This window comes from Cricetulus griseus (genome assembly GCF_003668045.3).
Source record: "Cricetulus griseus strain 17A/GY chromosome 1 unlocalized genomic scaffold, alternate assembly CriGri-PICRH-1.0 chr1_1, whole genome shotgun sequence".
Taxonomy (NCBI): Eukaryota; Metazoa; Chordata; class Mammalia; order Rodentia; family Cricetidae; genus Cricetulus; species Cricetulus griseus.
The window spans coordinates 131,763,037-131,907,215 of NW_023276807.1; the positions used below are offsets into that span (position 1 = coordinate 131,763,037).

At 44.0% G+C, this 144,179-nt stretch overlaps 1 protein-coding gene and 1 pseudogene across 2 annotated transcripts; one reads left to right on the plus strand and one right to left on the minus strand.

Moving 5' to 3' along the window:
• Positions 1 to 25,527: 25,527 nt before the first annotated feature.
• Positions 25,528 to 72,547, minus strand: LOC100755806 (annotated as a pseudogene).
• A 2,643-nt stretch (positions 72,548 to 75,190) lies between these two features.
• On the plus strand, positions 75,191 to 109,432 carry Klf3 (Kruppel like factor 3). 2 transcript variants are annotated; one of them, XM_027390727.2, is made up of 6 exons: positions 75,191 to 75,329; positions 93,450 to 93,545; positions 98,820 to 99,300; positions 99,828 to 99,978; positions 103,870 to 104,030; positions 105,656 to 109,432. In XM_027390727.2, exons 2-6 carry the CDS (start codon positions 93,489 to 93,491, stop codon positions 105,835 to 105,837), a joined length of 1,032 nt encoding a protein of 343 aa, XP_027246528.1. In that variant the 5' UTR covers positions 75,191 to 75,329; positions 93,450 to 93,488; the 3' UTR covers positions 105,838 to 109,432. The 2 variants fall into 2 exon arrangements, with proteins under 2 accessions (XP_027246528.1, XP_027246529.1); XM_027390728.2 differs by lacking the exon at positions 75,191 to 75,329 and adding an exon at positions 83,672 to 84,028.
• The last annotated feature ends 34,747 nt before the right edge of the window (positions 109,433 to 144,179 follow it).

Genomic DNA, 144,179 nt, shown 5'->3' on the forward strand with positions numbered 1-144,179 from the left:
GACCCTTTAATACTGTTCCTCATGTTGCGATGACACCCCCCCAAGGCCATAAAATTATTTTCATTGCTACTTCATAACTGTAGTTTTTCGACTGCTATGAATCAGAATATAAATGTCTTTGTTTTCCAATAGTCTTAGGTGACCCCTATGAAAGGGTCTTTTGACTCTCTCAAGGGGTCATGACCCACAGGTTGAGAACCACTGGTCTAGGTAGTCTCAGCACCTAATTGAGAATAGGACCTGGTATTTTTTTATCTGAGCTCCCATACAAAGGAATGTTCTAGAAGAGGATGAGCAGTCTTAACAAAGCCCCCAAAGCAGCTCCTTTGGGAGCTGTCAAGTCTCCCACCTACACAGCCTTTGCTTCTTGTCAAAACCATCTTTAATTTGTTCCTGGCACAACAAGGTGTGTAGGCAATACTAAAGTCATCAACAAGTCCCAGTGTCTCTAACTGGCTCTAACACAGATAAAGGACGGATGCAAAGGCATCAGTACAGTCAGAATGTCCCACCTGAAAGACAGATAAACCTGAAATGGATCTGCAAGCATTCTTGATTCTTGTGCTGCAAAAACTAAAGCATCCCCCTTCAGGAGGACTCTCAGGCATCCTTTAGCAAACATCCTCCATCAGCTTCATGCAAATGGCAGTCAACGAGGCTTGCTCCTGAATTTCTTAGCAAAGACCCTGTTGGTTTTGTCCATGGCTAATGGCAGCAGCCCAAATTACTCTTAAGGATTCCAGCTTCCCAAGTCCTGGTGCCAAGGCTGAGTGATGGGAGGTGAAGCATGAGAGTGACTCGGCTTAGACTACCAGCAACTGTGTGCTTAAGAGCCATGACTACAGCCAGTACTGGCATGTACACTCTACTCTAAATGGAGACAACAAATACAACTGTGTGCTGAGAAGCCACGACTACAGCTAGCACTGGCATGCATGCTCTATTCTTAATGGGGAAAACAAATGCAACCGTGAAAGATCTGAGTCCTTAGTTTGCTTCTTGTTCATTTTAGCGTCCTTAGACATGGTCTCACATGTCCTCTCCTAACCATCAATCTCAGACAGCAGGGCACAGCTGGGACATGGCCACCAACAAAGCCCACTTGAATCCCAAGGAAAATAGAGATGCAGTTTTCCTCCCTCTTTGTAACTGGGGGTAACTTGGCTAGGGTAGCAAGACATCACTTATACAAGTCCAGAATGTCCCAGATACATGAAAAAGTGGCCCATATAGCAATCTTCTGGAATCCTGAGTAGAAGGTCTTCCCGAAGTCACCATGTTGTCTCCTTGTGAGACAACCAAGGGTAGAAAGGCATAACAGGGAGCAGGGGAGAGTACAAACCATTACTGTTACACTGCAAGGCAGGCAGAATCCCAACAGTTATGACAAGTGGGAGGGCCCCAGGGTTGGCTCTATATTCTCCAGACTACCATGTTCCTCTCTGCCATTGTTCATTAGCCTATAAAGATTAAGTCCTCAAGTAAGAAATTCAAGCCAGACATCCACATCTCCACCCAACAATATCTAGTGAGCACCTTCCACATACGAGGCACCATTCCAGATACTGGAGATAGCAAAGACATGAGGTATGTTACACTGGAATTTTTCCAGAGAGCAAAAGCCAATTTAGGACATAATAAGGAATGTAAAGAGAACAAATTAGACAAGTGGAAAGTGTGATGGAACATAGCTTGATCAGGTAGAGAAGATCTCTCTAAGAAGGTGACATTTAGGTAGATTCGAGATGGTGGTGGCCACCAGCAACCTCGAATCCTCACAACCACTCTGAGGAGTCTGAGAGATCCAGGGAGGCTTCTTGGGGAGTTGTAGGGGTGGAGGCTAAGCCTGCAAATCACACAGTGTCTCTGGAACAACTGAAAAAAATCTTTTTGGAAAAGGCTTTTTAAAGAGTGGCTTCATGAAATTTGAAAGGTGATGGCAGAACAGAGCAATGTGTGCAGAGGAGAGAGGCGAAACTAGAAACACAGGTCTGGTGGTATGGTAGAGGGGGTGGTTGGGATCAGAGGAGCATGTTGTTGCTGAGGAAAGCTGGTCCTTGAGCTGGTGCTGCCGGGAGGCTGGGCCACCCTGCTTTGCTGGTGCTGCTGCCCTACCCACAGGCCTAGACCATGGCATTCAGACACCACTGCTGTTGCAGCTCCTGATGTTGGCCCTACTTGAGGGAAGAGAGCATGGGCTGTGGTGCTGCCTGCAGGTTTCAAACACAATGGCAGTGCCCTAGGAATTGGCAGGGTGGCAGGCACTGAGGCAGGGTGGTGGTTTAAGGCATCCTGGAGTGTGCACAGGTCCAGCCTCCAGACTTGCTATGGATATGAACAGGTCCAGGCAATGTGAACACTCCCTGTTTCTTCAACAGAGTCTGCCAACAAGATGCTTCTGATAAATACCCCATTGCCTAAATTCCCTCTTTGCTTTTGACTAGCATTTCAGCCTGCTTGGGCCCCTGACTACGACACCCTAAAGTCAGCAGGAAGTAGCACAGAAAAGAATATGTTGCCCCTTTTCCCTGGTTGAGATGCTAAGTCAATAAAAAAACTCCCTTACATAGGAGACAAGATGACAATAGAAATTGTCCACTAGTAACCCAGAATTGGGTTACCTATAAGAAGAGGAGGGAATGAAAGGGGTAAACTAAACTCAAAGGCTTCACTTCTAAGGAATGAAGGGACCAGACCCTCACTCAGCACCAGCTTTAGAAGCCATGACAGGTTACAGAAAAGACAGGTAGGCCTCTGAAAACTATTGTTATCTATGAACAACAGGCCATCTGTAAGTAACAAGACAAGGACATAGAAACCACAGAATGTTCCCTCTCAGCACTGACCAATGAGAATACCTGGTACACAGGTATTTCATGACAAAACATGACTTTGAAAAATTCTCCTGATTGTTCCCAAATGTCAACCAATCAGAAACCAACCCATACCTACTGATGTAATCCTGTAACTTTTCTCTTTAAAACCTAGCAGTAGACAGGGAAATTCACCCCCTCTGGAGGCTGCTGCATCAGCTTGCTAGACGGGGTCCCTCCTGTGAAAGGATAATTTAATAAACCTTATGCATTTGCATCGGTGGTCTGTCTCCCTGGTCTCTTTGGGGATCCTTATGACTTGGGCACAACTGTCTCCAACAAGCCCACATCCTGATATTCCTGCCTTTGTGTAGTTCCCAGGCTCCCTGTCCCTCAGCTGCATTTTGTAACAACTTGTGTTTGCTCTTCTAAGCTGTTTAGTTTGGAGTCTTTGTTACTCAGTGATAATAACTAATACACTTGGATTTCAGCATTTGCCATTCAGCAGTGCCAGCATTTGCTGTTATTTACAATGTATACACACAATTTCATCTCTAGGGGCTTGTTTCCCTTCTTTCAATATAGTTTTAATATCTATTTACAGTGCTAATGAAGCACAATCCCCAGGGTATTGTAATTTCTTAATGCCTTTTTACTTTTATAATGGTTATGACTAAGTAAAGTGAATTTATGTTCTCTGCTATGATACTCTACCTCACCATAGGCACAGAGCAAGGAAGAACAAAAGGCTGTGGATTGAAGCTTTGGAAACCATGAACCAAAACACATCTTTTTTCCCTTTATCTGGGTTATCTCAGATATTTTGTCACAGTGACAAAAAAAAACTGACTAATTCTGACTAATTCCCTGAGCGGTGGTGATGCAACCCTTTAATCCCAGCACTTGGAAGGCAGAGCCAGGCAGATCTCTGTGAGTTTGAGCACAACCTGGCCTTCAGATCTAGTTTCAGGACAGCCAAGCTTAGACAGTGAAGGAAACCACCAAAAATAGAAAGCTGGTTAAACAAGGAAGGCATGTTCCAGAAAGCAGCAGAACTAGGTGCTTCGGCCATGTGGTTCTGGCTTTAGAGTCAGAGATAGAAGAAAGGTGCCAAAGAATCTCCCTCTGTGACTAAGGAAAGTCACTGGGGCCAGACATGTGTCAGGGGTGTCCCTGAATGGAGGACTACAGAGGCTATTAAGTAAAGCTCTGAAGGTAAAGCCTGGATTGCCTTGGAGACCCCAAAAATATTGAAGATGCCAGATTTGTGGGATACCGGCCAAAGAAAGCTACTCACAGGGAGTAGAACCAGCCAAAGAGAAAGAAGTATGTTACAGTTAACAAAGCTGAAATGAGTTGGAGATCTGAAGAACATTTTGACATCAGACATGGAGAAGTAGAGTTTGGAATACGCCTAGATGGTTTTTCGTCTTGTTTTGGTTCAGTATTTCCTTACTATGCTTCCTTTCCTACATTTTGGAATGGCAATTATATCCTGAGCCATTATATGCTGAATGTATGTGATCTAACTTTTTATTTTGATTTTACAGGGGATTACAAGTAAGAGACTGAATGAGTCTCAGAAGAAACTTTGAACTTTTTAACAGTGTTGAGACTATTACAGACTATGGGGACTTTTGAAGTTGGACCACATGCATTTTGCATTATGTTATAGCTATAAGCCTATCGGGGGCAAGGAGTAGAATGTGGTAATTTGAATGAAAATGGCTCCATAGGCTCATAAGGCCTGGCACTATTAGGAGGTGTGGCATTATTAGAGTAGGTGTGGCATTGTTGGAGGAAGTAAGTCACTGGGGTGGGCTTTGAGGTTTCCCAAGCTTAAGATGGCCTAGTGTCTCTCAGTATCTTCCTACTGCCTGTGGATCCAGATGCAGAACTCTCAGCTCCTTCTCCAGCACCATGTCTGCCTGCATGCCATCATGTCTGGCCATGATGACAATGGACTAAACCTCTGAAACTGTAAGTCACCCAATTAAAATGTTTTCCTTTATAAGAGTTGCCATGATCATGGTGTCTCTTCACAGCAATAGAACACTAAGACAGCCAGCACAGTAGCAGAAACAAGAAAGATCTGTTCTTAATAGGAGGTAATGGATTTCCTAAAATTGTCCTTTGATGTCCGTCACACACACACACACACACACACACACACACACACACACACACAAGTTCATATGCTATATTTTAGACTTAAAAATTATATTCACTTTTAAAATACTATTCACATCTTAAAGGCAGAAATGAGCATGAACTAAATGACGAACAGAACCCACAGTTAAAAACAAACAAACAAACAAAAAAACCTGAAAAGATTCTACAATTACAGGGCAAGTATTTTGTCTTTACTCTTAGAAAACTCTGAATATAAAAACTTATGATTATTTCAGACATGGCCAATGGTCATCTGGGAGGGTTACAAACAACAGAAAAGTATTCCTTGTAGTGTGAAGGACAGGAGGTCAAAGATCAAGGTCCTGGCAGTATCTGGCAAGTGCCTGCTCCGTCATAGGAGGTGCCACTTCACTGTGTTCTCACGTGGTTTACTGGACCTCACTCTCTGGCTTCTTTTGTTAGAAAGGGCACCAGTCCCAATCTTAAGGGTTTCAGCCTCATGACCTAATCACCTCCTCAAGGTTCTATGTCCTCATGCTATCACCTAAGATGTCTACACATGAGTTTTGAAGGTGAAACCAAACCAGAGTTTTGAATGCTGGGTGTAAATGCAATGCCCTGCCTTTTCCTTCTCTAGTGATGTGAATTTAGACAAATTACTTAACTTCCCTCAGCCTCATTTGTAAAATGTTGCTGAGACTGGTGCAAAGAAAAGGAAGTGGAATTTTCTCCAAAGTCTGGGCTTTAGATGAGAAAAACACAATGAACCTCTGAAAGTGAATAGCTATGAAACTAGAAAAATTCCTTAGCAGATGGAACCAGAATACAAGAGACAGCTTACAAAATGGTTAATAAAGTGGTTATCAATGTTGAGGATGACAAGACTAACTTGGGGACTCTCTGCTAACTCTTCTGCAAATTGTCTCTGACCAGAGATTATGGTCACATGGCTCCAGAAATGAGGAATTGAGGTACACCAGACAAGCCATCAAGTAACTTCTCCTTTATGCACACACAGAGACACACACACACTGCATATACCCCCCACACACACATACACACAGGGAAGGGGGTTTTCAATCTGGACTACCATAGCATCCTATCTATCCATCATTCGAACACATGATATACATTTCTATCAAACAGAGTTTGTACATCTTTGAACAAACATCATGGACCCAGCATAAAAGCTCAACAGATGGAAGAATAAATGATGTTGTTCTGCTTGAATCAGCCAGGGCTCTGGAACTGCACACCCATCAAACTAGAACTCAACTCCTTCCCACAGGTCTCTCAGGCCTGACCTCCCTTTGCTGTCTCCAAAATCCTCCTGAGCCCTGTAGGAAGAAACCCAGAGCCTAGGGCCCACTCCTTGGCTTCTCCTCACCCAGAATAGCACAAGAGTTAACCACATTAGCCTCGATGTTGCTCTTGTTTTCTTCTCCAGATCTGGGTGAAAATGGGTTGCTGACAGTGACCATGAGAAAATGACCCCCACCCCAGACCAACATGTAGGGGTCAGTCTCCACCCCTCTCCCGGCTCAGACTGCTGAGGGTAAGGTACTGACTCTCTTTTGTTTCTTTCCTGCCAAAAATTCCAATCAGCAGGAAATCTTGCCAGCCCTCCTTCCCTAATACTTCAAATCTGGAAAATCTCTAGACCAAGCCACCATCCCCTCTTGCGTAGATCACCATATCCTGTTTCTCTGATTCAATCTTTGCCCTCTTGGATTTATTTTGAAAACAGCAGCCAAAATGTTTGTCTCACGTCTTGAAGACATTCTACAGGCTTCCCATCTCACCCACAAGAAAATTCAGTCTTTGTAGTAATCCATAAGGTCCCCAGGTCTACAGCAACTGGTTCCCTGAATCAACCTTGCTTCCCACCATGGTCCCTTTGGCCTGGAAGCAGGGCATGTTCCCTCACTAAGCTCCAGTCCCATTTCCTGAGAGATGCCACCTTCTACCTCCCTGATTTCTCTTATGTTTCTTTGTAGTATGTATCAGCTACCAATAAATCACATCACTTGCTTGTTCTATTGTCCGGCTTTCCTCCAACACATATTATACATTCGGAGAGCGTGAAAACCTGTACCTTTTGTCCTGTTCTGAATCTTGAGAATTCAGTCCAGTGCCTGGAATGGGACAAATGCCCACTATGCACTAGTGTCACATCCTTTTGCCAAGCCAGAGGGTTAGGAAATAGAGATCAAAAATGATCTTAGCATTTGGAACAGGGAGAAAGGATCGAAAGCTAGCTAGACCAGCTGTATCACTGAGCCCTGGGTTCAAGTGAGAGACCCTCCCTCAGTGAATAAGGAGAACAATGGAGATGTCAGTCTCAGACTCGAGCTCTCGCCTTCACACACACATACACACACACACACAGTCATTAAGAACTAGCTCCAACCCGTGAGAGCACAACACAGAGTAGGTGCTTGTGGGAGACACACAAATAGTTCTAACTATTTGCCCGAATGCAATCGGTCAGACCAAACAACTGACTTTGCCACTTTTGCCATCTCTGAACTTGCTACGGCATCTTATTTTCAAAATTTAATATGGATTTATTTGCTAGAGCAAATTCAGATGTGAACATCCAAACCCACATACGTTTCCTGCTCTGTAAGTGGGAGGATTTCTTGTGGCCAGGTCTGGTCTTACACACAGCGAGTTTCCAGGATGTCTGAGTGCTGCCACCCACCCCTCTCCCACCCACACCCTCTCAGAAGCCCCCCTCCCCTGGAGTTCAGGAGAACATAAACTTAGACAATTTACAATTCATTGACCTCTGAAAAAGCGAGTCACGCCCCAAAAGAGACCTGCACACAAAAGCTTTCCCAAGCGGGATCTTTTGTTGACACTGGTCTCTGGTTACACCCCAGGCATGAAAAGGGAGGAAATTCTTCAAAGGGAGAGCTCCCCTACTTTTGTCTGTCTCTAGCAAAACCCCTTCCCCCCACTCTGTCCTCCCTGGAGGGAGGCACTGTCAGTTCAAAAGCGTGAGTACTGCGGAAGGAGGCATTTTCAGGTTACACCCTATATATAGCTAAAATACTTATAGGGCCTGTCTCGTGTTACTTGGCAAGGGTTTAAAGCCTTAAACAATTCCTGTCAAGTGTGCTGTGTTATGAGTCCCCTTTCCTGTCCAAAACCCTTCGTTGGCCCAGACCCTGGGAATCACCTTTCTCCTTCCGGCCACTCCTGGCTCACCCTCTTACAGCCTCCAAGATTACATAGTCTTTCCCTCAGGCCCAGGTCTGCCTAGGATTGCAGTCCTACACTTGCTGCAACCTCACCAGTGAGGCATTTCTTCAGACTCTTTTCGGTATCCTGGCCTGGGAGGCTCCTGTTTTCCTGGGTCAGACTGAGGTAACAAATGTGACTTGAAGAAAAGTGTGCCTCTGTCACCACACACCAATACCTCATTCTGCTCATCTCAGACTTGCCTTTGTCAACACAACTTTTCACACAGCTCTGTCAAGTAGAGGGCATTGGGTCCTTGGAACTGAAATTATAAACAGTTGAGTCGCTGTGTGGGTGCTGGGAATTGAATCCTATTCCTCTGGAAGAGCAGTTAGTGGTCATAACAGCTGAACCTTTTTCCTTTCTTTTTGTCCTTTTAAGACCGAGTGTTGCTATGTGGACCAGGCTAGCCTCAAATGTGCAATGGTTTTCCTTTCTCTGACCTCAGAATGCTGGGATTATAGGTACATATCACCATGCCTGCCTCAAATAACTCTACATCCAAATATCTTGACCCTTCAGGAAGTCACAATTACTGAGGTGTGTGTACTATGCAGAGGGTGAAACCCCAGAAACCAAGATTAAGAGAGCTACCTACCACAGGCAGCACAAAGTCTTGGCCTTGAACACCAGGAGTTTTCTTTTTTATTTTTTACTTCATGTGCATTGGTATTTTGCCTGCATGCATGCTTGTGTAAGGGTGTCAGATCCCCTAAGACTAGAGTTACAGACAATTGTAAGCTGCCATGTGGGTGCTGAGAATTCAACCCAGGTCCTCTGGAAGAACAGCCAGTGCTCTCAACCTGTGAGCCATATCTGCAACCCCAGGAATTTTCTTTTTCAAGTTTTTATTGCATCTTAATTTTTGTTCCTGCGTGCGCACGTGTGTGTGTGCGTGTGTGTGTGTGTGTGTGTGTGTGTGTGTGTTGGAGGAGGAGTATGGCCAGAGAACAACTTGAGTAGAGTTGGTTCATTCCTACTGTGTGGGTCCCCAGGATTGAAGTTTGGTGGTGAAACTTCTATGACAAGTTGTCTCACACACTGAGCCATCCTTCTGGCTCCATCCAGGAATCAAATGCCTTGTGTACAGGCTCCATCCAGGAATCAAATGCCTGAAGAAAGCTGAGGGGGAAGGAAAACATACATTTTCCCATGCTACACACAGCCTTCATCTGATTAAAGAAATTGTCTGTTAAAGTGCAGGCGGGGGTGGAGGGAGGGGGTGTCACAGTGCACAAAAATGACTACAAGTCAAAATGAGGGAAACTTTCCCCTGGAATTGGTACTTGTATATTTTTCCAAAGAATAAATCCGCCTCATATCATTTTGTTTGTCAAGGCACCAAAAAAGGAGGAAAACTCTGAATTCTGTTCCTTTCGATCTGGAATGCAAATGACAGGCCCCATGCTTCCCATCTCACAAAGAGGCTGTGGTGGAAAGGGTCTGTGCCAGCGCTGGGGGAAGAGCCTCTCTAAGAGAACTAAAGCAGAAGCTGCAGGAAGCACACCCTAGGGCTGCCTCCCGCGTCTCAGCGGACACTCTAGGGCCAGAGAAGCTGCCGTGCTTGTGGGTACCTGAGAGGCCCGGAAGTACAGTGGTGCTGCTCATCTGTGGGAGCCTCGGTGGTGGGCACGTGCCGACCACACAACAAAACCCTTCTGAAGGAAGCCAGGTTTAAGATTGAAGCCCAAACCTGAGGGCTGTAGACTTCAGACAGAAAAGTCGAATCGCCATTGTTTGCCTCAGGAGTTGAGTAAAATGCTGAATATGGGAAAATGGTATCTCACATTCTTCCTATGGAGAACACCTTCGAGGTAGAGCTGGCTTCCCACGTATCTTTCAGTTCTCCAAATATATATAAATTGGTCACACGGTCATCCAAATAACAGGTTTACTTGGGTTAAAGAATATTTTCAGAAATTTGTATGTGCAAAGGACACATAACACATGGAGCGTGCAGAAATGTTCTTCCGCTACAACAACACCATCTGAAATCATAGCGGTTACTGCTATTTTCATCTCCAGATTGACTTGTACTGATGGAATAAATGAAGGAAGATGAAAAATGAATTAATAAACTTTTAAGCCTTCACAAGCCTTATAGGCCCTACTGGGAGCCCTTATAGACATCACTAATCCTCATACACTATGTGGATTCAGTATTTGGTATTATTAGTATTCCTATCATATAGAGGAATACCCAAGCTCAGAGAGATATGTAACATTCCCAAAGTCACACAGCTAGTAGATGGCAGAGACAAGATTCAAACCTTTATATATGAGATCGTTCTTTGCTACATTTAGAGAGCCCTACATGTAATACAAATTGTGTGTGTGTGTGTGTGTGTGTGTGTGTGTGTGTGTGTGTGTGTGTAAATTTTTGTTTGTTTTTTGAGACAGGGTTTCTCTGTTGTAATCTTGGCTATCCTAGAATTCACTTTGTAGACCAGGCTGGCCTTGAACTCATGGAGATTTGCCTGCCTCTGCCTCCCAAGTGCTGGGACCAAAGGTATGTGCCACCATTGCCCAGCCACAAATGATATTATCACAAAGAAAATAACCTGCCACTGGGTACTGCTTGAAACCTTGTTAAAGTGAGGAGAGGCCTGGCCTGGAGGTACACACTATAATCACAACTGTTCAGAAAGCAGGAAGATCGCAGGTTCCAGGACTGCCTGGGCTACAGTGAGACCAAGGCTAGCTTGGGTAAATATAGTGATTTTAATCAGAAATGTCCCCCACAGTCTCAGACATTTGGATATTTGGTTTCCAATTGACGGCATTGTTTGAGAGATTTAGGAGGTTTGGCTCTGTTGGAGGAGGTATGTCATAGAAGGCAGGCTTTGAGAATTTAAAGACTCATGCCATTTCATATTTGCTCTCTGTGCTTCATGCTTGCAGTTCAAGATGTGAGCCCTCATCTTCCTGCCCCTGGTGCGGTGGCCTTTACTCTGCCATCATGGAGTCTAAACTTCTGGAAGTATACATCAAATAGCCTTTTCTTCTACAATTGCTTTGATCACAGTGTTTTATCACAGCAATAGAAAGTAACTATTACAGAAGCTGGTAACAGAGAGTGGGCTATTGCTGTGACAGACCCAATCATGTGGTTTTTGGGAAGAATGTAGAAGGCTTTGTGTGCTGGCTAGTTTTATGTCAACTTGATTGATAATTGATGTGGGATAGTCCGGCTTACTGTAGGCAGTGCCAACCTGGGTTGGTGGTCTCAGGTGCTACAAGAAAGCATGCTGGGCGAATCATGAGGAAGTAGCACCCTTCCATAGCCTCTGCATCAGCTCCTGCCTCCAGGTTCCTGCCCTGCTTGAGTTCCTACCCTGAGCTTCCTTGGTGGTAGAGTATGACCTGGAAGTATATATGAATTAACCCTATCCTTCCCAAATTGATGTTCAGTTATGGTGTTATATTACAGCAATAGAAACCCTAAACAGGCATTTTGAGCTTTGAACTAGAAAAAAGCAGCTGAACACTCTAAGCAGAGTTTAATGAGCCATCATAGTCAGAGCTTAGAAGACAGTAGTTCTGAGAGCCACACAGACTGGATGCCCAGCTCAAGAGGTTTCAGAGGAGACCAATATTAGCTTCTGGGACAGAGACCATTCTTGTGAACTGATGACAAAGAATGAGGCTTCCTTCTTCTTTGTTCATGTTCAATGTCTGAGACTAAATTTAAAAGTATTCTAACTTGTTTGGTGGATGGGATTTCCAGACTGCCTAGTACAGGCTATTGTAATAGTTTAGCATCGGAGGGCAACCTTGGTGGGTTGGAGCCAAGGAACACCACAGAGTCACAGGGTGCAAAAGAGCTCACGTGGGAGGTTTATTGGGGGGAAGTGCGGAGATAGCCTCTGAGGGAGAGCAGGAGGAAATGGAAGGGGGGTGAGAAGGGCTTGCCTTTTATAAAGGGATATAGCGCATGCGCATAGGGAGAGTGTTATACCTAGTGGCTGTAGTAGCTACAGAGTCACATCTTGGCTGCTAGGTCCCCAAGAGCAGGCCAGTGTAAATGCCTGAATGCTAAAAGCTATGTCATATGGTTATTAGTAATCACTCTTATGCAGATCTACAGTGAAAAAATAGCAAATGGGGAAGAAAAAAACAAAAGCATACTATTTGGAGAGGGAATGGACACTGATAAGCTTAATGTTACAGCCAAGGCTTGTGCTGGAAGACAGGGTACAGTTGTTAAGATTAGTGTTTTAGGCAAAGGGCTAATATGTACTGGGATAAACAAAAGACTGCGCTCCATAAAAATCCAACTCACCTAAGTTTCCCTTTGTGAAAGGAAAATGCCTAAGAAATTATCTGCTCCCAGAAAGGAACAACCAACAAAAGCTACTGCAAATGTGATTCAAGTGTAAAGGGTCCATCCCAAACTGGCAGCTAAACCTGGCAGTGTCATCCTCAAGGCAAGTAGTAAATGGTCAGTGAAACCTTCCTCTATGGTTTCAACACCCTTGAGGCCAGGTGATATGGGGGTATTTCTTGCATGGAGAGAGCCCCCGAGAGGTCATTGTGAGATGGTAGAAACAAGGCCGGGTGGCAGTGGAGGCCCCAAGAGGTTGGAGGTGCCAGCGCTTTGAGATTTCTGCCAAGGAGAATTGTACAGGGGGAATGGAGCTGGACCAAGAGAGAGAAGCATGTTATAGCCAGCAGCACCGGAAGGGCAGAGCCTTCTAAGCCTTTGACACATATATGGAGCTACAGGACTTTGAGTTTGCCCTGCCGGGCTTCAGGATTTCTTTGGTTTGATGTTTCCTCGATATGCCTCCATTCCTTCCTTTTGGAATGGTAATTTATATTCTGTGTCATTACCTGTTGGAAGTCTGTAATTTGTGTTTTGATTTTACAGGGGATTGGCGATAAGAGAATGCCTTGAGTCTTGGAAGGGACTTTGAACCTTGGGTTTTCAAACAGTGTTGCAACTGTAAAAGACTATGGGGAGTTTTAAAGTTGGACTAAATGTATTTCTGCATTATCATATTAAGACCATGAGGAACAGAGAGTGGGTGTGATGTTTTGAATGAGAAATGTCCCTGTAGTCTCAGGATTTGAATACTTAGTCCCTAGTTGATGGCATTGTTTAGGAGTTTTATGGGTTATGATCTTGTTAGAGAAAGAATGTCACTGGAAGTGGGCTTTGAAAGTTTGAAGACTCGAGCTACTTTGAGTTCATTTTCTTTGCTTTATCTTTTAGTGTATCCTCAACTTCTTGCTCCTACCTTTGCTCAGCCATCATGGTCTCTATCTAACCCTCTGGAACTGTAACCCCAAGTAAACTCCTTCTACAGTGGCAGTTCTCAACCTGTGTGTGAGTTGTCCCCCGCTTCTGGGTCAAACGACCCTTTTACATGGATCACATATCAGGTATCACATTATGATTCCTAACAGTAGTAAAATTGCAGCTATGAAGTAGCAACACAATAATTTTATGGTTGGAGGTCACCACAACATGAGAGATTGTATTAGAAAGGTTGAGAACCACTCAGTGTTCTATAGGTTGCCTTGGTCATGGTGTTTTAGCACAACAATAGAAAAGGCACCTGCCAAAACCCAGTCTCAGATTAAAAAAGAAAAGAAAAACAAAAGAGACAAAGGAGGGAAAAGTAGTACATATGTGCGTGTGTGTGTGTGTGTGTGTGTGTGTGTGTGTGTGTGTGTGTGTGTGGTGGGGTGGGTGGGGTGGCTGTCACTTGCAAGGCTATTGTCCCAGTGCCCAAAATCAAAAACAAAAACATGAACAAATGAACAAAACAACAAAATGGTTTGTGGGCAGATGTATTTACTATTAGAAAGTAATTGCTGGGTTAGGCTATGGTGGTAGGCAGGAGCATGCAGATCTCTGTTAGTTCCAGGCCTGTCTGGTCTACAGCACAAGTTCTAGGACAACCAGGGCTACACAGAGAAATCCTGTCCTAGAAAGAAGGAAGGAAGGAAGGAAAGTAAATGCTGGAGCAATATTTATGTATATTTTTTACTGTCAAAATTTAAACTTAGAATTTAACATTGAATTAGCAATAGTTCTTAATGATTTATTTTTAACAATTATGTGTATGTGCATCTATGTATGGATATATATACACATGGGTAAAGGTGCCCTCAGAGGTCAGAAGATGGCATTGGATCCCCTGGTCCTGGAGTGATAGGTGGTTGTGAGCCATCCTTTGTGGTTGCTGGGTACAGAAGTTGGGTCCTCTGTAAGAGCCAAGTGCTCTTAACCACCCAGCTGTCTCTCAAGTCTATGAATTAGCAGTAGTTTTAAAGTATTGTCTGCTCTAAACAAAAAGTCTTTTCCAGACTTTTGTTTTCTCTTGCTTAGCAGAATTTGGGAATTCTGTCTCAGAAATTTCTCTATACTTCCGGGTTTCCTTTAGAGTTGCCAGAGGCTCCCAATCTGTTTTGAAAAGCACGAGAAATTTCTAAAGTGAAAATTCAGTTTTGAAAACCATCTAAAGACATCAGAGGAAAGCAGGCCTTGGGGATTACTTTCTAGAAAACAATATCATTAGTATATCAAAACTTCAGAAAAATTATGACTCTGTTCCAAAGGAAAATAAAATCATAGTAACTAAAACACTCAGAGGAATAGTGTGGCCTCTCTCAGGCTTGTATTGCTATTTAACCAGCTTTTTGTTTGTTTGGTGGGTTTGGTTTGTTTTTAGTTTTTCGAGACTGGTTTTTCTTTGTGGTCCTGGATGTCCTGGAACTCTCTCTGTAGACCAGGCTGGCCTCGAACTCACAGAGATCTGCTGCCTGTGCCTCCTGAGTGCTGGGATTAAAGGCGTATACCACCACCACCTGGCTTAACCTGCCTTTACATAAACATGAATTTTCAACATTTTCTATCCTTTAAGCAAATGTTCTTTGCTTGGTTACATGACAGCAGTCAAGAAGTGCCTACCACAGACAAATGGAAAACCCTTGGCAACAGTCTTGAAGAAACGCACCCTGCAGAAAATGCTTTGGCGCATGCTCAACAGCTTCCTGGAGATCCTGCTGGCTCAGTGTGCCCTTAGCCAGGGTCTGAAAAGATGAAGGAAAACAGATAGGCACTTTCCTTCTTGTTCATTTGTCTGGAGAAGTTGCCCTCGGCTCTTCTCAGTGAGCTTAGAAAACTGGATTCGTAAACGGTTAACCTACCAATCTTGCCCAGGGCTCTAATGCAAGCTTGTATTTACTCCTTTTGGGTCCCTGAAATTGATGTCTAATTCTATTGTTTGCCTTTTGGTCCTGTAAAATGTGCATTAGCCTGTGGTTACATTGGGGTATACTTGTTGAAATGAATGTGTTCTTTTGTGACAGCATCCAGTGGTTCACAATGAGAACGCTTTAGAGTATACAAAACTTAACAGAATATTAAAACAAGGGAGGTGGAAGGGACAAGACTTCAAAAGGTTCCCAGAGTGCCCTCTTAATTGGCTGAAGCTATTAACTTCTGTAGCCATGTATGCAGGAATTTCACCAAGCCCCAAGTAACAACTTTAACACAACATCCATTTGCCTCCGATAAAGTAAAATAGATTCCCATTTTAAGCAATTTATGCCTCTTTGCAACTTTTTCTTAGGGATGAACATTTCCTCCTTTAAAAAATGAGATGGCTGGACATTTTACAGAGCAATTAAACTGTAGTCATATATCTAGCCCCAGTTCTCTCCCTGGGTGTGGCCTGGCTGGCACAGCGTGTGCACTGAAAGCCTGTTTGACCTTAAATGCCCTGTTGGAGGACAGGGTAGGTGGCTGGGAAGGTAAAATCATCTTCATTCTGTGTTGTAGGGCAAATGCAGCCCTACCTTTGAAGCCTGCCTTATGTTACAGAAGAGAAGCCACAGATCCCCCTGCCTGGGAAGAGGACCCTCCTGGGAGGAAGAATAGCAATCAAGAGTGCTTGCCTTCTCAGGCCCTCTCAGAGTCAAACTGTCAGCTTGCTTTGAGCATGGCCTTCTGCCCATTACTGGGGCCCAGCCATAGGACCATGCAGAGGCATAGCTGGAGGGCCATTGGCACAGGGCTTAAAATGTTCAGAGGTAGAAGAATTCATCAGAAACTGTGAAGGGCAACTGGCAAATAATGAAAATACATTGTGCTAGCTGCACCATTCTTTTAGCATTTCTACATTTTTGCTTATGTATTTATTTATTTATAGCTATACTAAAAGTCACACACACACAGAAAAGACTTGGTTCTCTGGACCTGGGTGAGGCAATGGCTACTAGGAAGTCACGTGGACCATTAGAAGAAGGCAGATATTCACAGAACCCCATATGCTTTCTGTAGAAAAAGAAAACCAGGCCTCCAGAGGTCACCAGCACAAACACTTGGAACTTAGGCTGTCTCTGTCATGGTCACTCTGTCCATGACCATAAGTTCAGTGCAGCTGTCTCCAGATCATTAAAAACAAATGTATACACTTAGAAATAAGGGAATATACACCACCCACCCCTACACACACACACAACCCTACAGCTTGTTTTCTTTATTCAACGTTAATGCTGAGATTTATCTTTGAAGCATCCCTCAGATCCACTACCTGTATTTTGGATGACACTAAATAGCTGTCTGTGGGTGATCTGGTACATCCCTCCAGTCACTTCAGCTTTTCTTTTTCAGAAGTCTGACCAAACATTGTTGTTGTTAATTGTCTCATACATGGCAAATACCAAAAGGTTAAGTTTCTAGAACTACACACCAGCATATTATCTCTTGAACAAATGGACTCTGGACTTTTGACTCCCTCATCTAAACAGCAGAGGCTTAACAATTTATCTGTCTAGATATGTATCTCTAAGTCATCTGTGTCCTTTAGTGCATGTGTGCATGTGTGTGCAGGTGCAAGTGTGTGTATGTGCAGGTGTGGGCCAAAGACTGCTATTGGTTGTTGTTTTGAGACAGCATCTCTCGTGGAACCTGGAGCTCACAGATTCAGCTAGACTTTCCAATCAGGGAGCCCCAGAGACCCACCTGTCTATCCTCCCTAGCACTGGGATTACAGACATTGCCACCATGCAGCGACTATTTGTGTGGATGCTGGGGATAGAACTTGGATCCTCGAGAATATGTGACAAGCATCTTACTTACCACCAGAGCCATCTCCTCATCCCAGTCTTCTTTGTTAAAAAGAGAAGTTTTGTGTATTCAAAGTCAGGGTCAGCTGAAATCCAAATATTGGTGGTGGCCAGTATCTCTTGAAGATGTCTCTAACCCTGACATTAGTGATGAATGAAGATTGTGCCTTTAAAAAATGTGTGTGTGAGAGAGAGAGAGAGGGAGAAAGGGGGTGGGGGTTAGAGGTATTCTGGGGGTGTGGGATGGATGAGCAGGAAGAAACGGAGGGAGAGGAAGAGGAAAAGTGACAGAGCCAAAATCCGCCTTAGGGTGTGGCCCTGTGGCCCCAGCTAGCCTAGAGGCAAAACCAGGCATAAAGAGGCCATTCTTTATTCTTTACAAGCAGAAGCTGGGAAAGAAGCCCTTTTTCGTTTAAAAAAGAATTAATTAAAAAAATTAAGTCTCACCCTGCAACATTTGTTTTACACTCTTAAATTGCCAATGTTAAAGTCGGTTTTTTCTTTTCTTTCCCTGGAAACTATCCTATGACATTTAAGTTTCTGAAGTGAGGGAGGGGGGCAGTCTCCCTTTCTAAGGACAAAGAAAGTGCCAAGTCTTCACACTTAGTCATCCAAGAGGCTTAGACCTCTGGGCCACTCTGGGCTCTGTCCTAGACAGCTGACTGGGACCAGGAAAACCATTACATGGCTTGTGAATGGAGGAACAGGGCATGTGGAACAGGAAGTGTTGCAATTGCAGAGCAAACAAGTATTTGGGGTGGCTGTGTTGGGGCTGAAGCTTTATTTTTTAAATGTTTTTTATTTCACTTTACATTACAACCAAAGTTCTCCCTCTTACCCCTCCTCCCGCCACCCTCATCCCCCATCCCCGCCCCTCCCCGCCGCCCCGCCCCAGCCTACCCTCCATCCACTCCTCCCAACAGGAAAGAACGCCCATGGGGAGTAGACAAAGTCTAGCACATTAAGCTGGGGCAGGAATAAGCCCCTCCCCTCTGTGTTAAGGTTAAGCATGGCATCTCCTCATAGGGAATGGTCTCCAACAAGCTAGCTCATGCACCATGGATAGGTCCTCATCCTACTGCCAGAGGCCCCTCAGATAGCCCAAGCTACACAACTGTCTCCCACATACCAACAGCCTAGTTTGGTCCCATGGAGGCTCTACAGCTGTCAGTCTAGGCTTCATGAGTTCCCAAGAGCATGGTTCAGCTGTCTCTGTAGATTTCTCTATCATGATCTTGACCTCCCTTGCTCATGTGTTCCCCTCTCCCTCTCTTCAACTGGATTCCCGGAGTTTGGCCTGATACTTGGTTGTGGATCTCTGCATCTGGTCCCATCAGTTACTGGATGAAAGATCTATGATAGTTGGGGTATTCACCAATACAAGCGAAGGCCAGTTTAATCTTATGAAAGTGATTTTAATTCCTCCCTAGCTGGGAACACCTTGACCAGCAGCACCTCTTGGCACTTTGTTTTGGCTTTTATTCATTTTGTTGTTGTTGTTGGTTTTGTTGTTTCATTTTGAGCCAAGGTCTCACTCTGTGGCCCAGGTGGCAATCCCCCTGCCTCCGCCTCCCCAGTGGTGATGATTTTATATGTATGTCACCATTCCCACCTGCATTTCTTTTCTTCTTTTGTTCAGGCTGGCATTGTGCATATGGAAAGACACTCATATATGTGCAATTCTAGAGAGGCCAGACTGAGAAGCCCTAAACTGAGGTGGGACTGCCAAGAATCTAGATATATATAGAATCACAGAAATGGCAGGTGCTATGAAACTGTATAGTAGCTGCAGACCAAAGTCAGCCTCCATATCTGCATCATGGAGAAAGAAAGGCTCATCCGTTCTTATCAGACACACCCATATCTATAATGGGAAACAAGAGTCACACTATGTCATTTATATACTGTCTTTGGATTCAGCATTTGACAGTGTCCTTGAGATAAGGCTGGTCAAGTCACAAGACTATACTGATAATGAGATAGATTCATTCAGAACACATACACCAGGGTCATGTGTTAGAATCAGGGCTTCGCCCATCAGAGTCCTTTACCTCAACATCACACACTGCCCATCACTTCTTCCAGTTGCGCCAGGCTTTCTTAGCCCTTCCTTCATCAACTTCAAAGAGTTCACGCCCATGAAGGGGAGCAAATGTCATCTTCCTGGGATCTAATCTATTGCAAACCTCTAGACCATAGTCCTAACATCGGTGACATGTATCATTTACACAGTGATGCTCTGGGCCAGTCACACATCCAGCACGTTAAACATACTGCAGCATGTTTTAAATCTTCTCACTTGTGTTTTTAAGACAGAATCAAATCACGTTCATGGCTGACCTGGAACTCACAGCAATCCTCCTGCCTCTGAATCCCAAGTGCTGGGAATTTGGGTATATACCAGGATGTCCAGCTCATGTTCTTTGGCCTTTTTTAGCTCATTGACTTGTGAGCAAAAGGGATCTTAGAAGCAGTCTTGTCTGATTCTCACCCTTTATAAATAAGGAAATGAGACTTGGCTGACATAGGGTACTGGTGCAGCTGTGGCCTTCCCCGTTCTGAGCAGGAGGGAAGCAATCCTCCAGGAAGTTATTTCATGCTGTCCTGGCTCAAAGTACTCTAGATATTGCACATAGACTTTGGAGATAATACCATGAGGGATAGCAACCAAGCAAATGGCCAAACCCTGCATGCATGCACGGTCAAGGAAGCAGAGTCACCCAAATCATCGTCTCCTCAATCCACAGGGAAGCCTGGTCCACAAAACTAATATGACAATGGAAAAGTGGCATGCAAAGTCACTGCAAAGGAGGCCCAGGACCAACAACTGTGCCCTGAAGCCACTTCTAAGAACACCAGGGGTACTGGCCCAACTACGCCGATGATTCTAAAAACCTCCTCACAAAGTTCACAGAAGCTAAGATGAGGAGGGGAAGGAGAGATCCACACCTGAGCAGGCCTCTCTGTTTCTTGTCAAGCTATAAGGATGAGTGACTGCCCTGTCTCAAGTGTGCTTAAAAAGACCTCAGCAAGAAGATAACTTTCATGGCTTGCACTGTCCTTGAAGAACAAAAATAGAAGATGGAGAAATCATCTAGGAGCAATAAACTAACAAAGACACCAGGCGAGGGTGTGGCCTAGGGCTCATGACTAATGCTTCTTATGACTCTGTTGTATGACAACGGTTGACAGACTGAAAACTAGAGTCAGTGTGCTTGAGCACCTGGGTCTGATCTGCAGTGCCACCAAAACAACAAGCAAACATCACCTGGTTGGACACCTGTAGTCCTAGCTACTCCGAAGGCTGACACAGTAGGACTGCATAAGCCTTAAGAGTTTCAGGCCACAACAGGTGTTGGTGCACTCTTTTAATCCCAGCACTCAGGAGGCATAGGCAGGTGGATCTCTGTGAGTTCGAGGCCAGCCTGGTCTACACAGCCAGTACAGCCAATGCTACACAAAATAAATAAATAAATAAATAAATAAATAAATAAATAAATAAATAAGGAATTTGAGGTCAAACTGGCAACATAGCAACATCCTGTCTCTCTGAAACAACAACAAAAGCAACACAAATATGAAATATGGTTCTATCTCTTCTCCCAGGAGAAAGAACATAAGAGTAAGGGAATGAAACACATAACTATTTGTTGATTTTCTTACCCTGAAGAATGAAGTTTAGAGGTAGCAGAGATAGCTCAAGGGTAATAGCACTCTCAGAGGACCTGCGTTCCAGCCCCAACGCCCACATCAGGTGGCTCACAACCCCCTGGAACTCCAGATCCGAGGATCCGACCCCTGCTTCTGGCTTCCTTGGATATCTGCACACACATGCCATACACTCACACAGACCACACATACATAAACAAATAAGTTAAAATTAAAATTTTTAAAACAGAGTGAAGCTTATGGTGACCCTAATGATGGTAGCAAGAACTTCTGTCAATTTGCCATTGATGTAGGAAACACCAAAACCATAAAGTAGCATATTTAATATGTCACACGTCATACACAAGTGGTACACAGATGGGTCAATAACACAGGCTTGTTGAATTAACCTTAATTGACTCTCATAACATCTCTAAACTTGCTACTCTATTTTGGGATTTTTGTTGTTTTTATTTTATTTTTGGTTTTTTGACACAGGGTTTCTCTGTGTAGCCCTAACTGTCCTGGAACTCACTCTGTAGATCAGGCTGGCCTCGAACTCACAGAGATCAACCTGCCTCTGCCTCCCCAGTGCTGGAGTTAAAGGCATGCGCCACCACCACCCAGCTCCTTCTTCTATTTTGTAAACACTTACTTTGTCACTAAGTACAGTTAAATACAAAGTGATACACAGATATTCAATGTATGCCCATACATACATACATATATGTATATATGTGTAAGCATAATGTACATATATATATATATATACATATATATATATATGTACAATATATATCATATTGTATTGATAACCATCAACTGAGTCTCCCTCCTGCTGAACAAGTTGGTTCACTGAGCATTCAAGGAGCAGATCCTTTTGGGCCGCACATTCTGTTTGCTCAATCTGTAAACACGTAATTATTTAACTTGCCTTCTAAAGCAGCAGCACCACGCCCTGGATATGATGCAAACCCCAGCATTACAAGATAAGCTCTGTCTCAAGTTTCTGCTCGTTAACAGTGCCTGAAGTATTTGCTCATAGGCTCAGGGACAGAGGCAGAAGTAAACAGTCAGGCCAGCACTGTGGGGATACTGGTGTTACAAAACCCACTTTCTTCTATTGTGAAAGCAATGAATGAAGTTGAGCAGCACTCCCAGAAGGAGGGATGCCTTCATCCCACAATACACTGGTCAAAAGATGCCTTATGGCTGCCTCCCTGACCCCAATACCCAGGTCAGTCTCCTACCCCTGGTATTAGAGGGGAGCCCCAACAAGCAGCCTCTGCACTAGGCTCCGTAATTTCATCCTGCTCTCTCCCAGGCTGCATGGTTCTCAGGTGGCCTTCAGTGCAGGGTTTAACCTGGCTGAACTTTTGATCTTTAACTACAAAAATCACCTGAGTGTGTGTGTGTGTGTGTGTCCTTCTCTAATTAAACAAAGCACAGTGTCCTGGGCCAGAGGCTCTGGCACAACTTTCACTTTGGTTACATTTGATTTGGGGCATGTTTCCTCCTTTCCAACCATCCCAAATAAACTCATTACCAGGTGATACAACTGAGTGGTCGGAAGTAAAACCCAGAGAGCTTTGAGGGAGACCCTGATGCCTGATACAAGCCTGCTTTCTTTTTGTTTGATGGGTGGGTGGATGAATGAAAGAATGGTTCACCAAGGTATCTGTAACAGTGTCTAGTAGGCAATAAACCCTATTGTCTATGATATTAGATGGGATTCCTCTCTGCCTCTGGGTTTGGGAGACCATAGGGAGGGAGATGGGTCTCTCTCTGTGATAGTGAGAGAAGGCATGTCTCAATGGCTGTAGATATACTATACTAGCCAGTTGTCCCCATGAAAGAGCTTAACCTGATATGAACCGTTCTTCCTGTTTTCAAATAGCAAAATTTTAATCTCTAGATTTAAAAAAGACATATTTTATTTTAGAGAGGGGGGAGGGAGGGAGAGAGAGAGTAGTGAAGATTACTGACTGCTGTGGGTGTTAGGATCCAAACTCCAGTCCCCTTCAAGAGCAGCAACCACTTGAACCCCATATCTCCAGCCCCTGACCTCTAGAGCTTAAATACTTGGTTTTCATTTTTTAAATATTAATATTCAGAGCTGAGGAAATAACTTAGCCTATTGTTGGGGCCAAAAAAATTGATTATGATATTTTTGGGGGTGCCTTTAAATGTCTTTTAGATGCTGGTTACCACCGCATGGCTTGGCCTCAGTAGAAGAATGTTTCCTAGTTTGCTTAACAACAGACCTAGGCCCTGGGTGGGCCCACACCTATTCTGAGGGCTTGTATTTGTGCCTAGGGATTGGTGAGAGGCTGGTTAGGACATGCAGTTTTAGGGGTGCCTCTAGGATTAAAGGAAATATTTGATATCAGCTTTAAACATGATGATAGATGTCTTTTTCGATCACCCCCATTGTTGGAAAGCTATTTAAGGGGATGCTTGAATAAACCGTAGACTCCAGTCTCCAGCATAAACTGAGAGCCCTCCTGAGATAAAAAGATGTATCTGTCTCATCCTTAACACCGTGGAGTAGCTAGGAGTTTCCAGGTCCACACTGTCCCACTGGACCCAGGGCTGTTCAGATCGTTCCAATTACAGCCACAAAGACATCAGTCCAGAATAGATGGCCTCTGTAGAGTGGGACTGACATAGGCCAAACCCCAGCAGCCTGTAAAGTGTTTGCTGTGTAAGCATATTTTGACACCCCCTCTCCATATCCATGTCAAAAGCTGACACAGTATTGTGCATCTGTAAACCTCTTTCTGGGAGACAGACACAGCTCCCTGGTGTTTCTGGGTGCTCCCTGGCCAACTAGCCTAGCCTAAGTGATAAGTCTCTGAGAAATGACATCCAAGATTGACCTCTGGCCTACACACACACACACACACACACAGAGAGAGAGAGAGAGAGAGAGAGAGAGAGAGAGAGAGAGAGAGAGAGAGAGAGAATATTAATGTTACAGCCAAGGAAGGCACAGAATCTAAAGGCACACAATGCCCACTGTGTGGCTCTGGCTTGTCTGGATTTACAATGCCAGAATTGCTACCTTTCTGTTTATCTCTTGTGCTTGTTCCTCAGGTAAACAACCCTGTGTTGAATAGTTTTATTTCCACCTGACACAAGCTAAAATATCTGGGAGGTAGGAGCCTCAAATAAAGATGAACAAGTGATGTGGAAGTGTAAGCCAAATAAACCCTTTCCTCCCCAACTTGCTTTCGGTCATGGTGTTTCATAACCACAATAGTAACCCTAACTAAGATAGAAATTGGTACCAGAAGTGGGGTATCCATGTGCCAGACCTGACCATATTGTTTTGGGGAGGATTATGGAAGGACTTTTGGAAATTTGGGCAAGAAAAGCCATTGACTGTTGAAGGTTTGGTGAGTTGTTCTGTGGAGCATGGAAGATAAAAGTGTTGAGAGAAATGCAGATCGAGGTGTGGTGGTGCACGCCATTAAGCCCAGCATTTGGGAGGTAGAGGCAAGTGGATCTCTGTGAGTTTGTGGCTAGCCTGGTCTACAAAGCAAGTTCCAGGACAGCCAGAGCTGTTATACAAAAAACAAAAAAACCAACAACTCTATCTTGATACAAACCTAAAAAAAAAAAAAAAGAACCAAAGAACAATAACAAAACCATGAAAATCTACAGATGTTGGAGGTCTGGCTTGTGAAGTTCCAGGGGGAAGTTTGAGAGTTTCTTGAAGACTACTGGGGACATTGCCTATTTGCTATTGAATTAAGGGTCTGTGGTTCTGATCAGCTGTGTCTGGAGTCAGCTGTGATTAACCAGAGACCAGCACCAGTGAAGTGAAACCTTTGCTTTACTAGGTTAATTGATGTTGACCAGCTGGAGCTGAGAAAACAGAGGTGATTAAGCAGAGACCAGCATCACTGAGGTGAAATCTTCTGGAACTGTTTTCTGAGAATTAGCACACAGAAGCTGTGTTCCAGAGGCAGCCAAGGTTGTACTTCACTCTGGCAGCTGAACTTGGTAGTGTAAGAGTCACCCAAGATGTGCTGGTTTTGAAGGTCTAAAGGGGTCTTGGAGAGCAGCTGAGGATTGGCACTGGGAGAGGCCAGAAGTCGTTGGTGAAGATTCGGCCTCAGTGGCAAGTGGAGGATTGAAGGGGTCACATAGAAAAGTTGAGGCTTGGTACCATGAAGACAGCCCAAAAGAGGCTATTGGTGAAAGTGTAGCTCATTTTGGAGATGCTGGTACTATGGGATGACCACCAAGAACAGTAACCGCAGTGGAATGGAGGCAGCCTGAGCCTAGAAGATGAGCTATGTGTGCTGCACAGGGCTGAGACAGAGAAGTGACCTAGAAGACTGTGAGTGAATCCCAGATATTGGACACTGAGTGATTTACACTATTAGAATTCGATTTTGCTTTGATCTGATTGTAACTGTACCCTGCAACCTCCCTCTTTAAGTAAGGAGTTATTTAACTTTTTTATTTTATTTTTCAGTTTTATTTTTTTCAAACAGGAGCCTACAATTGAAAAACTGAATTTTTAAAGAGGTTTTTAGGTTTTAAAAGTGACTGAATTTTTTTTTTCTATGAATGACACTTTATTCAGTCATTTTCTTTACAACTGAAACTCTGGGTATTCAGAATTAACATCCTTGCCGGTGACACCAGAAAGTTTCGACCTTGTGCTCCACATTGTTCTTCTGTGCTTTGTCTAAATGAACCTTTGTGAGCCGGCTGCCATCCAGTTTCACCATGGTCCTCTTAGCCACAGTTTACTTGGGAAGACCAAGTCCTCAAGGATGACAACATGCACTGCAGTGAGGGTGTGGCTTCTGGGGTGTTTTTGCTTAATTTTCATACTGCTTTCCCTTTCCCGAGTCGGCTCTGGCAGAATCCTCCTCTGAACAATGAATACCAGGTGTTTTCCACTAAACTCTTTCTCCAATTCCCAAAGCAGCCGGACTTGGATTTTCTGGAAAGATTTCAGCTGAGAAACTGGTACAACAATTATGATGGCTTTCGGGCCATCACCAACTTCGATTTTCTTGGTCGCGGTGATGTTGAGTTCCTGCAGCTGCACCTTGAGATCTGAGTTCATCCCCAGCTCGAGCAGCACCTGAGAGATGCCAGACTCGTCCGGACTCCACAATCATGGCGCTCCAGCAGAACACGGCTCGTCCTTAGGAAGTGCTGGCTTAGAAAGGGCAGAGACTTTGGATTTTTAAAGACAGTAAATTTTAAAGTGTTTGAATTTATAAAGACCATGGGACTTTTTAAGTTTGTAAAATGTTTTATATTATGATATTGATACTAATGTGTGGATATTAATATGTGATCTTGGGGATGAACGGGAAAGGAAAGGTTATGGTTTACCAGTGATGTATTTGTGTGTAAAATTAACAAGGGATCAATTGTAGTTTTATGTCATCTTGATACAAACTAAAGTCATCTGAGATCAAGGAGCCTTAATTAAGATAAACAAGTGATGCAGAAGTGTAAGCCAAATAAACCCTTTCCTCCCCAACTTTTGGTCACGGTGCTTCATCACTAAAATAGTAATCCTAACTAAAATAATCCCAATATTGGAAAGTACACACAGAGGGGTGTAGTTCAGGCTTGCTGGCCAATAACTTGGTTTGTTTAATGAACAACGACCTGCAGAACTCTTCTGAAAAAAAAACAAAACAAAACTGGCAAGATTTGTCTCAACCACCTTTAGTGCCCTCTCTGCTGGGTGTGGTAGTGCATGCCTTTAATCCCACCAGCACTTGGGAGGCAGAGACTCACAGACATCTGTGAATTCAAGGTCAGCCTGGTCTACAAAGTGAGCTCCAGGACAGACATCTTAGGTCAATAAACCAGATTCTGGGGAAACTGATGCAGGCCAGCAAGATGGCTCAGTAGTTAAAGTGCCCGCTGCCAATCCCTAGGACTTGAGTTCAATTCCTGTATGGTGGAAGGAGAGAGCTATCTCCTCTAAGTTGTCTTTTGACCTCTGCATTCATGCGGTGGCACATGCCTGTACATACACACACTAAACAAGCCAATTAAAAATGTAAATCTGTGATGCAGTTATTCATTACACGTCTGTGGGAGACACATGTAGACAGCAGCAATGTTTATTGCTCTCATCTCCATAAAAACCCAGAGGTAAGTATGGCTCAGAATTTTATACCAAGGAAGAGATACTAAGGTACAGTGACTAGGCCAAGGATCCCTCCAGTGACATGCAGAAATGAAACAAGTACTGGCCTGGCAAATCCCAAACCCAGCACTCTCTGGGCTTTTTCTGACTCTGGCAAGACTCACCTATTTCCCAGACCCTCTGAAATGAGACATGAGGCTCCCTGAGAGAGCTCCTACCCAGTGATTCAGAAGAAGATGCAATAATACATTGAGGTGCAGGCCTTCACAGCTCCTGAGAAGCTCAGCAATTTTTTTTTTAGTTGTTCTCATTAATTTTACACATAGCAACAAGAATTTGAGGCCACTTTAAAGAAGCTGAAGGAGCAAGACAGCAAAGGTGGGTAAAGTAGTTCCTTTAGGAAACAGAAATTAAAGGCAGATGTGCGGCTGTGTTCCTGTCATCCCTGCAGGAGTGGCAGAAGCAGAAGTTTTGCTGCAAGTCTGAGGCCAGTCCGGGCAATGCTAGGAGTACTAGGCAAGACACCAGCTACATAGCAAGACCCTCCCCAAAGAACACAGGCTTAAGACAAGCAAAGAAAAAACCAAAGCTGAAGATGGGTGGTGTAGGTGAGCACAGATCTCAGTTCTGAGTCTAAGTGACAGGTGGACTCAGAAGTGACATAGTTCTTGCTGTTTAAAAGGAGGCGCAATAATTTTAATTTTAACATATATTATCACCATTGTTCTCTAATCTATGGAGCACATGCTAGGGATCAGTATTCTTATGGAAAACTTTAAGTGTTTTGCTTTAAATGTATAGCATTTTCTAAAAACAGGCCATTTGGTTATAGCTGTAAAATCTGGTTGACTTGAAGACTTAGAAAATTTAATAACACACAGACTAGCTCCTGGCTACCAGTGTTAATGGTCTCCTGTTTGCTGAGAGAAAAATGAGCATACTGGAGAATGGCCATCTACTTTGAAAGCACAGTGCGTCATACTGTTGGGGCTATACGTATTGAGAGGATGAGCTATGTCACCCTCTTCATAAACACCACGTGCTTTCAAGTTTTTAACTAGGTAGATGACAGCCAAAGGGCACATCAAACACATGATAACAGTCAACACTAGTAGAGACGTTCTATTAATTCACTCACAAAGGCAATAGTTACTAAGTAATGGGTGTCTGCGCAGTTCTGAGGTTTGTTTGCACACTTGTTCTACAGTACAGGGTCTCAAACCCAGATCCGAGTGCATGCAACACAAATGTTCTTCCACTGAGCTATAACTCCAGCCACCTCAGAGACAGAAATAGAACAGTGGCTAAGGGTCCCTGACCACCCAAGACAGGCATGACAGCACATTCCTGCAATCACAGCACATGCAGTAGAGGTAGGAGGATCAAGTCAAGTCTTGATTATGTTTGGAGTTAGAGGACAGCCTGAGCTACATGAGACCCTGTATCAAAAGCAAAAACAAAACAAGAAGATGTCTGACCTCCCACATGAGCTTGCAGAAGTGTGCAGTGCTAAAAGTGAACCTGACAGCTCTCCAGTGCGCTGTCTGTGACTTACAGTGGCTCAGTCTCAGGAACTGAAATTGAGAAGAAATCACAAAAATAGAAGATGTAAATGCAAAGAACAAAAGCTAAAACTTAGAGCTGGGGAAGGCTGAAATTTGGCTACCAAGTTATACTAATTAATAAGGTCTAATTGGAAAAATAAAAGCATGCAAGGATATTATATAGGACAAAGCATTAAGCTAGGCACAAACTGACACTTCTCCAGTTGAATAATTACAGTGTTGGTTAACCATCACCAAGAACTTGATGGGATCTGGGATCATTGAGAGCCACACCTCTGAGCAGACCCAAGAGGGCATCTCCAGAAAGGCTTACTGAGGAGGGAACACCCGCCCTGAACATCAGCAGTGACATCCCATTGGCTGGGGGCCCAGACTGAACTAACCAGAGGAAAGGAGCTCCAACACTCACTACTCTCTGCGTCATGCCCTTCTAGATGCATGCTCATGCCATCATGAACTCTACAGGGGTCTCTCTGTCATGAGGGATGGCACCATCTTAAACTGTGAGCCAAGTTAAAGCCTTCCTTCACAGCAATGAGAAGGTAACTAACACAATACACCTGTGCTAAACAAAAGTTATAAAATGAATGCTAGAGGATTTAGCCCAGTGGTAGAGCACATGACCAGCACTTTGAGGTCCTAGGAACCATCCCTAGTAGCAAGGTAAAATACATACATACATACATACATACATACATACATACATACATACGAAAAATGCGTAGTCATTTTTATTCCTCTGGTATTTTTTCAAATAATGGCTGAGGGGCTGGAGAAATGACTCAAAGTATTCACTGCTCTTATAGAGTCCATGGGTTCAATTCCCAGAACCCCCATGGTAGCTCACAACCATCTTTAACTCCAATTCCAGAGAAGCCAGTTCCCCTTTCTGGCCTCCGCATGGCACCAGGCATGCATGTGGTACATAGAAATTCATGCAAACACACCCACGTTCACACAAAAATAAAACAAATAAACGAAGACTAGATCAAATTGTACTTATTATATTCCCTGTTGAAGTTATTTCCTTCTTTGTGTGTGATTTTTTTGAGTCTTTCCTTGTAGCTTAGGAAGTATCCAACTGAGAGCAATCCTCCTTCTACTTCAGCCTCCTGAGTGTTGAGATTCTAGGCATCCACCAACACACCCGGGGTAACACTGGCATTTTAATGAATGTCTTGACACATTTACCACTGTGTATATCTCTCAGAACTTTCTTGAAGGAAACCTTTGGCAATCATTTTACCAATGAGATGGTAAAAGTATTTACCTCATAGGTCTGACGACCTGAGTTCAACTCCCAGACCCCACTGAGGAAGAAGACGACCGAGTCCCAAGAGTTTTCCTGACCTCTACACATGCACCATGGCATACGAGTTCCACACTCACACACATCATAAGCAAACACCAAGCAATAATAAATCAAATTAAATTAAAGTATTTAGGAAACAGAAGTTCCAAATTGCACAGTATTTGAATGTTTAAAAGCCAGAATTAGAGCAATGGTCAAACTCAATTTTAAAGTGTTTGTAACATCTTCATACTCAGTAATCAATTGAAAATTGAAAGAGAACAGACTTTATTTGCATAATAAAATCAGTAGTAATATTGCATATAAATACTTTCAGAATTTGTATGTCACCAAGCTCTGGCAAGCAGTAGCCTATGGCTACAAGCACTTTGTGCAGTGAGCAAACTTGCTTCTAGATAGATTATTACAAATGCAGTAACTACTCAGGAGGCCCAGGCATGCAGATCACTGAGTTCAAGGCCAGTCAGGTCTTCAGAGTGAGTTCCAGTAGAGATAAAGTATCCATTCCGTTTGTGCACAAAACCATTCTCTCTCTCTCCCTCTCCCTCTCCCTCTCCCTCCTCCCTCCTCTCTCTCTCTCTCTCTCTCTCTCTCTCTCTCTCTCTCTCTCTCTCTCTCTCTCTGTCTCCTTTCTCTCATACATATATATGGGTTTTGACCTTCCAGACTTTGGGGGCTTCCTCAGGCAATTAAACTAACCAAGAAGGGACCGATAACTAACATGCGTTGCCAAAGAAATAAATACAAAACACCACCCATTCACACATCATTCACAAATAACCTTAAACTAGAGCGGAGAGGGGTGATGGATGAGAATGCAGCATTTACATGGAACATCTTTAACCTGGCATTTGTAAACCATCTGCTCCTTGCTTCTGCTTCTCGGATTCAGCTGTAGTGTGAATGCTGTGTCTGACTGGCACTCAGATTTTATTTTTGTTTTTATTTGTTTGTTAAAACAAGGTCTCACTACATACCCCAGAAGGGCTTAGAATTCTGACTTCCTGCTCCACACCTCAGGTCTGGAATGACAAACATGCATTCACTCCCATGCCTGGGAAGGTTCTACTGATTCTTGATTGAAAACAAGTCCTCCAAATAACGCCTAAATTCTTCCCTTTCTAAATGCTAGAATTTTCTGTTTCTAAATTATATTTTAGGCTCTGTGTTCGAAAACAAAATCATTTTCTTCAGGGATGTATGTAAGGACTCAGGCATTATGCTGGCTTGCCCCTTGTCACCTGACAGAATGCACTCAGGCAGTACCCTAGTCAGCCCTGGTCTCCATGGCTGCTACCATAGTCTGCACGCAGGTGCAAAGGGCCCTTTAAAAAAAAAACTCCACCCACTTCTGTTCCTGCTGTTCCTCCAACCAGGCAGATAGGACTTTTCCTATCTCTCTCTCTCTCTCTCTCCCTCCCTCCCTGCTTCCCTCTCTCCCTCCTCCCCTCTTTCTCTCTCTTTCCCTCTCTTTATCTTTTTTCCCCATTCTCCCTTCCCTTTCTCCATTTCCTTCCCTTTCTAATAGAGCTTCTCACTTGGGCACTGTCGGCCTGACATGTTTGTCCCTCCCTCGCCTGCCATGGAATCTGCCAAGTCCCCCCCCCCCATCGTAACAATGTAGCCACTGATAAATTGTTCATGCCCCTACATGTAACTCTAGTTAAAATCGTTGGCTTATCTATTGTGGTGGTTTGAATGTGATGACCCCCACAGTCTTGAACATTTGAATACCTGGTCTCTAATTGATGACACTAACCAGGTAGATTTAGGAAGTGTGGTTTTTCTGAAGGAAATATGTAACTGGGTCACAGTTTCAAATCATAGCATCCAACCATGATGGACTCTTCTGGAACCATAAGCCAAACCAGCCCTTCCTTCTAAAACTTGCCTTGGTCACAATAGAAAAGTAACTAAGTCAGAAGTTGTTACTAGAGAATGGGCTATAGCTGTGTCACCCCTGACCTTGTGATTTCTTTGAAGGAATGTGGAAAGATATTGGAGCTTTGGATTAGAAAAGAAGTGGAACACTGTAGGTAGAGCTTAATGGCCCATTCCAGTAGGAGCTTGAAAGATGATAGGGTTGAAAGCAATGTGTACTAGGAGGCCAGCTCAAGATGTTTCAGAGGGGAACAATATTAGCAGGTAGACTAGAGACAATTCTTGTAAAATTTTGGCAAAAAAAAAAATGTAGCTGCTTCCTGCCCACGTTGATCTACTACCTGCCACTTGGCTGAGGCTAAAATGAAAAGTCATGATTTCTATGGTGGTGGAGATTTCAAGACAGCCCAATGGGCTCTGCTGCGTGGTTATTAGTAATTACTCTCATACAGGTCTATAATGGCAAGGAGCAAGTGGGCCAGGAAAAAAGTTCATAATGTAGTTTGAAGAGAAAAGAGCACTAGGAAACTTAATGCTGCTATCCAGACTTGTGCTGAAAGAGATTCAGAATAAGTGGCAAGATCAGCTTTGGAATAAAAGGAAGGGTGACTCTAGGGCAAGATCCTACCCAGCTAAGCTAAGAATGCTCTTAGAAAAGAAACAAAAGTCGCTTCAACCGGTGCTGCTTAGGTTTGGAAACCTGATGGAGGTAGTGAAGGAATGAAGGAATGACAGACACACGTACAGAAAAGCTGGGGTCAGGTTGTGTCCTCTGATGGAGATGTACCTACTACCAACAAAATGAAGAGCCTTGGTGTGTTTATTAGGTACAGCACTGGGCTAGGGGTTGGCTAGTTTTAGTAGGAGGTGAAAGGTTCAGGCATTATGCTACCCTGCCCCTGGTGGAACTGGCAGTACCCTGGTCAGCCCAGGGTTCCATGGGAACTAAGTCTGCACACAGGTGCAGAGGACCCCTTTAATCCCTGCCCATTTATGCTCTCTCTCTTTACTCTCTTTCTATTCTTCTCTCTGCTTCTGCTCTTCTCTCTGTCTCTGTCTCTGTCTCTCTTTCTGTCTCTCTCCATGGCGACCAGCCATGGCGGTCAGCCATTAACTGTTCCTCTTCTCTCTCTTACTCCCTCTACTCTGTCGGGCTTATAATAAACTGGTTAATGTCTAATATGTCTCTTAGTCTTATGTCTCACCTGCCTCTCTTTTTCTTTTATATCTAATTTAAATAAAAATTTAACAGGAGGTCTCTGAGAAGTCTCGGGAAGTAAAAATTCAGGAGGAGGGATCTGCAGTTATTAGTTTCTGTACATCCTGATCAATAACCATAAGCACTTGTACTTGGACAGAGAAAGGCTTTTCCTTTCTGAGCCAGACCCATATGGTAAACAGCTTTGCCAATTTTCCTTAGGTTGGAAGCCTCACCATGGCATTGCTCATGTTGTTAGACCCCCGAAAACTCAAGTATCCGGGGTCCCAGGCCACGTTCGTGGGTCACCCCAATCACCAGGCAGATTCGAGAGCTTGCTGCAAACTGCACGAGGCTTTATTGTAATTTAACGAGCTAACCCCATGTTAGCTCAGGTCTTTTACCCATTCGCCATGGTGGATGGCTAGAAAAGACTGCTCCTAGGATCTCCCGAAAGATCTTATAGGGCAGCGTAAGGGGAGTGTCTAGGGGTACTCACAGGCTTACGATTGGTGTGCCTCCAGGCTTGGAGGGCTTGCCCTGTGTTGATTGGTCAACTGGTTGTTATGGCCCATAGGCCCTCCCAGGGTGGTTGCTATGCTCTCTATGTCATTGCTGTGCGCTTGTCTGTAAAGCACACCCAGGGTCGTAAAGCATAGCGCCACCAGCTAACTTCTGATTGGTTCCTTGTCACAAGGCAGGCATCTGACTTTCTAGTGACTAGGTCAAGGTCATAGCAGCATGTGTTCGGCCGTTATGGCTGCCAAAAGGGAAGCTGGTCCCTTCATTCCCCCATTTTCTTTTTTGGAAATTCCAATCATAGAATTGCTGTCTCTCTAGCATCCCCATCAGGGAGTGATAGATATTGGCACCCCCATGCAAGGGAGTTCCTTTTGACTTAGCATTTTAACCAGGGAAAATGGACGGCGAAATTCTTTTCCAAACTGCTTCCTGCTGACTTTGGGACGAAGTTAGGGACCCCAGAAGGTTGAAATGCTAGTCAAAAGCAAAAAGGAATTTAGGCAATGGGGAATTCATCAGGGGCTTCTGGTTAGCAGACACTGTTGCAGAGACAGGGGGTGTCCATATCAGCTGGACTGGTTCACATCCACAGCAAGTCCAGGGCTCGCAGTCTACTTAGAACAGCCTGTAGTCAGCAACTGAAACTCAGATGTCTGCCAGAAGCAGAAACCTGTTTAAGACATGTTTAAACTAGGAACAGAGGTTAAAACTTATTTACTGAAGCCCACAGTGCAGAAAAAGCAGATATCTGGATATCTGTTTAAACAGCAGGAACATATTTATAACTTTGAGTCCTAGCAAAAACTATAGATTTGGGCTATAAGCATGTACATTTTTCTTCTGTCCAGAGAGCCAGGTATGGGTTGGACAGAGGTGCCTTTGGCCTGATGAAAAGCCCTTTAAGTTTGTACTTAGATGACAACCAAAATAAACTTAAAAACCTTGAGCTTGTGCCTGAACAATAGATAGTCACTATTTTATCAGCTAACATACTGACTAGTCTATAGTGGATCTGACAGGCTAATGCTGTCAAGCTGACAACCAGTAATATTTCAGAGATCTGAGAAGGGTATATTTTATCCGAATCTACTAAAAAGTGACAGAAGCCAGTTAGAAGCCAGTCCATATATAGTTAGCCATACCCAAGTTTCTCCATTACCGTTGGAGGCAGCTGTCTCAAAGAACAGCAATCTTCGCCAGGCCTATAAGGTGAGAGGGTTTTTTTTTCCTCTCTGTGGTTTGTGGAAGAGGGACATGGAAAAGACTGACCTTGTTTTGTCTAGGCAAAGGGGGTGCAATCAATTTTCCAGTGTCCAGCAGCTTTGTCCAGTCTCGGCTAGGTCCTGGCAGGCAGCAGGTATCACATCTGAGCATCTCCCTCACTGGTCCAGGTGCAGGAACTGAGTTGCCTCATAATCTTCTTTGGAGACTTTAGGTCACTGTCAGGATCTGGCAGTCTGTCTGACATTATAAACTTTAAAGATAACAATTTAAATGCCATATTCTGAAGGTCTCTGAAGCATTAGAGGTCTGTTTGTCTGTTTTAGTTACTTGCCTTAAGCACACATTAAGCACACAGGTGGCTAGGTAAGGTCTTATTTCTGTAATTAATTTCCAGCCTGACTGTAACTGGTTTTAACTTAGTGGAACTTAGCACAGCTGAACTTAAAACTGCATAGAGCTACCTCATATTCCTTAAACAGCAGCTTAACTTCTTTCTGAGGTAGGGTTTTTCTGTGACTTTGGAGCCTGTCCTGGAATTCGATCTGCCGGACCAGGCAGGCCTTGAACTCATAAAGATCCATCTGCCTCTTACTCCGGAGTGCTGGGATTAAAGGCGTATGCCACCAACGCCCTAAACTTAAAGGCGTGTGCCATCAACACCCTGAGCTTAAAGGTGTGTGCTACCAACATCCTAAACTTAACTTCTAAAAACATAAACTGTAACATCTTATAATAGATCAGCATCTTTCACAAAACAAGAACTTTACATTGTCAGGCTTTGCTTAAAAATAATTCTAAATTGAAGCTCTTTAAATACAAACATTAATAAAAACAAACATTTAAAAAAACTGGTTTTAAAAAGAAATTTAAATTCCCTTAAAGTCTTTCTGTAATATATAGAAGCGTTAACATTTTAAATCTTAACTGAAAAACTTGTTTCTAAGATGGTACCTCTAATTTCCATGCTGTCACCTTTAGTCAAGATGGCGGTTTAAGTATCTTTTTTTCAATTTCAGCAAAATGGCTACCAGTCAGCCATGTAACAAAACTTAGGTTATGTCAGGCAACAGAACATTTTAAAACAAGTATACATAATTTACTTGGGAAATAAACAGAACTTTTAAAAAACAAAATTAGCTTAATATGGTTAAAATTTTAACTTATATTACCAATTTTAAAATTTACTGTTTGTAGACATGAGAAACCATAACAGTTTACAGTTTACTTTTTTTCTGACTTGTAACAACTTTTTCTCTGACATTTCACAACTTTCCTCTGACCTTTTAAGACTTGCTTTAACTCTCTATAACCTTTTAGTTCATTTCTCTGACTTTCTTAGACATTCTTAGGCAAATTTTCTTTTTTCCTTTCCCTCTTTATTACTTAAGTCTCCTACATTTTTTTTTATTTTTTTAGTCAACATAAAAATTTTATCAAAGTCCCTTTTACAGTTCTTAATAACTTTAAGGCCTTTTCTTTCTTTTTTTTTTTTTAAAGATGTCCGGATCAGGCCAGATAAGTTCATACGCTCCAGCTCCATGTGCTCAAGGCAGAGAGACCTGGGGTGGGGGTGCTGCTGGTAACCCCAGACACTTGGCCAATCCAGGGGTGGGAAAAAGACCCCTGCATACCATGTGTGTGGAGCACAGAAAGACAGGTACCCAGGCAGATGGCAGCCTTGCAGCCATGTTCCCTCAGAGCAGGGAAACACCCGTTACAGCAGCTGGGGCAGAAACAACACCACTGGGCATGCCTCAGACCCGCAGGTGGGGATAGAAAGGGGGTGGCATGGTGGATCCTGAATTGAAAACCAATGATGATAACACAGAATAGACAGGAAAGAATAGATGCCGCCCGGGCTTCTTATAAGGCAATGGCGCCGGGAAGACAAGCGGCAGAACCCCGCCATTAACTGAGGCAGGTCCAAGTGTCCTTGGCCCGAGTCCGTACCTCCTGGGTCCTGGGTGTCCTTAGAGCAGCAGTCTGTCTTCCGGGCGCATCTGCCGATCACAGTTGAGGTGGCTCCATGTGCTCAGAGCATCAAGAAAAGACCCCTGACCCCCTGACCCATGCATGCCATGTGCGTGGACAGTAGGGACTGAAAGAGATGCTTAACAAACACACAACACAAATATGAAACGTGGACAGACATTAGACAGGACAAACCTCGGCAAAGAAATGATGCCCCAAACCAAAATTACAAACAACCCTTGGACTTTCGTGTCCCGCGCGATCATCTTGCCAGCAAGAACGACACAGGACACTCGGTTCCTTCTGCAGTAAAGCTTTAATGCATCTTGAGAGACAGATGATCAGCTTCTGATTAGGGAGACCCCGAGCCAAGAATCCCGTCCCCTTATAAAGGCTCATAAGCTCCGAGCAATGCGTGTACAGCTGGGATAGGTGGAGGACTCATCACCCTATATGACGCCACGGGAGAGGCAAGACTAGGCAAGTGGAAAAATACTTGGCACATGCGCACCAATGTTGTTTATTTGATCCGGCAGCGGATGTCAGCACCATCTTGTAATGGCGAATGTGAGTGCGGCTCCTTACACTTTCGTCCAGGACGGAACCAAGGATTCCAGAAACACGTCTGTTTCTGGGCCCGAGAGTCTTACCCTATGGTTCAAATCAAACGACCCTCGGACTTTTGTCCAGGACTTCAGGCTCTCAAAACACGTCTATTTCCCCTTGAAATCCAAATTCCAAATTGGCACCAAAGCAACAAAACAGCAAATTCAAATTCACCAAACCAACAAAACAGCAAGAGACATAACAAGCAAACATTGAACATATAAGTTGCGAGCTCGAATCATCTTACCTCCAAGATCGAATCCACTCAGGTGAGGGGTGGTCGCAAATCCCGGACGAGCCCCCAAATGTTAGACCCCCGAAAATTCAAGTATCCGGGGTCCCAGGCCACGTTCGTGGGTCACCCCAATCACCAGGCAGATTTGAGAGCTTGCTGCAAACTGCACGAGGCTTTATTGTAATTTAACGAGCTAACCCCATGTTAGCTCAGGTCTTTTACCCATTCGCCATGGTGGATGGCTAGAAAAGACGGCTCCTAGGGTCTCCCGAAAGATCTTATAGGGCAGCGTAAGGGGAGTGTCTAGGGGTACTCACAGGCTTACGATTGGTGTGCCTCCAGGCTTGGAGGGCTTGCCCTGTGTTGATTGGTCAACTGGTTGTTATGGCCCATAGGCCCTCCCAGGGTGGTTGCTATGCTCTCTATGTCATTGCTGTGCACTTGTCTGTAAAGCACACCCAGGGTCGTAAAGCATAGCGCCACCAGCTAACTTCTGATTGGTTCCTTGTCACGAGGCAGGCATCTGACTTTCTAGTGTCTGGGACAAGGTCATAGCAGCATGTGTTCGGCCGTTATGGCTGCCAAAAGGGAAGCTGGTCCCTTCAGTGTCACAATATGCACTCACTCAGGACTTCATTCACTGGGGGATTCCTCTGATTCCTGCAAGATGTTTTACATTCTCCTTCATAGAACCTTAAAAAATTTCTCTCTCTCTCTCTCTCTCTCTCTCTCTCTCTCTCTCTCTCTCTGTCTCTGTCTCTCTGTCTCTCTCTCTCTCTCTGTGTGTGTGTGTGTGTGTCTTTTTGTTGGAGTTATAGCCATTTTGAATTCTGTCTTATTTTCCAATCTACCTACCCCCTCATCTTCACTCCATTACATCTTGCCTTGTCCACATTGTGGTGGTTTGAATGAAAATGGCATCCATTAGCCCATAGGGAGTGACACTATTAGGATATGTGGCCTTGTTGGAGTAGGTGTGGCCTTCTTGTCGGAAGTGAGTCACTGGAGGTGGGTTTTGAGGTCTCAGAAGCTCAAGCTAGGTGCAGTGTCGCTCACTCTTCCTGCTGCCAGCCAATCCAGCTGTAGAACTCTAAACTCCTTTTCCAGCACCATGTCTGCCTGCATGTTGCAATGCTTCCTGCCCTGATGACAATGGACTAAAATTCTGACCTGTAAAGTCAGCTCCAATTAAATATTTTCCTTTATTAGAGTTGCCATGGTCATGGTATCTCTTCACAGTGAGAGAAACCCTAACTAAGACACACCCCTTAACCTGTCTCCCTGCAACCTCCTTGCTCTCCCCAGCCCACTGTCTCTCCTTCAGTCGGAACTTTTTTGTTACCTTTGTCTGACTTCCCCACACTCACATGCAGAGCACCAAGGCTTTCTCCTACGCCTGACTATTGTAGTTTTGTTTTCACACCCTGAGTGCTTTTGCTCTCTCCTCTAGCCAAAATAACTTCTAGCCAAAGATAAGGTCCCTGAGTTCCCCTGCCAAGCCACACGCTGGTTGTTACCCTCCTGGAGCTCTGCTTGTCCCTGTAGGAGTCATCCCAGTTCACAGTAAAACAGATCAAAAATACTGCTTCCACTCTTAGCAGGGCAGCTCCTGGAAGATAGAGTTAGATATGAGTTTTCTCTAACAAATGTTAAAATTTACTCTAACTTTTCAGTTTCAGTTTTCTCTAACAAAAGATAACAAATCCACAGCTAGCAATCAAGGGCTGCTGAATGGAGGGAGGAAGCAGATGCTATCACAAATGGTCTCTTGCAGGTTTCTGTCTATGCTTTCCTTCAAATCTGAGAGGACAGCGACTGTATTATGCTCTACATGGAGAAATATGCTCTTTGGGGATGGAGAGATGACTCCGTATTTAAGGGTACATACTGCTATTTCAGAGTTCAGTTCCTAACACCTGTATCAAGCATCTTATAACTGCCTACAACACCAACTCCAGGAGACCTGACACCCTCTCCAGGCCTCTGCAGGCACCCGTACTCACACACACACAGTCCCACACATAGACACATGAAGGTGAGGATCTAATTATATCACTAGACCATTTATCTTAATAAATGATAAATGGGTTTTTATTGGGGAACAATTACACAGAAAAATAAAATAAAATAAAATAAAATAAAACACTGGAGTGTTTCCCTGCTTTTCCTACCGGATCGACTGACCCCCACCAGAAGAAGCACACAGAGGAAAGCCATATCTCTAACTCCGCTCTTTCCACTTGGGTCTGCCTGAAACCACACCCAAAGGGGTGTGGCCACCATTACAGGTCCACAGACCAGACGCCTACAAACACACATAAATTTAAAATTTAAGTAAATTTTTACAAAAGAAATAAACTCTTTGGAGTCATTCTGAAGCAAGGTTATCAAGACCCCACTCTGTGTGCACTAGCTACATCTTTAGGGGCTAGGAGACACCTCAGTGGATAAAACAGACCTTCTCCATTTGAGCTTGCTGTCTTGTAGAGGGAAACAGATACTAACCCTCACAGAGAAGTCATCTAGGTAGTATGTTTATAGAAGGTGAAAGTGCTGTGGGAAAAGTGACTCAAAGTGAGCAGGGTTAGAAGAAAGGAGACCAGAGAATTGGCACTTGTTCATTGTATGTCAAAAACTAGATATGGCCAAGTGTAGTAGAGGTGGTGTCTGCCATAATACCAGCACTCGGGAGACAGAGGAAGGAGGATCAACCAAAGTCACATAGCAAGTTGGAAGACGACCTAGGCTTCATGAAATCCTTTCTTTAACAAAAGAAACACTACCAAGCCCCCTGCAAATAGACAGAAGCTATTGTCAGTGTGCTCATGAAGTTTAAAATAAGTTCTAAAGCAGACCCACTACCACATTATACTAGCCAGTGAGAAGGTGCCAGCAGCATAGCAGTTCTGTGATGGACCTTCCCAAAGACATCAACATGCTCCTGAAAAATGGGACAAATGGAACTGCTACCCCTCTTCTGAACTCATTCCATCTTGCTGGCCTTCCTTTCCCACAGTTTCTGTGGCCTATGGGTCAATGCACTACAGTATTTCCTCATGCTCAAGGAATGTGAAGATACACTTTCATAAGTGTGAACTCCACTACAACACAACAACGTAGGCAGAAGTTTCCTATCCCGACAGCCTGCTCCCTGTCCCAGCAGTTGTTTCCAAATTACCAGGCAGAGGCTTAATATTACTTATAACTGCTCAACCAATAGCACAGGTGTATTATTAACTAGCTCTTACATTTTAAGTTAACCCATTTTCCCTGTTTACATTCTGGCATGTAGTGGTACATGGAACAGTACAACATGCCCATCTTGCTCTCTTGAGTCTGGCTTATGACTCCTGACTCCGTCCTTCTCCTTCTTATCATCCTTAGTTTTGACACCAGGCCTATACTACCTGCCTGGCTACTGCCCAATCATCATTTTATTAAACCAGTTCGAGTGACGAATATTTACAGTGTACAAGAGAACTATTGCACAGCACAATAACCAAATAATTTTCCCATTGCCAGCACTTAGTAGTTGATTGAATAGAGACAGATTTGCAGTAGCTTTGGCCATTAGGAGTCATCCTGGCCTGGGGCCTGAGTTCGCCATATATGTGTATGCAAATGATTATGTTAATAACATTTAGCGCTTCTGGACCTAGGAATATTGAAACAAATTAATTATTCTCTAGAGAGAATCCAAGTGCCTTGGCAGAGAATCATTAGGGAGCTACAGAAAACAGTCTAACAGGTCCCCCAAAGCATTTTTTAATTATCTAGAATAGCTGATAAGATAGCAGAATATATCAAAATAAATATGGCTAAGTGGTTTTGAGACATATGCTCCAATTTACATATGCTCCAATTTTCTCAGAAGAGCACATTTCTTTCTGCTGCCCCAGTGCAATTATATCTTCAGTAATAATTTCCCCATTTTATACAATAAAGGGATCATCTACATTACACATTCATTTTAAAATAGTTCGTATCTTAGGTCCCACCTCAAAGTGCTGGGATTACAGAGCTCTCAGGGTGTAAAGACATAAATGAGTCCCTGTGCAATCATGTCTCCCCAGTGGCACTGAAATCTAAGTCTGCACTGGGAGGAAAGGGGCATTTTATACCAGCCCAAATAAAAGGAAATTAGTTTTCCACTCGGAAGCCATGATACTGTGGCCACACAAAAAATTTAACATTTAAAAGTTTAGGGTAGCCAGCTGGTGGTGGCACATACCTTTAATCCCAGCACTCAGGAGGCAGAGGCAGGCAGATCTCTGTGAGTTCGAGGCCAGCCTAGTCTATAGAGTGAGTTCCAGAGCGGGGTCCAAAGCTACAGAGAAACCCTGTCTTAAAAAAAAAATTGAGGGGGGAAAAAGGCTTAGGGTGTCATGGAGCACCTTTCACACTCTAGTAGAACAGATTTTACAATTTCATACACATAATTTTGGTTTGGAAGCATTTTTCATCTGAAACTATTTAATATTCTGGCTGAGATGGCAGTTCTAAATCATAAACAGAAAAAGTAGAGGGCCATTTGGAGCTGAGACACTGAGTTCTACTAGGTCGTGACATGGAGATCAGAAACTCCAACAAACACTTTTATCATTAGAGGGTTGCTTCTGGTGTTAGACAAGTGTTCAAATGTTAGACAGACATATGTTTAAATCATAGTAGCTACGGACCATGGAGACTTTCTTTAATGTTCTTATGCCTAAGCTTATCTAGCCATTATGTGCCTGCAAGAATATTTCTTACCTAATAGGATTCTTCTAAAAGAATCCTCAAGGGGCTGGAGAGAAGGCTCAGAGGTTAAGAGCACTGGCTGCTCTTCAATCCCAGCACCAGCATGGCAGCTCACAACTGTCTGTAACTCCAGTTCTTGGGGATCTGGCATCCTCACATACAGATGTACATGCAAGCAAAACAGCAATGCACAAAAAGTAAAAATAAGCAATTAAAAAAAAAGACTCCTCAAGATTCCTGGATTGCAGCAAATGCTTCATATTGTGTAAGTGACCCATAATACATAGTATCGTCACAACAGTAACAGAAATCCAGGTTGCTTCTAGTTTGTTGTCTTTGTTTCATGATTTTGGTTCAAGACCTGAACCTTAGTTTCCTGCTGCCACGTCTCCCTGCCATGACATTTTTAACCCTGTCAAATAATAAGCTCAAATAAACTCTTCTTCTATAATTTGCCTTGGCCACAGAAAAATGACTAACATGAGGATTCATATAAATTGTTGAATTTGGTGACATGATCTGCTCTACAGTTTTCCTTCATTGTTTTCCTATTTGTGTGTTTATAGCACATTTTCTCTACTAGTATTACTAACTTATGCCCTCTCACCTTGAATCCAGCTGGAGGATTATAATTGAGCCAAACATTTCTAAGTACCGGCTTAAGTTTTCATTGTTTCTTTCATTTATTTTGTTGATATTTGTTTATTTGTGATCTTGTGTCCTCTATTTTCTTCCAATTCAATTTATCCTTTTCTTGATTTGTCCAAGGTAAAATGTTAGAATACAGATTTTATATTATTCTTCTATTCCAATATAAACATTTCATATTATGAATTTCCCTGGACACACTGCCTTAGTTACATTCACAAGTTTCTGTACATGTGTTTTCATTTCCTCTTAGTTCAAAATATTTTCTCTTTCTTTGTGTTTCTTTTATCTGTGTGTTGTTTAGAAGTGTACTGTTCTGTTCCCAAATATTTAGAGATTTTCCAAATAACAGCTATTGATTTCTAATTTAATTAATTATGGTCAAAGGACATACTCCATGATTGCAATACTTTCAAACTTTTTTAGACTTGTTTCATGATTAACATATGGTCTCCTTTGGCTAATGTCCCATGTGAACTTGAAAAGAATGTGTATTTTGATGTCCTTGGGGTGAGACCATTTAGATCCAGTTGGTTGATGATGATGTTCAAGTCTTCCATATTCTTGTTGACTTTGTTTTTCCTCTGTTGATTATTAAGTGAAAAGTGTTGAAATCTGCAACTGTAACTGTAGATTGTTAAAGCTTCCTTTCATTAGGGGCTTTGTTTGTGGCTCAGTGATAGAATGTTTGCTTGCATTTGCAAGGTTCTGGATTTTATCCCCTATCCTGAAGAAAAAAGAAATTTTTCAGTACTGTTAGCTTTTGCTACATATGTTTTGAAGCTGCATTGTGTTTAGAATATAAAAAAAGATATGTGTGCCATATCTAAGGGGTGGAATTTGTACTTTGACAATTATAAAAAGTCTTTTGTGATTCATAGTAATATTCCTGTTTTTCCATTGTCTGCCCTCCCTGATACTAATAAGGCCAGCCCAGTTTTCTTGTAATTTATATCTATACAAAGTATCTTTTGCCTTTCTTCCAGTTGCATCAGGCTTATACATTTTAAGTGATTTTATTATATACATTGTATCTTACTTGTTGTTGACAGTCTGACAACCTCTTTATTGGAATGTTTAGGCCATTTATATTTAATATAATTATGACTGTGGTTGAGTTTAAATCAATTATTTGCTAATGGCTTTTTATTTGACTCATTTGTAATTATTACATTTTCCTTTATCATGCTTATTTTGAATTAGCTGGTTCCTTTTAGTATCTAATTTTATCCCATAGTATTTATACACAGTACACAAGTGTGTACAGGCAGTCCACAAATTACAATGGTTCAACCTACAGTTTTAGTTTACAATGGTGATAAAGCAATGTACATTCAATAGCAACTACATTTGGAATTTTGTAGTATAATACTCTCCGTGATGTGGTATAATACTCTCTCATGATGCTTGCCAGATGCAAGACACAGCTCTACACAGACATTCAATCCTAAAGAGAAACAACTCATTCTCCACAGGGTACTGTGTTGCTAAGAATTTTCAACTTGATGTTGATATTCTGGGATTTAACTCTTCCCAGGGAGGAGCATCTCCATATATAAACCCCTTTGGGTTTTTTGGTGACTACTCTGTACTTTATACTACCCACTTTAATTCATCGTAGTCAAATAATATTGTACTATTTCATGTATAATGCCAAACTTTTACAGCTCTAGGACGTGTTTTTCCTCACCCTCTTTCAACATATTACCAACCATTTTATCTCTACATATTTGATAAATCTCAAAAGTGCATTATGAATTTTGCTTTACATAACAGCATCCAGGCACACCAGGCCCTGCCTCTTGGAGACCTGGCAGAGTGTGTCACCCCTGCACATGTAGGAAGGCACAAAAGGCCCCTTTAAGAGACAAGCTCTGCCTATTCACACTCTCTCCTGCTGCTCCTCTGAAGAGGAAGGCAAAGTCTTTGCCTCTCTCTCTCTCTCTCTCTCTCTCTCTCTCTCTCTCTCTCTCTTTCTCCCTCCCTCCCTCCCTCTCTCTCTTTCCCCCCTTCCTTTCTCTCTCCCATCTCTCCCTTTCCTTTCCCCACTCCCTTCCCTTCCCCCAATAAAACTCCCCATATAAGCTCTGTCTGCATGGCATGCTTGTCCCTCACCCACCATGGTCTAAACCCACCAGACAAGATCCATCTTATGCAGTATCACAACAATAACCAATTAACTTTCCAGAAATTCAAAACTGACAAAACAAAATCTTTTCTCTTTGCCCACATGTTTACTTTTCTTGGTCTACTGTGTCTCATAGTTCCATCTGGTTATCATTTTGATCTTTACTGAATAATTTCCTTTACTATTTTTTAAAAAACAGGTTCCCCTGTAGTCACTGTTTAGCTAATGGTGAGCTTGAACTCTAATCCTCCTGCTTCTGCTTCCCAAGTACTGGAATCATAACCACATTCTTCAGGGTAGGTTCCCCCCCCCCATCACCCCAGTTAATCCTCTCCGGAACTGCCTCTCAGACACACCCGGGGGTGTGGTTTACTACTCTAGGTATCTTTCAATCTAATCGAGTTGACAATCAAGATGAAACATCAGAGGAATTCAGCCCAAGCAAGCACTTCTGTAATGTCTATGGCTTCCTTCACTCTCATGAGCATGGCAGAGACCAGGAGACCCTGTAAGTATAAAGTATTTCTTCTCTATAAATCTTGGAAAAACATTCTACCCCATGGTCTACAGTATACTTTACTGTATACCGTAGTATACAGTATACAGTTCTGATAGTTCTGACTTACCAACACACGATTCAGGAATCTCCACTGAACATTCCAAAGGCTGTGGCTAGTCAAATCTAAGTATTGTCCACTTCCTGTGTGCTCTGAGATTTATGTATCTTACAGTTTACCAGTCCCTTTGTCCTAACTACACTGTGTCATTTTGTGAACTTGGGTCTGGGGCCCAGCAAAGACTCAAAGATCCCTATGCATAGTTCATATTTATTGAGCTTTTCCCATTGTGACATAGTTTTTCCTTCTCAGAACTTGATCCAACTACCTCCAGCCACCTCAGCTCCCGAAAACTCTGGTCTCCATCATATCTGTTCGGCAAGGCTACCGTATCTTCTTTGGTTGCTCCTTCCCAAGTTAAAAATTCAGAATCAGCTTCAGGCAGAAAGTCAAATAGAGTTCATGATGTGTGGTTTTTGATTTTTGTTGTTTTGGTTTTGTTTTTAGAGACAGAGTTTCTCTATGTAACAGTCCTGGCTGTCCTGGAACTCACTTTGTAGACCAGTCTGACATGGAACTCAGAGGTCAGTCTATCTAACTGAGATCCTCCTATCTCTACCTCCAGAGTGCTGGGATTAAAGACATGTGCCACCACCGCCTGGCTGCTTCTTGTTTCTCTTCTCTTCTGGGGTCAGGGTTCTACGTAGACTGCTGTCTGTTTCATACTTTCTCCTGCTTCCTAATACTTTATAGTACACAACTAAAGTCTGGTCTTTGTTGCTCCATCATGACTATAAGGGACCATCTCTCAACTTATCTTTTGATAGGTAGAATTTTCTGAGATACACACACAGTCTTCAGACTTTTCAAAGGAGACTTGTCTTCAGACTGACTTATATGGAGCTACAGAGGCAAATGCAGAACCCTTCCTTAAGGTTTAGCTAAATATTTGATGACATGATATGAATTTGTAGTGTCCAGGAAGGGATGACAAAGGGACAGAGTGGACTTTATAGACAAAGAGGAAAGGAAGTTAATTGCAGACTACACATTTCTGGATTCATGTATTCATCTATACCAGCTCCCCACCCCCCCACACACACACTTAAATGTGTGTCATGTTTTGCTTTTTGAGCTGGGGTCTCGCATTGTAGTAGCCCAGATTGGCCTAGGACTTATGTGGCCCAGGTTGGGCTGGCCTTGAGCTCACAAGAGGCCTCCTGCACCTGAGCTTTCTTGGTGCTGGGGTTACAGGCACATCCCATCAGATGGGCAGCATGTTCTTTTTCTAGAAGCACATGAAAAGTCTAGCAAAGTGGTTCTCAACCTTCCTAATGCTGTGACCCCTTAATACAGTCCTTCATGTTGTGGTGACCTCCAGCCATAACATTTTGCTATTTCATAGCTATAATTTTGCTACTGTTATGAATCATAATGTAAATATCTGTGTTTTTTGATGGCCTTAGGCAACCACTAACCCCCCAAAGGGGTCAAGACCCACAGGTTGAGAACCACTTGTCTGAAATATCATTACCTCCAGATGACATATTAAACAAAAAGAATTATAATTTAGAAGTTAAAAATAGGATTCGTCTAAAATGTAGGAGAGAGAGAGAGAGACGGCAACATTTATTTTATTTTATTGGCATTTCTTTAATAAGTGTTAGGGACCAAAAAAGTTTCATTGTGGAATGTCTTTTAATTAAGGGAAAGACCCTCTGATTAGTTAATATCAGCAAAAAAACCTTAAGTTTTCTTTTCCCTCATTAGAATAAAATTTCATTAAAAAACATGTATCCATATGCTGAAAAAAAAATGAGATACTATGATTAAGGTGAAGGAAAAGGGAGGAAGGAGAAATCTGGTAAAAGGATAACACTGAACGTATAACCAAGGGGTTAGTGTGATAGCTTAGTGGTTAAGAACACTGGCTGTTCTTCCAGAGGACCTTGATTCAATTCTCAACCCACACAGCAGCTTATAATTGCCTGTAACTCTACCTCACACATATATACAGGCAAAATACCAATGCACATAAAATAAAAATAAATAAACCTTTTTTAAAAGGAAGTATGACCAAAATAGGAGATGGAGCTGTGATGGGGATTGTGTATATGTTTATCTTAATGGTTGATGAATAAAGCATTGTTGGCCAGTAGGGTAGCAAGATAGGCGAGACCAGGATATGAGGAGGACTTGGGGAAGTATAGGCAGAGAGGTATCAACGCACGATCCCAGGAAGTGATGTAGCTGGTCAGAATCAGACTATAAGCAGGGACACACAGAAAATCATGCTCTTCTTCTCTCTTCACTGCAGAGACTCTGAACAATCGAGATGTAGGACGCCAGAGCAGTTAGAGGTCCCTGTACTTTTCTCTGGTAAGATAAGACCATGTGAAGATACGTAGAAATATAGAGATGGGTTGATAATTAAGAGAGAGAGCTAGCCAATAAGAAGCCATAGCTAGTGTCCAACAGTTTTATAACTAATACAGTGTCTGTGTATTTCTTTGGGGTAGAGAAAGGCAGTGGGACCAGCTGGGCCAGAAAGCTCATGTTACAGAGCTGGCTTAACAGTTAAGAGCCACTGGCTGCTCTTCTAGAGGACCTGGCTTCAGTTCCCAGCATCCACATGGTAGCTCACAACTGTCTGCAACTCCAATTCTAAGGTATCTGACACCTTCTTCTGACCTCCACAGGCACCAGGCATGGTACCCAGATACACATTCAGGCAAAACACCTGTATGCATGAAATAAGTAAATCTTAGAAAGAAAAAAAAAAACAATAGGAGAGTGGAGAAGAAGTAGGAGACTGAAGATTCATAATGAGGCCAAAACAGTTAGAAACAAAATGGAGAAAAGAGAGGGGAAGTAAAGGTTTGGGGGCACAATAGTACCAGGTTCATATTAGATACTCAACAAAGGTTTATCTGAAAAATTGGTGGACAAATAGATTGATGATAGACTGTATAGCAGGAAAAGATAGATGCAGGGGGATTTGATGGCACAGGCTACTTGGGATGCTAAGGCAGGAAGATTACCAGCCTAGGAGAGGCCCTGGATTCAACCTTGAGTACTTGGGTGGGAGCAATATTCTAATGGAGAAGGACATAGCAGTGGTGGGTTTTGTAGTTCGGGAAATCATAAGTAATTTAAATGCAAAGAAAATTTCCCTCCAATCAACTCATGCTTAGAAGCTGTGGTGGTTTGAAAGAAAATGGCCCCCAAAGGGAGTGGCACTATTAGGAGGCATGGCCTTTTTGGAGGAAGTGTGCCACTGTGGGGGTGGGCTTTGAGGTCTCTTTTGCTCAAGCTTCCCTCAGCATGATAGTCGACTTCTGTTGCCTCTGAGTCAAGATGTAGGACTCTCAATTCCAGCACCATGTCTGCCTGCAGGCCGCCCTGCTCCCTGCTATAATGATAATGGATTGAACCATTATCCTGTAATGGACTGTAAGCAAGCCACCCCAATTAAATGTATACTTTGTAAGAGTTGCTGTGGCCATGGTGTCTCTTAACAACAACAGAAACCTTAACTAACAGAAGCTTATATAAAAGGTCACTTCTAAAGCCAGGTGGTAGTGGCACACGCCTTTAATCCCAGCACTCAGGAGGCAGAACCAGGGGAATCTCTGAGGTGAAGGTCAGCCTGGTCTACAGAGTGAGTTTCCAGGACAGCTGGAGCAATACAGAAACATCCTGTCTCTTGGGTAGAAAAAAATAGTCATGCCTAGTAAAAATACAAAAACAAAATTAAAAACAATAAAAAAAAACATTCTCTAAGCTATATTTCTTTTTTTCACTATGGCAGCCTCTAATTTTTTCTTTACAATGCCTATCATGACTTAAAGAAAAATTTTCTTTTGGATAATGACTTGTTAGCAGTGTCTTTTCCTCCATATGCTGTATGCTACCCACGGTAAGGTGTTATGCCTTTTATCATTAACACTGTGCCCTCAGGGTCTGATATAAAGCAGAAAATAAAACCTGAACATAAAAAATGACTAATAAATCATCCTTCAAGTATTTCCTAAATATCTAGTCCTGAGCTTCACATTGCTGTTTAGCAAATACTTCAAGATTTAATAGAGGAAATTATTTCCCAAATACCAAATGAGGACATAGTCTGAAAAAAGGCTACTTGATTTGAAAATGTAATTATGTCAACTTACAAATTTTAAGGGTTTGTGAGATGGATTAGAAAGTAAAAACTTTTGCCAGGTGTTGGTGCCACATGCCTTTAATCCCAGCGCTAGGGAGGCAGAGGCAGGCAGATCTCTGTGAGTTTGAGGCCAGCCTGGTCTCCAGAGCAAGTGCCAGGATAGGTTCCAAAGCTACACAGAGAAACCCTATCTCGAAAAACCAAAAAAAAAAAAAAAAAGAAAAGAAAAAGAAAGAAAGAAAAACATTTGCCTCAAAAGCCTCAAAATATGTATTTGGCTGGGTGTTGGTGGCAGCACATACCTGTAATCCCAGCACTGAAAAAACCAAAAGAACGCAAAAATCTGAATTTTATTCACAGAGCCCACAGTGAAAGAAAATAACTGACCCTTAAAAGTTGTCCTCCTGCCTCATAGCACACACACACACACACACACACACACACACACACACACACACACACACACCTGTATTCACACAAAACATCCTGCACACATATATCCTTCAATAATAATAAAGCTTTAAAAGACTAATTAGTAAATACAAATTTAAATAATGAAAACACATTTAAATGACCTTAATTAAGCCAAGCATGTGATACATACCTGTAATCCCAGCACTTGGAGGTATAGGATCAAGAGTTCAACACCAACCTCAGTTATACAGTAGATTTGTAGCCAGCACTCTATGAAGACCCTAAGAAACATCAACAAATCAAAGTCTCTTTAATGTCAGAATATAAATGGGAAGTACTGTAAGACCCCGGGAAGCTCAGGCCTCCAGGATCTCAGCCCAGGACCTCGGTTACCCCAATCACCAGGCAGAGTCGAAAGCTTGATGTAAACTGCATGAGGCTTTATTATAGTTGTTTAACGAGCTAACCCCATGTTAGCTTGGGTCTTTTATCCACTTGCCATGGCAGATGGCTAGGAAAGACAGCTCGAAGCGTCTGCATAGAGATCTTATAGGGCAGCATAAGGGGAGTGTCTGGGGGTACACACAGGTTCAGGATTGGTGTGGCTCCAGGCTTGGAGGGTTTGCCCTGTGTTGATTGGCCAACTGGTTGTTATGGCCCATAGGCCCTCCCAGGGTGGTTGCTATGCTCTGCACGTCATTGCTGTGCACTTGTCCGTAAAGCACACCCAGAGCCGTAAAGCATAGCACCACCAACTAACTTCTGATTGGTTCCTTGCCACGAGGCAGGCTGACCTCCTAGTGACTAAGACAAGGTCAGACAAGCACATGTTCGGCTATTATGGCTGCCAAAATGGGGAGCTGGTCCCTTCAGTACAAGCTGGGCAGTGGTGGTGCACACTTTTAATCCCAGCACTCAAGAGGCAGAGGCAGGTGGATCTCTGAATTCAAGACCAGCCGGATCTACAGATCGAGTTCCAGGACATTCTATGAGTCCCCATAGTCTATCACAATCTCACAGTTTCAAGGTCCAAAGTCTTCTCTGAGATTCAAGGCAATCTCTCAGTTGTAACCCATGTAAAATCAAGAAGTAATTGCACACTTACAACCCATAATGGCACAGATTATATATTGCCATTCTAAATGGGGGGGGGGTGGGTGGAGGCATAGTGAGGAAATATGGGAACGAAGCAAGACCAAAACCCAGAGGGCTAATACCAAATCCACTACCAAATGTACTGTGTCAAAGGACATCTATGTCTCTGCCCTGTTAATTTTGATGACTGAAACATACTTTTTTCTCTCGGTCTGGTCCCACTCCCAGTTCACAGTTCTCTTGGGCAGCTATCCCATGGTTCTGGCATCTTCATCTTCCTGTGGTCTCCAACATTCCCATGCTTCACTTCCACAGCTTCACACAATTGTCTTTCAGGGCCTTCATGCTGGGACTACCTTGCCACACGCAGGGCCTCAGCAGCTCTCTGAAACTATGGAGGAAGGTTCCATAACTCTTCACTTGTGCTTCTCTAAGAATCCAAAACTAGCAGCAGCCTGTGGACAACACTGCCATTTTCAGCTGCCAGCTTGGGATGGACCCTGCTTCCTTTTATAACATTTTTATCAGCTTTTGTTTATTGTTGCTTTAGAGAAGCAGGAAATGCCTTGAGTATTGTCCTTTCACAGGTTGGAAGCTTAGCTGGGTGGGATCTTGCCCTAAGGGTACCCCTCCCTTTCTTCTAACATAGATCTGGTCCCTCTTTTATCTCCTGCCTTTCAGCACAGCCTTGGCCTCAACATTAGAGTTTCTGGTGCCTCTTTCCTCCTCTGTGTATTTGCATTTCTTTCTGCCTTACTTGCTGTGTTTCACAGCAGACCTGTTCAAGAGTGATTACTAATAACCATGCAGCAGAACCAATATCAGGATGTCTTGATGTCTTCTGACCAAAGAAGTTAGGCCATTACTTTTCAATTTGAACTCAGAGAAGTTCTTAGGACAAGGGCAGAAAGCAACCACATTCTTTGCCAACATTATCACAAAAAATGTTCTCCAGCCCAGTTGCTAATATTGTTCCCTCTAAAATCTCCTAAACTGGGCTTCCACGGTGTTGTGATTTTGTTTCAGTTATGAGTAGAATAGATGGAACAGGAAACCATGCTTCAGTCACAAGTAGATGAAAACACGAACCAGGAGACTCAACAAACCCATGTGCTGTTTATTGAATGGAAAGGAAAGAAGAATAGGGGGGAAGGGGAGAGAGAGAAAGAAGCAGAGAAGGGAGAGAGAGAGAAGAGGGGGAGAAGGGAGAGAGAGAGAACATAAGGAGGTGCTCGCTTTAAAGGGAAAGCTTGCACATGCATACTGAGTCCTTAAGCAGCCCTGTAATGCATAATGTAGCCATGACATGGCCACAGGACACGGGGTCCTTTGAGCTGCCTAAGTATCTGCCTGAATGCTGATATGCGTGTCCCACCCATTGTCAGGGGGGCAGGGTCAGCATAATGCTGGGTTCTAACATACAGTCTACATATCTTTCAACATTACTGTCTTCCAGGCTCCAAGGATGGTCCATTAAGCTTCACTTGGAGCATTCAACCCCTTTTATAGTCTGACATCACCAAGTCTTCCACATTCCCCAAACAACGACAACAAAAACACATAGTCAGGTCTGTCATAGCAATAGCCTACTCCCTGGTACCAACTTCTGAACTCGTTAGTTTTCTGTTGCTGTGATAAAACACCCTGACCAAAGAAACTTCTAGAAAGACTTATTGGAGTTTATTTCATCACTGTCATCACGTGGAAGTGTGGCAGCAGATAGGCATGGGAACTGGATACTGACAGAAGAATCTGAGGGCTCAGGTCTCTGACATACAGTAAACAGAAAGAGCAAACTGGGAATGACCTCAACGCCTTCCTCCGGGTCATAATTCTTCCAACAAGGCTACTGTACCTCATAACCTCCCCAAAGAGCACCACTGTCTAGGGACAAAGTATTCAAACCACCACTCTGGGAGTTCCCTCCCAAGGCTTCCTGTCATTCTTTCCTCTCATTTTCTGATTGAGTGGGCACTTGCTTCAGATAACCAGGTCTGTATCAGGGTACAGACATGTGTATAATCTCTGCTTCTCTGGCCTTTGGCAATTATCTGCAGTTTGTTTGTGCACTGTAAGTAGAAGACATACTGGAAGAGATTAATTCCTGTGGACTTTTCTTGTTCTGGTAGCCAGTCTTTTCCTGCTTCGCTTTGTGTGAATGAAACAGCCCAGAATAAGAGAATTCTCTTCTCTGGATTCAGGGAAGAGCTTTTAGGAAAAATTAGTGTGATGTTTTTCCAGTTGCTTCAGAGCAACTTGATTTCACCTTCACATGACTTTGAAAAGACTTGGTGCATTTCTTTGCACTGAATGGCATGCAAACAATAACTAAAATTTCAGATAACTGGAGCCAGTGAAGTGTTCCTTCCCTTGGAAGCACAGATATCAGTGTCTGACTTCTTCCCTCCGTCCCCAAGTACTTTGTCTGCCTTTTGGTATGATATAATAGGAGCTTTTGCATGGGAATTTAATTATAGTTGAGATGGAATATTTTGTTATAGTATGTCTTTGGGAAATAAGGATCTAAATGATACTACTTTCAATAAAGTTTGTATGTTCAGGAATGTAATTGAAAAATACAAAAGCAAGTGATATATGACAATATGTCAATATATACATAGAAACAAGCTCTCTCCCAGTGATAGTACAGATAACCTTTCTGTGGGTGCTGACCATTAAATTTAAAATGCAATTTACATACTCCAGTTTCCCTTCCAATCATATTAATCTTTTACCTTATACTAAAGATTTGCAAGGAGAACAAACTGCCTGCCCTGGAACTCAATCTGTAGACTAGGCTGGCGTTGAACTCACAGAGATCCACCTACCTCTGCCTCCCAAGTGCTGGGATTAAAGGCATGTGCCACCAACACTTGAGAAAAGGTCTTATAATGTAGCATAGGACTGCCTTGCTGGGCTAGACAGAACTCGTGGTCATCCGCCTGCATTAGCTTCTTAGTGCTGAGGTTACAGGTGTGCACCACTGTATCCTACCTATTAAAACATTCTTTAATAACTAATAAACTGGATCTGTGAAAAGGCTCAGTAAATACAGGCCCTTGCTGCCAACCCTTATGAACTCAGATTGATTCCTGGAATCCACACACACAGTAGAAGGAGAAAACTAAGTCCACAAAGTTGTAAAGTTGTCCTGTGACCCCGCACATAGCCACCATGGCATAACACATGTGTGTGTACACTCACACACACACACACACACACACACACACACACACACACACACACACATGCACGCACGCACATGCATGTGTGCACATGTACACACATACATTCAAACACACAATGCACACACATACATACACACACAAACACACATGTACACACACTCTCTCTAAATAAATAAACAGATGCTTTTAAAAGTCTAATAAACTAAATATCATACCTATGTGAACATGACTGCACAATGTATTATTACATAGTTCTAACCTGCCATAAACAGATAACTTTAAATAGGCAAAGACCACGAAAAAAATGTCCTGTACCTGGTTCAAATTTATCCATGTTAGTCAGATTCTTATAAATGCAACAAATTCCTGACAAAAACAATATACAGCTGTATATCTGGCCCACAGCTGTATATTCTGGCCCCAGCTTTATAGGTTTCAATCCAGACACTTGTCCCATTGCTTACTTTGGGTGTAGGTCAAGGCTGAGTCAAGGGTGAAGGTATGACAGAGCACAACTGGGTACCTCAGAGACAGTAGAGGATGGAGAACAACAAGACAAAGCCCCCAGTGACACACCTCCAATGACCTACTTCCTCTAACTAGACTATGGCATCAGATTATGAATCTGAATCGGCCTATGGATAAGAACATCCATTGAGTAGGTCGGTGCATTGAGGATCCACTCACCTCTCAATGACTGGACTGACCAACTGGACACTCAGCCGTCACAAAAGCCTTTTAGGGAGATTGCAACTCTAAACCATAACTGCCCACATTTCCTTACTTCCACATTTTCCTCTTATTCCCCTTCATTTTCATGGTCTATAAATACATTATCTCAAGGGATGGGAAGGAAGAGACAAGCATCAGATTTAACTATGCTGTAAGTGTTTTCATGAGAGAGAAACAAATGGTTCCATGAATTAAAAATTGAATAGCTGCATGGTGTGCTTGGTCTAAGTACACACAGTAAAATGAAAAAAGTTAAAACAAATTGATTGAGGGAAGAAAAGCATGGCTCAGGGGACTGGCAGCTGGGTGGGGGTTAGGGGTGGGGCAGGGGAACCTAGTCAGGGAGACAAACAGGATGCTGGGAGGTGAGAAATAAGGGTGGGGAGTAGTGGGCAATCTTAAGAGGAACTAACAAGATCTGTTGCTTATAGTTACCCAGAAAACCTTCAGAATAATAACAGACAACAAGCGTAAAAGGAAAACACTGGAGGCTAGAGTTGCTCAAGGCAGGCATTCTGGTGTACTGGGGGAGCACATCACATTCACAACCCCAACTACTGACTCCTCTTTTGTTGGCCTTGGACTCAATAGATCCTGGCAAAGGACCTTAGAGAGGAAGAGTGGACCCTGAGCCCCAGGAAGTACATGACTTTAAAAATAGGAACTTGGGCTCTGTTCAGTCTAATTTGCTGGCTCCTCTGGTTTTCAGCTTTTTCTGCTTGGAGAGGTTTTCAAGTAGAAAGATATTTTGAGGAAGAATACTAGTTTCAAGAAACTGAGCAGATCCAACCACTCAAGCAGCCACTGAAAACTTAAAAGACGTCTGCCTCCTCCCAGGCTTTTCACATCCCACCTCCTCTCCTCTCTCTTGCTCCCTGTCCAGGTGTCTCTGAGTCTGGGATGCTTCCAAGTGGCCAATTTTGCATTTCATTAGACAAAACTTGCCCACTTCTTTCTAGCTACTTTTTTTTTTTAGAAACACACTTCTTGTTTCTGAAAAGTGTGTTTATTAAAGAAAAACTACATCAGAATATTGAAATGCAAAGAAAAAAAGTCACCCTCCTGCCAACCACTCCAATCATTTTCATATTTTGCAGCAAATCTTTTTTTTTTTCAAATCTTTCTTTTCAAACCTGGTAAAGACCTCTACTCCATTCCTAGGGATGGCCACATGCTGAGTCTTTCCATAGACAAATCAGTAAAACTTCCTAAGCACTTGTGAATGTGCCAGGTTAGGAGACCCAGGTCTAAAAAGCTAAAGTCCTTCTAAGCACCTGAAAGCCTGTGCAATGTCACTTGCTTAGATGCAAAGATTTGGGGAAGTCAGACTGGTAGTCCTTTGGTAACAGAAGAACTCTCCTACTTAGGTTCTAAGATCCAATGATTCAACCATCTGTGCTATTGTTCCTTACTGAACACTTTTCCCCACTAATTTTGTTGTTGTTTGATTGATTGTTTTGAGATAGGCTCTCAAGTAGCCCAGGCAAGACTTGAACTCAATATGTAGCCACTGTTAATACTTTTGTTTGTTTGGTTGGTTGGTTTTGTTTTTCAAGACAATGTTTCTCTGTGTAGCTCAAAATTAAAGGGCAGAGACATAGATGTCCTAAGTAGGAGAGTTCATACAAAAAGAGGGAGATGGCAAGATCATGTCACTACATCAAGCGTATTTCACATTCTGCTGGCTGAATCACTGAGGTAGAAAAACATGTGTGTGAACCCTCAAAAACAAAAAGTTGCAATGTGTATACATGCATATACATACAGAAAGCCCCTGATTTAATGGTTTAACCTAGCCTAATGATTTTATTTATTTACTTTAACTACTAGATTTCTGGACTCTGTTCACAACCAGCCATCATATTAGCTGGACCACAGCCCGTAAGTCACTCTAATAGACTAGATAGATAGATAGATAGATAGATAGATAGATAGATAGATAGATAGATAGATAGATAGATAGAGAGGAATTCATTCTATAAGTTCTGTTACCCTGGAGAACCCTGACTAATACGGAAGTTGGATTAAAACTGGTTTTAGAGCAACAGAAGTATAAAGATGAATCTTTTAACTATCTGACTTTTCAATTTGCCAACACCTCAGTTACCGAAGCCTCTCCAGTTACTGAAGCCTTTCCTCGGAGCTCGGAGAGTACTTCCCATAGTGTGCTATATTACAAACTTAAAGAGACAAATGCATGTGATTCTGATTCAATAATTGTGAGTGATTTAGTGACCTTTTGACAATTTGGGGGAAAACAAGGAAAATGATGATGCTAGTCAGTTGTTCCTAGCATCTCTGGATAAATTGACAAAGGATAGAGATAAGCTCCATGATAAAATAAGCAACTTCTAGCATCTCAGAATAGGGTGAAGGACAACAATGAACTTGGTGATAAAGTTGACTATAACCGAACACAATGTGGAGTCAGATCTAGATTGATAACAGGTAGTTTATTAAAAAATAGTACTCACACAAGTTTGCTTAGCCAGGCGGCAAGGAGCGAGAGAAGGGGACCATGCACGCCCCTAACTACTTAAACCTTTCTCACGTCACTCTGACAATGCCCAAATGGGCGTGGTTAGCGACACCTGTGGCCAGCCCCAAGTCAGCATTACCTCTAAACAGGATTTCCCCTACAGTTGACCTGCTCCAGATGAGCATAAATGGTCTAAAGCAGTGGTTCTAAAGTGGTCACATTGACTCTTTCATAGGGGCCTGCATATCCTACATCCTGCATATCAGATATTTACATTGTAATTCATAATAGCAAAATTACAGTTATGAAGTAACAATGAGATAATGTTATGGTTGGGGTCACCACAACATGAGGAACTAATGGTATTAAAGGGTCACAGCATCAGGAAGGTGGAAAACCACTGGTCTAACTGATTATGGACATCCTTCCGTGTATGTTTATCTTATTGGTTGTTGAATAAAGCACTGCTCAGCCAATGAGGCAGAAAGATAGGTGGGACTACGATTCGAGGAGGATTCTGGGAAATGCAGTAAAAAGAAATCTTGTGATATAGGCAGGAAGTGACATGGCAGGCAGACTCAGAATATAAGCAGGGACAAGCAGGAAGTTGCTCTCTTCCTCTTCCTCCTCCTCTCTGTGGAGCCGTCATGTGATCCCAGCAAGAGAAGACACCTGCCGAGGTCATCCAATAAGATAAGTCCTTATAAAATATACAAATTAATAATTATGGTTGATAATTGAGACTGAGGTAGCAAATGAGAAATCCTGGTCATTGGCCAGTAGCATTGTACCTAATATTAATCTCTGTGTGTTATTTTGGGGGTCCTAACGTTGCAGCAGAACTCTGGCAGCTGGCGGAAAGATTTATTATTATAGTCTAACAGTTTCCAAGTGTTCCCTGGAAGGGAACCTTCTTCCCAGCAGCCATTGAGTTCATACAGAAAGTCAAGCTGAAGCCCTCATTGTAAGGTTGGCTGAATTACAGCAAAAATTCAAACCCTAGCATTGGAGGGTGTCGGCGTTTAAAGTAAGGGCATTAATTGGTTAAAGGGTGGGATCCTATAACTTGGGGTGGGAGCATGTGGGGGGACCCTAATGAAGCTAAGAACTTTGATCCCTTAGATTCTCAAGGCTTTATCCCACCTGAGGAAGACATCACTCTGCTATCAGTCCTGCCCCTTGAAATACTGCCCTTTTCACCTTTGACTGAGGAAAGTCATCAGCAGTGACTTTCTTTGAAGGACAATACTGATGCCAGGCAAGACAATACTGATGCCCAGCAGGGTCCACCAATAGTTGCCACTAGACATATACAGACTTAAGACAAAGCAGACTCCTAGAGGGGAGATAGAAAGTGCAGTCCATGAGGAGGTGAGCTACACTACTAAAGAGCTTAATGAGTTTGCTAATTCATTCAAGTAGAAGTCTAAAGAATATGGGAGGGAATGGATTTTAAGGGTGTTGGGTAATAGTGGAGTGAACATAAAACTCAGTCAGGCTAAGTTTATTGATATGAGCCTTCACAGTGGAGAAGGTTTAATATAGAATCCTGCACAATTTAAAAAGGTGTCAAAGGTTTGTTTGAATAGTTGGTTGAATCATTTGTCAAAAGATGGCCTACTGAAAAGGAATTGGAGATGCCTCACATGTCTTGACTTAGTGGTGATGTGGGGATTTTAAGACTCAAAAATAGTAATGCTAGAGTGGGTAAGCTGTATAAAAACCTAATCTTCCACAATGGGAAGGCCTAAAAGATATGCCCTTCATTCATCCTTTAAGATGCAAAATGGTGAGCAAATTCTAGCACTCCAGAGGGAGAAGCAAGAAGATATCTGTGAGTTCTCAGGCCAGCCTGGTCTGCAGAGTGAGTTCCCAGACAGTTAAGGGTACACAGAGAGACCCCATCTCAAACAAGCAAACAACAAGATGTAAAATAGTGAGAGGGACAGCAACACATTTAAAGAGCTTTATTGTCATCATTTTCTTGTGCCAGACCTTAGGATTGGAGATGCTGCTGCTCAGCTGGATGAATTAAATGCAAGGGGATTAACTGGGCTCTGAGGTAGCAGGAGCCAGATGGCAGCCTTGAATCATAAAAGCAAAGTGATCATAGGTATCATGAGGGGCAGTACAAAGTATTGTACATACTGACCTACCTTGTAATGGTCAGCACAGGTCAAGTGAATTTTCTGGTGGCATGACTCATATAAACCTTTGTTACTGGCTAATCAATCATGGTGTTTCTGGGCATGAAATAGAAAAAAGCCTATTGGATTTTTGCTTGATCTGAATAATTGTAAACATTTACAAGCAAATGAAAGAAAAACTACATTAATTAGATCATGACAAAAGCGAATCTCGACCTGTGCATCATTTCCAGACTTGAGCCAGTTTGCAGACCCAGAACCCCTTGAATGAAGGGATGGTCAGGTTCCCCTGAGGAAGGCCCTTAATAAAACACCTAAAAGTTTTACAGTTAGCCTTTCTCTAGTTCTTCCTAAGAGGGATGTATAGCCTTTTACAAGGGTAACTACACTGGTGGAAAGGAAACAATCAGACTTTCCAGGGTCTGTTGGATACTAGTTCTGAATTGACATTGATGCTGGAAGATCCCAAGAAACATTGTGGTCCTCCAGTTAAAACAGGGGCTTATGGAGGCCAGGTGAGTAATGGAGTTTTGGCTGAAATTTGACTTACAGTCAGTCCAGTGAGTACCTGAACTCATCCTCTGGTTATTTCCCCAGTCCAAGAATATATAATTGGGATAGATATACTAAAAAGTTGGCCAAATTCTCACATTGGTTCCATGACTGGTGGGTTGAAGGCTATTATGGTTGGAATGGTTAAATGGAAGCCTTTAGAGTGCTTCTGTCAAGGAAAACGGTGAATCAAAAACAGTATCTCATCCCTGGAGGAACTGCAAAAATTAGGCCACCATCAAAGACTTGAAAAATGCAGGAGTGGTGGTTTCCACCACATCTTCATTTAACTCTCAAATATGGCCAGTGCAGAAGACAGATGGATCGTGGAGAATGATGATTAACTATTGAAAACTCAATCAGGTAGTGGTTTTAATTGCTAACCCTTACTTGAGCAAATTAATACACCTGGTACATGGTGTGTAGCCATTGATCTAGCAAATGCTTTATTCTCATTACCTGTCCTTACCAAGAGAGAGAAATTTGTATTTAGTTGGCAAGGCCAGAAGTATACCTTTACGGTTTTACCTCAAGGATATATTAACTCTCCAACCTTGTGTCATCATAACTTAGAAGAGATCTTGATTTTCTTTCTTTCTTTCTTTCTTTCTTTCTTTCTTTCTTTCTTTCCTTTATTTCTTCCTTCCTTCCTTTCTTTCTTCCTCTCTCTCTCTCTCTCTCTCTCTCTCTCTCTCTCTCTCTCTCTCTCTTGTTTTGTTTTTGTTTTTGTTTTTCGAGGCAGGGTTTCTCTGTGTCGCTTTGGAGTCTGTCCTGTAACTCACTCTGTAGACCAGGCTGGTCTTGAACTTAAAGAGATCTGCCTGCCTCAGGCTCCTGAGTGCTGGGATTAAAGGTATGCGCCACCACCGCCTGGCCCTAGATCTTGATTGTTTCACTATACTAATTACATTATGCTGACTGGACCAAGTGAGCAGGAAGTAGCAACCACTTTGAACTCATTGATAACTCATATGCACAACAGAGGATGGGAAATAAAACCAATCAAAATTCAAGGGCCTTCTATCTTAGTGACATTCTTAGGAGTCCAGTGGTGTGGGGCATGCAGAAATTATTCCTTCTGAGGTGAAGGATAAATTACTGTACCTGGCCCCTCCCACCAAGAAAGAAGAGTAGCATTTAGTAGACCTATTTAGATTCTGGACACAGCACATTCCTCACTTGGGTGTGCTACTCCAGCCCATATACCAAGTGACTTGTAAAACTGCTATTTTTGTGTGGGGCCTGGAACAGGAGAAGGCTCTTCAATAGGTCCAGGCCATTGTGAAGGCTGCTTTACCATTTGTACCATAAATCCCCCGTGTGTGTGTGTGTGTGTGTGTGTGTGTGTGTGTGTGTGTGTGTGTGAGAGAGAGAGAGAGAGAGAGAGAGAGAGAGAGAGTGTAATCTTTATGTATATATATGATGTTTTTTGTATGTTTATGTTTATATATAACATATATATATATATATATATATATATAGAGAGAGAGAGAGAGAGAGAGATTCACTCTATAAATTCTATCACTCTAGAGACCCATGATGAACACACTTTACAATGATGTAAAAAAGGAAGCACATTCAGTAGAAACTAAATTTCAGATTTTAATCCCACCTGTGATGGGGGAGACCCTTCTGTGTATATGTTTGTCTTATTGGTTAATAAATAGGGAAACAAGTTAGGTGGGACTAAGAGTCGAGGAGGATTCTAGGAAATGTAGTAAGAGAAGTCTTGTGATCCAGGCAGGAAGTGACATAGAAGGCAGACTCAGAATATAAGCAGGGACAAGCAGGAAATTGCCCTCTTCCTCCTCTCTTCTTTGGAGCCGGCATGTGAGCCTGACAAGAGAGGAGGCATGCCACCAGTGTCCTCGATCAGATAAGTCTTTATAAAATATATAGATTAATAATTATGGTTGATACTTAAGACAGAGATAAGAAATCCTAGTCATTGGCCAGCAGCATTTTAATTAATATAAGACTCTGTGTGTTATTTTGGGCGCCCATGTGGCAGCGGGACTCAGGTGGCTTGGCAGAAAGATTTATTGTTACAAAATGGTGTCAGGGTGCCCACATGGCAGTAGGACTCGAGCAGCTTGGTGGCAAGAGTTATCCTTACACACCTGGGCATGGTGATAGGCCATGGGATCTGCTCTGGTCCTGCTATGCAGTGACAGTCCTCCATGGAGAATTGTGTTTGGCAGGTTAGGTGAATTATTCACTGTACCTTCAACTTATTAAGTTTAAGATGGGTTTATTGAAAGCCAAGTGGTGGTGTTGCAGCTGATCCCAGCATTTAGGAGGCAGGTGGATCTCTGAGTTCATGGCCAGCCTGGTCTACTTAGTGCATTCCAGGACAGCTAGGGCTATACAGAGAAAAACTGTCTCCCCCCAAAAAAATGGGTTTATTGAGTAGGAGCCTCATAGGAAGTCAAGAAATATCTGTGTTCATTATAGGTGCTGCTTATTCAAAGATGTTATTTAGTATTTTTCTTTTAAAATTCACTTTACTTATTTTGTTATTACTGTGTATGTGTGTATGTTCATGTATGTGTGTGTATGTGTGTATGTGTGTATGTGTGTATGTGTGTATGTCATGAGTGCACAACACATATTCAGAGGTCAGAAGCCAACTTTTGGGAGACTTTTCTCTCCTACCATAGTTTTCCAAGATTGAACTCAGGTCATCAGAGTTATGTGGTGATAGGCTTTCTGCCCTGATAATACATTTTTCCGCTAATGCAGTAAGATGGATCAAGCTGAATTGAAAAGTATAACAAGCTTACTGAGTAAAGCAACTCCTGGGTGAATTCTCCAGTTCTAGAGATTGAGACTGGAGAAGCCATGCCCACAACAAGAGTAAGGAGATTTTATAGGTTATAAGTGAGACATGATGACATGTCCACAAGCTGGGTTGGTGCCCAACTCTGATCAAAAGCTGAAGGCTTTAGGTGAGGACTTAGGCAACTGTCAACTTCAGGGGAGGAAGCTACAGTAGCTGCCAAGAATGCTTTTCAGTGCCTTCCCTTAATTTGGAGACTCTGAGTAGGTGGGGTTTGGAGAGAGGAAAACAGGAACAGGGCTTCCCAGATTATGTAGGGGTGAGCTGGAAGCTCCAACCAAACATGTGGCAAGTATGTTTACATGCTGAACTGCCTCACCAGTCATTTGTTTGTTTGTTCTGAGTCTTGTGTAGCCCAGACTAGTCTTTAACTCCTTAGCCTGCTACCTATATTTCCTGAGTGCTGGATTACAGACATGAACCATGATAACAGATATAATATCTTTTCTTTTTTTCTTCTTTTATTTTTTGTATATGTGTTGCGGGTACATTTGTGTATTCGAATGGTTGTGCAGTTTCATGTGGGTAGGTGCCAGAAGTTGATGTCAGTTTCTTACTCAGTTGCTCTCCCCCATTATGTGGTTTTTTGAGACAGGGTTTCTCTGTGTAGACCAAGCTGGCCTCGAACTCACAGAGATCCTCCTCCTGCCTCTGCCTCCTGAGTGCTGGAATTAAAGGCATGAACCACAACTGCCTGGCAAGAGGTTAAGTGCTTAATTCAATCAGGGAAGTTGGCATCATCTTTAATCCCAGCACTGAGGAGGGAGGCAGAGGCAGGAGGATCTCTGAGTTCAAGGCCATCCTGATCTACAAAGCAAGCTCCAGGACAGCCAGGGCTACACAGACAAACCCTGTCTGGAAAAACAAAAAGATAGATAAATAAAATAAAAACAATGAACAAGCTTGGTTCCCAGTAAAATTGCAGCATAAATCTTTGCATGTGTAAGTCACTGGCTTCAGAATTATGAATCAGATCCCCCCTGAAATAACATGATAATGTTGTAATATCTCTCACTGGTACCTCAGTGCTAACTTGAAATCTCTCTCAATGCTATAGGCACACTTAAGCTACTGACATATTTTACAAGAGAAAATAAGCAATAGGCAAACAAACACAAATGCTAATGTTCAGCCTGAGCTATCATGACTCAGGGGAAGCTGATTTAAGGACAATTCTGTCTAGCTGTCACCAGTAGTTTCTTGGCAGGTTTTTTCCTATAAAATGAAGATGTGGCAAAAGGAGGCCGAGTCTTCACAGGCCATGGTTCTGAGTATTTTCAGGGTCCCCAAGGAGCCACACTCAACGCCCATTGCTGTCCTCCCTGTCGAATCCTCAGGAGTGTCTCTGCTGCTCTTTGGTTTCCTCTTCCACAGACATTCCCTGAACCATGCTGTCCTGAGGGGCTGCTTTACCTGTAGATGTTAAACTCCTTTGGCTATCTCCCCACATCCTCTTTTTGTTTGAACTCTACTTAGGTTCTAAGATCCAATGATTCAACCATCTCTGCTATTGTTCCTTACTGAACAGTTTTCCCCACTAATTTTGTTGTTGTTTGATTGATTGTTTTGAGATAGGCTCTCAAGTAGCCCAGGCAAGACTTGAACTCAATATGTAGCCATTGTTAATCCTTTTGTTTGGTTGGTTGGTTTTGTTTTTCAAGACAATGTTTCTCTGTGTAGCTCTGACCATCCTGGAACTTACTCTGTAGACCAGGCTGGCCTCAAACACAGAGATCTGCCTGGTTCTGCTTCCCGTTGCTGGGAACAAAGGTGCCACCAGCTTGACATGGTTAATCTTAAAATTTTGTTGCCTCAACCCACTCACTTCTAGGAAAACAATTGTGTCCCACCACACCTGGTTATTTTTGTGTCCCTGTCTTTGAATTGCATTCCAGTCAAAACAGAATGCAGGGCAATTGTGTGCCTGCACTAAAAAAGTTTGCATTCCTGAGTCAGGAAGGCAGGGATTCATACAGACAGTATGAACTTCATCAGAACTTTTGGTCAACAAACCATGTATAGTAGTGCACAAGCCAAACCAAAGCAAAGCAACTGTTAACGACCTGATTCCACCTCAATACTTCCAATGCTTTCTTGGCAATTTTAAACTAGATGGATGGATGGATGGATAGGTAGGGACTCATAGAGATGCTTGAAAGAATCTCCATAGCACAGCAGTGTTAGAGATGGGTGGCCCTCAATATACTTCCAACTTTACTTCAAAAACTGTAGTCTTGTTCTCTAAGGTATATGGACCTGTGCTGTTCACGATTTCACAATCACACGACACTCTTCTGCTCTTGTCACTTCTGTCATCAGATGAGGAGAAACTTTCCTGAGCAAGAAACCGAAAGCTTCTAAACCATAACAGAAAAGAGGAAATCTCAGGGGTATTTATTTTTTGCACAAGAACAACTGCCTACAATGAAACTACATGTGATGAAAACACAGAAGAGAATGCAGAGCTTGGTAGACGTGGATCCACAAGCCCCGGAGTCACTTTCAGCCTGGGTTATCTTGTGGTCATCTTGTTGAGCCTGGGTTATCTTGTGGTCATCTCGTCATTCCTTGATCCACAAATCCCCATGGAACATCTTTCATTTGCTAGACAGTTGACGGAGCCTACAAAAGAGGAATGAGTGAAAGTGCCCAGACCCTGTTCTAAGGAACAAACAATACATTTTTTTTTAAGACTAAGATAGGGGGGGTTGCTCAGTGGTTAGAGCACTTGCCACTCAAACAAAAGGACTAGAGTTCAAGCTCCCAGAATCCACATAAAAAATACTGGGTAGGCATGACTGCTTGCCTCTAATTCCAGCCATAGAAGGTAGAGATAAGAGTCTTTGTAGCAAACTGGCTAGCAAGACTAGTAATATACATGAGCTCTGGGTTTGTCTGAGATCCGGTCTCAAAAGAATAAGGTGAAAGAGAACTGAAGAAGATTCTCTTTATCAACCCAGACACACACACACACACACACACACACACACACACACACACACTCATGTGCACATACATGCCTACACATACATGAAAAGAAGAAGTTAATTTTAGTCAGTGACATGCTTAAATAGGGCAGTGAATGGAGAAGGGGGAAGAATGGAATGAGCTAGACGGTGCAGTGAAGAAAGCTGTGATGGCTGATCTTCACTGTCAACTGGACTGCATCAAGAGCCACCTAGGAGATTCAGCACTAGGATGTCTATGAGGGTGTTTCCAGACAGGTTTCCCTGGGGAAGGAAGACCCTCAGAATATGGGCAGAATACCTTCCCAGGAGCTGGGGCCCCAGCGTAGAGAAAAATGAGAAAGAGAGCTGAACACCAGCATTTGTCTCTCTGCTTCCTACTGTAGATGCACTGTGACCAGCTACCACGTATTTCTGCCACCATAGCTATAGATGCTCTCAATGCCATGCTGTCCCTACCATGACAGACTGTACGCTCAAAGTAGGAGCCAAGTAAACCTTTCCTTCTTGAGTTGCTTCTGTCACAGAAATGAGAAACATAGCTAGTAGGGAACTCATCCCTGAAGAGGTAAACTAAAAACCAAAGGGGGGAGAAAAGAACCATCCATATGGGAATTTGAGATCCTAGCTTTCTCATGCAGACAAGATGGCTGCAGTATGTTTAAGTATCACATCCTCACATCTCAATTTCCAAAGTAGGTCTGGGGGTTTCCTGTTATGAGGAAGAAAAATATTTCCCACAAGGCCCTAGCATGCTTGCCTTCTTGTCCCAATGGCTAGAACTAGGTCGCATACCTCCTCTCCAGCCACGAGGGTGGAGTTGTAGTGAATGACTGGGAGCAATTTTGGCTCTGCAGAAGGCAAGGAGGGGTGGCCAGTGCTGAGCCTGAGCTACCTGAGCTGAACCAGACCAGCTTGCTGTCAGCAAGGGCTGCCTGGTAAAGCAGCCACTCCAAAAGCCAGCTGGAGAGACTGCATTTATCTTGGAGTGACTGAAACCTGGGACAGGCGCTTTGCTAGTGTTGAGCATAAAAAGAAAACCATTACACTGGGCACAGCATTTCATTCTGCAGTCTCTAGGGCTGGTGGATTGTTAAAAGTTCAAGACTAGCTTGGCCTCCCCTGTAAGACCCCAATCTCTCAGGTGAGGGGGCACAGGCTTGTAAACCAGCATTCAGGAGGTGGAGCAGGAGGATCCAAAGTTCAGGGTCATCTCTGGCTATATAGTGAGTTCAAGGACAGCCTGGCTAGGATACATGAGAGTCTGTCTCTAACAAACAAATGAAAAGAATAAAATATACCATTTCACTAAAATAACAATAGTAATAATAACATAAAAAGTTTAGTCAATAAAGCCTTAAGTGAGGTGTTCATGCCTGTAATCCCAGCACTGGGAAGGTGAATGCAAGAAAATCAGGACATTGTCGTTCTTTCTCCATGGCTACATTGCAAGTTTGAGATCCTATCACAAACAATCAAATAAATAAATAAAGCCAACCCAAACCTTAGGTCTGGGGCTAGAAACAGCTCAGTATAGAGCTCTAGAATGCTCACCCAGAAAACAAAGGCTCTTTTACATTCCCTAGCATTGCAAAACCCAAACAAAACAAAGCCAAGTGACAAACCCCACTCTAGTGCTTGAGAATATTCAGCAAGAGGCACTGCCTCCTGCTCCTCCCTCTTCTCCACTTGCCTCACTATTTCCAAGCACTTGGGTTTAGTCCCCCTTTCCTTTTTTCCCTATTTGCAGGGCTGGGGACGGGACCCAGGTCCTATGCATTCCGGGCCACCACTGTACCACAGAGTTCAGCCTTCATTTCTTCACCTCAGAAGATCTTCCCTTCCTCATGATTCACAAAACAAATCTACTCACTCAACATGCAGTCAAATAAGAGCCGGGCTGTGGACCTGTAATATGGCTCAAGAAACAGTCCCTGTCCTCAGAGGTTCCATTCCTCTTCCATTGAGAAATCATCACCGTGCACTGACAAAGAAGAATGGAAGTGTTACAAGAGGAGGATATCTATCGGGGTGGTATCTGTCCTCTTCATATCGTGCTGCCTCCTTCTCTGTTTCCTCGCTAGAGTCTAAAATCTCAGAGTCTGAGTTGCTCAGCTCCAAGGCCTCTAGTTCCACCGTAGGATAGAGACTAGGTTTTGAGTCTTTATTTCTCTTAAATTTACCGGGGTGTGACTGGTCATCCCCTATCGTCTCTCCCCCTTTTTTTGTATCCTGGGGAGGGCCCTTTTCCTTAGACATGTCCTTCCTTTTTTGAGCTCCTAATCTCTCATCTCGTTCGGTTTCTGATATGTTATCCTGTACCTCTTTAAGCGTTTCTTGACTCTCTGCTACCGTGGGACGGCAAGCCTCATCCTCTAGACAGTTTTTAATTAGGTCTCTCTGTTTTGAAGAGCCCATTATGCTGGCGGCTACCTGGGGTAAGCTTGGTCTCGAACTGAAACACCAGCCATGGTGAGCACAATATAAGACCAATGTGAACAAAAGAAGAATGAAGACTAGAGTTAAGGCTTTTACTGACCCATCCCATGGTGGTGACAAATTAAGGACAAAGTCAAAAAAAAAAAAAAGGTATCAGGATTAAGCATACCTCTCCGAACTTACCACCCTGCAGTTCTGAATCCGCCCCGTCCTCCGAGGGGTCTCCGCGGTGCCGGCGATGTTAACAAGTTCCCGGGTTTTGGCACCAGATGTCCCTCGAGATCGTCTCGCCAGCAAGAACGACACAGGACACTCGGGTCCTTCTGCAGTAAAGCTTTAATGCATCTTGAGAGAGAGAGCATAAGCTTACAGGGCAGAGACCCCAAACTCCCAAGAACCCATCCCTTATATAGGCTGGCAACCGCCGCCTCGGATGTGTTACCCCCTGACTCGCTGTAGCTCATTGGACCATATGACGCCACGGGAGAGGCAGAGACCAAGGGATGGAAAGTTACCCAGCGCCTGCGCACTAACTTGTTTACATTCGGTGCCTGCCGGATGCAGGCGCCATCTTGTAATGGAGAATGCAGGGACGGCTCCCTACAGGAATGGGTGTACAAAGCTCGGTAGTAGAGTTCTTGCCTCGCACACAGAAGGCCATGTGTGAAATCCTCAGAACCACAAAACAATAAACAAACAAAGAAACAAAACTCCAACATGGCTGAAAGTCTTCAACGAACCCATGGATGAAATGATTATTGTTGACTTAGAGTATAGCTTGATGGTAAAGGGTTTCCATGCCCTGGAGTCACGGATCCAATCTCCAACACTGGAGTGGGGATGGGGGGTATGTCCAGAGTAAAGGAGATGCTAGGCTAGTAAAGTACCTGCGGCACATGAGTAAGGATCTGGGTTTGGATCCCCAGCACCCATGGGAATATGGCAGCATGTCTGCAATCCCAGCACTGAGGAAGTAGAATAGAAGACTAGGGGAGGGGCTTGTTGACCAGCTAGTCTAGGCAATCAATGAGCTGGAGTTGGGAAGTAGAGGCAGGAGGATCAGAGTTCAAGATCATCTCCAATCTTCCTCCTCTCAGAAAGAAAAATAGAGGGGCTACAGAGCACCCAGCAGAAGCACCTTCATTTGTCCAAAGGAGGATGGATGATGGTGGTAGGAGAAGAGATATCTTACCTCCCAGATAGCAGTATTTACGTCTCGTCTTATAAACAAATAGAAATAGAAAAGTGGAGGTAAGAAGTTGGAAGAAAAGACAAGGAGACTTCACCAACAGCAATAGTTCTCAACCCTCCTTACACTAGGACTCTTTAATACTGTCCCTCATGCTGTGGTGACCACCAACCATAAAATTATTTCAATGCTACTTCATAACCAATTTTGCTATTGTGATGAATTGTAATGGAAATATCTGATATGCAGGATGTCTGATATTTCACCCCACGTGAAATGGTCATTCAACCCCTCCACCTCTCACCCCTGCAAAAGGGTCATGACCCACAGGTTGAGAACCACTGACCTAGAGCCCCAAGCATGAGATATGACTGGGGAAGCAGGGTGAGTGAGAAGAAATCAGAGTAGGGTGAGGAAAGAGAGCAAGGAAAAGGTGTCTAAACAGGAGGTAGAGAACTGAATTGCTTTGCATGAGATGCCCCCAGATTCTTGGGCATTTGAAAATTTGGTCTGTCCTGTGATGGTGGATGATGTCTACACAGGATTAGGATGTGTGGCCCTGATGGAGAAAGCCTTAGTACGGGCAAGCTTTCAGATACCAAAGCCTTCCACCACCTCAGTTAGCTCTCTGTGCTTGCTGCCTGTCATTGACGATGTTAGCTCTCTGCTGTGCCTTGTGGACATGCCTGCCTGCCACCATGCTTCCTTCTGTGGTGGTGGTGATGGATTCTCATTCCTCTGGAACTGCAAAATATTTATTTTTTTTCCAGACAGGGTTTCTCTGTGGAGTCTATCCTGGCACTCGCTCTGGAGACCAAGCTGGCCTAAAACTCACAGAGATCGGCCTGCCTCTGCCTCCCGAGTGCTGGGATCAAAGGCGTCCACGAATGCCCGGTTGGCCCAAAATAAACTCTTCCTTCTCTAAGTTGCGCTGGTCATGATCTTTTATCATAGCAACAGAAAATGAACTAATACTGAAGTTTGTACCAGGGAATGACCGACTGGTTGTGTGGGTTTTTTGTTTTGTTTTGTTTTTTAGGAAAGGAGACTTTGAAACTTTGGACTAGAAAGCAGCTGAATTCTATAAGCAGAGCTTCCAGAAGGAGCGTGGAAGACAGTAGTACTGGAAGCTTTGGGGACTGTGGATGACCAGCTCAAGAGGCTTCAGAGGGAAGCAAGGACTTTAACAGCAACTGGGCTAGGAACTGTTCTTGAGAAGCTGTGGCTGCCTTCTGCCCTTGTCCTAAGAAATTACCTGAGGTTAAGTTTAAAACCACTGGTCTGATGGTGGAGGAGATTTCAAGACAGACTAATATTAACTTTTGCATGGTTATGCATGTCTACAATAAAAAAGAGCAAGCCAGGCAGAAAGAAACACAAAATATACAGTTTGAAAAGAAAAAGAGCACTGGGAACTTTAATGTTGTAGCCAAGGCTTGTGCTGAAAGAAATAAAGAATTCTCTACTCCTAGAAAGGAACAGCAAACAAAAGCTGTGGCATATGTGATTCAAGGGTAACTGGACAGTGTTGTCCATGTGATGCCTGTAGATGAACTTTCTCATCAGGACAGTCAGCTCACAAATAATGACATGGAGACTTATTATTAATTATGAATGCTTGGCCTTAGCTTAGGCTTGTTCTTAACTAGTTCTTAAAACTTAAATTAACCCATTTCTATTCATTGATGTGCTTTTACCTCCTGCACATCTTGTTCACTCTGTGTCTGGCTGGCGACTTCATTTCTTCTTTCCCGAGATCTCTGTGCCCAACCTCTTTCTGCCTATCTATTGGCCATTGAGCTCTTTATTAAACCAATCCCAGTGACAGATCTTCACACAGTGTAAAGGAATATTTTGCAACAGGTGCTGGCTTTAGTCATGAAGGATATATAAGTAAAGGGATTATAGACTCTTACTCCATAGTTTCACTAAGGTCAGGCATACAGCAGAAGAGTCAGTCCTTTTGTTGGGGGGCCCTGAAAGGCTATTGTGTGAAGCATGAAAGTGAAGTCACAGTGGCAATTTAGATGCCAAGATGTTGGAGATGCCAAAGCTGTGGGAAATCTGCCAAGGAGAGCTGCCCATAGTGAGCAGAAGAACCTAAGAGAGAAGCTTGTGTTACAGGCAGCAAGGCTGGATGGGCAGTGACATCTAACCCCTTTGACATCAGACAAGGAGGTAGAGAATTTTGGAGTCTGCCCTGCTGGGCTTCACACTTTCTTTGCTCCACTATTTCCTCTCCAAACCTCCATTCCTCCTTTTTGAAAGGGTATATATATTCTGTGCCACTGTACATCAGAAGTATGTAATTTCCTTTTGGATTTTACAGGAGGTTACAAACTGAGAGATTGCCTTGAATCTCGGAAGAGAGTTTAGATTTTTTAAAACAGAGTTGGACTGAAGGACTATGGGGACTTTTGAAGTTGGGCTAAAGGCATTTTGCACTATCACATGGCCACAGACTAGAGATGCCAGAGAGTAGAATGTAGTATTCAAGCATTTGAGTGCTTAGCTCTCTGCTGTTGGTGCCGTTTTGGGGAGGTTGAGGAGCTGTCTTGCAGTGGGTCACTGGGGAGTGGGCTTGAGTTATCAAAGCACCCTCCCCAATCCCCAGTTAGTTCTCTGCTTGTTGTGTGCTGTTCAAACTGTGTTCAAAGCTGTTCCTGCTGCCAACTTACCTGCTGCCACACTTTTCCAGCATGACAGTAATAAAACTGCAAGCCCCAAATGGACCCTTCCTTCTCTAAGTTAGCTTGGTCACTGTGTTTTATCACAGAAATAGAAAAGTAGAGATAGAAAGGTTGAATGTCAGGCTAAACTGAGTCACCCAAGAAACGGACACATTTAGATTTGCATTTTATGTAGAAAGAACATTATTACTCCATTACTTCCAGTCTCTGCCCATACTACAAATGGGAGAGACACTGTTGCATCAGGGTGGACCAGGGTAGTGGTCAAGGAGTAGATAATGACGGAAGAGGGTTTGGTGACTTGCTGGGCAGGGGCAAGAGTCCAGGATGACTTCAGGCAGCTCTGACTTGCTCACCTAGAAAGGCTTCCATGTCTCTCAGTGAGCTACTCAACAGTAGATGTATACATTTGAACACAGGTTTTGAGCTGACTTTTCTGCTAGGAGCCACCCAATAGAGTGCTCACTAACCTCACACACAAATATACATACACCCGACCCATCAAAGCCACTACCTTCTTATCTTGGGTCACTTTTTCCCCAATAGATCTACTTTAGCCTTCTTTAGTCCCATGTCCACCTGAACAATATACGAGTACTATGGTTATGGGTTTTCTTTTCTTTCTTTCCTTCTTTCTTTTTTTTTTCTTTTTTGTTTTTCGAGACAGGGTTTTTCTGTGGCTTTGGAGGCTGTCCTGGAACTAGCTCTTGTAGACCAGGCTGGTCTCGAACTCACAACTGCCTCTGCCTCCTGAGTGCTGGGACTCAAGGCATGTGCCACCACTGCCCGGCTCGGTTATGGGTTTTCAAGTTTTCATCGTCCCATGTCCCCTTGAGTTGTATTTTGGGATGGGGGCACCTACTATGAGCCTCACAAACAATTCCATAGTCATCTCATTGTGTTTCAGCTCTTTCAGATTCAAGCCATTCAAGCAGACTGCTAATGGCTGGTGACCAATGAAAAGCAATTAAATGATACAAAAATCAACTTTTCTGTGCATATTTTACTCAAATAAACCACACAAGACCCCCCCCCACCATTTACATTTTAAAGATTAATAAAGGACATTATGGTGGTATATGAACCTGGGTCTCCTCAGGACAGGCAATTTCAACGTTGGAGGTTACCGGGTTCTAGTTTTATTGTGCTGTGTAGTTATATTAAAGAACGGGGAATCTATGTGACACTACATTTTAAGTAGTACCATGCCTGGACGAGGCATCAAAGTGAGAATGGTGAACTTAAAGGGTCTTTAAAACATCTTGAAGCAATAACAAGCCATAGACTGAAGCCGAGTTGTTTTAAAACATTACACAAAACTAAAACAATTGAACCAATTTGTCCTTTGTTCTTTTTATTGCGTCCCTTATTACATTAATACCGCTTAAAAAGAAACTCAAAGGCATCAGACTCTAGCACCAAGCTATGCGAAATCTTCCTTTGCACGGGTCTGGTTCAGCCAGAAAAGTGCCTTGAGGATGCTAGCCTTCGAACACGAACACTGAGTAAGGAAAGGAAAGGTCGCGGGGCTAAGCCTCGGGTCATCTTGAGCTTTAGCCCCAGGTGGGAGGATCTGCCCGAAGTTTGATTAGTTTTCTGGCGGCCTGCAGAGCCACAACCGCCTTTTCGCTCCAGGGCAGGCGGGGCCTTCGAGAGTTGCTCGCCTCCGGGGGTCTCCACCTATCCAAGAAAAGTCGCTCCAGGCTGCTCGCCCTCGGGCCTCCCCTGCAGGGCGGACGAAAGGACAAGGGCCACCACAGAGTTCCGGAACCCAGAGCGCCAGCGCGCAGGCAGCAGTGCGACCCTGTGCGCTGGGCAGCGATCGCGCTCGGAGCCACCGCGCTCTCGGACGCTGGGACTCGAGTCCTCCGCCGCGAGGACACCCGTTCTCCCGCCCTCCTGCACTCCGCCCGGGAGGGGCCACCCTTCCCGCGGGAGCCGGTGATTGACAACCCCGCTCCCCCTCCTCCGCTCGCCCGCGAACCGGGGCTGTGTGTTTTGGAAGCGGTGCTGCTACGGGCCGCGAGCCGTGAGACGCCGCCAGCGGCCAGCGCCGCCCTTCCTTCCCCCCGGGGCTCGGGCGGCAGCGAGGCGGCCCGGGCGGCCAGGGCGGGGCGCGGGCTCTGGGAGCAGGGCGCGGGGCGGAGCGCTTGGCCGGGTGGAGGCCTAGGGTGGAGAGCGGGGGGGGCTGCTCACGCCCAGCCCCGAGGCCGCGCCGCGCCTCGCGGGACAGGTCGAGCCGGCGGGGCGGCGCCCGGCTCCGGGGAATAATGAGTGTCTGTCAGGCCGGCCCCGGGTGACTGGGCGGGGGCGGGCGGGGGCGGCGCGGGAGGCGGGGGCGGGAAGGGCAGGGCGGGGTGCGTGTTTGCCAGTGACTCGCCGACCCCTCCGGCGGCTGCCTCCACCCAAGTGGGTGGGGACCCCTCCCAGCCGGGGCGGCTGCTGCGGCTCCCGCTGCCCCTCCCTGACCCTCCCACCCAGGCTCCCAGCCTCTACTTACCCCGCCAGCCCCGGGGAGGCTCGCAGAGCAAGCGGCGCCGGCGTCATGTGACTGCCCGGAGTTGGTGCCAAGGAGCCAGAGGGGAGCCGGGAGCCGAGCCGCGCGGAGCCGCGGCCCGAGCGCAGTGCGAGCGCCTGCTGAACCGACCCCACCCGCGCGCCCGTGCGGTCGCTGTCCCTGTCCCCGACGCCGTTCGGCCCTGAGCGCTTGACCTGCCTGCCCGTGGGGTTCTGGGCGTCGGGGAGCCGGGCCTGAGTCTCCCGGCCGCTGCGCTTGGCACCGCGCTTGGCAGAGTAAGTCCCCGCGCCCTCACCTTGTCCTCCTGCGCCCCGCTTTGCGCCGCATCTGCTTGCTTCTTTTTTTTTTTTTTTTTTTTTTTTTCTCTTGGAGAAAGCGGGGCGCGGAGAATGGGTTCGTGGTGCAGCGAGGGCGCCCCCGGGCTTGGGAAAGTGCTTCGGAGCCGGGGTGGAGGAACGAGGGGGAGGGGATGGCGGGCAGGATCGTGGGATGAGGGGACTCGGTGGGGCGGGAGCTGACGGGCGGGGCTCACCTGTGTGGTCCCCGACCCCCCGCGCTGGGGGGGGGTCCGTTCTGTGCCCTCGGCGCACCCCGCGTGCGGCCGCCTTGGAGAGAGCCAGGTAGCTGCGAGGCCGCTCGTCTGCTCCTACCCCTCCCGGCCGAGTCCGGGCCCCCGCCCGCGCCCCCAGTTGCCGCCCGCCTCAGCAAACTTAGAGCCCAGCCTCCGGCGCCCCTGGCGAGAAACTTGGGGGAGACTGGGACTTGAGCATCTCCTCGAAGCGGGCTAACAGGCGGGTCACTTTGCTTGGTGGGGGGGCACGACCACTGAGGTTTGGAGAGTAGTCTGCCTTTGGGGACATGGGGAGAACCTGCCGCAGTGCCTGAAGAAATGGATTGCAGCCTAGCTGGCTGTGGAGAACGCCTTCGGTGTTAGGGAACCGGAGCTGATTAGGGACCACAGAACTGTTGTGTGGACCAGGACCCTTGGGACCGCCTAACATTTCAGAGTGGCTAGCTTGGAGGTGGCAGATAAGAGTTGGAATTGTCATATCCATGTCTTGAGCAGATAACAGAAACACTTGTGTAAAATTTCCTGCAGGATACAATAGTACTAGTTGAATATGAATGAGACTTTTAATAATTCAGATTAAATGGACACTGGAAACTGTTCGCCTTGAATTTTTCAAAATAAACTCTTTACATGGAATCGTTGACATTTTATCCTAAGAATTTATTTTTCCTTCTAATATTGTCCACGATACTTTATTCTCAAGAAATCTGGTGTATGGGGGGGGAGTATGAATTGGTATTGAGAACTCATTTAGATTTAATATCCTGTCACTAAGCAAAATTAGGTGAGCATGGGCCATTTGTTTATAAATGAGTATTTTGTGCAAAAATTTGAGATGCATTTTTAAAATAAGAATTCTGTTTGCATGATAATGTTTCTCACCCGAGGGAAGTCTTGAGGGGGAAAAAAAAAAACTACCTAACATAAACATTCTAATTTTGCAAGTTTGCGGTGTTTTTTGAAGACCTGATCCTTCTGAGCTACTCCTTGGCTTAATCACTCATGCTAACATTAGGCTGTTGGTAGAAACCTGAAAGATGTTTGATTAAGTTCCCCAGAGAAAAGCTGCTTTCTCACCAGTAGGCTTTTTGCCTGCAGACCGACACCACTGGTTAAGTCCCATGAAGGTGCACTGTAGAGATAGATGGTTAGTTTAACCGGCCGACAAGGAGAGTCCAAGTGTAAGAATTGAGATGTGAGAACAACAAAGAAAAGTAGCTGGTTGGGTCGCAGAGCCTTGTGTGATAGAAAACTACATAGCCGTGGAGAAAGCTATTGTCTCTTTGCTGCAAAGTTTCTATATTAAAATCCATTCTAGTTGCTATGGGTACAGTGATGCCTTCCCCCTTCCCCCCTTTTTTCTTTTTAACCTGTAGTTATGTCTACAAACCAATCCTTAAATCTCTGATCATGGAAACCGGTGTTGAGTTAAACCATCTTGGCTAACAAAGTATAAAGAAAAAGTGTGGATGGCACTTTTAATGGACTTTGCTGCCCTAATACCTAAGGGAAAATAGACATTGATAATAGACTATCTGGTAAGGTTGGTGCAGCGGTTTATGGATTGTACATCAGCTTTGCAGTAAGTGAGCTGCCAGGACTAAAAAAATCGAATTCCCAAAAAGGTGATTGTCAGTAGATTTATGTGGAGAACCAGTGTATAGCTGTGTCCTTCTCTACATTTGAAAAAGAATAAAATTTTCAAGTAGCTACTGAGCCAAAGTCTGTCTTTTTTAATTTAGCTGTGACTACGGGAGACTAACTTGGTCCAGCTTCGGTTCTGAGGGGTAACCCAGTTGTAACCTGGATCCTTAAAGCAGTGCTCTGCCTTGATTTTCCCAAACATGCATGGTGTCTGGCCCAAAGTATTATTCCAATAGAGAATTGGTCAGGGCTGGGGGCTGCTAGCCCTGGACCTGGCTGAAGGGACAAAAGAAATCAGGAGGAAGGCTGGCGCTAGGTAATTTGGAAGGTCTCTGCTGCCTGAAGACGATAAAATCACATGTGCACTCGGGATGTTTACTGTGTGGCAGCTCCTATTTGTAAATAGGGCAGGTCCCCTGTATAAAGCTGGTGTTATTATTCACACCCATAGAACAAACACCTCCACCCCCCTGTTGTTGTCTTAAAAAACTCCAGCTGCTCATGAATATAGGGTCAGGGAGGGCCGGCTAAATGTTTCTCTGTGTTCGCTCTCCAGCACTGCCGGCCGGGCTGTTTCCTGTTCTTTGTTTCAAGGCTGGGGTTTGCGTCATACATTCCAAGTGGCATATGTGTGCTCTTTCCTGTTTCAGGCTGTTTTCTGGTCGATCAGTAGCCTAAACCAGGCCATGGTCCCTGCCCCTAAACTTCGTATCCCCACCCAGGAGTTATCATGTCTCTACACTGCCATTGCCTAAGATGCCTGTGTTATGTCATAATGAGAAGTCGGTTAACCTTTTTACACACACCCCTTGCTTCACTGTTTATTGGGGCAAATCAATACTTTTACCTTTTAAAACATATTCCATCATTGGATTATGATGTGAGGGAATTCATGGGCATTATTAACACATCTAAAGGAAGTTTTTGTAATTTTCCTGTGAAGATGGGTAAAGCACATTGCCCTGAGGCTGTCAAATTTAGATTAGTATTGACACCCCAAGAGTTGAAGATCTTGGATTATGCCAGAGCTTGTGGCCCACCCTTGTTCATTTTCACTTGGGCTGCCCAAGGTAGGCCCTGAGGATGGAGAATTTAAATATCTTGGCCACCTGTGCTTGGTTGGAAAGCTGTTTGTTTTGAAGGAGAAACCTCTAGAAAAATTATTCAAGCAAAGCATGGCATGTAGTGAGGGAAAAAAAAAAAAAAAACCCAGGGTTATTTCTTTTAGGGATAAAGATTAAACCAGCAGAGTAATTTTTTAAGGACAAAGAGTTTACTTTATCCTGGAGTTGATTTCTAGCCCATTTTTGAATAAAAATCTTAAGGAAAAGTAGAGCTAGGTACTGGTTGGTTTTCTTTAATGGTAGTTTGGGAAATTGTAGTCTATTTTGAAAACGGATGGTTATAATACCAGTTTTTCAGTCTTGTGGCTTCATTAGTCTGGATAAACTGTTTTAAAACTTACTGCAATAAGTTTTGGGGGTTTTCCCCCCTCTGAGCTCTTTAGAAACTTTTAAAAAAGGGTTGGGGCGGGGACTTTTGGGTTGTTTTGTTTTGTTTTCTAACTGAGGGATTTTCTTTAAAACCTACAGGAATGATCTACAGGGATGCCTAATGGAATTAATTCAGGAGACACACATCAGGCCTAAACTGCCAGTATAGTGACTAGGTAGAGAATAGGTATTTGCGTTTAAATATCCCATCCTGCTACAGTTACAAAAGGAAGATACAAATTGACACAAAGTGAAATATTCCATCTGCCTGGTGTACAAAAGTTACTAGGGCCAAACAATTGGCTAATGGTACCTTAAAATCTTGGGAGTCGCAGAAATTCCCAGTAGTGGTTTGGTTTCTTTTTTTCCTTCCCCTTTGGAACAAGGCAACTTGAAATCTTAAGCTGATTTGTAGAACAAGAGACCTTTAAGCTGAAGGTTCATAAGTTATCCAAATTGAAGTAGTCTTTTTTTTTAGTTCCAAAGTTGCTAACAGCCCAACTAGATTGGGTAGACAGTCTTGATGAGGCTTTCTCCAGATCATTCTTTCTGCTTGGGTGGGGCAGGGAAGTGGCTAATAGGATTGATTAAGGTCTAATATACTCTATCAGAAGTGCTGCAAGCTTTTAAATGCTGTATTAAATTGTTGAGGAAATTGGGTTTGTATTTTTTTATAGTCACTATAATTATAAGACATGGGAACAATAGTTTTATCTCTTCACCATATAACTCATCATGCCTAATTTAACTTCATTGTCTCCAGGTTCTTGCTTTTTCTTGCATTTTCAAATCTACACTTTTGCCATAAGTGTCGGCCTTCCTCAGTGTTTCTTGCTGGTTTTATACCCATTTACAACATAAAAAAGACAAGCAATCTCGTCCTTTAGACAGTAGGAATTACATTATTGTGGACATTGGGCTTTCTGAAGTGACTAGTTATCATTGGTCCTAGCTTTTATGGGGGAAAGAAATCCCTAGACTTTAGAGCAATTAACACCTGGTTTGCTAAGTGATTATTTTCTCAGTCTTGCCTCTGAGAGTGAGTTGGGAGAGGAGGGGATGATCTGGAGAGTTCTCATTTCAGGCCCTGTCTGTCCAGACCACACTTCTCATCTTGGGCAGTCATACCAGAGCTTGGAGACAGGAAACCAGACAGAGTCTGCCCTGATAAGGGAGAGTATTGTCTAAAGGAGGTAGCCCTGCTCCCCCACCCCACCCCAAAGACTTTTCCTTGGAAGTGAGTACAAAAAAAGAGCACTGCTCTGTAGATGCTTTGCAAATCAGGACTAGAGGTGTTTTCTCTCAAAGCAAAAGGGGAAAATAATTACATACATACATACATACATACATACATACATGCCTCTCAACTGTTTCCACAAGGACTGTGGACTGTGGCCCTCTTCAGTGTACCATTAAAGAAACTGTCCTCTGTGCCTGGGTCTGCCTGTTTTTAGTAAAGTGCTGTGGCAAAACTGGTTGCTGGAGGTTTTTGAAATGCATTTCCATTGTGCTGGCAGGCTGAATACATTATCATTTCCCCAGTTAACTATCAAGGGGAGGGGTGGGGTGAAGAGGGAACGCCAACTGACAAGAAGCATGCTCCTGGCCTTCTGTGCACTCTGTTCAACCCCTGGTCTAGCTTCCCCCCTGATTACCAGAAAGGGATGGCCCAGAGGGAAGCCCTTTCAGGAGTGCCATCTTGAGTCCAGCCTAGTCCAGTTGCCAGTCTTTGGAAGGTTTGGGAATCCTGCAAGGGATGGTTGGGATCTGGAATCAACCCCCATCCACAGCTGGATCTGGACAGGAGGGAATGGAGACTGTTGAAGTTCAGGCGCACTACCCTGGAGGGCAGCCTAGGTTTGTCTTCTGTGGCCTCTGCCATTCTTTCCAAGAACTGCTTGCTGTTGGCGTGTAATCACGGCCGTCCACTCCATTTATCTGTGCTTGTACTTTATACCCTGGTACCATCAAAGAATTGCACTTATTCCTAAATACTTTGATTAGGGAGATCAATTTCCTGTTCTGCTTTCCCTCTTCAAACATGGTTCTTTTGTCTCCTCTAACTCCTTAAAGGGTTCACATTTTGCATTTTAGGAGATGCTGGCTTCCCTGGCCTTGGACCCATGCACATCCCAGGCTTTCCCTCTTTATGTCTGTAATACATGAGAAGTGTAGTTTGACATCCTTATATTTGTTCATCTCCTAGGCATTTATTGAGCACCTAGTCATTAGTGCTAATCTCACATTGTGTGCAACCATTATTCTGAGTTATGCCACAGGATGGAGAGGAGCTGCCGTGGGTGATCTAACCTGAAAAGGCATTTTGAAATCTTAATTGCTGTTGGAACCTCCCCACAGCGCTGCTTACCATGGACCAGTGTGTGTACCACACCCTCTGTATTGGGGAGTGACCCCAGGGTGAGGTGATTCCACCCTAAAAATGGCTCCTCCCTCCACTCAGGCTCTGCATAACAGAAAGCCCCCATCTGAAAACAGGCACACTTTGGTCCTTGGCTGCAGCTCCACAATGTGGACAAGTACAAGTCACTTCACCTCTTCCTCTATTTCCTCATTTCTAAAATGGGGGTGAAGACCTGAGCCCACCACCTTTGAACAGTTACTGTGAGGATTTCCGTATTTACTTGGTTAAATCTGCCAGTTCTTCTCAATTGCAGGTGCATTGGCTAGCAAGAATAATAACCTAATTTGGGACCTTCAGAATATGTCTTTTGATCCTGTGTTCAGATATGCTTAGAAAGAAGGGCACAATCAGCACCAGTTGGAAGGGGTTAAAATTACTCCTGTAAGGTTGTCCCTGAGTCCCATTTCCCCCAAGGACCAGTTTCTTAGAAGTCAACATCCCACTCTTAATGTGCAGTCCTCTGTGGTTGGCAGTTGAATGGTGTGCCAAATTGCCAGCTTTGAAGTCAGACAATGAACTTAGAGTTCGAATCCTGGCTCTCCAGCTGTTCGAACTTGTCAGGTTTTTAATAAACCTCATCCTTTAGGTGTTTTCATCTGTGAAATGAGAAGGTGATTCCCACTCAAGGCATGAACTGCAGATGAGTAAGGAGCAGGACATTTATCATGAAGGTGGTGGTGACCAGCAGAACAGACATCCTTTGTTTTCATTGGTCAACAGAAATAGTTCTCTGGTTTTGAGACAGGGTCTCTCCAGGTAGCCCAGGCTGAGGTCAAATTTATAACAGTCCTGTGATTCCTTCTGAGAACTGGGGCTGTCAACATGTGCCACCACACCAGGCAGAAGATGGTAGAGGTAAGATCTCTGGAGGCCAGATAGATATTCCAGACTTAGGTGAGGGGCAGCAACTTCTTAAGGAAGTTTTGATCATTAACTTCCTGTAGGGCTGGGCCCTCTCCAACCCTTGGAACAAGCTTAGGGACATTTCAAGTGTGCTCCGATGACTGCGGAAGTCCTACTCAGGGCTTGGCCGCTTGTAATTAATTATTATTATTGGGGGAGGGGTTGCCTGTTTTGTTGTTAGTGCCTTGGGCCTAGCACAGAAAGAAACATCTTTGTTTTTTCATTCTCCCTTGGGATTAGGGACGGAGCCTCCTAAGGTGTGGGGAGGCACCTGCCTGGACCCTTTTGGCTGTGCTAAGAGACACACCCCGCTTGTCTAGGTAAGAGACGGCCAACCTGGATGTACTAGGGCACAGTCAGCTGGCCACATAGGGAGGGCCTTGAGCAGGTCTTTGAAGAATTAGGAGGATTTAGATAAGCCGGAAGAGGAGGGGGCATTCCACACTGTTGCCCAGCATCAGGGCCAAAAATGAACAAAAGCCCGGGGAGGGGGAGGCAGGACCACTTGGAGAGCCTGGGATGGTTAGGAAACTGGTGACAAGCAGAGGCAGTATTGCCCCACCCCAGGCTCCCCTGGAAGAGGGACCAGATGAGGTAAGGACTGGTGGCAAGGGGGCTGGGCTGTATTTCTGGGTCATAGACTGGGGGCGGGGGAAGGCCTGAGGACCTGGCCCCATGGCAGTGGTGGAAATGGATAGAAAAGGGTGGGGCAGACTTCACAGATGACCTTAGGTTTCCATGGTGAAAGACAAGGAAATAAGGCAAATGGGAGGGAAGGAGGGAGGGAGGGAGAGGCAACCTCTTAGAGAAGGGACTGGAAGGAGGAGAGGAGGGTTTGGGCTGGAGCCAAGTTGCCCAGGAGTGGTTGCAAGCAATTTCTGGTTTGTGTTTACTCGTGAGAGGGAGGGCAGCTTCCCCCTGCACAGTTTTGCATCTGAAGGTGCAGTCCTGTGAGATCAACTTCAGTGGACACCATGCACCAGGAACCACACCACCCTGACGAGTCTCTCTGGTTATTTTTAAGGTCCTAGCCATCCTTGCTCAGGCTGAAATTTCCAGGAACTGGTTGCAGCCTGGAGCCAGTCAGGTCCCTCCCAGCCTTCCCACTCCCTACAGGGTGGGGCCCCACGGGTGGAGACCCAGCAGGGTGGAGTGAGGTGGGTCTCCAGTGATAGGGAGGGCACCTCGTGAGCCGAAGATGAGAGGCTGAGTGGCCTCGAGCAGCCCGTCTGGATTTGATTATATAACACAGAGGAGAGCTGTGACGGCTTAGGCGAGGCCTTTGGAGCTGTGTACACAGCAGGATTAGACATTGTGGGTATTTTTCAATTTATCTTGGGTTGCTTGCCCTTAAAACTAAAACACAGACTTGCCAGGGAGCATAAAGGAGGAAAACAAGTGAAACCCAAGTACTAAGCAGGTGCCCTGGAACTTTGGTGTTTCCTGAAGGGTAGTATAGGTTTGGGTCTCCCTGCCCCTACCCCTTGTGGAAGGGGCTGGCGTGGAAATGTGCAGGGACTCTGCTCGTCACCTTTGCACCTGTCCTCGTCTACATGTAAAGTCAATTGCTTCACTCGCTCTTTCCGAAGTACAGGGTGTGGGCAGACTCTTATCTGAAGCCATGTCCTGTTTGGACAAGTTGGACTCGCCCTGGCAACTCTCCATGGGGTGGAGCAGATGGGTGGAGGCAGAAAAGTAAAATTGGGTGGCCTGTTCACCGAGGAGAGGAGGAGGAGGGCGGATTGTTTGCTCTCTGGATCATTATATTCCATCTGCAGTGAAATAATCCACTTCTCTCCCTTTTACAAAACACGGTAATGCAAACATAGTTTATGAGAGGCAAAGATTTGGAACTATTCCGTGGGATTCTTTCAAATCAACTATAGAAGACTGAGGTGGGTGTAAAGACTTGGGTGGTGTGAAAACTGGACACCATTTCAGGTAGGTAACAGCAACTGGCTCTCCTTAAGCTAGCCTCTCTCTGACTTGGGTGTCTGCTGCCCCTGTGTTTCTGGCCAGGCCGTTGCATAGTACTCCCCATCCTTCTACTCACTGGGAATGCTCAAAGAGTTTGCTAAAGAAAGGAAGATCACCTCCTGGGACCACGCTTGCCCTCCTGGCCAAGATACACAGAGAGCTCAGATAGATTTTACCCCAAGGTCCTTTGGTGAGAGAGTGGGAACCACTGATAATACTTACTCATTTGAAAATTCAAACACTTGGGAGTGAAAAGGGCACTTGCCGATTATGGCCTGTTGGGTTGTCTAATGGTGCCGCGCACCTGACTGAGGTTCCCTTTGAGGGAAGAGGGTGATTGGAACGTGCCTTAGGGTCAGGCTGCATGGGAAGAGTCACCCAGGGACGCTATGAGGACTGGAGGAAAGAAACAGGGAGAAGAGAATGTCAGGCAAACTGAGAAGTCTTGGGACTTTCTCACCCCCCACACCCCTCCCTCCCCACCCCCCCCACCCCCAGCCAAATGACTTGCCAGGCTTCTAATATGTAATTCTGCAGTTTTGTATGTTGACAGAAATCTGACCCTTGATCAGATTTGACCCTTAGAGTCAAAAGTGGGGTGGGTGGGGGAGATGATTCGGAGGGGACATCACATTTAAATGAAAATTCAGTTTTACAGGCCCTTTCCTGAAAAATGACCCAGTTGTTTCAATTATGGAAAGTTGTTTGGGCAAAAGTGGTTTTTTTTCTATATTATTGTTTTTTAAGCATCTCAATAAGTTAGTTTTTAAAAAAGTAGGTTTTGCTGTTTTATCCTGCCATTGCTTAATTCAGATTGAGAGTGTTGAATAAAACAGAATTAAGATGTAAATGTGTACTTGATTGGAAAACAGAAAAAAAGAAAAAAACAACCACATTTGAGACCCATCGTCTCTTCGATGCCCACTATAAAGTGGTTAATGGGATTCCTCAGCTTAGTTAAAACCCACAAGGCTTTAAAGACCCTAAGGCCAGCAGACACCTTCGGCCTGTGTCTTCAGACTCCAATGCCTGTTTTAGTGCGCCACCTACTGGTCGTATTTAAAATTGCTGCCAGTGTGGTAAAGGACTTGGTTTTTTGAGTCAGGGTTTCTTGGTATCAATGGAGTGGAGCCAGTCCTGGCACTCACTCTGTAGACCAGGTAGGCCTTGAACTCACAGAGATCCACCTGCCTCTGCCTCTCAAGTGCTGGGATTAAAGGCATGTGCCATCAGACTTTTTAAAAGGTTTGGTGGCTTCAGGATCCCTTTTAAAAAATCCATGAGGTGTGGTGGTACACATCGTCATTCCACCACTTGGGAAGCAGAGGCAGGTGTGGATCTCTAGGTCAGCCAAGGCTATGTAGTGAGAACCTGTCTCAAAGGTGGAAAAGGGACCTTTTATAAAAGATAAATAGCTGCAAAGCATGTCCATGTTTAAAAGACCCTGGTTCTTACAGGTCATAGCTTACTTTTTAGTTATATGGAAGGCACTTTGGTAGCACTGTGCTCATTTAAATATTAACTTGAGTTCAAGTATGAAGGGTTGACCCATGGCCTTTTGGTGGTAGGCAAGCATTCTGCCGAGAGTTGCACACCCTCCCCCTTCCCTGGTCTTTACCAGAGCCCATAAACTCTAAAGCAGTGACCTAGGCAATCGGCACAGAGAAGTTGCTGCTGTTGTTTTGAACAGGCAACCTGATGTGTTCATGCACTCCCGTTTTCTTCCTGGCCCATCCCCTTTGTATCTTTAAACTGTGGAATTAACAAACTTAAACATCATCACACGGGTATGTGAAGCCAGGTTTTGCTCCCAGCTCTCTTATGAGCCCAAAGATCTAGGTATATACCGCCACATGTGGCTCCCCCTAGAAGATCTTGTTAATAGTTGAGGGGTCCAAGCATTTATCCTGCTTTATCTATTGCTCCAGGGTTTGAAACCAGTGACTCTAGTCTTGTGTCTTGTGTGTGTTTAGTATGTGCCACATATTCAAAAGGTGTTGAGGTGAGCAATTTAGAGGGAAAAGGATCCTAAAACTTGAGAAGGAAGGAGTGAGTGGTCTGTATCCTGCTCTTGAGAAGATTTGCCTCTGGGCTAGAAGTCTGAGGCCTCAGAGCCAGGTCTCTTTCCTTTCACACCTGGGAATGTGAGCAGCAAGATTCTGAGTGAATTCCCTTTAAAGAACCTAGGTGTTGGTGGAGGTGTTGATGGGAAACTCTCTGACCTTATCAATGGAACCAGAGGTGTCAACTAGCTTTATGGTCCCTAACAATATCAGGAGAAGCTGCACCTTTCTTCTCTAGGATTTGGGCATGGACATGTCTTAGCCCTGCGTGTGTGTACATTTGTGCATATAGCTGCTAGATTAGGACTGGTTATTAGATACCAAGACCCAAACAGGTTTTCTTCCTAGTGAGATCACCCATTGTTTGCTGTCAATTTTTTGTTTGTTTGTTTTGATACCTAAGAGAGTAATGACACCATGGATTTGAGCAACCCGTGTAAGACCCTCAGAAAGCTGAGGCTTCCAGAATCTTAGCCCAGGATGGCGGCCACCCCAAACACAGAATGGAGGCGAAAGCTTGATGCAAACTGCATGAGGCTTTATTGTAGTTTAACAAGCTAACCCCATGTTAGCTCGGGTCTTTCACCCACCCGCCATGGCGGACAGCTAGAAAGACAGCTTGAAGCCGCTGCGCATAGATCTTTATAGGGCAGCATAAGGGGAGTGTCTAGGGGTACGCACAGGCTCACGATTGGTGTGCCTCCAGGCTTGGAGGGCTTGCCCTGTGTTGATTGGTCAACTGGTTGTTATGGCCCATAGGCCCTCCCAGGGTGGTTGCTATGCTCTCTATGTCATTGCTGTGTGTTAGTCCGTAAAGCACACCCAGGGTCGTAAAGCATAGCGCCACCAGCTAACTTCTGATTGGTTCCTTGTCACAAGGCAGGCATCTGACTTTCTAGTGACTAGGTCAAGGTCATAGAAGCACATGTTCGACCGTTATGGCTGCCAAAAGGGAAGCCGGTTCCTTCATTCCCCCATTTTCCTTTTTGGAAATTCCAGTCATGGAATTGCTGTCTCTCTAGTATCCCCATCAGGGAGTGATAGATATTGGCACCCCCATGCAAGGGAGTTCCTTTTGACTTAGCATTTTAACCAAGGAATATGGGCACCGAAATTCTTTTCCAAACTGCTTCCTGCTGACTTTGGGATGAAGTTAGGGACCCCAGAAGGTTGAAATGCTAGTCAAAAGCAAAAAGGAATTTAGGCAATGGGGAATTCATCAGGGGCTTCTGGTTAGCAGACACTGTTGCAGAGACAGGGGGTGTCCATATCAGCTGGACTGGTTCACATCCACAGCAAGTCCAGGGCTCGCAGTCTACTTAGAACAGCCTGTAGTTAGCAACTGAAACTCAGATGTCTGCCAGAAGCAGAAACCTGTTTAAGACATGTTTAAACTAGGAACAGAAGTTAAAACTTATTTACTGAAGCCCACAGTGCAGAAAAAGTAGATATTTGGATATCTGTTTAAACAGCAGGAACGTATTTATAACTTTGAGTCTAAGCAAATACTACAGATTTGGGCTATAAGCAAATACATTTTTCTTCTGTCCAGAGAGCCAGGTATGGATTGGACAGAGGTGCCTTTGGCCTGATGAAAAGCCCTTTAAGTTTGTACTTAGATGACAACCAAAATAAACTTAAAAACTTTGAGCTCATGCCTGAACAGTATATAGTCACTACTTTATCAGCTAACATACTGATTAGTCTGTAGTGGATCTGACTGCCTGATGCTGTCAAGCTGACAACCAGTAATATTTCAGAGATCTGAGAAGGGTATATTTTATCCGAATCTACTAAAAAGTGACAGAAGCCAGTCTATATACAGTTAGCCATACCCAAGTTTCTCCATTACCGCTGGAGGCAGGTGTCTCAAAGAACAACAATCTTCTCCAGGCCTATACTGTGAGAGGTTTTTTTCCTCTCTGTGGAAGAGGGACATGGAAAAGACTGACCTTGTTTTGTCTAGGCAAAGGGGTGCAATCAATTTTCCAGTGTCCAGCAGCTTTGTCCACAGTCTCGGCCAGGTTCTGGCAGGTGGCAGGTATCACATCTGAGCATCCCGCTCACTGGTCCAGGTGCAGGAACTGGGTTGCCTCATAATCTTCTTTGGAGACTTTGGGTCACTGTCAGGATCTGGCAGTCTGTCTGACATTATTAAAGATAACAATTTAAATGCCATATTCTGAAGGTCTCTGAAGCATTAGAGGTCTGTTTGTCTGTTTTAGTTACTTGCCTTAAGCACGCATTAAGCATACAGGTGGCTAGGTAAAGTCTTATTTCTGTAATTAATTTTTAGTCTGACTGTAACTGGTTTTAACTTAGTAAAATGTTTGAAACAGCACAGCTGAACTTAAAACTGCATAGAGCTACCTTATATTCCTTAAACAGTAGCTTAACTTCTTTCTGAGGCAGGGTCTTTCTGTGACTTTGGAGCCTGTTCTGGAATTCGATCTGCCGGACCAGGCAGGCCTTGAACTCATAAAGATCCATCTGCCTCTTACTCCCAATTGCTGGGATTAAAGGCGTATGCCACCAACGCCCTAAACTTAAAGGCGTGTGCCACCAACACCCTGAGCTTAAAGGTGTGTGCTACCAACATCCTAAACTTAATTTTTAAAAACATAAACTGTTAGCATCTTATAATAGATCAGCATGTTTTACAAAACAAGAACTTTACATTGTCAGGCTTTGCTTAAAAATAATTCTGAATTGAAGCTCTTTAAGTACAAACATTAATAAAAACAAACATTTAAAAAAACTGGTTTTAAAAAGAAATTTAAATTCCCTTAAGGTCTTTCTGTAATGTATAGAAGCATTAACATTTTAAATCTTAACTGAAAACTTGTTTCTAAGATGGCACCTCTAATTTCCATGTGGTCACCTTTAGTCAAGATGGCGGTTTAAGTATCCTTTTTTTAACTTTAGCAAAATGGCTACCAGTCAGTCATGTGACCATTTTGCCATGTGCTGGCTACCAGGAAACAGAACATTTTAAAACAAGTATACATAATTTACTTGAGAAATAAACAGGACTTTTTTAAAAACAAAATCAGCTTAATATGGTTAAAATTTTAACTTATATTACCATTTTTAAAAATTTAGTATTTGTAGACATGAGAAACCATAACAGTTTACATTTTTTTCTCACTTGTAACAACCTTTTCTCTGACCTTCGACAACTTTCCTCTGACCTTCTACAACTTACTTTAACCCTCTATAACTTTCTGTAACAATCTTTTTCTCTGACCTCCAACAACTTTTCTCTGACCTACAACTTGCTTTAACCCTCTATAACTTTTTCTCTGCCTCTGACCTTCTACCTCTTGCTTTAACTCTCTATAACCTTTTAGTTCATTTCTCTGACTCTCTTAGACATTCTTAGACAAGTTTTCTTTTTTCCTTTTTTTCTTTATTTTTTTTAAGTCTTTTACATTTTTTTCTCATTTCTCAGTCAACATAAAAATTTTGTCCAAGTCCCTTTTACAGTTCTTAATAACTTTAAGGCCGTTTAGATGTCCGGATCAGGCCAGATAAGTTCATATATCCCAGCTCCATGTGCTCAAGGCAGAGAGACCTGGGGTGGGGGTGCTGCTGGTAACCCCAGACCCTTGGCCAATCCAGGGGTGGGAAAAAGACCCCTGCGGCCCCCCTGCATACCATGTGTGTGGAGCACAGAAAGACGGGTAGCAGATGGCGGCCTTGCAGCCATGTTCCCTTAGAGTAGGGAAACATCCACAATGGCAGCTGGGGCAGAAACAGCCCTACTGGGCATGCCTCAGACCCGCAGGTGGGGATAGAAAGGGGGTGGCGTGGTGGAACCTGAATTGAAAACCAATGATGATAACACAGAATAGACAGGAAAGAACAGACGCCAACCCAATCCGCCCACGCTGCTTATAAGGCAATGGCGCCGGGAAGCCAGGGGCAGAACCTGGCAGCTAACTGAGGCGGGTCCAAGTGTCCTTGGCCCGCATCCGTACCTCTTGGGTCCTGGGTGTCCTCAGAGTGGCAGTCTGTCTTCTGGGCGCATCTGCCGATCACAGTTGAGGTGGCACCACGTGCTCAGAGAATCAAGAAAAGACCCCTGACCCCCTGACCCATGCATGCCATGTTCGTAGGGAGCAGGGACAGAAAGAGATGCTTAAGAAACACATAACACAAATGTGAAACATGGACAGACAGTACAGTAACACAGACTAGGGTCCTATTCGGAATTTCAGATGACTTGCTCCCAACAAGTACCTCTTCTACAGATTGGGCAACCCGCTTGGATCCCCTTACGGATGGAGCAGGCAACTTGCTCCCACCAAGTCCCTGTCCTTACAGATTGGGCGACCCGCTTGGGTCCCTTTACAGATGGACCAGGCTACTTGGTCCTACCAAGTCCCGCTCCTACAGACTGCAGAAGCTGTCATCCGAACCTCCGCCCTAAACAATTCTTGTACAGAAACCATACAGAAACAAAGACTGGAAAATAAAGTTACCTAGTGTGGCGCCACGTGACTCAACGAAAGAGGGTGCTGTAACTTTAACTGACTAACTATGGTCCTTAAGGTCCATCCAGTGGTCAAAAGTCAGACTGAGGGGGGTTGGTTACAGTCAGTCCCATCATCAAAGTCACAGATAAGACAAAACAACACCCAAGACACAGACAAAAACTATCAGATGTCTGTCTCCACCTAGACAGACAAAACCATTCCAGAAATACAGACGGCCAGGAGAACGGATAACTTCCCCAATCCAGGAGAACTACCGTACCCTCACCGGCTCCCAGACGGGAATCTCCCAAGCGTCCCTGAGGTTCCCACAGACTTCCTGGAACGTCTTCCAGGGTGGCAGTCGGTGATCTCCCAAGCACGTCTACTGATCACATTCTGTCTCCTCCCGAGACCAGAGCTCTTGTCTCTTCCGGAGACACGAGCGACTGCAAAGCACAGAACCAGATTTCAGCCGGCACAAAAACACAAAGACACAGACAATACAGGGTACCCACTTACCTCCAAGATCGACTCCACTCAGGTGAGGGGTGGTCACAAATCCCGGACAAGCCCCCAAATGTAAGACCCTCAGAAAGCTGAGGCTTCCAGAATCTTAGCCCAGGATGGCGGCCACCCCAAACACAGAATGGAGGTGAAAGCTTGATGCAAACTGCATGAGGCTTTATTGTAGTTTAACGAGCTAACCCCATGTTAGCTCGGGTCTTTCACCCACCCGCCATGGCGGACAGCTAGAAAGACAGCTTGAAGCCGCTGCGCATAGATCTTTATAGGGCAGCATAAGGGGAGTGTTTTGGGGTACGCACAGGCTCACGATTGGTGTGCCTCCAGGCTTGGAGGGCTTGCCCTGTGTTGATTGGTCAACTGGTTGTTATGGCTCATAGGCCCTCCCAGGGTGGTTGCTATGCTCTCTACGTCATTGCTGTGCGCTAGTCCGTAAAGCACACCCAGGGTCGTAAAGCATAGCGCCACCAGCTAACTTCTGATTGGTTCCTTGTCACAAGGCAGGCATCTGTCTTTCTAGTGACTAGGTCAAGGTCATTAGAAGCACATGTTCGACCATTATGGCTGCCGAAAGGGAAGCCGGTTCCTTCACCCGGTGTCACATTGTGTTGGCAGATTATTGTACATCCTAGGGTACAGGACAATTGTGACATCAGGGTCCTGTGCTGTGGATGATATTTATATGAAAATCAGAAGAGGTTCCATTGAAGTGCTGAAGGCCACCTGCTACCATGCTTACATGTGAAGCTGTCTTAGTATAACAGCTAGAGCACATGTGAACTAGATTCTCGGCAATGCAGACATGGAACCATGGTGGCGGGACAGTTTCCATACTGAAGTAGATGATGCAAAGACTCTAGAACCTGGAACTTCTTTTCAGGATTTTCTTTTTATTTGAAATTACGCATCCGTGTGGAATGTGCCGTGAGTGCAGGTGCCTGTGGAGGCACAAAGAGAGCATTGGGTCCCCAAGGTGAGCCACCCAAGATGGGTGCTGGGAACCAAACTCTAGGCTGATGCAACAGCAGTATGTATTCTTAACCACTGAGCCATCTGCAGCCTCTGGGGTTTTTAATTTTGGGGACAGAATCCTGCTGTGTAGCCCAGGCTGGCCTTAAACTTGGAGCAGTCCTCTTCCCCCCAGTCTCCCTTGAGATCACAGGAATGCCACTTTCTTCAGGAGAACTTACTCACTAGCCACGTGACCTTGAGTGACCTTGCTTCAAATCAAAGCACTAAGCATGTCACCCAAGTTGGGATGGCGAGGACCTGATGCAGCCATGTGAAGTCAGTAGCAGCTGGGAAGTGGTTTTGTTTGGCAGATGGTGGTTACAAAGCAGGGCAGGACAGCCTCAAGGTAGGCATTGCCTTTATATTAGAATAACAGCAAGCTAATATGGAGAGTGTGTGTGTGTGTGTGTGTGTGTGTGTGTGTGTGTGTGTGTGTGTGTATAGGGGGTATGTTTCAGGATCCAAGTAGACTTTTCTCGAAGAAAGAAATGTAAATAGTGAGCTCAAAGTAAATGGAAGCAAAGACTTCTCCTTTAGGAACTTTGTCCTAAGCATTAAAACTGTGTGGAAATCAAGTACAGAGAGTGTCAATGCTATCTGTACAGGGGAGCATTTGGAAACTAAGGGTCCAAAAATGTCTATTATTTTTTGATTCCTTTCTCTGTGTGTGTGCACAGGCATACACGGTAGTTGGAGGGCAATTTGCTCCTTGCTCCATGTGGGTTCTGGGTGAGAACTGTGCTCATCAGCTTAGCAGCAGACATGTTTGTCTACTGAGCTCTCATTGGCCCTTGTGTATAATGAAAGGTGACAATTTAAAGTGACCTTCTCACAGCGTCGGCAGGATGCGTTTGATGGTTTGAGTCTGTATCATTACAACAAAGGATCGTTTTCAATGAAGTATTAAGTGGCCATAATGGTGCCTAACAGTGGGGGTACTACATTCCCACTTAAAAGGGTTTGGAGGGTTAACACAGGCTTTTTTCTATGATGAGTGTGGGGGTGGGGTGGATCTTCTGCTGGGCTGCCCAGTAATGCCAAGCAAGGTTCCTGCCAGAAGAGGCTGTACATATTGTTCAGAAATGTCAGGGTCTGTATAGTTGAATAAGAAATGCCGCTTCATTTAGTCCTGCCTGTGAGGCCTGGTTTTAATTATATGAAAGGGTATCTTTCGTAGTAGGTAAGGGAAACAATTCTAGTCATTCCAGAGGTGAGAGAAGATGGAGTGGAGAAAATGGGTAAAGGGGTGTGTTAGTTTCCTTAGTTTTTATGACTCAGTATTAAGACTAGGCATGTTGTTTTGTTTTCCAGGCCAAACATCAGAACACCCTAGAAGGCTTAACTAAAAGAATGCTCATGTTTGACCCAGTCCCAGTCAAGCAGGAGGCCATGGATCCTGTCTCTGTGGTGAGTTTCTCAAGACTGAACAGCTCTCTTAACTGATAACATTATGTGTTGTGTTGTTTACTAAAGTGTTCCTTGTTTGACAGGCATTTGGCAGGTGGCACTTCTCAGAGTCCCCAGTAATAAACAAGGTGCCACTATCCATCCTTAGGACCCACTCCCCACACCTCTAGATAGGGTCAACCACAGGCCGATAGTAAGTTCACAAATGCATGTGTAAAATACGTTGAGAATAATGTAATTTGAAAAAGAAGAAAAAAAGCATTGATGGGAGCCATATGGGCCTGTGGCTCTGTGAGGGATGGCTGAGGAGAAGCCAGCTAGAGAAGGGCCTTGGCAGCGAGGCCAGAATCTTACTACATTTGGAGTAGTCCGTGGATGGCTGGTAATTATATCCATGGTTCTTTCGTAAGCCCAGGCTATAGTGCTGCTAGGCCACCAGGGGACTAAAACTCAGTCCAGGTGTTTGTGTAGGTCCAGTCCTAGTGCTGTGGAGATGAGACATTGGTGACAAGGAGGTGCCGCCTTTCAGAGCAGGAGCAGTTTAGACATGAAAGGATGTGGTTTAGTGGATACTGACTAACAAGGCAGCGCTCCCAATCTGCCTCTCTTCTTTTCTTCCATGGGATTGGAAAATATTCACAAGGGGAAAATATCTTGGCCTGGATGTGTATCTGAAGACTGGGAATGACACGCTTGCAAAATTAGATCATCTGTATGCACTGGCTGTGGGTGGAAGTTCCTGCCAGAGATGCTTATACAAGACTTGGGGTCACTCTGAGGCTCGTGGAACCCAATTACCATGGATATTAAATATCAGTGACATATTACATTATCTTTGAGGAGATAGCACTTACATTCCAGCACAGTGGCTAGATGATGCAGTTATCACATGCCCGAATGGAATAATTGAACAGTTGGAATTATATTCATTAAAGGAACAGACTTTTCTTCAACTGGAGAATATAATGTTTATAAATGGTTCATGGCCATCATTGATACATTTGACTGGTGTACATCCAGTGTTCTTAATCAAGCATGAAAATATGGCTCATGAGCCCAACTGCCACCAACCTGTGAATACCCACATTACCAAATTGGTATGAAATAGTTAACTAAGTCCAAGGAAAATGCAACTTAACTGCAGTGGAAGGGGATACAGTGAATTTTCTTTTATGTGTTACAATGTTGTAATTTGTATCAGTTTGCTTTCTACTGTTGTGATAAACACCATGAGCAAAAGCAACTTGGGGAGCAAGGGGTTTATTTCAGCTTACAAGTCCAGGCCGCACTCCATCACTGAGGGAAAATCACAGCAGGATCCTGAAGCAGAGACCTTGGAGGAATACTGTCCTGACCTACTCAAGAGCTACCTTCCTGATATAACCTAGGACCGCTTGCCTGGGGATGGTGCCTCCCATAGTGGGCTGGGCCCTCTCACATCAATCATTAGTCAAGAGAATGTCCCACAGACTTCCCTACAGGCCAGACTGCTGGAGACATTTTTCTCAGTTGAACTCCCTTTTCCCAGTTCCCTGATCTTGTGTCAAGGTGACAAAACAAAAAAACAACAACAAAGCACACATAAAGTTGAAATGTGTAAAAAGTATTTTTGTATTTAATGATCTTTTTCTCCTTCATGTGTTTCACCTGACACAGAATTAATTTCATTCTGTCTCCAAACGTTTATTTTAGTCCTCACAGTGGGAGGTGTACACAGAGCTTCAGTTTGTCCCCTCCCTCAGGTCAGTTTCATCTCCCCCATCTTCATAAGAAGAGGTGGAGGAATGAAAATACACGGGTTACAGAGCACTGACCATTTATGAGGCCACTTTTGTTTCCATTGAAACAGTCCTGCTATGTACCCCATACTGGCAGTCCTCCTGCCTGAGTCTTCTGGGTGCTAGGATTGCAGGTTTGTCCTGTATTTTGCTGACGTGTGTGTAAGAGCATGCAGTGTTCCAGGAGGCCAGAAGAGGACATTGATTTGGTCCCCTGGAGCTGCAGTCATAGTTATTATTAGCTGCCATGTGGGTGCTGGGAGCCAAACCTGGGTCCCCTGCGAGTGCTGGGAACCACTGAGCCACCTCTCCAGCCTCCAGGAAATGTTTAAATCCTGACACAAAAGCATCATAACGTTGTTGTGTCTGTCCATATGTCTCGTCACTTCCCACCACCCTCTTTTTAAAAGAAAATCCTGGCCAGAGCCATCTTGTTACATTTGTCATAGAGAAAGTGAGGAAACAACATTCTTCTTTTAGTGAACTATAAACCCTGTTACAGTTTGTGCACATGACAGAAATGCCTTCTGGAAAAGGTTGAAAACTAGAAACTCAGGCAATCAGAAAGAAAACAAATTGAAGAAAGAACCAAATTTTAAAATACTTTTTAATCTTTCTCTGTATTCCCTTTGAAGTCCTCATTTTCTTTTCTGGTGACTCTTGTCACTCAGCTAACCCCTTGTTCTGTGAGAGGTACTTAAAACCGTCATTTCCCAAGCTCTGTGCCAGTAGCAACCCTTGGTGGTTTTCCTGGGCCAGGTGGACAGAAAGCCTTCTCTGTTTGCCTCAGAACATTTGCTGAGCCCACAGCAAGTGTTTATGAACATGCCACGCCTTCTGCCTTCCTGTCCCCAGAGCCCCACCTGTGGTCCGAGGACTCATGCATAGCCCTGTCACAGATGCTCCTTGTTTTCATCAGCAGTAGACTTCCTGTTCCTGTCACTTGTCCCACCCACTTACTGTCTTATAAAGAGAACTCTCCAGAGCTGTTCCTAATAAAATATGGAACTGGAAATTCTCACTGTATAAAGTAATAGTAAGACAAGCCCTGACTACCCCACCCACCCCGTCTGCAAGATTCACAAGTATTGGCATTATCCCGAGCCTCATCAGGAGTGAAGACCTGCAGAGAGCTGATTAATTCATCCCAGACATCCAGACATGGAGTGCTTATGAAGCTCTTCCTCACATTCCAGGGACAAGCAGCAGTCAGCAAGTGCATACCTGCAGCAGAGAAAAGAACCCAGGGCAGGGGGTGGAGCTGGTAGACCTGTCTGTGTCTGGTCTTTGAATGGCTATGTTGCAGAAGACGAGGTAGGGTGGACACTGGGTTTCCATTTATGCCTGTCAATGGCCAGAGAAGAATTTTCTTTTCCAACACTTGCATTAGTGTGTATTTGGGACCTATTGAACCATATAGGAGTCATCTAGGCAAGTGCAGTTTAAATCCAAAATCACACCTGATGTGCATCAGTTTTTACACTGTGCATGCCAGATGGGTGTCAGCCACTGCAGTAGGCTGTGTGCTCCACCCAAATAAAGTAAACCTGTAGAGGTGGTTCTGGAACTTGCCAGTGAGCCAATTGGAAGGACCACATTTCTTTGCCCTTTTGTGAGTCATTTGAACTGGAAATAGTTAATTATGTACTCAGAGTTGAGTGTCTGGCCAAAAGTACCTCCCTGCACTTATCCTGGGACTTTAAAGTAGACTTGCAGGCAGTACAGAGGACAGGGAGATTCATTTGTGTTGTGTATAAAAATGCAAACTGTGTATTAAACTCAACTTGATGTGTGACTTTTTCTTCCTTTTCGAACCCTGAGGATGTTATTAAATTTGCAAATCCCCCAGGTTCGACCTGAATTCCTACTTGTCTTAAATTCATGCCACGGATAGAAAATCCAGCAGTGACAGGGATAAAATTATGTCCTCATTCTGCTCCCCGTTCATCTGCCAGCAACTGTGGACCTTAAAATCTAGGTCACTGGGAGGTCTCGGAAGAACAGGACTAAAAATCAGGAAGATGCTACACTACAGTGAAGAAACACATGGCTGCCTCCCATTTCATGAAGATTTGCCTCCCACCAGAACTGTGTCCTTTGGAAAACTAAAGCCTATGAAACTTCTTAATTACTGAGATCCTCTTTGTGCATAATGTCTAATTTTTTTAAGTGAGCCTTTTGATGACACCTATTTTAACTAAATTTAAATGTGCTTAATGTTTACGTTGCTGTATAATTTGGACCTCTTTACTTGTCTTATACTTGGGTGTGGCCAGCTCTAAAGAAAGGGCTGTATATGCTGGTGCAGACCAATACTTGAGAGTCAGAGGCAGAAGGATTGCTTCAAGTACAAAGCAAGCCTGGCCTATGGAGTTAGATCAAAAAATGAAACAACAACAAACACAAAACAAAAATGCAATTTTAAATAAGAGAGAGGACTGTATGGATTGTCGTTATTCAGCCCTCCATCCCTAGCTGAAAGCTGATGCCAAAACCTTGTGTCCAGTATATTCTGGTTTTATTCCTTTGCATATTCTGCATAGCATTGGTAGTTTTTTTCCCTTATCTTTCAGGTGATCTTTTACTTTTTATTTCTGTCGTTTAGTGCTTTGCTAAGAAAGGTGTTCTCCCAGGGGCAGTGGAAGTCACTGGGTTACACGGGTAATAAGAACTAGGTAAAGAAGGGAGAAGAAAACAGCACACAGTCATAAGTTAAGAAAGTGACATTGGGATGGAGAGGTGGCTCAGCGATTAAGAGGGCTTGCTGCTTTCCAACAATCTCCTCCATGAGTTCGAGGCCAGCCTGGTCTACAGTGCAAGTGCCAGGAGAGGATCCAAAGCTACACAGAGAAACCATGTCTCAAAAAATAAAAACAAAGTAGAAGCAGTCTCATTAAAGGTTAGGAGAGAGCTGGGTGGTGGTGCCCACCTTTCATCCCAGCACTTGGGAGGCAGGCGGATCTCTTTGAGTTCGATACCAGCCTGGTCTACAAGAGCTAGTTCCAGGACAGGCTCCAAAGCTACACAGGAGAACCCTGTCTCAGAAACAACAAACATAAAGATTAGGAGAAAAGAAAAATGAAGGTGACACCAGAGCTAGATTAAAAACTGGTGACTAAAGTCACATAGCCTGGTGCCCAGTTCTGGGTGCTTTGATGGTACTAGATCCAGAGTAGCCCTTTGGTAAGGGCTAACAATTACAGTTCATAGCCAGGCAGCAGGTCGTATGGTTGCCCTGCCTTTGGTGGCATCAGTGTTGACTCCTGAAGAAGGCCACAAGCCTTTGGTGATGCAGACCGATTTAGAATGTAGCCAGGTAGGTATCAGGCTTCACACTGAATGTGAAAATCATGGTATTTAGTGTTTCCTTGGCCCCCTAACCTTAATCTCTGGCATTTGCTAAACCATCCCCCATAGTTTTTTTGGGGGGTCACTTGTCTCTCCATCTCCAAGTATGTCTCTTTACACTTTTTTTCTCTTTTCTCATTTCTGATAGTCCTACCCATCGAATTACATAGAATCCATGAAGCCCAACAAATATGGGGTCATTTACTCCACACCGATACCTGACAAGTTCTTTCAAACCCCAGAAGGCCTTACTCACGGGATACAGATGGAGCCAGTGGACCTCACTGTGAACAAGCGGAGCTCACCACCCTCTGCTGGCAGTTCTCCCTCCTCCCTCAAGTTTCCATCGCACAGGAGAGCATCCCCTGTTCTGAGCATGCCACCCTCCAGCCCGCCCATTAAGAAATACTCGCCCCCTTCTCCTGGTGTGCAACCCTTCGGTGTACCACTGTCCATGCCACCAGTGATGGCAGCTGCACTGTCCAGACATGGAATCCGGAGCCCTGGCATCCTCCCTGTCATCCAGCCCGTTGTGGTGCAACCCGTCCCTTTTATGTACACCAGCCACCTCCAGCAGCCACTCATGGTCTTGTCAGAAGACATGGACAATTCAAACAGTAGCATGCAAGGTAAATTCTACCGGGCCTCTACACCTGGGTACCTGCTTAGTAGACTGAGTCTCCTCCAGGAATCTGATGACTCTAGGCAGAGCTATTACAGCCTCCAAAAGACTGCCTGGTCTGCCCCCTTGGCAATTCTTTCTGTTTTTGTTTTGAAGTGTTGATATTGGGAGAACGTTCAATAATTAGTTACTTTCTCAGTGTATCCCATACTTTGATTTACTGAGTGCCAACATGGTTCTGGGCACAAAAGGGACTTAAATACTTTTTGATCATGCTGTTAATGGCTATTCACCAGTCCTAGACTGGGGAGTAGGAGGAAAGCCAGACTTTGTAAGAGTCATCCTGAAGTGTGGGGCCCTCTCTCTGCTTCGAAAGAAGTGGAGATCCCTCACAAATTAAGTCCTGCCATAATATAACCCTTGCCAGAGATGAAATTCTCATACATAAGTGCAGTAGCTAGAAGCCAGGCAGTGATTTTATAAGCTGAAATCCATGCATTGTATGTAGAATGATTTTCTCTTTTTATTTTTTAGTACCTGTAATTGAATCATATGAGAAGCCCATATTACAGAAAAAAATTAAAATAGAACCTGGAATTGAACCACAGAGGACAGACTATTACCCTGAAGAAATGTCACCCCCTTTAATGAACTCAGTGTCCCCCCCGCAAGCATTGTTGCAAGAGTAAGTATACTTAGGTGTACCTGGTATTTTAGTAGTGCCATGAACCTGGGGACCTGGAATGGAGCATGGAACTGCAAACATGTGATGACCAGTGTTGTGTGGTGTCACTGGGTGGTGCCTCCCAGTGGTCAAGACAGTCTCCAAGAACAACACAAACCATATCTACAGCAGTTCTGTCAACCTCAACAAATGGGTCCCCCAAGGTGACCACGTGAATCTTTTTTCCCCGTTTCCCATCCATCTGGGATACACGTGTATAGTGTTCTCATGAAGATTGGATTTGGATTTGATGTTCACATCAGCTTGAATCCCAGAACGATTTCACGTGTCAAACAGAATCCACCCTCCACCCCACAGTTGTCACTTCAAGTGTAGTTTAGTGTGCCTAGCATTGAAAATGGCCTTTATTAAAATCTTGAGGCCAACAACAGTGTTGGCCACAAGTCTCCGCGCAGCTCGGAGAAGCTGAACGCTGAAGAAAATCTTTGTGTTGCATCTTCAATCATAGCTTCCCATGGAGCCTCCCCTCGCTTGCAGGGCTGCAATCCAATAGGAAGGATGTCTGCCTTGACCAGCGTCTGAGCACATCCTTGAACAGGACGACATACTGTACATGCTTAAGTCACAGCATTCATGAGAAGATGACTTTTGACCCTGGTGCTGTGCTCCAGCACGTGTGGTACCATCAGCTAAGCTAATTCTCACTCCCCAAACCCTCTGTTCATTTGGGTCCAGTGGTCAGCCTCAGTGGCAACAGCCACTGTGCCTTCAGGGTCCCTCCCATCGTCCTTCTCCTGAGTCACCTTTTCTCTGGCTTCAGTAAATATTTTGCCCACCTTTCCTGCCTTCTTTTTTCCCCTCTGGTCACAAACCCAACAGCGGATGAGTTCTCAAGCTTTATCACTGCTGTTTCTGGTGATGTCACATCTCCTGCAGTCACACCCACCTTTGGCATACATGGATTTCATACTGGCCACCACACTGAGCTCTTTTGATATATCACTGATGGCATAGAGTCCCTAATGGATGGAGAGGGCTGACTTCTCCCCAGCTGCAGTATCAGGCAAAAGAAGTGTCTTGGAAGCCTTTAAAAGTTCAGTTGTGGGTTTTTGTCTGTTTTTTCATGGCCCACCTGCATCGGCCTCATGAGAGTGCCAGAGTTGCTGGCTCATGTCCTCATGCCCATCTCTGAGTGTTTCAAGTGAGCTCTTTTATTCAGACCTAATGAAGAACTGGTGGGCCAAGACACTACTTATGGCACTCCCATAATCCCACTTGACCCAGGGCACCTACTTTGTGCCTGCTGTCACTCTCTGGGTGGTCTCCTTGCCATCTTCTCTGAAGCTGACCAGTGGCAGAGGACTGGTCTAAAGTCTCAAGTCACAAACTAAAATGTGATACATGGCCTGGCTGTGGTGGCTCACGCCTGTAATCTCAACAGGAGGCAGGCAGATCTCTCTGAGTTCAAGGCCAGCCTGGTTGGTATACAGAGCTGTTACACAGAGAAACCTTGCCTTGAAAAACCAAAACATCCTCCACCCCACCCCACCCCCCAAAAAAGTGATACAAGGCAGAAGAGTATTTGAAAGCATTCTCCCATTCTTTGAATACTGCTTAAAAGGAAATACTGTTTCCAGCTAAGTGTGGGAGCACATGCCTGTGATCCCAGCATTTGGGAGGAAGAGGCAGGAGGATCAGCCTGTGTGATATAAGACTTATCTCAAAATATACATGTATATTTCTTTTCTTTCCTGTTTCAAGAAATATTGAAATACTCCTTTAGTGATCTCACTGCTAGATGCTTTTAAATGCTTAATGAGTAATGTGCATATTTAATGCTAACCAAACCCTCAAAAAAAAAAAAAAAAGGAAGAAAAAGAAAAAAGAAATCTGTAGATTAGCCACACGGAACATGCACTCTGGGTGATTCTGTTGCAGATGGGATTAAGTAATGTCTTGGAGTGGGCCCAGAAGCAGCCCACATAGGACATATTAGCCAGGAAAGAATCATTTGAAGCCAGGTGTCTAGAACACCGCAGTGAGACTGGCACCCAGCAACACTGGCCTAGAAATTCTGCTGTGTAGGCGTGGGCTTCACAGCTTGGAAACCCATTTGCTGATCTAGGATTACAGCTGTAGGGTCATTTTTAAATGCACTCAGAGGTATGTCAAAAATGTCATTCCGTGTGTTTACCTTTGTGGAGCTGCTTTTAGAACAGAAGACAGGGAAGGGTGGGCATGAGAACAAAAACTTAATGAGCCATTTTAACTCCAAGCAGATATCTGATACATGGTAGCTACCGTATCTCAGAGGTTGTTGATCTCAGAGGCCTCTAAAAAATGAGTAGAAAGGCCAAAGAGTATGAGATTCCCGAGACCCTCTTCTCCCGGCCAGTACCATCATGATGCCACCTTTTACAATAGACACAAGCTTGATATTCCTTAAAGTGGCTTTGAAACATCCAGAAAACTCCATGTGAAGCTGGGCAGCCGTGAGGTGCAAAGGGGAAGGGGGACTTCTGAACACAATCCTAGCAGCTTTCTGCTAGCCATTTGGCCTCTGGCACAAGCGCTGTGCTACTTCTCCAAGTAATTGCTGATAGCTTTCCCACACTGCTCACCAGGAGCAGCCTTTTCCATTGGTAGCATCAACACCCTCATTTCACAGAGGAAATTGGGGAACAGAGACAGTGACACTGGGAAGAGCAATCATAATCACCATGCTGCAGTGACCCATTGAACCCAGATGTCTGAAGCCACTTGGCATGGGCTCTCACTGTATCCCAGACACAAAGGACATAGTTCACCACTGAGTCTCTAGTGCTTTCCCAGAGTAAAAATAGATAACTTGCTTTTTTACTGAAGGATTTTAAGTGAATAATTTTTTATTCACTCCCATACACAGAAACCATCCATGCATCATTTAGAACATTTTAGGATCCAGAGATGCAAATTGAAAAGTAGTGTCTCTCCTCACAGAGGCCAACTGCATATGCTTGCTTCAGTCAAGTAATTGCCCAGGAGAAAGTGAGTGTTAGTTGGCAGGCAACTGTTTGAAAAACTGGACACATACTTTTCCCCATCTACCCCTGCTCTCATATCGGCTTCCTTTCTGGCATGGGAATGCTTCCTACTCATGGTGAGCAAGTGTGGTCAGAACTCTTGGACTAGTGTGGCAACAGTCAAGGTATGGGGGGGTTGAGGTATCCCCACTTCACTAATGACTGCGGGAGCCTCCTCCATGACATTGAAAAATTGTGCTTAAGACAGCATTGACAGACATCCTTTGAGCCAGCTTTTGAAAATTAAACATGAGTCAGCAGTAATTTAAAAAGACATGAAGCAAAAGGCTAGAAGATGGCTCTGTCAAGTGGCGTGTTTGCCTAAGAAGCAGGGATTTGACTACATTTTTCCTTCGAGAAAAATGAAAATCAGGCAGGCAGCCTGTGGGAGACCCTGTGCAGCGCTGAGAAGGAACAGTCATACTAACAACAGCTGCAGAGCCTCTCCCCACATGGGGCGCCTCCCTCGAGAGTAGCACCTAACCTTCTTGCTGTCATTACTTATCTCCATGTCTGTCTCCCCCTAGAGTGTGAGCTCCTCGAGGGCAGGAACCCTGTTTTTATTCATCTTTGTGTCCCGGTGCCAAGCACAGTGCCTGGCTCATGGTAGGTGCTCGCTACATGTTTGTTGAATGAATTTAGCAGTGCTTCTTGGGTTGAACAGCTAATTCTTTTTTTATTATTGTTATTATTATTATTATTATTTATTTGTTGGGGGTTGTTTTGTTTGTTTTTTGCCCGATGTTGTACATGCCTTTTGGTTTTTAGTAGAGTGGAGAAAAGAAAACAGCTTCTCTCAGTGTTTCGCATTTATCCTTGACTTTGGTAGGAACCACCCTTCGGTCATAGTGCAGCCTGGGAAGAGGCCTCTACCTGTGGAGTCCCCGGATACCCAAAGGAAGCGGAGGATACACAGATGCGACTATGACGGATGCAACAAGGTCTACACTAAGAGCTCGCACTTGAAAGCACACAGAAGAACACACACAGGTAGGAGAAGCAGCAGTGTTCTCCCTGGCCCTGGGGGCGGATAGGTGTGAATGGCTAAAGTGGTGGATCTGGTCTTCAGAGTGTGGGAGAGTTTGACTGCCCCAATCTGAAAATCTGACATGCCAAACACACCCTGAGACTGTAAGACTTTTACTACATCATCATCATCATTATTATTATATTGTCCCTTTGTGTGGTAAGGCTGCTCTTGGCTCAGGCCCTTCAGTGATTTACCGTGTGACCTTTGTGTGGAGCTCAGAATGTAGTTGTTTTTCTGAGTCTGCTGGGTCATTCTTATCAGAGGATATTCAGAAAGAGGAATCTGGGATTCAGTCAGGAAAAAAAAATCAGTGGTTTCTGGTGAATCAGGAGGAGGCGGTTGCTGTATCAGGGGAGCTCCCAAACAGCCATGGGTCAGCACTTAAGTCATCTTCTAGGTGTGGATGGGACCCGAAGGTTGGAACTTCACATCTTCCTGCCTAAAGTTATTGAGTCTTTGGATTCAGACATAGGTGTGTATGGGCTGAATAGCAAAATACAGCCCAGAAATCCCAACACTTAATGCCAAGGATTCTAGAGACAAGGGTCACTAAACAGCGACTTAACCCTAACCCTGCTATCAACTGGGTGTTCCTTGCTCTATTCATGGCCTAAAGGAAACTTTTATACAGCGTTTTCCTAAATCTGAGCATTGATGTGATTGTCACTAAAGAGAACATCTGCTACTAAGAAAGACTCACACAGCGTTTCAGATTTTAGAGCAGTAGTTCTCAACCTTCCTAATGCTGTGATCTTTGAATACAGTTCCTCATGTTGTGATGACTGCCAACCATAAAATTATTTCATTGATACTTCATAACTGTAATTTTGCTACTGCTATGAATCATAATGTAAATATCTGTGTTTTCTGAGGGTCTTAGGTGACCCCTGAAAGGGTCGAGATCCACAGTTGAGAACCACTGTTTTAGAGTGTTCTGAATTTTGTATTAGGGGTGGCCAACTTGTATTACTGATTTTAATATAGTAAGACCACCAATAAGTACTGTTTGTCTGTGAGGGTCTTAATACTGGCTCTCACTAGCATTTTCCCATAAGAGCCTTCAGTTCCTCACCTGGGAGTGATAGCCTTCAGGAAGGGATGTAGAAGGCAGAGGAAACTTAAAAGTTTCAGTAGGTGGGGGCTTGAAGCACTGTACTTGGCATCACTGTCAGTGACCACATAAGAAAATGGGCCATTGAATTAGAAAACTATGGAAAGGTATAAGAAAAACTCACAAGCTTTCAGTGGAATTATGAAGTGCATAGTACCATGTACCATTTTATCTCCAGAGAGTTTAAGGCTTGCAGACCTAGAGATATAGAATCCTGCTCCATGCTGGTCCCCCAAAATGGCTCTTCCTGCCTTAAGAACTCTTTAGAACCCTACCCACATTCTTTTTCTTTGCTTTTCCATTGAGAAAGTTTATTTCGTGCTTTTCCTATAGCATCTGTATTATGGAGAGTAACGTGTATGTGCTTAATCTCGAAAGTTGCATTTTCCAAGGGTGTTAGCTCAAAAATCTTAGCTTCTCTTTTTAACAGCAACAAAAAACAAGTCAGTTAAACTCCTTTTCCCTTCCTTGCAGGAGAAAAGCCCTACAAATGCACCTGGGAAGGCTGCACATGGAAATTTGCTCGGTCTGATGAACTTACAAGACATTTCCGAAAACATACTGGAATCAAGCCTTTCCAGTGTCCGGACTGTGACCGAAGCTTCTCTCGCTCCGACCATCTTGCCCTACATAGGAAACGCCACATGCTAGTCTGAAAGCCTGTCTCCACTCCCTCTTCCTGGCACTCTGTCTCTCTCACAGTATGTGTCTCTGTCTCTGTTCCTCTCCTCCTGCCCATTATCTAACTCATTTTTATATGTACATTTAATTTCGATTCAGCTGGTCTGAATCTCTGAATTTATATCATTCAAGACTTCCATATGGTCAGTAGTTGATTCTCTAACCCTCCCTTTCCTTACCACGGGTCAGACCTAAAGAATGTGAACATTTTTTTTTTTTCTGGGGATGCTAAGCAAACCCTCCTTATTACAGATGCGTTTAATGTAATGAGAACAAGGGAACATGTAAACTAACGACCAATTTGTCAGTTTCTCCATGTATTTCTCAAAAGAATGTCAGAGTAAATATATCAGAAATACAGTATCCAACCTGCTAGTCCTTGCCAGAGAGACCTTCATACCTCTGCTACATTTTGTGTTTGACAACAAAAAGAATGCAGTTAGCAAGATCCACAGAGATGTCAAGCTGGTCCTGTCCCCCTGCCATTGCCCATCCCACACTCTTGTTGGCCTGGATTACTAACTCCACCGAATCAACTCCTTTGTCCTCTATGATGCCTGAAGCTCAAGTGGATGCTTTGACACCCTGAGAGCTGAGCCGGAGCTTCTGCCGTAGGTGAGCCATATGCTACCATAGTTTGGAAAAAAAAAAAAAAACAGAAGATCCTGGGAGTGGAGGAGGATGTCATCGATTCCTAGATAGGACTGTCTGGGCCATTAACATTAGCTGTGCAGTGCATCTGTTAAATGCCCATCCCCAGGCCTAACTCAACTAAGCAGACCCTTGCCGCAAAGCTGGAGACCCATAGGGTTATTGGTGCCTCTGCCACCATCCCTGCAGGATCCTTCATCTCGGATCAAGAAGCATAGAGAGAAGGAATTCACAGAAATATTTGCCCGGTAATGAACAATCAAACAAAAACTTTTAAGACAGCATCAGATGATCTCTCCCTACACCCACTGGCTAAGAGTGTTTTTTGCAAACAGGAAAACATTGAGTGGTACTTATACTCCCATATCCAATTAATCACATAGCTTTCATATGAACCTTTTTTGTGTGAGTTGTATGGTGCCAAACCAACTGTCATTTGTGTCTGTGACACATAGCATACATGAGCATCCACTAAACTTGAGGGAAGTCATTGAATTAAGACCTGAGTGACACTATTTGTAAATATACCTAGTGTGAAGCACATAGATCTTTATTTTGGTGACAGATTTTTGAAAAATAGAGAAAAACACAATTCAGGGATTTATATATGTAGCTTGAAGATTCCCACGAGTTTCTGCCAGAGCTAGCAATTTCCTGTCGCTACTATGTATCCTGTTAGGACAAACAAAAAACAATGACTCATGTTGATGTTGGGGTGGGGGGAGCGCTTTTTTGTTTTGTTTTCTTTTTTGGGTTTTTTTTGTTTGTTTGTTTTCTTTTGTTTTGTTTTTCAAAAGCAGGCTTTTGAACACCATAGTCCAAACGCCAATGAAAACAATTCACACGTTGAAATGCCATTGGTTATAAATTTAAAGAAAATGGGCACAATGGTCAGATGGTTGCATGTGACCAACAACCCTTTCATCCCCACAAAGGATGGAGGAGAAGAGAAGAGAGAATCCTGGAAATTCGTCCCAGCCACAACTCAGGATCCAACACAACTGGGAGGAGCATGCTACTTGATTGTTCTTGAATATCAATGAATGAGCAATGCTGGTGGCCTGCACATGAGTGAGCAGGGAGCTCGCTTTGAAGGCACTATGTTGGGAGTTGCAGGGACTACATGCAGGAGGTCCTGCTCAGCCCTGTGAACCAGCTGAAGGGGAAATGTGGGTGAAAACTGTAAAGAAATGTTATCTTAGCACTTGGGTTCCTTTTTGTTCCTTTTTAGGAGCTGCAAAAAAAAAAATTGTTCAGGTTATTAAAGCATGCTAATTAGGGTCTTGCTTTGCTCTTGTTTGCAACTATGGCATGAATAGAGGAGTGGAATGTCTCTTGGAAAAGCAGGGTCTCTATTGTCAATGTTGAGTTACACTCATGCCAACACATCATGTCTTGAAGTGGTTCTTCTGCATTGCACCCAAGAATCCTGTCTGTTTTTGTTGTTTCAGTTTATGTGTTCCAACCCAATGAGAAGGGGAAAGGGTGCAAGGAAGGACAGAATTAGCTTTGCTTCAGCTTTGCGCTGAAGTATATAGTTAATAGCTTCGTGACATATTTAAATTTTTTTCAAAAGTCTATCACATTACTCTTCAGCTTGCTTAGATCATGTTAACAGTTCTATTAGTCCATTTTGACTCTGAAAGAAAAATGACCCAGAGAACCTGTTCTCTATTTCCATGCTGGTCTGATATACTTTGTTCATTGGCCCTTACCAAATTTTCTTTATATGTATATGTATTTGTATTTTACTATGATAGTTGAGTAATTTAGTCTCTTAGCCTTGTTAGCTGTTTTTGTGGAAGGCACATGATCAGATGCCCTGGAAACGTGATGTTGGATGACATGCTATCTGACTGTCAGTGGTGGTCCAATCACAGTGTTTTAAATTGATGAGAACAGGCTGTAAACATGAAGTCAGCACTATGTAAATTGTTACAGAGCTCACTCGATTACTGCTAACGTATCATCCTGGGGAAGTTAAAATTAATCAGAATCTTGTGTTTTCCAGTGAGAGTGTACATCATTAAGTGGGCATTTAGCAGTCTACAGTCACTTGGTTTAGAGACTGTGGCATAGCTTTGTTTAACTAAGAAGATGTTAAATATGCAGACGTTTCAAGAGCCTTGGAACAGAACTACAGGGGAATGATATGTATATGTATTTTGTATTAAACACCCACCTGCACTATCAGTATTGCACTAATGTGGAATTTGAGAGACTTGCTGATACTGTAATCTACGCACCATTCTTTAGATTGTTATAAAGACAATCTCAGAGATCAGAGGGTTTAAAGTAATTTGGTTTGAAAATAGAATTGTCTTGAAGGAATTGCTAACATACATGAAGTCACTTGAGTTTTCTTTATTCTCTTCTTGGTCAAGGTTAACAGTTTCTAAATGATTGCAAATTCACTTAAGTAATACATTTACAAAGCCATTTTACATGCATTAAACGAGGGCTACAACGTGTTTTACAAATACTAGCACTTTTTTTTCCTGTTATGTACTTAGTGTTAGAGGGTCAGAATAACCTTTCTGCTTAGCATCTCTTAAACCCTACCTGCAAGCATAGCAGGGTTGTCGCATTTACAGTACTTTAATACTTGTATAAACTATGCAGAAATTTTTAATAAAGTGTAATATATTTTATAAGCTAATAAGACTGAATGGGTAAAGGTTTTTAGCATGCATTAGAATACTTGCAAATACTGAAACATTTTGGTAATCTTTCTTACTAAAGATGTGAATGTTTAAATGTACCTTCTCTGTTTCTACCCTGTAGTCCAATGGGAATTCAGTAATGACATTTTGTCATGTCAAACTGTGAACATAAATTTGTACTGTACAGTCCTCATATACTATATACAGTATGCAATATATGTATTATAGACTTGTTAATAAAACCATCGGAATATTACATGATCATGTGATTACTATAGGAACAAAAAAGAGTTGTAAAGTTTCAAAGTAAGTCTCTGATGAGCAATACTTTTAATGGTTCGAAAAGAAAGTAGATCTAGCCAGTAGGTACACCACAGGAGTGAAGAGCCTTAAAGGGATGACCTATTAACTTCCTGGAGGAAGGCTGAGCTTAAGCCATAAAACTGCAGACAAGCCAGCATTCATCTGTAAATCCATCCAGTACATTTTAGACGTTCGTTATTTCCCGGCCCTCCACGATGCCTCTATGATTCTGCTTCCTTTTCTTAATCACAGCTGATGTTCCGCTCCAGCAGACCAGCATCCATTGTCCTAGCCAAGCAGTTTTCATGCCAGTGGTGCTGGTCTCTTTAATTAATCACAGCCAATTCTTAAGCTCCAGCTAACCAGAGACCACAGATTCTTCAAACATCACATAAAAAGCCCTGATAGAATCTTTAAGAGACTCTGAAACTTCACAAGCTAGACCTCCATCATCTGCTTTGCTCTTAATACCTTCCTTCAATCTCCCACACAATGGTCAATTGATACCTGAGCACTCAATGGTTTTTCCAACCCACAGTACAAATGCAGTGTGAACATCTGTAATAGCAATACCCCACTCATGGCACCAATTTCTGTTTTGAGGTTTCTAATGCTGTGATAAGATACCATGTCACTACACAATTTGAGAGAATGATTTATTTATACTTCCATATCATAGTCCAATATTGAAGGGTGTCAGGACGGGAACTTGTGCTATACAGGCTTGTTCCCCATGGCTCACTATGCCCATTTATGCAACATCCAGAATCATCTGCCCAGGGTTGGCTCCACCTACAGTGAGTTAGGTCCCTCACAGCAACCATCAATCAAGAAAATGTCCTTCAGATTTGCCTACAGGCTAATCTGGCAGGGGCCTATTTTCTCAGTTGAAGTTCCTTCTTTCTAAATGACTAGCTTGTGTCGATTGACATAATACTGATCAGCATACTCCTTTGAGTGTGTTCCCTAGAAGGTCTTGTGCTAGAGAGCAGTTCTTCGATGCAGCAGTGTTGGAGATGAGCCCTAGTGGGAAGCACTTGGGTCTCAGGGTCAGCGCCCCCACACCCATACTTTTCTCATGTGTCTGCATTAATTCTTGAAGGGCTGGGTTGATTATCTTAAGGGTTACAACCTGAAGCAATACTGTCCATTTTTTCTGTTCAACACACTTCCCTTCCTGTTCTAACCTGGCACCGAGTTAAGAGGCTGCACAAGGCCTTCACTTGATCTTGGACTTTCCAGCCTCCAGGACTGTGAGACAAAACTTTGTTTTTATAGACTGTAAACCCAGTCTCTAGGACTGCATTACAGCAAGACTAGAACTTCCAAAAAATAAAATACTTTAATTTTTTTCCTCTTAAAAATATTGTGGCGACTATAGAGATAACTTGGGTTAAGAGCACTAGATGTTCTTCCAGAGGACCCAAGTTCAATCCCCAGCACCCTCATGGCAGGTCACGGCTGTCTGTAACTCAATTTCTGGGGTACCTGGCACCCTTACACACAGATGTGCATGCAGACAAAAACACCAATGCACATAAAAATAAATCTTTAGAAAAAAATGTGAAGGAAGGAAAGGGAGGGGAGAAATTATATGATTACATTATAACCTCAAAGATAAAATTAAGTTACGGACACACACAAAATTTGTTAACATTTACTTTTCAGTGTGTGTGTGTGTGTGTATGTGTGTGTGTGTGTATTTGTATATACATGCCAATGCTCACATGTGGAGGTACAAAGACAACTTTCAGGAATTAGTTTTCTCCTTCCACCCCGTCTGTCCTGGAACTCACTCTGTAGACCAGCTGGCTTCGAACTCACAGAGATCTTCCTGCCTCTGCCTTCCATGTGTTGGAATTAAAGATGTGCCATCACACTTGGCTATCCTCTAGGTTTTTATCAAGGATTAAACTGGATTCATATCTTAGCGAGTCAGGAATAGACAATGCTTCAAAAAGTAAGCCTGGATAGACATGACTTTTCAAGCCTTTATTGGTCATGCCATAAAAGCAACAGGTAGTTTCTAATTAGGATTAGAGATCTTTTTTTTAAAAAAAAAATTACATTACTTTATTGTGTGTGTGTATACTCACACTTGTGCCATCGAGTTCACATGGAGGTCAGAGGACAACTTATGGAAGTCAGGTCTTCAACCATGTGGGTCTAAGGGATAGGACTTGAGTCTTCAGGTTTCTCAGCACTGAGCCATCTTGTCAGCCCTAGAGTTCTTTTTTTTTAAAGACAAAATAAAATAACATCCCATCTTCTCCCATATTCTCTTCACAGCAAATTTAGCCATTACTTTCAAGTCATTGTAGGGATCAAAGTATTTGACAGAAGGGAAAAAAGGTTTCTTTTAGATGTTCCTTGTAGGGAAGGCATGACAGTTCATGTAGGGGAAAGCATATGGCAGAAACTCAGCACATGGTGGATGGGGGAAGGATGCAGAGTAGCCTGAAGTAGGGACCCAACTACAACCTCTAAAGGTCCATTCTCATAACTAAGTCCTGCCAGCAAGGCTATACTTCTTGAAGATCCCATTGCCTCACAAAATAATGCTACCAAATGGGGAACATGTGTTGAAAACATGAACCTATAGGGGACACTTCAAATTCAAACCATCACATTCATCCTCAAAGGCTCATGGCCATCCCATAATACATGGGGCATTTAGTCCAACTTCTAAGATGTCTTGAAATCCTAACAGTTCCAAAAGTTAGAAAAGTACAAATTCTCTTCTGAAACTCAAGGGAAATTTTTAATTGTAAACTGCTGCAAAATGGAGAAATTATATACTTCTTCTATACAATGCCAGAGTAAACATTCCCATTCCAAAAAGGGAAAAACAGGAGAACTGGAAGAAAGTATTTGAACCAAAAGTCTAGCAGAGTAAACATTAAATCCAACAGGTCTGTGTCTAGTACCTAGGGTGGATGGTGACATTCATACTCCAACAGGCTCAGATGGCCTTGGCCCTTTGACCATGCCCGTGGTGCAGCACACATGGCTTCTATTGGACCAGCTCCTTTCAGTGCTTTGCAGCTTTCTTCAGTCTTCCCATGTTCCTGGCATCTCAACCTAGGGTCTCCATTGCTGCTTCAGCTTTTCTCTCAGTGTCTTGGTTAAGGTTTCTATTGCTGTGAAGAGACACCATGAGCATAGCAACTCTTATAAAGGAAAACATTTTTTTTTTTTTTTGGTTTTTTGAGACAGGGTTTCTCTGTGTAGCTTTGGAGCCTATCCTGGCACTCGCTCTGGAGACCAGGCTGGCCTTGAACTCACAGAGATCTGCCTGCCTCTGCCTCCCGAGTGCTGGGATTAAAGGCGTGCTGGGATTAAAGGTGTGTGCCACCAACGCCTGGCAAGGAAAACATTTAATTGAGTGGAATACAGTTTAAAGATTCAGTCCATTATCATCATCATGGTGGGACATGTTGGCATGCAGGCAGATATGGTGCTAGAGAGGGAGCTGAGAATTCTACATCTTGATCTGTAGGCAACAGGAAATGAACTGAGACACTGGCTGTAGCTTGAGCATAGGAGACCTCAAAGCCTGCCCCCACATTGACACACTTCCTTCAACAATGCCACACTTACTCCAACCAAGCCAGATGTCATAATAGTGCCACTCCCAATGAGCTTATGGGGGGCAATTACATTCAAACAATCACACATAGCTTGTTCTAGAACTCTGGAATCCAACCCTACTACATATTGCCTAGCCTCCCAGGCTTTTTTCAAAAAATCTTGAGGCAAGGCTCCATAAATAACCCTATAATTCTAGTGTTCTACATTCCTAAAACCCAGAACTACATGGAACATGAAGTTCTGTCAGTTCAGATAGTGAATGGAGCCTATTGGATGATGGTTGTAGCACTTCCTGAGTGTCTGCCTTGCTGAATGCCAGAAAGCACTCCTTTGGTGGCTCTTTCCCAGTAGGGCAATCTGAACAATTTTTTTCAGGCAGTAAAGGAAATTCTTTCAAGTTAGTTCTATGTTCACACCCTAGAACCTTCAATGGCTAGGATTTCTCATTCAAGGTACCTCTCCTATTGTTCCACCATGAAGTACACACACACACACACACACACACACACACACAGAGTTTTGTGGCGCTAATCTCTTTAAACCTCCCCCACTTTATCTTGTCCACAGCTGCAGCCACACTCACACTTCTTGTCCTTGCCAAATTGTATGTTTTTTTTTTTTTCAAATCCTGCTCCCAATTTTCTCTGTAAACCTTTTTGTTCCCACTTTTAACAGTAAACCTTGCTGGAAGCAGTCAGCAGTAACCATGCCACAGCCATAATATTGTGTTGTCTTAATATTTGCTCCACCAAGATGCTTAGTCCATTACTTTTTGTTTTGTTTTTGATTGGTTTTTTGTTTTGTTTTATTTTTGTGTTTTCAAGACAGGCTTTCACTGTGTAGCTCTGGCTATCCCGGAACTCACTCTGTAGACCAGGATGGCCTTGAACTCACAGAGATCCACCTGCTTCAGCCTCCATAGTGCTGGGATAAATGCATGCACAACTACCTCCTGGCTTAGTCCATTACTCTTGAATTCAGCCTCACTCAAATGTTCAGCACTTGGACAAAACACAGACAAATTCCTTGCCACATTTACCATGGTGTAACACAGTTGGTGTCTAATCCAATTCTCAGTAGAGTTTTTGTTTACATGTGAAAACTTGTGGGGAGTCTTCATTGTCTATATTTCTGCTGGTGTTCCGGTCTTCCAAACTCATTAAGCTAACTTACAGCATTCTCTAGCCCATACCTCCAAACTCTTCTGTATTCATCTTGAAAACCAGTTTCTAAGGACCACACAGCCAGGCTTGCCACAGCAATGACTCTTCCCTCTGGTCCCATTTTCTTTATTAATTCTTGTTGTATTGCTGAAAAAATTACCTGGAAGAAAACAAACAAACTTAAAGGGTGGACAATTTCTTTTGTCTCATGGTTGCAGAAGGTTTTGATCCACTGTGATGAAGAAGAAAACTGGAGATGATGACAGAGTGTGTAGCAGAGGTTACTGCCATCACAGTGAACCAGGAAGCAGAGAATGTGTCTAGCCAGGCGGTTGCCTCTGGTGACTTCCTTTTTCCAGTTAGGCCCCACCTCCTACAAGCTCAAGAGCTTCCCAAAATAGAACAGTTGTTCAAAACATAAACTAAACAGAATGAAGGTGCCACCTTATTAGATGCCAGCAGTTACCTCCAGCCTAGATGATGACATCTAGCTGCCACTTCCCAGAGGACTCCTTTAGGGGCTGGAGAGTTGGGGGTATTGGAAGAATGTTGAGCCCGATCTTCAGAACTCTCTCCATCACTTTTTCCAGAGAATTGCTCTGTGCTCTAAACTGGGGTAACTGACTTCAAGTTCAAGGTGATTGGATGGAACTGTTGAATCCTAACAGAATGCTTGCTTAGACTAGTCCAGAAGAATTGCTGGAGTATCCCCACTGTATTTCTTATGGATGTCCCATCCTTATAGGAAGGACTGCACTGCAAGCTGTATTCTTCCCTTCTGAATGATCAGGGTAAAATAATAATAATAATAATAGAACCAAAATTCTGGTCTTTCAATCTTTCTACAATCCAGGCTGGCTTTGTACTTACATAGATCTTCTCAGCTGAAGAACTAAATTGTTTAGGGAATGATTCTATAAACTAAGGATGTTTGTTACCAGAAATGGGCAATCTTATTCTCACCCAACAGTTTCAGTGCTACCACTTAAAAAAAAAAAAAAAGCAAGATTAGCAGGGTCATGGTGACACATGTCTTTAATGCCAGCATTTAGGAGGCAGAGGCAGGCAGATCTTTGAGTTAGGGGCTAGGCTGGTCTACAGAGTGAGTTCCAGGATAGCCAGGACCACATAGAGAAACCCTGTCTCAAAAAATTAAAAAAAAAAAAAAGCAGGACTAGGGGTTCTTGCCAGGGAGAAGTTACCAAATCCAATGTGGATTATGATTACTTCTATCCAGGGAAGTAAATTTATTGAAAGATATTATTATTATTATTAAAAGATAAACTTGGAGCTGGGTGGTGGTGGCGCATGCCTTTAGTCCCAGCACTCAGGAGGCAGAGGCAGGCCGCTCTCTGTGAGTTTGAGGCCAGCCTGGTCTACAGAGTGAGTTCCAGGACAGTCTCCAAAGCAATACAGAGAAACCCTGTCTTGAAAAACCAAAAGAAAAAAAAAAGAAGCAGAAAGAAAGAAAGAAAGAAAGAAAGAAAGAAAGAAAGAAAGAAAAAGGAGCATGAAGAAGAAATTTATAGCATGTTCTCAGAGGCAAGATAAAGAAAACGGTTGACTAGTTAAAATGGAAAGTCCATAGTTAGAGTTAGTTGGTGAACTCTGATTGGTGAGTGTCTGAATAGAGGATAACTGGTTAAGCTTCATTCTCCTAGACTATAACTGTCAACCGAATTGAGTTTCATATTGCTCCACCCAAGGTGCTGGGATTTTTCTCAGCTTAAATGGCCTCTCTCAGTTACTTTAAAGAATGGACTAAAAAGGAACTAAATAGGCACATTATTTACATATATGGTGAACAATTAGAGAGCAGAATAACCAATGTGTCTGACAAATCTAAGCAATAAATTGCTCTTCAAGGGTGCATTCATTTATATACATATATGTATATACACACATATGCACACATATGTATGTATGTATGTATGTATGTATGTATGTATGTATATATATGTTTTGCCCAAGCATCAGATCTCCTGGGACTGGACTTGCAGACAGTTATGAGCCACCATGTGGGTACCAAAAATTGAAATCCAGTCCTCTGCAAGAGCAGCCAGTACTCTTAACCACTGAGTCATCCCTCCATCTCCACAGGTACATCCATTCTAAGATGGATAAAACAACCCAGTTACAGACCACAGTCACAGCTGATAGTTACATGCTGTAACTGAGAGCTATTTTTAAATGTATAACCTTTGGTGGATGGAGTTTCACTGAGTCTAGACACAATGGCTTTTAGGAATTCTGTTTTTCCCCTATGGCACCCTGAGCCATCATGATTAAGAACAGACAACAGACAAAAGAGGCAACTAAAGCCAAGTGAAAGTTCCAGAATCCACAAAAAGCAGGGCATGGGGGAGCATGTCTCTAATCCTAGTATTCCTGGGGCAAGAAGGGAGGAGGAAACAATGGTTCCCACAAGTCCACAGGCCAGCTAGACCACATATGCAATAGCAAACAGCATATTTGGCTCTAATCAGAAGGTGAGAAGCTGTTTGTTGGTGTGTATGTGTGCACGAAGTATTCCCAGATCGTGTCCTTTGCACCATACATATTCACTGTATTCAAAGTTCCTTTCTTCTCTGAAAACTCAGAAATTCCATCAACTCAGGGTCTTACATGCAAAGAACTCGAATACAGAGACCTTGAGTGCTTGCAAGCCTTGCTAGTCTGCTCTCCAGAAGACACACCTCTCCAAGACCCACCTCCTGCTTCAAAAGCCGACAAAAGAGCAAGCTTAAGGAGAGGGCACTGTGCTCATGTGGGCCATTAGCTTGACCCACTCTCCCAACTGTCACTCAGACCAGCTTCTCCTACATCACCGTGGGCACCTGCTTCAAATTGTTTATTTATTAATTTATGTTATGTGTGTGATTATTTTGCTTACATGTGTGTGTGCCATAGGCATGCCTAATACCCAAGGCAGCCAGAAAAATGGCTTGCCCCTCCTGGCTTACTCAGCCTGCTTTCTTATAGAACTGAGGACCAACAGTCTAGGGGTGGTAGCACCCACAATGGACCAAACAGGTAGCTTATATTCCAAAAGAAAGTGGGGCAAAGGTTCTTGCACCAATCAGAGCAGTCTTTCGTGTGAATGGAAGCAGTCATGCACAGGTTCTCATGTAAGTGGGGCCCTTTTGTATCAGTTACAGGATTTCTGTTGGCTCCCTTTAGGCAGTGAACCCCACTCTATCCTGGATAAAAATGGCTGAGGATCATCCAAAGTTCACCAAGGCTCTCAACCCCACCAGTGTAGGCTGTCTGGAGTGTATCTTCAGCTGTGGCTGTAGTGGTCCCCTGCAGCTGCTGGAGTGTCCTCAGAGTGATTGTAAAGTGTCCAAAAGACCTGGCTAGCAATGACGGCAGTTTGTCTGGCCACTTGCCTAACAGTCATTTAGTTAAAGCAGCTGAGGCAGCAAGGATAGGATCTAACAGCTGTTAGGGAGTCTCATCACTCCAGTCCCCAACATGTTAGTCTATTTAAAGGGAAAAAAATAAACATTAAAAGGAGCAGTTGTACTAAAAGCTTATCGCTAATGTTAATGGTGACTTAACAGTATTTAGTGGCTTTCCCAACTCATTTTGTTCTATTAGCATTACTCTGTCACCAAACAGAAATAAGGAGAGTACAACAGAAGAAAGCTATAAACCAATATTCTTGATGAACACAGGAGGAGAATTTCTCAGCAAAACATCACCAAGTTAGTTTAATAGCTTATTAAAAGGATAATTTACCATAATTAAGTTGGCAGAATCTCAAGGATGCAGGGATGGTTCAACATCCGTGTCTGTGTCTTAGCTTTGCTTTGTTGCTGTGACAAAGGCCATAAGCCAACCTGGGAAGCATATTAGTTACTTTTCTGTTGCTGTGATAACACACTGTGACCAAGGCAAATGATAGAAGGAAGTGTTTGTTTGGGTTTATGATTCCGGAGGAATAAGAATCCATCATCATTAAAGCTGGGAAGCATGGTAGCAGACAGGCATGGCTACTGAAGCAGCAAGCTGAGAGTTCACATCACAAGCTGGAAGCAAAGAAAGCAGACTGGGGGGTGGTGAGAGGCACCTCTAGTGACACACTTCCTGTAGCAAGGCCATACTTCCTCAGTCTCCCTAAACAGCGTCACCAACTGGGGACCAAGTATTCAAATGGCCAAGAATATGAAAGGCATCTCATTGAAACCACTATGGTCTACTTCCAGGGCTCTATCATCTTTAGACAATAGCATCATGCAAAATGCATTTAGTCTAACTTTTAAAAAGACTCCTATATGCTTTCACAGTCACAACACTGTTTAAAAGTCCAGTCCAGTCTCTTCTGAGACTCAAGACAATCTCTTAATATTTAACTCCTTGTAAAACCCAAAAGAAAATTGCATGCTTTCTACATAGAATGGCACAGAATATACATTCCAAGGGGGAGAAGTGGGGATACAGTGAGTAAATATGGACCAAAACAGGACTGAAACCCAGCAGAGCAAGCATTAAACCCCATAACTTTATATCTGATGTTAAAAGGCTTTGGTGGATCCACTCCTCCAGTTTGGCTGCCTGCAGCATACTTCTCCTATGGGGCTAGTTCCCTGTGTCACTCTCCTTAGCAGATGTCTTAGGACCTGGCATCTCTAGTATCTTATCATCTACAATACAACCCAGGCTTCACTTCCACAGTTTCATGCAATGGTCTCTTGCCCTCTCAGGGCCTTCACTGGCCTCAGTGTCTCTCTGAAACCTTGGAGGAAGATTCCACAACTGCTTAACTCCCGAATCCTTCCTTCATGACCCTAAAGCCAACACTATAATCAAGTTCTATTGCTTGGGATAAACCCTCACCCACTGAGTCCTATCTTCAGAAGCTTTTGTTTGCTGATCCTCTAGAGGAGCAGAGAAGTCCTTACTCTTTTCCTTTCTCAAGTTGGAAGTTTATCTGGGTGGGATCTTGCCCTGATGGCACACTTCACTTTATTCCACAGCAGATCAGGCTTAATTTCCTTATCTCTTTCAACACAAGCCTTGACTACAGCACTGAATTCCCTGTTGCTTTTTTTTCTCTTCAAAATGTGCATTTTGTGTTTCTTTCTGCCACACTTCCTATATTTCACTGTAGATCTGCATGAGAGTGATTACTAATAACCATGTAACGGAATCATTTTTAGACTGTCTTGAAGTCTCCTCCTCCAAAGAAATTAGTCACTTACTTTTAAATGTACCCTCAAGCAAATTTTTAGGATGTGAGCAGAAAACACTCACATTCTTTGACAAAATATCACAGAATGCAGAATGGTCTCTAGCACAGACACTAATATTATTCCACTCTGAAATCTCTTGAGCTGGACCTCTACCCTCCACAGCCCATATAGCTCTCAGCACTACTATCTCCTTAGCTTCTATTAGCATGTATGTACCTTTAAGTTCCCCTTATAGCCTTCAGCCACTTTCCTAGTCTAAAGTCACAAAGCCTTCTACATTTCACATAATCAGGTTCTTCAAAGAAGTATTTCCAACTTCTGTCTTAGTTTTCTATTGCTGAGATAAAACACCATGACCAAGGCAATACACATTACGTTTACTTAGGATTACTACTCCAGAGGGGTAAGAGTTCATCAGCACCACAGCTGGGAAGTGGGACAGGCATGGAAACTGGAGCACCAAGCTGAGAGTTCACATCTTAAACCACAAGTAGAAAGCAAAGAGAGTATATTGGGCATGGTGGGGTGCTTTTCAACTCCAAAACCCACCCCCAGTGACACATTTCTTCCAGCAAGGGCACATCTCCTAAGCCGCTCCAAATTGTATCAGCAACTGGGGATCAAACATGCAAGTGCCTGAGAATGTGTGGCCCAAGAACTGTATCATTTAAGCCATCAGGAAAAAGGGGAGTTTAATTTGGTTTATACATCCTGATCACAGCCCATCATGAAGGGAAATCAGGGCAGGAACTCAAGCAGGAACCTAGAGGCAGGAGTTGAAGCAGCAACCATGGAGGATGCTGCTTACTGCCTTATTCTCCATGGCTTGCTCAGTATGCTTTATTAAACAACCCAGGACCACCTGTCCAGTGGTAACACTGACAACAGCAGGCCAGGTCTTCCCACAACAATCATTTATCCAGAAAATGCTCCACAGGCTTGCCTACAGGCCAATCTGATGGAGGCATTTTCTCCACTGAAGTTTCCTTTTTCCAGATAACCGCAGCTGTGTCAAGTTGACAAAAATCTAATCAGCATAATATATATAATATAGCACCTTACATCAATAGAATAATGGACAAAACCATATGATCATCTCAATAGAGCACTTGATAAAATTCAACTTACCTCTGTGATAAAAGACCTGAAGAATATTACTTATAGGAGGATTTTATCACAACAGAGAGAATTCCATTAAAAACATGGCTAACTACAACAGAATGGGGAAAATCTGAGTGCATATTCTCTAAGATTGGAAGCAAAACAAGGGTGTATATACCCAGCACTCTTACTTATGAATAATAGAACCCCAACGGAAAAACAACTAGTGTAAGGGTACCAGGAAATGCTGAAGGAAGACCCCAGATTCAGATAGTATGCAAAAGCAAAGAACGTTTATTAATATTCTAGAATGCAGGGGTCAACACCTGTACAAAGTGTGGACAACACCAAGAGGAGTGTGCTCCTTTTAAGCACAGTTAAGGGGAGTTTCAGGGACAGTTAGGTCATCTCAGACATAATTGATTAAGCAAGTAGCAGTTACATTAGTATACTTTTAATTGGCTAACATTTAGTGTTATCATTTTTGCACATGCTTATACAAACTTGGGCAAGTTTGGACGTGACTTCAAAAGGGCTGCTGGATTTGTCCTTGAGACATGGTGAGGCTGACCTGACTTAGGCCCTGTGTTTGTCTCTCCCTTTTCCTAAATGTAAGGGTATTATGGATAAATGATCCTTTATGGAAGAGATAACTGTTTTGCCTTTCTCAGAAAACTGAAACCTAAATTACAAAAATGGGAGAGTTTAGTCCCTTCACTAGGTCATGAGAAAGAAATGAAAATCATTCTTTCTTTTTGTTTGTTTTTTTGAAACAGGGTTTCTGTATGTACCACTGGCTGTCCTGAACTCAATCCATAGACCAGACTGACCTCTAACTCATAGTGATCTGGTTACCTTTGCCTCCCAAGTGCCAAGATTAAAGATATGCATCACCACCACTCAGCTAAATAAGACATTCAGTTTGGAAAGTGTGGTGGTTTGAAAGGAAACGGCACACATTCCTATCTAGCCCTCTCTCTGCCTTGTGGTTGTTGTCTCAGTATAGCTGCAGTGCTGTGTCTGCCTGTCTGTCATCATGCATGACGTGATTAGCTCATCTCTGCACAACTCAGTTCTATGCAGAAAAACCTTAGTCCAGAGAACATTCGCAAGGGATCTAGCTGCTCCTGTCTCATGCCAGTTATCTGATTCAGTCAGCCACTTTTCTCCACCACCCTGAAATTCTGACATCTTCAGTAGCTTACGTTTGCTGATTTCTCTTTCAATAGGCAAAAACTTTCAACCTGACTCATCGGAACTCCCTTTTTATGAACACCAAGTGGTTGAGCAAAGGGCTGAGATGGATATTTGGAACAAGAAAGGAATCTTTGGCTGGTTTCTTTTTGATGACTCTTTCCCCTTGTAAGGAGTGGAGGGAAGGAGTGTCTGTGTGTGAACTTTACGGAGACCAAGTGAATATGCTTTCCAGTCTTCTACTTGTTAGGCATTGAAAAAAAAGATCATCACTGATTCTTACAAGAATTCAGTACATGGGGGTGGGAGCGACTGGGATTAATTTAGAGATTTTTCTTGCTCAGTTAGGAGGACACAAACTCCAGAAGAAAGACAACTTTACTAGGAAAGGTGGGAGGAAGGAGAGCTGGGCTGGCAGCTTCACCAGCAGTTTCAGAAATACAGTGCAATGAGCCAGGAGCAGTCCAGGCCCTGGGCTGTCTAGTGCTGCCCACCCTGATGTAACGGACTATGGAGTCCAGGAGAACTAACAAAATCTACAACAAGATAAATAAATGCAAAGTCATTTACAACCATCCACAGTCATTTCGATGGTAAAAAGAAATCCTAAGTAAATGGATTTCAAGGGAATAGGTATGCTTAACATTAGAAAGTTTAAAGGCCTCCTGGTGTTTCCTAATGACCTACCTGACTATACATACTCTACCTGTTGATCACATTGTGTGTGTATGTATGTCTATCTGTGTGTCTGTCTGTTGAGATACAGTTTCTTTATATAGCCCTGACTGTCCTGGAATTCACTGTGTACACCAGGCTGTCTTTGAACTCATAGAGGTCTACCTGCCTCTGTCTCCCAAATTTGGGGATGAAAGGTATGTGCTACCACACCCAGCTTGACCACATTTTGGTTTTTTTTGTCTGTATAGTCTTTGTATCTCAAGGGCATAATTTTGTCACATTGTTTTTGTTTTGTTTTGAGTAGCAGTGGGAGGTAACTCAGGGTCTTGCTATGTAGCTCAGGCTGGCCTCAAGCATGCAGCCATTCTCCTACCTTAGCTTCCTCGAGTGCTGGGATTTGTGGTGTGAACCATCACTCCTGGATGATTATACTATTTCTTGGAGAACATAAAGACAAGTCTGTCTTCCCCTTCGTTTGGGTAATTAACATTTTAAAAAATATTTTACTGTATTTATTTTTTGTGTGTAGGGTCTGTTGCATCTGCCACTGCCCAAATGTGGAGAGGTCAGAGGACAACTTTACAAAGTTGGTTCTCTCTGTTTACCATGAGAGTCCCGGGCATTGGACTCAGTCATCTAGCTTGGCAGCAGGTGCCTTTACCTGTTGGGCTACCCCACTAGGCCTAAAATTTCTTTCTTATTACTAATCATCACATGTGAGTAGATGCTGTGTATAGCTACTGTAAGTTTATGCTTTTTTTTCTGTAGAAATTCTGATAAAAATCTATTTCTTGTGATTCTGTCAAGAGGAAATATATAGAGGCAGAAAGATGGCTCATCCTAGCAAGGGCACTTGCCACCAAGCCTGACAACCTGAGATTAATCCCAGGGACCCACACAGTTGAAGGAGACAACCAACTCCTGCAAGTTGTCCTTTGATCACCACAAGCGCACACACACACACACACACACACACACACACACACACACACACACACACACACATTAAATAAATGTAACAAATTTCAAAGAAAAACCATAAATGATTCACCACCATTGCACTTGCTGCATTACTTCTCTGGATATATTCTTGACAGGAAAGGACTTCTACTTGGAGCAGAGCCCTGCTTATGATTTTATGTATCTGATGTCTGCCAATGCTATGCACGGGCTAGCCTCTGACCCTGCGTACTTTCAACCTTGTTTCCTTTTTATTGGTATGCCTAGGCCAGGTGACACAGGACATTTGCTAATTTGGTTTTTATAATTAGTTAAAACATTCATTTATTTTTAAAAGCTGTGTGTGTGTGTGTGTGTGTGTGAGAGAGAGAGAGAGAGAGAGAGAGAGAGAGAGAGAGAGAGAGAGAGTCGGCTTGAGTTATATGTACTGCCAGCAGGCAAGTAAGTGTCCTTGCAGGCCAGAGGGCATTGTATGCCCTAGAATTGGAGTCATAGGTGGTGGTGAGCTGCCTGTTGTGGGTGCTGGGAAACTGAGCCCCATGCTCTTCAAAAGCAGTCGTTGCTCTTAACCTGAGCCATCTCTTCAGCCCCTTCATTTATTTTTAATGAAAAGTCTATCCCCCACCCCCCAAAAAAACACTGGTAAAAAGAAAGGAGAAAAGTGATAAAAGGAAGGAAAATGACTCAAATAAGAGTGCATAATTGGCAGTTACTTCTGTGGATGATGAATGAGAAACAGATTTAAACAAACAACACAAGGAATTCCAAAAGCAAGCCAATTCCCACAAGAGTAGCTCCCGGTGGACAGTCCCTAATTACCTGAGATGGTTACTGGGACTCCTGGTGGACTTTTATTTGAAATTTCATTCTTGCAGGATAGACTCTTATTGTGACACAGCCCCAGGTCCATCAGCTTCCTCTCTAGTCAGGTGCAAGCAGCAAAAGGGGAGAAAAGGATTCTTGGCAGTGTTCCCACACTGCGATGAACTGACAAAACACACCCTGGAAATGACATAAAACATGTGACTAGAGCCTACTTAGCCCAAACTAAATGACAGATCCTAGTTAATATTCCTTTAGGTGACCCCCCCCCCCAAAAGTGCCCACAGCTGCTCCAGGCCCATTAACACGAAGGGAAGTCAGAGAGGAAGAAGTGGGTAGTTAAAACGTCATTAAATGTTCATGTCCAATATGAAGCCCCCCACCCCCCGCCCTGGGGGTGTGGAAAGACCCACGAAGCCACAGCCTCTTCCCAGGAAATGCATCTCTGACCCCATGTGGCTGCAAACCTGGCTGATAACCAAATGTGTCTTCAGCTCATCAGAGAAATCCAGCCACTGAGGCCTCCCCACCATGGAAAGGGAAGAGGTGTTAAGCAGCTGGGGAAAGGGTCATGGAAGAGGAAGGGAGGAAACAGAGGGGACATCCCAGGTCTCTGAACTCATTGTCTCCAGAGCTGCCCTGGTGACCTGTGAGCTGTCATATGTTAAGGTCTTTTGGCATTCTCAGAAATGACAGCAGCCAAGGCCACTTTCCCCAAATTGCTGTCACTGCATAGACTGTTTCTTGATCTGCCCTCTGAGTTCTGACCAGTTTTAAATACTGATGCACAATGCATGGTCACACACACACACACACACACACACACACACACACACACACACACACACACACACCTTCTTGTGAATCAGGAGGACCAGGAGAGGGGCCTGCCTGCTAGGACCTAAGATTAGCTGTGAGAGGACCAGAAGATCATCTGTTTCTCCCAGTGTTTCAGGGGTCAGGTCCCTCCTTCCACCATACATTCCTGGGAGCAAACTTGGATCCCAGGCCTGTGTGTTGAGTACTTTTACTTGCTGACCCATCTTACTGGCCCTCACATAGTTGTTTGTTTGTTTTATTTTAGATAGGGTCTCACCATAGAGCCCTGGCTGGCCCAGAACTCAATACATAGACTAGACTAGTCTCAAATTCACAAATATCTGCCTTCCAACTGCTAGGATTAAAAATATGAGTCACCAGGCCCTGCTCCACATGGCATTCTTAAAACAATATGGGGCTGGAGAGATGGCTTCACAGTTGAGAGCGATGGCTGCTCTTGCAAAGGACCTGAGTTCAGTTCTTGGTACCCACATGGGGAAGTTCACAACCTCCTATAACTCTAGCTCCAGGGCATCAGACGGCCTCCTCTTCCTCAGGGGAACTTGTGCCGATGTGCATAAACCCACACACACACTCAAAAACAAATCTTTTTTAAAATCTCACACAAGTCAGGCAGTGGTGGCATATGCCTATAATCGTAGCACTCTGGAGGCAGAGGCATGCACATCTCTGTGAGTTTGAGGCCAGCCTAATCTACAGAGTGAGTTCCAAGGTCAGGCTCCAAAGCTACACAGAGAAACCCTGTCTCAAGGAAAAAAAAAAAAATCATCTGCAAAACACAATAACAGTTCAGGATGAAAGACCCCTGGGAGCTCAGGCCCCCAGGATCTCAGCCCAGAACCACAGTCACCCCAATCACCAGGCAGAGTCGAAAGCTTGATGCAAACTGCATGAGGCTTTATTATAGTTGTTTAACGAGCTAACCCCATGTTAGCTCAGGTCTTTCATCCACCCGCCATGGCGGATGGCTAGCAAAGACAGCTCGAAGCGTCTGCATAGAGATCTTATAGGGCAGCATAAGGGGAGTGTCTAGGGGTACACACAGGCTCAGGATTGGTGTGCCTCCAGGATTGGAGGGTTGCCCTGTGTTGATTGACCAACTGGTTGTTATGGCCCATTGGCCCTCCCAGGATGGTTGCTATGCTCTGCACCTCATTGCTGTGCACTTGTCCATAAAGCACACCCAGAGCCATAAAGCATAGCACCACCAGCTAACTTCTAAATGGTTCCTTGCCACGAGGCAGGCATCTGACCTTCTAGTGACCAAGACAAGGTCAGGCAAGTACTGTTTCAGTTGTTATGGCTTCCAAAATGGGGAGCTGGTCCCTTCATTCCCCCATTTTTTTTTTTTTTTTTGAGATTCCAATCATGGAATTGCTGTCTCTCTATCGTCCCCATCAGGGAGTGAGAGATTTGGCATCCCTTATGTAAGGGAGGTCCTTTTGACTTAGCATTTCAACCAGGGAAAATGGGCAACGTATTCTTTCCCATGCTACTTCCTGCTGACTTCCGGACAAAGTTAGGAACCCAAGAAGGCTGAAATGCTAGTCAAAAGAAAAAAAGGGAATTTAGGCAATGGGGAATCCATCAGGAGCTTCTGGTTAGCAGACTCTGTTGCAGGGACAGGGGGTGTCTACATCAGCTGGACTGGTTCACATTCTACAGCAAGTCCAGGGCTCGAAGTCTACTTAGGAACAGCCTGTAGTCAGCAACTGATACTCAGATGTCTGCCAGAAGCAGAAACCTGGTTAAGACATGTTTAAACTGGGAACAGACATTAAAACTTATTTACTGAAGCCCACAGTGCAGAAAAAGCAGATATCTGGATATCTGTTCAAACAGCAGGAACATATTTATTTTGAGTCCTAGCAAAAATTATAGATTTGAGCTAGAAGCATGTACAATTTTCTTCTGTCCAGAGAGCCAGGTATGGATTGGACAGAGGTGCCTTTGGCCTGATGAAAAGCCCTTTAAGTTTGTACTTAGATGACAACCAGAATAAACCTAAAAATCTTGAACTTGTGACTGAACAGTAGGTAGTCATTACTTTATCAGCTAACATGCTAATTATAGTCTTGTGTATTTGACTGTCTGATGCTGTCAAGCTGACAACCATTAATATTTCAGAGATCTGAGAAGGGCATATTTTATCCGAATCTACTAGAAAGTGACAGAAGCCAGTCCATATACAGTTAGCCATACCCAAGTCTCTCCATTATCGCTGGAGGCAGAAATATCAAAGAACAGCAATCTTTGCCAGGCCTATAAGGTGAGAAGTTTTTTTTTTTTTCTCTCTGTGGAAGAGGGACATGGAAAAGACTGACCTTGTTTTGTCTAGGCAAAGGGGTACAATCAATTTTCCAGTGTCCAGCAGCTTTGTCCACAGTCTTGGCCAGGTCCTGGTAGGCAGCAGGTAGAACATCTGAGCATCTTGCTCATTGGTCAGCGTCATCATTATCCAGGTGCAGGAACTGGGGTGCCTCATAATCTTTTTTGGATACTTTAGGTCACTGTCAGGATCTGGCAGTCTGTTTGATTATAAACTTTTTTTTCTTTTTTCTCTTTATTTTGTTTTATTAGTTCAAATTAGGAACAAGCTTGCTTCAGATGTCAATCCCTTCTCCCTCTCCCTCCCCTCCCCCCCCAACATCCCACCTGCTCCTAGCCATCCCCGCTCCACTCCCCAGGCAGGGTAAGGCCCTCAAAAGGGGCTCCCCAAAGTCCACCACATCATCCTGGGCCAGGCCTAGGCCCTACCCCATGTGTCCAGGTCAAGAGAGCATCCCTTCACATGGGATGGGCTCTCAAAATCCCTTATTTTTTTAAGACCTTACATATTTAATATAGTACGTTACCTCTGTACAAACAGAAAAAAATTAAGTTCAACATTTCTAGCCCAATATGGCTGTTAATTTTTGTACAATGCCAACTCAACATGGTAAACTGAGATACTTTTTTCCAAAGTTGACAGCACAGCTAAAGTTTCCAAAAATTCAAATTATATATGTGTATATATATATATATATATATATATATATATATATATATATATACCAATAATGGCAGTATGTTATGCATCAATAGCAGCAACAGCTTTTCCAGGTTCTGCAGTCATTTGAACAAAATTGTAGAGACATCCAGCACTCTCCATTTAAAAAAAAAAAAGAGTAAAAAACAAAATCCCAGAAAAACAGCACAGTTCTGTTACTCTTGTGGTACCTGGCACCATTTTTTTTTAATTAGCTTCTCAATCATCATCTTGTTAAAACAACATTTTAAATGCCATATTCTGAAGGTCTCTGAAGTATTAGAGGTTTGTCTGTTTAGTTACTTGTATTAAGCACACAGGTTGCTAGGTAAGGTCTTATTTCTGTAATTAATTAATCTTCAGTCTGACTGTAACTGGTTTTAACTTAGTAAAATATTTGAAACTTAGCACCGCTGAATTTGAAACTGCATAGAATTACCTTATATTCCTTAAACAGTAGCTACATGTACACATTTTAGCTGCTTGCTTAAACTTAACTTCTTTCTGAGACAGGGTTTCTCTGTGGCTTTGAAGCCTGTCCTGGAACTTGCTCTGTCGACCAGGCTGGCCTTGAACTCACAAAGATCCACCCGCCTCTGCCTCCCGAGTGCTGGGATTAAAGGCATGTGCCACCAAAGCCCTAAACTTAACTTCTGAAAACATAACTTGTAATATCTTATAATAGATTAGCAGCTTTATAAAACAAGAACTTTACATTGTCAGACTTTGCTTAAAAATGATTCTAAATTGAAGCTCTTTAAGAACAAACATTAATAAAAAAGACATTTTAAAAAACATAAACAGTCAAAAACCTGGTTTTAAAAAGAAATTTAAAATCCCTTAATGTCTTTCTGTAATATATAGAAGCATTAACATTTTAAATCTTAACTGAAAAACTTGTTTCTAAGATGGTACCTCTAGTGTGATATAACATGTTAATTGGTTTAATTTAGCCACGCCATTGTGAACATACTGTATTGTGTATCATAATTGTGCATGACTTTATTTATGAGCTAAATTAATGAAAGGAAAAGAAAAAACAAAAAAAGATGGTACCTCTAATTTCCATGGGGTCATCTTTAGTCAAGATGGCGGTTTAAGTATCTTTTTTCAACTTCAGCAAAATGGCTACCAGTCAGCCATGTGACCAGCTTGCCATGTGACTGGCTGCAAAATGGCGGTGACCTGCACCATTTGTTTTAGCTGTATGCTTGTAACAAAACTTAGGTTATGCCAGGAAACAGAACATTTTAAAACAAGCATAAATAATTTACTTGAGAAATAAACAGAACTTTTAAAACAGAATTAACTTAATATGGTTAAAATTTTAAGTTATATTACCAAATTTTAAAATTTACTATTTGTAGACATGAGAAACCATAACAAACAGTTTACACTTTTCTCTGACTTTTAACAACCTTTCCTCTGACCTTTGACAACTTTCGTCTGACCTTCTACGACTTGCGTTGACCCTCTAAAGCTTTCTATATACCTTTAGTTTAGTCCTCTGATTTCCTTAGACATTCTTAGACAAATTTTTCTTTCCCTTTCCCTCTTTATTATTTTAGTCTCCTATATTTTCTCTTATTTTTCAGTCAACATAAAAACTCTTATCAAAGTCCTTTTTATAGTTTTTAATAACTTTAAGGCCGTTTCTTTAGAACGTCCGGATCAAGCCAGATGGTTCATCCGCCACTGTTTGCCTGGCTGCCTGGCCTTCTCTTTGCTCCACACACGTGGTATGCAGGGAAACCACAGGGGTCTTTTTCCCACCCCTGCATTGGCAGAGGGTCTGGGATTACCAGCAGCACCACCACCCCCCGCCACAGGTCTCTGCCCTGAGCACATGGTGGCCTTGCAAGCTATGTGCTCAGGGCAGGGAAACTGGCCCCGCAAGCCAGGACCCACAGCAGGATGGCAGTTGGGGCAGAGAGAGCTCCATTTCACATGGCTCACAGACCCGCAGGTGAGGATGGAAAGAAAGACTCACCTGCACCGGCCAGGCTCAGCTGTGAGGGCCGCAGCAGTGGTTGGAGTTCAGAGCAGCAGCCTCAAGGGACTCCGCCACAGCACACTCTAAACCATGGCACATGGCAGAGGAACTCCTATCCTGCACGCCACGTGCTCAGGGCAAGAAAAGACCCCTGACCCACGCATGCCATGTGCATGGGCAGTAGGGACAGAAAGAGATGCTTAACAAGCACACAGTACAAATGTGAAACTTGGACAGACAGCACAGTAACACAGACTAGGGTCCTATTCAGAATTTTAGATGGCTAGCTCCATGGAGATCAACTTGATCCAAAACCAAGTCTCCCCTACAGATTGGCGACCCACCTGGATCCCTTTAAAGATGGAGCAGGCAACTTGCTCCGAGCAAGTCCCCATCCTACGGATTGGGCGATTTTGGGCCCTCCTGGCCCCCTTACAGATGGAGCAGGCAACTTGGTCCCACCAAGTACCCCTCCTATAGATTGCGGAAGTTGTTGCCCGAACCTCCGTCCTAAACAATTCTTGTAGGCCTATTTACAGATGCTGCCAGGGACCCCAACATAGGACCTTTACATTTATAAAATTAGCAGAAACAGCAGACCTGAAAACACAAAACTGACATAGCACCAAAAAGCATGCAGGCAGGGTGTGGATTGCAACAGATTGGATAACACAGATAAGAAACTTGCTCAACTGCCCAGTCATACAGCCTGTTCCAACCCTCCAGGCTTCATAGAAACAGTACAGAAACAAAGACAGAAAGAAAGTTACCTAGTGTGGCACCACATGACTCAACGAAAGGAGGTGTCGTGGTGGATCCTGAATTGAAAACCAACGATAAAAACACACAGAGACAGAATAGACAGAAAAGAACAGATGCCAACCCAAACCGTCCGCGCCGCTTATAAGGCAGTGGCACCGGGCAGATGGGCAGCAGAACCAGGCGGCTACAATCGCTGCTGAGGAGGGTCCAAGCTTCCTTGACCTCCGTACCTCCTGGGTGTCCTCAGGGCAGCAGTCCGTGATCCTCCAGGCACATCTGCCGATCACAGTTGAGGTGAAATCCAGGGATGGGTGTCCCCGGACAGATGCAGGGGGCTGGCGTGCCACCAGCTGGGGATTAGGATATGGGGGATGGGGGGTTAGTTGTTGACCCATGGGGTGAGCAGAAAGGAACACAAACAGTAAAAACAGAAGGACAGACACAACAGACAGGACAAACCGAGCAGCAGACCAAATTACAGACATGGCACCAAACCAAAATTACAGAGCAGGAGGGAAGCCAAGTCCAGGGGGGCCAGTTGCCCCAAGAAGCGACACTTCGCATCCTTCCCTTCCCCAGATGACCCTCGGACTTTTGTCCAGGGCGGGACCAAGGGGCTCAGGGCACGTCTACCTCCCCTGTGGTCCAAATTACCAAATACAGGTACTGTGCAGGCACAAATCCAGATTCAAATCAGAACATCAAAGGACATAGCAAGACATAAGACCTAACATTGAACATATAGGTTGCATGCTCGACCTTACCTCCAATATTGACTCCACTCCGGTGAGGGGTGGTCGCAAATCCAGAATGAGCCCCTAAATGAAAGATCCTCAGGAGCTCAGGCCCCCAGGATCTCAGTCCAGGACTACAGTCACCCCAATCACCAGGCAGAGTCGAAAGCTTGATGCAAACTGCACGAGGCTTTATTATAGTTGTTTAACGAGCTAACCCCAGGTTAGCTAGGGTCTTTCACCCACCCGCCATGGCGGATGGCTAGCAAAGACAGCTCAAAGCGTCTGCATAGAGATCTTATAGGGCAGCATAAAGGGAGTGTACACACAGTACTCAGGATTGGTGTGCCTCCAGGCTTGGAGGGCTTTCCCTGTGTTGATTGACCAACTGGTTGTTATGGCCCATAGGCCCTCCCAGGGTGGTTGCTATGCTCTGCACCTCATTGCTGTGCACTTGTCCGTAAAGCACACCCAGAGCCATGAAGCATGGCTCCACCAGCTAACTTCTGATTGGTTCCTTGCCACGAGGCATGCATCTGACTTCCTAGTGACCAAGGCAAGGACAGACAATCACGTGTTACTGTCATGGCTGCCAAAAGGGGCAGGCATCTGACCTTCTAGTGACCAAGACAAGGTCAGGCAAGTTCGTGTTTCGGCTGTTATGGCTGCCGAAATGGGGAGCTGGTCCCTTCAAGGACAGGCTCAAAGTTACAGAGAAACCCTGTCTCAAGAAACCAACCCCTCCCCCACCCAACAATAACACAAAAACAAAAAACATAATACTATAACAGACATTTTCATGAAGTCTGTCCCTGCTGTCTCAGTTCCTTGGGACAGAACAAACTACCTTTGTTCACAAGTCTGTCTTGCCCTAGCTGTTTTGTACCTGGACCTAGTGGTTCAACCTCTCTGATCTTGTCCTGTCTAGATTGGCTCATAGTTAGTTGATAGAATTTCAGGATTATATGAAGTGGTGTTTGGAAAAGGCCACACTATACATTTCTCAATATATTAGTTATTTTCACTCTTTTACCACCTATGGTTTCAGAATGGATAAAGATATTCAATTGATAAAAATGAATGAGACAGGGTGGGGGTGGCTGCAGAGACGATTTAGTTGTTAAGAGTGTTTCCTACTCTTCCACAGGACCCAAGTTTGATTCCCAGCACCCTTGTGGAGCAGCTCACAACTACCTGCAACTCCAGCACCCGTGATTGATGCTTCCGGCCTCTGCAGGCTCCTGCACTCATGTGCACAAACCCCTACACAGATGCACACATATACAAAACTAAAGAGAAAAGTCTTTATAAAATTTTTTTAAAGAAAGTTACTCACAGGAATGGCTAGAAGAAAAGACATTCTCAAACACTTGTAATAGAAAAACCAACCGACTTTTCAGAGAGTGTTGACAGTGTTTACAAAAATTTAATGTGTACATATCTCCTTTCTAGGACCTGCTGCAAACTGAACTAAACTAATTGGCTAGGCAGTAGCCATCAGGTTCCGCTGATGAAACCCAATCCACTCCAGTGATGACCCAGCCTTAGTGGCTATAGTCAATCCTTCTTCCCATGGTATAGATACAAGACAAGCATGTGTAGATATTGCTAAGGATGTGGTAGATATGGTGATATGTAGATTGGGCCCTCTGGGTTCATTCTTCTTTCCTCCCTCCCTCTTCCTCTCCCTTCCTTTCTTTATAGACAGGGTTTTACTATGCTGTTTTGGCTGGCCTGGAACTTGCTATGCAGACAAGGTTGGCCCCAAACTCCCAGAGATCTGCCTGCCTCTGCCTCTGAAGTGCTTGGATTAAAGATGTTCATCACCCAGCCTGGCCCTTCTAACTTCTTTCTAAGACATTTTTATAGAGCAGTCAAAAATATCTTTCCTTCTGTGGTGGTTTAAATGAGAATGGCCCCATTCTCATTGGTGGAACTGTTTGGGAAGGATTAGAGGGTGTAGCTTTGTTGGAGGAGTTGTGACCTTGGGGGATTGACTTTAAGTTTTCAGAAGTCCATACTATTCCAAGTTATCTCTCTCTGCCTTGTGCTTGTGGATTAAGATGTGAGCTCTCAGCTACTACCTCAGCATCATGCCTGCCTACTGCCTTGCGCCCTGCCATGCCATGACAGTCATGAACTCTAATATCCTCAAACTGTAAGCCCCAAAGTAAGTACTTTCTTTTATAAGTCATCTTGGTCATGCTGTTTTATCAGAGCAATTGAAAAGTAACTAAAATAGAAGTTAATACCAAAGAGTGAGTTATTCCCATGATAGATCTGGAGTCGCCAGGGTTGCTGGCAAACACTTTACACAATGAACCATCTTGCTGGTTCTATCTTGTAAAAGACATATGTACTTTTAAAGATATATGTATCTTTTAAAAGACAGTATATCTGGGATATAACTCAGTTGGTAGAATGCTAACCAACATATTCAAAGACGGGGTTCAAGCCTCAGCACTACAAAGTGGGGAAAATAACAATAAGTTCCAGAGAAGGAAAAGGACAAAACTTTGGTCTCGAGAGTAGCAAACTGTGGGAAGGCAACTAAAAAGGTTAATGGGTAGGATGAGCAAGTCAGGAAAATTCACCACACAGAGTCTTCCGGTGCCATCTCTCATAAGTGTCTATGTGTATTTGCCACATTCACCAACCAAATTAAGCCACCTCCTTTCTCTCCAAGCCACCAAAGAAAGTGAGAGGAACAGAGAGAGAGGCCACCAATGTGACCTGAGGGATAGTTGCCAAGAAGAGGAAGAAGGGAACCCTGTGTAAAAGGGCAAAAAGAACTCTCATGGTCCCAAATATTCCTTTTAAATTTGTGTGAACATATTACATTCATGGGCAATTTGTGTCTTAAAATAGAAACAACACACACACACACACACACACACACACACACACACACAAACTAAACAAGAAAGAAATGCACAGAAGTAAAAGAGATGGTTTCTACTTCTGTGTAGGATGCAGTAGTCTTCCAGCAACCAGAGTTTCTGCCAAGAGAAACTGGAAAAACCAGGTTCAATTGAGCTGCATGAAGCAATAAACTCGGGAAGGGAAGGGCTGAGTCCAGAGAAAGGAAAACTGAAGGTGAGTGGCTACCTGGCCACAGCTTTGCTTCCCCTTGTAGGCAATGTCACAGCTGTCTTGTGGTACACGGGACTATTGAAAACTGAATGGCAACATCTTGTGTTTTCATCTCTCTGTCCCTCTGGGTTGTAAACCTAATGTGTGATGGGAGAATCCGTCATCTTTTCATTGCTATATTCTAGCCCTGCACTTGCACACAGTAGGCACTTAGGAATATCTGTCTGAATGTGTCTAATTGAAATAGTAGGCGTTTTCTGGCCCTTTCCCCTGGAGTCTTGGCTCTATCAGGACTTCACTGCAGCCTTTTCCTATGGGACCTCTGCCTGATGGGCCTCTGTAATACCTCCAGGGGTTGGAAGTGGGTGGGGTTGAGAAAGCACTATTTCTTACTCCCAAGCCACACCCAAGCCATCACCCTAAGGGCCCTGAGTCTCCCTCTAACCACAAAAGAGCCTGAGGCCCTCACAGAAAGAGTCCAAGACAGTTCTGGGAACCTGTGGGGCATCCAGTATGTTTCTCTCATCCCATTGCACAATCTCTCCAAAGCCAGGAAGGCTGGTCAAGTCCATCTTCTCTCCCACACCTACCTCAAGATCCTAAAGCCAGACTTGCCCACCTGCAATGCCTTCACCAGGCCTCAGGGCCACTGTCCCCATTCTCTCTATTCCCAGAACATCTACCCCATGCTGGAGTTCCCTGTAAAGCCTCACTTTCAGGATGCACCGAGGCCTGTACTCTTGTGTGCTTTACATCTTTTCCAGATACAGAAAAACCCAAAACTAAGCCCCCAAAGCTGGGCTCCACTCCCAATTGTGTTGCTGTACAGTCTCGGACCATCTGTTTTCTCATGCAACTGAGTCATTCATTGTTGGCTTGAGTCCAAAGCAGCAACTTCGAGCACCCCAGACAGCGCGCTCAGACAGTTGAGCCCAGAAAGACTGCTGCGTGTGATCAACATTTACACAGGGCTTACAAATCTTTGGGTGACAATAGCGGTGGGTGTGGGGAGCATGGAGCCCTGAAAACTGTCACGGGAGTCTCACCCCCTCTTGGTTCTAAGGTTCCAAGGGGAAGAGGTGTTGAGTTGCCTCCAGAACCATACAATAGAGGTGTGGTTTTTTCTTTTGTAATTGTAAACAATCTCATAATGTTTGAAGTAACTTATGGTTTTGTGTTGGGCCACATTCGTACCTTTTGTGGGTATTACTCTTTTGCTTAAATTAGAAATTCGAGAAATGGACATGGACTATAGAGAGCACATTAACCAGTTTATTATAGGGCAGAAGAGCAAGAGGGGGAGAGAAATAGAAGAACAGATCAGGGCAGAGAGTAAGAGAGAAGAGAGAGAGTTCAACCGCCACCAGAGAGAGAGAGAGAGAGAGAGAGAGAGAGAGAGAGAGAAGAATGCTGCTGGTTTAAAAGGGGGAGCTCTCCCATGCACACTGAGTCCCTACCCTACACAGCCCTGTAATGAGTGACATAGCCATGATATGGCCACGCAACACAGGGCCCTTTAAGCTGCCTAGGTATCATCCTGAACCTTTCATTAGGTACAATACAGAGGCTTCCTAGTGCCACGACTCTTCTAAGTCCTCTTTACCTGCTGTTTTTTTTTGGTTCTCACAAGCCTGTGGAATGGATTCCTGCTTAGTCCAGGTGTCTTACCCAGCCAGTTACAAGGTAGAGAATGGTGTCCTGCCTCTCAGAGAAGGGACCAGCTCCCGATTTTGGCAGCCATAACAGCCGAACACGTATTTGTCTGACCTTGTCTTAGTCACTAAGATCAGATGCCTGCCCCTTTCGGCAGCCATGACAGTAACACATGCTTTTCTGACCTTCCCTTGGTCACTAGAAGGTCAGATGCCTGCCTCATGGCAAGGAGCCAATCAGAAGTTAGCTCTGGGTGTGCTTTGCGGACAAGTGCACAGCAATGAGGTGCAGAGCATAGCAACCACCCTGGGAGGGCCTATGGGCCATAACAACCAGTTGGCCAATCAACACAGGGCAAGCCCTCCAAGCCTGGAGGCACACCAATCCTGAGCCTGTGTGTACCCCTAGACACTCCCCTTATGCTGCCCTATAAGATCTCTATGCAGCCCCTTCGAGCTGTCTTTGCTAGCCATCTGCCATGGCGGGTGGATGAAAGACCCTAGCTAACATGGGGTTAGCTCATTAAACAACAATAAAGCCTCATGCAGTTTGCAGCAAGCTTTCATATCCACCTGGTAATTGGGGTGACCTCGGTCCTGGGCTGAGACCCCAGAAGCCTGAGTTTTCCAGGGATCTAACACCAGTTCAAATCCTTAAGGTCTTCTACAGTCTCCAAAATAACCTCATGGATGGTTGGAGGTCCCTGGTCACTTGATCCTGGTTGGATCTAGGCACAGCCCCAAGCCTGGATGGAAGGAATGCTGTAAGTTCATGTGAATTTAGTTGGAATTTCCAGCCAATTTACCAACATCACAAAGATAGTGAATGTGGATGCCAAGACTCCCACGAAGTCCCCCTATCCCAGCTGACTTTTTAGCATGACAGGAAAGCTGTGGAGGGCAATGTTGAGGGGAGAAAATTTTTGGTGTGCTATTGTGTTATTGTGTTTGGTAAGTGAGGAAAATGAAGGCTGTAGTTACTCTACCACAGAGTCAGGATTCAACAGACACCCCATCCCCACAGTCAGACCTGGGCCACTGGGTCCCCTGGCTTGTTGCTTGGCAGCTTTCTGCAAGGTCTGGCCTGGGCAGCCACACCCAGCATTCTCACCACACCCTGCAATTCTTGCCACCCAGAAGTTCTTGCCACACCCTGCCTGCTCCCGGAAGGTAAACAGGGCCTCCAGAGAAGGGCTGCATTGTGTGCTTGCCCTCTTGGCCTTGGCTCTGGAGACCACAAGATGGGCCTTTGATTTACAAATGCCCCAGATCAATAAATAGTGAAGTCAGAAGAAAGGCCCTCCTGAACTTCAAGTGACCTTTAGCTTGTTGGTTCTGAGGGACAGGTGCCCAGACACCTGACTCCAGGAAACTGAACTTCCAGAAGGAGTTTGCAATTGGGAAAGTGAAGGTAGGGGTGTCATATTCCCTGGAGAAAGACCAAAGTAGAAGAAACAGCTGAGACATTGGTAAAGACCTCAGCAATGAGAGATGATGAGTTTCTTTCTGTGGAGTCTTGGCCTGTACGGATACAGCAGCTAAGGCGTACTGGGTGCTTGCTGTGCACCCGGCTATGAGCCCCAAATCCTTACCTTGTTTGTGGAATGGGCTCAGCCACACTGAGGGTGGAGTTCACTGTTTTCATTTCACTAGTAAGGAAGCTGTGGTCCAGAGTGTGTTAGCAGCCTACCCAGGGGCTGCTGATGAGCCCGCAGAGGCAGAAGTAGATTCTGAACCCCTGACTGGAGACAGCAGTAGGACATTTCCCTCTGAGTTAATGTTGCACCTAGTTTGTTATGTAACAGAACACACAGAAAAAGATCACTGGGTGGGGTGGGGTGGGGTGGGGTAGGCAACTTTATCCATTTTCTCTGTGGCAGCTAGCAAAACATCACAAGCTTAGACTCTTTACAAACAGAAATAATGTTGTTGAGAGTTCTGTAGTCTGGGAGTGTAAGATCAAGGCACTAAGAGATCTGGTATCTGATGAGATGCCCATCTCTGGTCACGGAGAGCACCTAGCTATGGTCCTCACAGTGGAAGAGCATGGCTTTCATCAGGCACTAGCCACATTCATTCAGGACCTCAGCACCTTCAAAAGTCCACTGCCTACAACCATCACCTTATGGCTCTCACATATGGTCTTCATGGGGCACAAATAAACCATAACAGAGAGACTGCTGAGGGTTCCCCCAAAATCATCAGGGGCCCTCACAGTAGCAGGGACACAGGTACAAGGTTAGAGAAACTTGTGTAAACCCAAGAAGGAACTTTTTCCATTTGCCCTAAAAGCTACAGAGTGGCACAAGCCTTTAATCCCAGGATTTGTAAGGCAGAAGCAGGCAGATCTCTGAGTTCGAGGCCAGCCTGGTCTACAGAGTGAGTTCCAGGACAGCCAGGACTACACAGAGAAACAAATAAACAATGGCCATCCATTGTTAACTGTGTACTGCACGAATAGAGAGGTGCAAGGGAGTATGAAGAGACCCCCCTTGTAGAGACATTTCCAAGGTAACACTTCTGACCCGCCCTCCTGAGAGCTGTGCAGATGGAGGTGTGGCCTTCTGGGATGGTCCCGCTGAGGTAATTTCCTGTAAAGGATATGACAAACACCACTAGACAGAAAATTTCCCAGCACAAAGGGGCATTGCAGTGAGTGTGGACAAGATGAACCTCCAGACTTTACAAAGCAGGGGGCTGCAATCCATACAGTCAAGGACATGCAAGCCAATGGTGATCAGGCTTTCCCATGTAGGGCAGCAATTTATTGGGCTCCTGATTATCCGTGCCCATTTGTAAGTCCTCCAAGAAATGTCCTGGAACATTCTTTGATTTTTCCCATGTACTGGATCTTTCCTTCAATCAGTACAATTGAAATAAGAGTAATGAACAATGGTTTAGGATCTGTTTTTTTCTTCAAGCGGGAACCTAGATAATGTAAGCCATTCGCGCCCCCTGCTGGAGATTCAGGAAGAAACAAGCCTCTAGCAAGAGCTGGGGTTCTTGCAATGGGTCTACCCTTCTCCATGGTTCTTCCTGTGCTTCTAGGGCTGGGAGGTTGGGTGACCATGCTGGTGATGGCAGTGAATCTTTGGAGGAAGAAGCTGGGACTGGAGAACCAGGATGCCCCCTCATCAAATCCTGGTTCTGTGTGACTATGGGTTATTGGATCTCTCTGTTTTACCATCCTTGTTTGAAGGACTGGCATGAAAATTAGAGCCTACCTCCCAGAACACCTATGAGATGTAAACAAAAGACTGTCTCAAACACTAAATGCAGGACTGTATCAATACTAAGAAGAGTGCCCACATAGGGAAAAGAGTGTGTTAATTATACATGTATTGACAGTTGCTATTGTGAATGGCACCAACTTAGAGCCATTTTTAACTAACAACATGTAAAATCTTTATTCCCCTGTATGAACCCTAAGGGTCACTCTCATGGCCATGAGGAGTCATTACTAGGGAGACGCTGTTGAGAGAGCTCTGGCAGAGATAACAGTACACTCAAATGACATCATCAACAAACATCCAATGACTCAGTAGTGACCTACTCCTGCTTTTGGGTGTATAGTGGAGCCTTATTCTAGTTTGAAAGGAATGGAAGAAATCACTCAAACACACACACACACACACACACACACAATATATATATATATATATATATATATATATATATATATATAAAAATCTTTCTCAAAAGTGAAAGATAGAATAAATCTCATATCACTCATTCAGTTCCAACTTTGCTGGACTTCTCAGCTTTCTCTCTGATTGTAAAATACGCTGTGGACAGACTTTTGTTTCTGCAATCAGGGAAGTTGGCTGTAGCTTCATTTCTGAGGAAGCAACAGTTAATCTTAACCATGCAATTAGGATTCTCAGGAAACTGGAGTGTATACGGCTGCACATTCATGTACATAATAGTACTTACATACGATGCCCGGGTCTGAAAATCCATACACATGTAGATTCCATTTTTAGGTATATTGTAACACAATTAATAAAAACCCACAGACAGATATTAGTGTTCAAGCTGAGGGTCGGATTAGCAAAGCAGTGAGCCACTAGCTCTTACCTCTCCTCACCTCAAACTGAAAGGGTGATCCTGTGAGCTCCACAAATCCTCAGACTGCAATCCTAGACTGCTGCCTCACATAAGGCCCTTTGCATTTTCCTTTACTACCTCCCAAGAGCTGGGATTGAAGGCGAGTGATCCCAAGTGCTGATATCACCTTTGTGTGAACTGTTTCTCTTTAGGACTGGATCAATTTCATGTAGCTCAGTGTGGCCTTGAACTAACAGAGATCCATCTGCTTGTCTCTTGAGTCCTGGGATTAAAGGTGTGTGCCACCACCACCTGGCTCTATGGCTATAGTGCTGGGGTTAAAGGTGTGTATCACCATCGCCTAGCTCTATGGCTTGTGGCTAACTTTGCTTTCTGTACCTTCATGCAGAAATAAATATCACCACAGAATATGGTGAAGATATATATATATATATATAATATATATATATATATATATCACTTAATCCAGGCAGTGGTGGCACATGCCTTTAATCCCAGCACTTGGGAGGCAGAGGCAGAGGCAGGACGATCTTTGTGAGTTCGAGACCAGCCTAGTCTACAAGAGCTAGTTCCAGGACAGCCTCCAACGCCACAGAGAAACCCTGCCTCGAAGCCCCCACCCCCAAAAAAATAATACACTTAAAATATAAAAAATAAAATAAAATGGTGAGATGGCTGCTCTTCCAGAGGACTGGGGTTTAATTCCAACACTCACAACTATCTGTAATTCCAGCTGCAGGGGATCCGACACCCTCACACAGACATACATGCAAACAAAACACTAATACAGATAAAATAAACATACATAAATTATTTTTAAATATCCAGGATGTCTTGTATTTGTGCTCCTTTGGGTCAAATTTTAGTGCTTGTGGGAAAGGAAGTAGACACAGAAGAGATTTCAGTAGCTGAAAGCCCTGTGTTCTGTTAAAGCTGGAAGGGCAGGGCAGGTCTTAGAAAGGCAAGTGACATGATATTGTATCTAAAGAATGCAGCAGGCAGGTGGACCTAAAAGGTAGATTTTGGCATAATGGTCGTGGCAGAAACAGCTTTTTATTGTTTTGCAGAAAAAACTGTTCTGAGGCATACAATTTCTGCTAGACCCTTCCTAACTTTGCTATGTGCCATCTCTGACATCAGCAAGCCAGCACTCTGCATCATACTCATACCAGAGCACCCTGCCACTCTGTCCACCTGTCCACTCTCCACTCACTGGGGTGGGAGCTTCATGAGAGAGTGGGGAGGGTCTTTTTCTTCCTGGTTCTGTCCCTCCAGGCCTTAGCATGACACCTGATACAATTGGCATGTGGTATGTATTGATTGCATGGGAGAATGGATGGGCTGACAGACATAGATGGGCATTTGCATGAATGAAGGTATGCCTTAGTTAGGGTTTCTATTGCTGCAATGAAACACCAGGACCAAAAAGCAAGTTGGGGAGGAAAGAGTTTATTTAGTTTGCACTTCAGCATTGTTGTCTAACACTGAAGAAGTCAGGACAGGAATTCAAACAGGACAGGATTCTGGAGGCAGGAGCTGATGCAGAGGCCATGGAGGGTTGCTGCTTACTGGCTTGCTTTCCCTGGGGTGTTCAGCTCACCTTCTCACAGAACCCAGGACCAGCAGCCCAGGGATGGCCTCACCCACCATGTGCTGGGTCCTCCCCCATTGATCACTAAATGAGAAAATGCCTTATAGCTGGATCTCATGGAGGCATTTCCTCATCTGAGGATCCTTCCTCTTTGATGACTCTAGCTTGCATCAAGTTGACATACAAAACCAGCCAGTACAAGGAATAAATGGATGGGTGGGTGGATGAAGGGAAAAGCTGAGGACTGTGAGCCTGGGTCTTAAGTTTCTTTGCTGCTGCTGTGACAAAGTACACTGACAAAAGTAATTTAAGGGAAGAAGGGCTTATTTCTGCTCACAGTTCGAGGGGTCCATCGTGCTGGGAAGTCAAGACAGCAGGTGTGGTAATATATTCTTTATGATTTATTTAAGCTTACCTGAGGATTCAGAAAGCAAAGTCAGCCTCAAGCTATAGAGATCAGGCAGTGGTGATAGGCACATTTAGTCCCAGCAGCCAGAAGCTATGAGGTGTCGGTACACACCTTTAGTCCTAGGACTCAGGATTAAGAGGAAGACAGATCTCTGTGAGTTCAAGGCCACCCAGATCCAGTCCTAAAGAGAAACAGCTCACACAAAGGTGATCTCAGCACCTGGGATCACATACCTTTAATCTCAGCACTAGAGGGGTGTAAAGGATAGGAGCAAGGTCTTCAGTAGTCAGTATTGAGCACTCATTCTCCAGTCACACTGAGGAGAGGCAGCAGTCTGAGGATTGGTGAAGAGCTGATGGATCAGCCCTTCCAGCTTGAGCTAGAGGTGAGAGCTAGTGGCAGGCTGACTTTGCTTTCTGAATCCTCAGACAAGCTTTAATAAATCATAAATAATATATCAGCACAGCAGAAGTCTGAAGTATCAGCTCACATCACATCCTCAATCAGGAGAACAGAGAGGGACCAATGTAAGTTGCTGCTCAGCTCCCTGTCTCCACAGATGCAGTTCTGAAATCCCTACCCAGGAACTGTCCTGTCTACAATTAAGATGGGTCTTCTCACACCAAAATTCATGTAATCAAGATAAACCCTCCTTAGCTTGCCCAGTGACTGTCTCCTAGGTGATTACAGATGCAGGACGATTAACACTAACCTCAACAGCCTGGAACTGGGACTCCTTCCTGGCCAAAGAGCTCCAGAGATGCAGAGCAAGGGCTTGTGGCACAGCACCGGCTGCTATTTGCCTCTGGCAGAGGAAAGGACCTATGGCAACAGCATTCTCTGGTGGCTTAAGAACATGGGTTAGTGCTCTGAGTCAGGGAGGCTTTGCTGGCACTGCTGAAGGGTCTCCTGGCTGACAAAATAGTCTCAGAAACAGCCATCATGGAAGACACCCAAGGGTGGTTTTAAAATGTCTAATCCTGTTGCTGTGGGTTTGATATGGGACCCCAGGAGGCAATGGATTAAAGGCTCTGGCACTGTTGGGAAGTGATGGGGACTTTAATAAATGGGAGTTTCAGGTCATTGGGGGTATGCACAATGTTTTCCCTTCTCTACCTTACCATCAGGTGAGAGTTCTGCTTTGCTGTGTGCTTCTACCATGATGGGTCTCATCATAGGCCCCAAAGCAGTGTCATCCAGTCACGGACCAGAACCTCAAAAGTGGAGGAGCCAAAATACAGCTTTCCTCTTGGTAGGTAACTATCTCAGCTGGTTGCCATAGTAACAGAAAGCCAACTGGCATTGCAGCTACGCATTCCCCACTACATTTCCAACTTTATGTCCCCTTGTGAAGTCAGCACAATTATTCTGCAGGTCAGAAAGCTGCATCTCCAAGGGACCAGTGGTGAGTGGTAGAACCGGGATTCAAACTGGAGTGTCTGGCCTCAGTGCTCCACTGTGGTTACTTGGGAAAGCAACAAGGACAAAGCCAAATGGAAGAAAAGTCTGTCTGTGGGGTCACCATGACGGTAGTTGCTGTGGCAAACTGATGCTTGGAATTGCTCCAACAATTGAAATCTCTCTCCCATGACATCTACCGTGATGCGCTGATAGCGCTCCCCCAATCACGCCCTCTTCCACAACTTGTGCTCCATCACCAGTACCAGCGCGTGGTTCTGGCCACTGCACCCATCTGCTTCAAGCCGGCAACAGGAAGAGAGCAGGGAGGATGGGAGGGCATGCAGACTGGACACAAAAGCAAAAATCCAGAAAAGGAGAGGAAGTGACCCAAGGCCAATAACCTGCCATTAATATCCAGTTACTTT

Bases quoted from the DNA above. Each gene is read 5' to 3' on its own strand.
- Klf3 (XM_027390727.2), top strand. From the start codon at position 93,489: ATGCTCATGTTTGACCCAGTCCCAGTCAAGCAGGAGGCCATGGATCCT. The intron at 99,301-99,827 runs GTAAATTCTACC...TTTATTTTTTAG, and splicing joins TTCAAACAGTAGCATGCAAG to TACCTGTAATTGAATCATAT. The intron at 99,979-103,869 runs GTAAGTATACTT...TGACTTTGGTAG, and splicing joins CCGCAAGCATTGTTGCAAGA to GAACCACCCTTCGGTCATAG.